The sequence below is a fragment of the Cyprinus carpio genome, chromosome B1 (genome assembly GCF_018340385.1).
Source record: "Cyprinus carpio isolate SPL01 chromosome B1, ASM1834038v1, whole genome shotgun sequence".
NCBI lineage: Eukaryota > Metazoa > Chordata > Actinopteri > Cypriniformes > Cyprinidae > Cyprinus > Cyprinus carpio.
The window spans coordinates 34,594,145-34,738,323 of record NC_056597.1 but is presented as its reverse complement, the minus strand read 5'-3'; the positions used below and the strand labels follow the sequence as shown (position 1 = coordinate 34,738,323).

The window sequence follows — 144,179 nt, the reverse complement described above, 5'->3', positions numbered from 1 at the left end:
GAACAGACAGTAGTTCAAGTAATAACAAGTTACTGTTTTTTGCTTGTTTGTAAATCAGATGTAGTGATGAGGAGTCTGTGTGTGTGGGGGGGGGGGTGATGTATTTTTAAATATATTATAGGATGGTGTTAGGTAGGGAAAAAGCTGTTCCTGAATCTGCTGGTCCTTGTCCGGAGGCTCCTGAAGCGCCTCCCGGAGGGCAGGAGGTTAAACAGTCTGTGGTCAGGGTGAGAGGAGTCCTTAAGAATGCTGCGAGCTCGACGTAGACAGCGTTTCCACTGGATGTCCTCAAGAGCAGGAAGTGGTGTCCCTGTGATTTGTTGGGCGGTTTTCAGCCACTGAGCAGTCCCCGTACCAGACTGTGATACAACTGGTCAGGATGCTCTCGAACACACACCGGTAAAAGTTCACCAGGATGGCTGAAGACAGCTGGTTCTTCTTCAGTGTCCTGAGGAAGAAGAGGAGCTGGCGAGCCTGTGAGCCTCTGATACAGTCTATCAGAGAAAAACAAAAACAGATAGTTGAGAGGAGACAGACAGAGAGATGAAAAGAGACAGACACTCAAATACTTTTTACAGACATTTTCAAGACATCTTTAAAGGCTCATTTTAGGCGAAATAAGACTTTTAAAGACCCTTGAAAGAGCAGCAGAATCCCTGTCACTTCAAATAATATATCATAAAACATATCATAAATCTTTGAAATCGCACACATTTGCAATGACACGCTCTATGATTATGACCAAAGCATCCTTATAATTAAAAGCCATTAATACAAATTCACATTTTTAAGAAAACAAAAGTAATTAAATGTTTTTTTACTTTACTGCCACCGAATCTCAAATCCACCATACCTTACGAACATCCGGAAGTGAATAAACCTGGACATGCACATTAATGCCAGTCAGTACAGCGCGCACGCGTAAACGTGACCACCACGTTACTGCGCATGCGTTTTATAGGCATACCTTACGTCACTCTGCGCATGTGCGGTAAACACATACGTGACGTCACCGCGCTACAGTCTGCAGCGAGGAGTACTTGAATAGTGCACATTTTTCTAGGTTGGCCTAACATTAGATTGAGCAACCATGTAAAATCGATAATAATTACATATTTCAGATGATAAGCCATATTTGATGTTGATGAATGATAGGCGAGCATTTGGGTGTCCTGACCGATGTACTAGCCTACCACATAGACCAACCGTTAACGATCTGTCTGTCACGGACTGCTTGTCTTCGTGTGTGTGTTTTTTTTTTTCCTGGGATTAAGTGACTAAAAACATTTTGGTCGACCAAGCCTCTTCTGGTCCACAATGAGAGCAGTCCATCTCCGTAAGCGATGCCAACAGCATTAGTTCTCGCATGTCACATGACCAACCATTATATGCACCATTTTTGTAGCAACTTAAATTTCAGCCTTTTCTTCTCACAAAGCTATTTTGATTTCATAGGATTATATTTAGGATACTTTAGAAACTCATAGGTTCAGTTTCCATTCACTTAATCAAAAAATGGTCAGAATATTATACATGCAAAATCTTGCGGGTTTGGAGCGACATGAGGGTGAACAATTAAACTTCAATTCAGCTGTCTACCACATTAATGCCACAGTTCAGACATCTGAATGAAAGAAGTGGTCAAAGTTGTGAGTGGCTGTGGTAGTAGTTGTGAGTAACTCAATCACATTGTAGTTTTATTAATATGAACACGTGACCAACTGATTCAGGAATTCTAGAGGTCTCATTCATCTACAGACACAAAATCAAAAAACACTGTTTAGACTTACACAGAATAACAGAGATGGTATTCAGTCCTTTTAAAACAGCTGAAATATGAAGAAAAGAGACATTAAAAACAACTGGAAATGTCTTGAAATGTATCACAGTTCTGATTTTATCAGCACTACATTCATCATATGGCCGCAGTTCATTTCATAAAAGTTTTGGAGCAATAAGAACCAACCTTTAAAGTCAATAAAAATACTTTCATGAAAGTAAGCCATTGTCAGTTTGGACAGTATGTGTTTTTCTCTGTATCCACAAACAAGTTGAGAGGACAAGCTTCCTTAACAAAGAATAAACAAATTAGCTTTGGCTCTGACCCATGACATTAAAAAAAGTTTGTTTTCTTTGTGTTTCACACATAAAAATATTCCACAAAATGTATGTATTTCCTTGTTACAAGAGTTAAAATGGACCTTTTACACAGGTTTTTGTCAAAACATAATGCAATAAAGGATGAAAAAATGTTTTTAAAGAAATGTTCTCCCAGAGGATGTTCTCTCTTAGAACCACAAATAGTTTTTCCAGAAACATCACACATGAAAACTGGTATAGATCTATAAGCACTCTGGAGTATTTCATAAAGATTATATCCTTAAAAATTCATAAAGATAAATCCTTAACGCCAAATGCCAAATTAGCCAACTGCAGAATACTCACAAATCAACTGTAACTACACATGATAAAACATCAATACGTGTTTTTAAATAGACTGATGAGGATAATTATGATCAGAAACAGCTTACCTGATGTGAACTTACATACAGTGATCCCTCACCAGACACAAAACTAAATAATTGCTTAACTAAATAAATAAAAATAAAAAAAATGTTATGTTCAGATGTTTACAGAGAAGTTATCAGCCCATCACCCTGATAAGAAAATGTTATCACATGTCCAATGTTTTTAAATTCAAATTAACATACAAATGTAAAAATAAACTTACATATCCAGTTTCTTGGAAGTGTATTATTAGATTTTCCACATAATGCCATATGTCATTTCCTATCGGGTTTTTGTCTGTTTTAACTTACATTGGCAGCTGCAGGCAGAGTCTACCTGCACGAGTCCACCAAACAAGGACACAGACAAGGCACTTAAGTGTCTTTTTCTTTCCCAACTTTCTTTCCACTCTCTTTTTCCCCATTCAACATGTCTTTTCAGTGCATTCCTGCTGACTCTCAACAACACTCTGTCACATGTCCACTCTTCTCTATGTAATAATTGTTTTGAATTTCATGCTGTTACTGTAACAACTCCTGTAAAACTCCATATTGTAGTAATTTATTGCTCTCACAATCAACTGGGTCCCTTTATAGAGGAGCTGGATGAGAAGCTGTCCTCATTTGGAGACTTCAACATTCTACTCTCTCCTAGCTTTATTCGATCACAAACGGCTTACAACCCATAAACCTGGCAAAAGGCTCAATGACATTTACAAAGTGAGTAAGGAAGCAGAGGAGTAAGGAAAACAGAAACTAAAGGATAAAAACAAAGCTGACTAGGAGTCAAAAACAACACGGCAAAACAGTGACTACATTTGGTCGGACTGACAGATCACAAACAATGAGACTAAATAGGGAAAACTTAATAAGGCCTTCTGAACGGGAGATGGGAATGAAACAATAACAAAATAGTGAATGGAAAAACAAGAGAGCGAGACTGAACGCCACAATGGCAACAAAATGTGTGGTAAGCTGTCAAACAACACAAACAGGAAAAAAAATGACAGATCAGCCTGGGGATCTGACAGAAAGTAATGAGTTACATTACTTTTGAGTTACGTTTTAAATCTGGGCTGGGCTTGCTTATTTACGGAGCCCCACACATGACATGCAAGAAAAAATAAATAAATTGTGCGCACGATTTACTATTTTGTTCCTTCAATTTACTAATTCGTTCCCCTTGATTTGCTAAATCATGCGCACGATTTACTATTTTGTTCTCTCGATTTATAAATCATGTGCACAATTTATAAATCGAGTGAACGAAATAGTAAATTGTGCACACGATTTAGCCTACTATTTTTTCCTGTATGCCATGTTTGGGGCTCCGTACTTTTTTGATGGCCCTTTCACACCACAAGTTCAATGAATAAGCCTCAGGCTAAAGGAAATTTGTGTCTGTACAGTAGAGGGCGCAGTTCAGTCAAACCTTTCAGCTGTGCTGCCATTCTGAATGGAATGAAGAATAGAACGCAGGAGAAGTTCGCTCTTCAGCAATAAATAAAAAGAAACACAAATGTTATGTTCATCTAAAGTCATTTTTGTTTATGGGTGAATTGGACCATCAAAGGTCAACAGCAAAGATAGTGGTTAATAAAATGGGATTAATATATAATAGATATGTGTTATTTAACATATTTAATTATTGCAGGTTTGCATCATATTAAGTTTGCTTTATCATTTTTGGTCAAAGTCCATACTAAGAAATATTCCACAACAAGATCAACATTGCTTCAGACATATGAAAACTCTTTAAAATATTACATCCTTTGTCCCTCTCCATTACCTCTTTAACATCTGATGATTTCGCTAAATTCTTCACAGAAAAAAACTAAAACCATTAGCCGTCAGTTCTGAGCTTCACACAAAGAGGAACTCACACTCTCAGCTAACAAACTCCTCTCCACTTTCTCTGCCCTCGCTGATGCAGAAATATCTTAACACTTCAGTCATCCTTTATAACCTGCCCTCTAGACCTCATCCCCTTACACTTCTTGTGAGCCATTTCTCCTTCACTTCTACAGCACTCAACCACACACACAACTTCTTGTCAAAGCTCTTGGTATTTCTATACTGGACTGCCATCATGTACAATCAAGCCTCTACAAATGATCAGAACACAGTACGACTGGCCTTCAACGAGTCCGAGAGAGCCCACATCACACCTCTCTTTATCAATGGCTACCTTGTAATCAGATTCACTGATTATTAAACAGACATATCTGAGAAAACCAAGCAGAATATACAGTTAAGGCTTTTGAATGAAACACTTTAAATACAAAAGATGTTGCACAAGATGGCTGGATTAAAAAAATAAATAAATAAATAGAACATTCCTCTCAAATTAGAGTCAGTCTGTTATATAGAGCTTTTCTGGGCTTTTGTGGAATGTGGAAAAACATTTGCATATGCACTTATCATATCACATTGTTTGTTAAGGCATAACTTCATTACAAAAATAAATAAATAAATAAAAATCCATTAATATAATTAAACCTTGAGCAAAAGCAAAAATCAATCATCATTCACGTTTTAATGCAAAAATACAAGCCATTTGACAATACAGAGTCACTGAATTGGAGACAGCAGCTGTTCATTTAGTTATTTCAATAGTTTAGCTTTAAAGGTAAACCCAGTATAAAACCTGTTACACTCCGAGCTGATAATATATTTTGACATTTGAATATTAAAAGTAACATAAAATAGGTCCTTACGGAAGAAACAGTCATTCCCTTTCTGGGAACTTTCTGAGCTCAACAAACAAAAAATAAATGAATAAAATAAAAGTGTGCAAGATTAATACATTTAATAATTATTTGACATATCTCAATATCTAACTGTATGTCATGTTAAAGTGTGCAAGATTAATACATTTAATAATTATTTGACATATCTCAATATCTAACTGTATGTCATGTTAGTTTTTTTATTTGCCAGCATTTAACTGAACATGTTGTGTCTGTAAAGTCTCTAAAAAAATGCTTTTCACCCATAACCAAGAAAATCTTACATGTATAACAGATTAAATGAAACAGTTTAGAAGTTCTACATCAATAGTTTTTACAGCTGTAACATCAAAAGACTGGTAACATTATTTATCATTTACAGAAAGGAGCTGAAACTAAAGTTGAATAATAATGGCACTTCAGCAGATTTTTTACTTCCTGAACATGATGTTGTGGACCTCAGTGTTGTTTGACACAGCAAAGACATCTGAAGAACTTCCTGTACTGCTGCCTGACCTGAACAAGAATGAGACGAGAGGAGCTGAGTGACTTCATGATATCAGTTTAACCTCTGAAACTCATGAAACAGAATGGAGTTTGTTTGTAATAAACAGGTAAGAAATTACTGTACTGCTACTGTCTCTGGGGGTTTAGTGGTTTATTTAAAGAATAGGGATGAAAACAAATCTGACCTCATTATTGAGAACACAGTAGATCAGGAAGATGAAGGTTCCCTGCTGGGAGTTCAAGATCAGGAAGATGATCTCCAGCTCCTTACTGCCATTAGTGAAGAAACCCAGAATCCAGGGGCAACCAAGAACCACAAACTGAGCCAGTGTTTTAAACACCAAAACCCTGCAGAGAAATAGAGGAAGAGAGTTAATGTGTCTTCATTGACTATGTGTTCTTTATTTATACAGTGTTTTGATCATATTGTTTGTTACTTGGATTGTTTCATCTGTGAAACCTCAGCATTCAGTGTTTTGAGAGTTGAGTTCAGAGTGATAAAGATCTTGATGAAGAGAATCATGTTTAACTGCAGAAAAAGAAGAAATTATCAAATTATTTTTTGGCTTCAACAGTCCATGTGAAAAATGTTTATATTCAGAACTTACTGCTAGTATGACACACACAGGACCCAGAAAACTCCAGATAAAACCTTTATCATGTTTAATCCAGCAGCTGTTTTGAGGAAAACAATTAATCAAATTAATAAAATAATGCTATTTCAGATGCTGACTGTTGAAATATAACAGATTTCAATCTTGTTCATGCCTTAAATGTTGTTTGATAAAGAAAATGTTTATTTTTTTTTTTTTTTAGATAACAAAAACAACTCACTGTTCACTGCCGTAGCCTTCAGGAACCAGACCGACAGACACACACACCACAACCAGAGCAACCACATATCCAATCACACACAGGAATCCAGTGCTAAGCACCTCCCTCTTCTTGGAGCTGATCTGTGATAGGTTCTTCACACAAATGAAGAGCAGCACAGCTTCAATGAACATCCACACAAAGCCGGAGAGAAAGAAGAAGTGCAGAAGGCCTGAGATCACGGCACACAACACCTGGAGATCATGAGAGTGGGTTATGATGATTCTCAGTGAGGCTGTTCTGAGCTGTAGGGCTCCTTCATCATTCTCACCTGCTGACGCCGTATGAAGCTCAGGAACTGCTCTGTGAGCAGCAACAGAAGGTGAGCCAGCAGAAGACTGATGCAGATGTGGATTCGAGCCACATTAATCACTCCAGGACTCCACTGACAAAGGGCAAAGGTCAACAGGGCCAAACTGAAGAACACCAACCCCACGATCACACACACCAAATTCAATAGTTCCAGCAGTGAGTCACTCTGAGAAAACATGTCAGAGAACATGACTGCCAAATCTGTGCTGTTCTTCAGTGTTCACTAGAAATGTTCTGTACCTCTTTTGGGGGGCTGGTTTGCATGATGAGAGCGAATGTGGACAGATGAACACAGGAACACACAGTGTAGCTGCTGTTGGTCTTTAAAACAGAGCAACCATCTACAATCCACTCGCTGATATTCCAGTACACACAGGACAGAGAACCGTTGGGATCAAACTCCTGCAAAAGAAGAAGAAAATATCAGAACACTGAATATTAGATGTTTCCAGATGTTCATCAGTTCTCAGGTTGGACAAACACATTTCAGTGTCTCACTCTGATGTGTCTGAAGGTGAAGTTGACTGGTTTGGTGAGGTTAGTGTTGGTGGTTTTGGGAAGAGTAGCTGAGATCACAGTGGACATCATGGTTTTAATCGTGTCTTCTGGTGTGTTAAAGAAGTCTGGCTTCAGTAGATTCTCCATCATGACGTAGCTCATGAAAGCCACAGCAGCTGATCCTGTGTGACAGAAATAGAAGTTTTCATGATATACTATGTTAGTACAAAAACAACACTCACAAAAGTAAGTAAATGTGGTTCAGTTGTAATAGCATGATGCAGGCCTGGTTCTAAGCAGCCCCAAACAAAAGTGAAAGCACCCTTAGATAAAATTATTAATAGCGTATTAATTTTCACCATCAATAAACACACAGACAGCTGCACACACATACACAAATTTGCTAAATTAATGCATAAACACGATCTTTCAAATTATGATATTATTTTCATCATGCTTTGATGCATAGGCGGAGGGTGAACCAGCTCCAGGGTAAGGCTAAAAGCAGCCAAATCTATTAAATACAAACATCATAAACCTGTCTTTTTATGCAAGAATCAGACATGGGTGTCATGTAAAATATGTTTAATGGTACTGAATTTGTATTTAATGTGATTACCATTTAATTAAAACATTAGAAATTTATAATGTTTACTTCCTTCGGTTATTCAAACGGCGAATAAATTATGTACAGAAATGACATTATCACTAAACTTTGATCTACTGTATAGCAATACTATCATTATAATCACTGAATCTGTCACTGCGAAACGCTGAACGCCTCTGATTGGCTATTGCATTCCTAAGCTCAACAGAATCGTGTGTGATTGGTTATAATGCGCAACACTGTAAAAGCGCCTAAAATGAACACTTTCTATTCATTTTCACTTTGTTAGCAATAGACGTAACAGATTTATTTTGTTTGTGCATTTTTGTCCAGTTTAGTGGCAATTTTGCTTAGAGAGGCAAAGCAGTTCTGCTGTGGCTTTGTTTGGAAACTATTTCATTGGCGAAATAAAACAAAAAAGGCAGTAGCCTATTGTGTCTGTAAGTTACTTAATATTAACTTCTTGTTTATTCAAACGCAGTATAAAATCATCATTACATTTGCAGTCGTACTAATATTTGGGGGAAAACCAGCACTCTTCGTGTGATATTGCTAAACTATATGGTATATAAAAGGAAAAAAAATCATACAGGGGAGGGGAATTTTACCCCCATATCTTGCTATGGCACAGCAAAATGTGCAAAATATGTGAAAAAAAAAAAAAGTAGACTAAATGCGCATATAACCTTTCACAGTGTGTGTGGCGTTTTTTTTTTTTTTTTTTTTTTTTTTGTTATTTTGTTTTTTCGTTTTTGCAAGGTTTTGGATTTGTTTTTTTGTTTTTGTAGGGAAATACTGTACTGGAGGGCCACTATCCTGCAGAGTTTAGCTTCAGCACTCAACCTGCCTGTATCTATCTAGTAATCCCGAAAACACTGATTGCCTTGTTAAGGTGTGTTTAATTAGGGTTGGAGCTAAACTCTGCAGGACAGTGGCCCTCCAGGACCGAAGTTGCCTATCCCTTATCTATTATGTTAGATTGCACATCTTTGAAATTAAGCCGTATTTGGTGATACTATTTTCACACAGTTGAAAATTAGGATTAATATTATTTGTGGGCACCCTCACAATTTTCAGAAGCACCCTCAGTGGTTTGGTTCTGAAACCGGGCCTGGCATGATGTCTCTTTCTACAAATTTACACACAGAAACATTTGACATACCTTCAATGTTGTTCTTGGCAATCCCAATGAGATCAATGCCCACAGAAGAATTTGTTGTGTCAAGTCGAGGGATTTTATCTAAGGTGACCTTTGGTCCAACCATGAAGACTTGACCCTCTGATTAAACACAAACAAGAATATGCTATTTTATATGCAATATATGCTATGCATATATATATATATATATATATATATATATATACATATACATATACATATATATATATATACATTGGAATCACTATTTACTATTATTGGATTTTCATCTCTGGTCAACTTTCATAGAGTGTTTTTCTTTAATTTGCTGTGTAACAAAAATAGTGCTGTCAATCAATTAAAAAAAATAATAATAATTAATCACAATTCATTGCATAATTAATAGAATATTATTTTCATAATTTCATACTGAATCTCCAAATTAATGTAGTAATAAGAAGATGGCATATTCTAAATATGTTTAAATGCATCTTTTTGCTACGTAGTCCTATTAAAAGGCCAGTATAATTGATACAAATACAACTACTGATGTCTATATTAAATGCATTTTCCCCTCAATTTTAGTCTTTAATTATAATCATTCAACATTACAGTATAATGAAAGCCATTTTTTTAATAGTTAAGAGGCTTTGAAAAAAGTAACAACTTTTAATTTAAGGGAACTTAAAACAATCTTCCCATAGACTATGAATTCTATATGCATAAACTATAAATTGAATACATATTTTTTGGTTCTTTATTTGACTTTTGAACTCATTTAAAGGTGACCTATTATGCCCCTTTTTACAAGATGTAAAATAAGTCTCTGATGTTCCCAGAGTTTGTATGTGAAATCTCAAAATACCAATGAGCCAAAACGCACTGTTTTTGTGTGTGTCCCTTTAAATGTAAATGAGCTGGTGCTCCCGACCCCCTTTTCAAAAGAGGGCAGAGATTCAAGAGCTCATGCTCTGGCATAATGTCAACAACAAAACAATCAATCTCACACACTGAAATTGTCAGAAACTCTCAGTCCCACTTGGGATTATGAGCTTGAAAAATTCACACGGTTGACTTCACATTGCTTTCATATGTAATTTTTAACTTCCACATACCTATTCATTCCATCATTCTGATAGCATGTGAAGGCAGCATTAGTGAAAACAGGCAGAAACAATGGTAGCCTTAGCAACATTAGCCTTAAAGAGTGCCAATAAGCTCTTTCAGAAATGCAATTTGGAAAACAAAATATGACACGTGATACTACTGTTGTCTGTAGCTGACATTTGCACACAAAGTATTGGTATTGATCCCTCTTTCAGAATCAAACTTTGAGAAAATTCAGCATAGGACCTATCCTCATTTGTGAGGCAGTCCAGTGTAAAATGACTGGCAAAAACAAATAGGACCTTTGGCACTGATGCTGTATATCTCCAACAGCTACAGCAAGAAAACAGTAATGGCGGACTGCTGAAGCTTGGTTAGGACCACTTGGCGTCACCTTTTGACACTCAACGTAGCCCTTTAGTGTCATTTTTCCTCCATTGGTTTAAATAAGAAACCCATTATTGCATACATGTTGGGGTGTGATTTTTCAATGTAAACAGTCACAACAGTTTTATTTATATTACATTATTTACACATTTATGAGCACATAACCCAACCGCCTCCCCTAAACCACTTGTCAATAAAACACAAGATCTAACAGGCAGATACAGCTAAAGACATCATTTATTCAAAAAATAATAATATTCCAAGTCTTCTGAGGCAAAACAATTGATTTGTGAGAGGAATAGACGCGATCGCAGTCTGTGTCTGCCGTAAAGCTCTTTCTGTGTGCAGCGCAAATTCAAATAATGCTGCCAGAAGACCTCAGCCTTGGTTGTGAAATGCTATTGGCTCTTGTGTGTCTCATGACTGATTGTGTCAGACATACTACGGGATGGGAGTATTGTTTTGAATGAGATGTAAGCGGGTTAATGGAGCATTTGTACTGCTTTTTTATGGTCATTTTTTAACTTAAATACATGTGACTGCACTTATATTTGCCTGTTACATGTTTTATATTGTTCAGAAGTGAGTAGGTTTAGGGTAGGGGTGGGGTTAGGTGCCCCAAAGAAAGTTTTCAATTCTTTTATTTTTTTACAAATGCATGCAAACCATTGAACTAAAACAAACAACTGAAACAATGGAGGAAAATGACGCTGCAAGTCCAAAAATTACGCTGAGCATCAAAAAGCAATGCCAAGTGGTCCTGACCAAGCTTCAATATGTGACGAGTTGGGAGTGAGAATTGTTGGCTGTGTCTATGCTAATAGGGCAGAGAGTGTTACAAATGGCAGGGATTTTTCCCTACAGTGACATCAACAGGGTGAAATCTGGAATCTCGTGTTCAGAGAGACTGTTTATGATTTATTGGGGTGATAAAAAATGAGTGGGTGAATTTTTATCATTATAGGCTGGTTATTTTCACGCACTGCGGCCATGGATCGCGGAAGAGGGGGGGCCGCCCGGGCCTGGGCCCAGGTAACGTATGAGGTCTAGTACAAATGATGACATACAAAAATACATAGGCTATAGGCTCATTGTTACAGACACGTCAGGTTCCACCTCCATTCAATCACAACGCACGCCCTCACCTGAGTACTGAGCACTTCCACCTGACCCTCATCAACATTCAATCACCTCTGCACTACAAATACCACACACACGCACTCAGTCAGCGTCCGGTCTCGTTCGCAACAAGGTATTACCTTTATGCTAACTCTAAGGACTAACTCTATCTCTACTTACCTCTCTCCAGCGATCTCCAGAAGTTCCAAGCCATCTCCGTGCGTGTGTGTGGTACACCTCCCTACCTTGACGTCTCTACCCCTCTACTATGGATCCATTCATCACTGCCAGTCTCCATATCACTTTTCCCAGCACTACACCGCTCCTCTGCTTGTGCCTGAATAAAACTGGCTTTCTGTTATCCTCAGCCTCCTGGGTATTTCGTAACAGAAGACCGGACCAACACCGATCGGCACAAGCATGAGTCTCACGGATCCCTTCCAAGACCTGGTCGACGCATTACGTCGGACACTCACCACTCTACCCGCAACCCCGACACCAGCAAGCACTTCCGCCAACAATGCCAGCACTCCCTCACCTGCTGTGCACGCCAGTCCCATGGCCCGGCCGGCGCCCTACTCCGGAGGATTGCAGCGGTTTTCTTCTTCAATGCTCGCTGGTCCTGGAGATGCAACCGCACTTTGTACCTAACCGAGAGATCCAAGGTAGCATTCGTGTTCTCAACTGCAAGGTAAAGCACTTCTGTGGGCAGATTCAGTTTGGACTCAGAATAACCCAGTTATCCAGTCTTATTCCAGGTTCATCGACCATTTCCGAGAAGTTTTTGGCAGACCAGCTTGGGACTCGTCTATTGGTGAGAAGCTGTATAACCTTAAACAGGGAAAAATGTCTGTCAATGAATATGCTGTTCAGTTCAGGACTCTAGCGGCCACCAGTGGATGGAACGAACAGGCCTTGCTGACTACCTACCATCAGGGATTGGAACCTCGAGTGCGGTTGCATCTCGCTGCATACGAGAATACCATCGGGCTTGAACAGTTCATTCAACTCTCCATCTGCTTTGCCACCTGTATGCAATCGTGCCTAGAAGAGCACCAGGGCCAGGCGTATCCCAACTCGCCACTCTGCCAACCAGAGGCCATCAGCTCCCCAGAACCAGCCAACGAACCCATGCTAGTCGACTCCTATCGACTCACGGCGGCTGAAAGACAAAGACGGCTGGCCCAGAATCTATGCCTCTACTGTGCATCCCCGGGGCATATCATCTCTGTATGCCCCGTCCGTCCTCCTCGTCCCATGATGAGTGCCATTCTCCCTTCGAAGTATCAAATGAAACCACTCACCACTGTTGTGACATTTACTGCTGCTGACATCACTCTTCCAGTTTCCGCCCTCCTCGATTCTGGGTCAGCCGGCAACTTTATCTCAGGCACCCTCTGCTGTCACCTCAAACTCGCTACCACAGCAACACCGTCAGCCTACCAGGTCCACACAATAACCGGAAGGCCGTTGAGTAGAAGATGTGTGCGTCATAGTGTGGGTCCCATTATCCTCCTAACCGGACTACTCCACCAAGAGGAGATCCACCTGCTGGTTCTGAAAGAATCCACCGCTGACGTCATCCTAGGGCGCCCATGGTTGGATCAGCATAACCCTGTCATCTCGTGGAAGACGGGCAAAGTCCTGAAGTGGGGCGACTCCTGTTTCTAGAGCTGCATCACCGGTTGTCTTGTCCCAGCCAAACCTACCCCTGCACCTCTTGCCGTTTGTACTACCTCAATTGAGAGCCCGGTGGAGAACCAATCCATCTCCATCCCAACATGCTACGCCCCCTTCAGTGACGTATTCTGCCCCAAACGGGCCTCCAAGCTGCCTCCACACTGGCCGTGGGACTGTGCCATCGATCTGCTACTGGGTGAACCAGTGCCTAAAGGAAGGATCTACCCCCTTTCCATTCCGGAGGAGAAGGCCATGGAGGAGTACATCAAGGAGGCGCTGGCCCAGGGTTACATTCGTCCATCTACCTACCCTGCTGCTTCGAGTTTCTTCTTTGTTGAAAAGAAGGACGGAGGCTTACGACCCTGTATCGATTATCGGGCTCTTAACAACATAACTGTCAAGTTCCGATACTCACTTCCCCTCGTCCCAGCTGCCCTGGAACATCTCCGTGGTGCCACTGTTTTCACCAAGTTGGACCTCCGCAGCGCCTACAACCTCATCCGGATACGAGAGGGGACAAGTGGAAAACAGCCTTCATCACCCCTACTGGCCACTATGAGTACTGCGTGATGCCATATGGACTTGTTAACGCCCCCTCCGTCTTCCAGGATTTCATCCATGAGGTGCTCCGGGAGTTCCTCCTTAAGTTCGTCCTCGTCTACATTGATGATATCCTCATTCACTCCCAGAGCCTAGCGGAACATCGTCGCCACATTGCGGAGGTCCTGCAATGCCTGAGGGCCTTTCAGCTCTACCTCAAGGCCGAGAAATGCTCCTTCCATCAGCCCTCAGTGCAGTTCCTTGGTTACAACATCAACAGCAGTGGCATCCAGATGGACGAGGGGAAGGTAAATGCTGTAAGGGATTGGCCCAAACCTACCACCATCAAGGAACGCCAACGATTCCTTGGCTTTGCCAATTTCTACAGACGTTTCATCCAAAACTACAGTGCCATCACCAGCCCTCTCACTAGTCTCCTTCGGAATAAGCCAAAATCACTCTCTTGGACTCCAGTCACCACAGAGGCCTTCAACTCCCTCAAGAAGGCATTTACGACCGCTCCACTCCTGGTCCATCCTGACCCCAACCGACCCTTTGTCGTTGAAGTCGAAGCCTTTACTACCGGAGTGGGAGCAGTCTTATCTCAGCAGCAGTCGCCTCCACCCATGCGCCTTCTTCTCCCGGAAGCTCAACCCGGCGGAGGTAAATTATGACATCAGCAACCGTGAGCTGTTGGCCATCAAGTTGGCCCTGGAAGAATGGAGGCATTGGCTGGAGGGAGCCAAACACCCCTTTCTGGTTCTCACTGACCACAAGAACCTTGAGTATCTTCGAGTGGCCAAGAGGCTAAATCCGAGACAGGCCTGCTGGGCATTATTCTTCACCCGCTTCCATTTTATTGTTTGGAGGGGCCCAGGGGCTAAGAACGTGAAGGCTGATGCCCTGTTCCAGTGTCACGCCCCCGAAGAAAACCTAGAAGAACCAGAAACCATACTCCCAAAAAAAAAATTCATCATCAGCCCCATTACCTGGGTCTGCCGAGACTCTTCCTCCATCCGATCCGGCTACCAACACCCCGCTGGGTTGCCCACCGGGACAGCAGTACATCCCCAGGACACGGCGCACTCCACTCATTCACTCCGCTCACACATCTCTTGGCACTGGTCACCTGGGGGTCAATGAAACCCTCTCGTTGCTAAGGGAACGCTTCTGGTGGCCCAACATGGCCTCTGACATCAGAAGGTACGTGAACGGATGTACAGACTGCGCCATCTCTAAAAGCCCACGCCATCTACCATCAGGCAAGCTCCATCCTCTGCCCGTCCCTAATCACCCGTGGTCACACCTAGGGGTGGATTTTATTACTGATCTTCCTCCCTCTGATAATAATACCTGCATTCTTGTCATAGTGGACAGATTTTCTAAGTCATGTCGTCTTCTCCCCCTGAAAGGTCTGCCCACGGCCATGGAAACGGCCGAGTTACTATTTAACCATGTCTTCAGGTACTTCGGCATCAAGGTCTGCCCGTCTCAGACAGAGGTCCTCAGTTCATCTCCCGGGTATGGAAAGCATTCCATTCACTCCTAGGTGTGGCCATCAGTCTGTCCTCTGGATACCATCCACAATCTAACGGGCAGACAGAGAGGAAGGTTCAGGAGATTGGACGCTTCCTCCGTACCTTCTGTCACGGCCACCAGAACTCCTGGAACCAGTTCCTAGGGTGGGCCGAGTACGCACAGAACTCCCTGCGACAACCTACCACCGGACTCACTCCATTCCAGTGCGTGCTCGGCTACCAACCACCACTCTTCCCCTGGTCAGGAGAACCCTCGGATGTCCCCGCCATCAACTACTGGTTTCCGGAGAGCGAGAGGGTCTGGGACGCGGCCCACCACCAACTCCAACGGGCCCTACGCAGGAGCAGGATGACAGCCGACCTTCGCCGATCCGAGGCTCCGGCATACCAACCCGGTCAGAAGGTCTGGCTGTCCACCCGGGACATCCACCTGTGCCTGCCCTGCCGCAAGCTAAGTCCCAGATTCATTGGCCCATTCACCATCCTTGAGCAGATCAATCCGGTCACTTACAAACTACAATTACCACCTGAGTACCGGATTCACCCCACTTTCCTTGTGTATGTTATTAAGCCTCTCCATCCCTCTGTTTCTCCCTCCACAGAACCTGGCAAAGCCCCCCCTCCACTCCTCCTTGAAGACGGTGCTGCCTATGAAGTAAGAGACATCCTGGACTCCCGGCGGCATGGTGGACAACTTGAATACCTAGTGGACTAGGAGGGATACGTCCAGAGGAACGTTCATGGGTCCCACGCGACGACATCCTGGATCCGAACTTACTAAACACCTTCCACTCCAGTCATCCTAACAGGCCAGCTCCCAGAGGAAGAGGACGTCCACCACGTCGTCGGGGTCCTCGGCCCTCAGGAGCGGGCCGTGGGGAGGGGGGTACTGTTACAGACATGCCAGGCTCCACCTCCATTCAATCACAATGCACGCCCTCACCTGAGTCCTGAGCACTTCCACCTGACCCTCATCAACAGTCAATCACCTCTGCACTACAAATACCACACACACACACTCAGTCAGCGTCCGGTCTCGTTCGCAACAAGGTCTTACCTTTATGCTAACTCTAAGGACTAAATCTATCTCTACTTACCTCTCTTCAGCTATCTCCAGAAGTTCCCAGCCATCTCCGTGCGTGTGTGTGGTACACCTCCCTACCTTGACGTCTCTACCCCTCTACTACTACGGATCCATTCATCACTGCCAGTCTCCATATCACTTTTCCCAGCACTACCTGCTCCTCTGCTTGTGCCTGAATAAAACTGTCTTTCTGTTATCCTCAGCCTCCTGGGTATTTCGTAACACTCATATGGCTTAATCATTAAAAGATTGCGATTCCAATACATGCAATTGCTATGACGATGATTCCACTACGTATACTAAACATCTGAAATCACAATCACATCGGAATATTTAAAACTGCTTTCGCGCAGCCGCTGATCCGGAGAGAGCCATGCTCATCATGTAAGCTTATGTCTGAAACAGCTTCACAAACAGTCTACACAGTAGGTTACAATTCTGTGTTGCCAACATTAAATACTAATAATGAAAGTATTGGGATAAAAGTATAATCTGGATATAGCTGATTTTGCGGCAGTTGCATTCAAAATGAGAAACTGACCTTTGGAACTCATTACGCTTCAAATAAAGATTGTAGGCCTATGCTACATTATGCCAGTAGGTAGCAACCAGTGACTGTTAAAATGTATTTGATGTCTAATTCATTCAATCAAAAGATCCATTCAAAAACGATCAAATCAAGTTCATACATTTATTTCAAATATTTGTTTTTTTGTTTTACATATTTTTTATTTTTAATAGGATCATTTATAACATTTTAGACTCATTTATAACAATAAATAAAACATTTTGTAAGAAACCTAAGTGAAGTAGCCTATATATTATTTTGTTTTTGTCTAATGTTTTGTTTTTTTAGAACCGTGATCACTATTCTAAAACTCAATTCTCCAGAGTCATAGCTTAATAAATACTATCTGGCATCTAACTAATATCCTATTATTATTACTGTTTCTAATAGCCTATTAAAATGTAGACTAGGATGTAAAATGTACAATCTTACAGACTTTATGTAGTACAACAACAAGGATTTATAATGCATTATAATGCCACTTCTCATGCCAACCCCCCCAGGCCCCTCCTTCTTTTGGTACGTTCCGCGATCCATGACTGTGGCTACACAACTGTGTTCTAACAACTTATAAAAGTAATTTTTGCATAATAGGTCCCCTTTAAGATGAGGCAGCAAATATTCACAAGATTCACTATGGTCACAACAACTACAGAAAACGTCACTCATAAAAAAGCAGAATCCAGTCAAAATAAAGATGAAATTAATTAATGGTAGAAAATGTAGAAAGCATAAGCTTAAAGGGGTCATATGATGCTGCTAAAAATAACATTATTGTGTGTATTTGGTGTAATGAAATGTGTTTATGCGGTTTAGGGTTAAAAAAACATTATTTTCCACATACTGTACATTATTGTTTCTCTTCTATGCCCCGCCTTCTGAAACATGTTGATTTTTACAAGGCTCATCGTTCTGAAAAGCTAGGTGTGCTGTGATTGGCCTGCTATCCAGAGCGTTGTGATTGGCCGAATACCTTGAGCGTGAGACGGAAATGTTATGCTTCTTAACATATTGTGATTCACCAAGCCTTGTCCGGCCTCCAGCGACAGGGAATAATTTGAAATCACATCATATGACCCCTTTAACCTTTTATAAATAAGAGGTGGTCCTTGGAAAAGGAATTGGAAGGCAAAAGGATAAGAACCCCTGTATAAAATCCCTGACATCATGTTTCGTTTTTCTCAGTATATTAAACAGCGTGTCTTCACTTACCACAGCCCAAGAGTAAAAGCACTGTCAGTGTCCGGAGGCACTACAGAAATGAGTTTCTCCACGGTTTTTCTACACATGAGTTTCCGCGGGCGGCTGAGTTCACGTGGGCTTGCTGGCAGGCAGATTCTAAAATCTTCTCTGTACCTTGGGCTTGCAGCAAATGTTTGTGACGACTAATTGGACTGGATTACGCTTCATTAAAACAGTTAATGCGATTCAGCGATCATGTAACTGACAAAGATTTAATGTATTTCCTCATTTACTCATGGAAAAGACCCAGGCATCACAGAAGCGGATATGAAATGTTCTCTATTTTGGAGATTTTGCAAACAACGTCTGACCCTTTCACAGCGTGAAACACACAGCGTCTGTTGATTTTGGCTGTTTTTCTGTACAAAATCCTACAACAATAAAAGGTACGCCTTCATTCATATGTCATCATTGGGTGGTGTTATGCTACAAAGCCCATTTTATTGCACTGTTCTTTTGACTAATTTGCTGTTTCCAATCCAAAGTTGTGAATTTAACCTGAGCAGAAAAAAAAAAATATATGCACCATATCTCTTTGGATGTGTTCAAGAGTCTTTGCAAACTTTACTAATGCGCCCCACAGCGCACACATGAAATACAATTTAAGCACTGTCAAGAGCTTTGGTGTGGACTCCTGAGAGAAAGGAAAATGTGACACAGAGATAATTACACTTTAATTATTTTTTACAGGCATTTCAGAAAGACTAAAACAATATTTTAAAAGGGGCATGATGAGATTGATTACAGTTATTAAATCACACGATCTGTTAAAGGGGTGATTGACTGATTTCTTTTTTTTTTCTAAGCTTAATTGTGTTTATAATGTTTATGGGGCATGTTATTGCTTTGTTTTTTTTTTTTTAAAAAAAAAGCACATTATTTTTCACATAATTTACCTTTATTCTACACTGCTCTGTCCCTTCTCTGAGAAAAACGCTGGTTTTTTCACAAGGTTTTATGAAGCCCCTCCCTCAGAAATAGGCTTGCTGTTGATAATGACTCTAAAATCTTCTCTGTGTGCGTTTGATTGGCTAAAAATCCTCTAAAAGTTTGTCACCGTCTAAATTTATTGATTAGCGTGTAAATGGGTTGTATTGTAAAAAACGGCGTCGTTAATGTCAAGGGGCATGTCAACTGCACTTTAGAGTAAAACATTTAAAACGCTTTCGACGCCGTCGCAAAAGGCACAGTCACAGAGAGCATTAATCCATGCTGTGATAACTGAAGGGAGACCGTAACCTGCTCCCGCCCATATTCTCAGCGGTGTCCGAAAAAATTTCGCACGTTCAAAGTCTAGTGTGACCGCCTCTTTATCAGTTTGAGCCTGATTGAGACGCAGAGGATAATAGTGAAGAGGATCGTGCAGAACCTGTACAAGCACATTGAGAATCTACATGGTATGTTTTTTTGTTTTTGACTAATTTGCTGTCAGAACCTGTACAAGCACAGCTCTTAATGGTATGTTTTTTTGTTTGTTGTTGTCTCATACTTTTAGATACGCTGTTATTTGTAGGTATGATGACAAAATTTTCAAACACCCCTAAGATCAAAAGAAGATCAGTTGAGGATTGCGAATTTTGTTATGATATTGTTAATAACGGGGAATATAGTAACATAGTAGATTAATTACAATTGAAGTGTTGTGACCGAAAATGCATTTACTATTCACAAATTTTTTCTTTGTAACTTCCTCATTTTATCAGATATTTTGCATGAAATTTGAATAGAAGGTAGAATTTTGTTAGTTCTTTCAAATGAAAATCATGAAAATTTCCTGTTTTAGCTGGAATGGGCATCAGACCCATGGTACCTCACTGAAAACAAGTATAATTAATAAGAGTTCATTCATTTCATTTTTTTTTCAGAATAAAGAAAGCACAACAATATTTTTCACTATTAATTGTTAATTCATATTCATACAAGTACACAACAAATATTAATTGTCATTTACAAACAGACAATCAGTTTTTTGTTTTATTGTTTTTTTTTTTTGACGATGCCTGCAGTGCATCTGACAGGGTGTGTGTTCGCTAATCTACCTGCCACAAATGAGACTACCCAATTTCCGCGATTTAGTTAAATACTTCTCCTCTATCGATTTCGATGGAAATTTCGTCAGTACCAAGATAAAAAGCTATGTATTTATGTCCAACTACCTTTCAGTAGTGTCCAAAGCTTAGATGAAGCCCACCGACCGGTTGAAAGCAACGCAAATTTTCCGAAAGTAGAGGTGGGTTGAATGAGAATGAGTGATGGATGAAAAAAGTGTAGTGTGCTGCGGTTGTTTTGTTTGATCTTATTGTGTTAAGGAATAATATAATCAGGCAGCCAGGAGTAGATATTGAATGACACACACATTAACAGTAGCATGCAGTTTGGAACACATTTTTGAGGCAGAATGTTCGCCGCGAAAAGTGATTCTCTATATTTACTCAATATAATTGTGTCAAAAGATTACAAGCAATATTATTAATTAAATTTAACACATTTTAATTAAAATTAATTAAAATTAACCATTCAAAATGAGTAGAATAGCATGAAAAAATAAGTAAAATTTACACAAAAATATTGATTTCATTGGACAAAAACAAACAATCAAAAAAAAAAAAACACTATGCTAAAGAATACTATGTTATGCATGCCAGGCCAGTAGTTGGCGATCATGAAACACCCTTCGAAAACAATATAATCATGCACATGACGTCAAACTTTTTACAAATTCACATTTTTTGTTGCTTACATAGATATGATACAGGCACCATGTTCAAAAGGTTGTGTCTTAAAGCCCCCAACACAGAGTTATTGAAGACACCTAAAGTTCACGAACAGAATCACTGAAGGAAAAAAGGGTAAATTATTGGTTACCATTATAGTGGTAAGTGTTTGCTTTAGTTTGGCTCCGACCCTTGATGATTAATATCATGTTTTGTATTGCTGTTGTAGCTCAGTTATAACAGCTAGACAAACTAAGAGAAAAGATGATCAGGTGGTGTTAATTATGGTTTTACATAAGCTTTGTGTTATCTGAATATCTGAACTCATTTAGAGCCTGATCTCTGAGTTTATGTTTTAAATTAGTTTTAGTTGTGGTGTGGTTCATGATTAAAAGATATGGGATTTTGAGTTTTATGTATAGTTTAAGAATTCTGATTAAAGCAAAGGGAGAGGAACCTTCTTTTGGCACACAGTGACATCAAGAACCAGCGTATGAATCTCAAAAACGGTGACAAACAGCATATACAGATGAACTGTAAGCATCACAAAACAAGCTACTAAAGAATTGTTGCTCATAATTTATTCATGCTGCAAAGCATGATGGGAACCATAAATGAGTTTTGATTGGTGGAACCCAGGATGCAGTGCAACATGCTTTTTGATGGTCACCATTGTTGAGGTTCTCAGGCTGAATCTTGATGTCCCTGTGCCTAAATAAAAAATTATTTTCCTTTTTTTATTTTCCTTTTTTAAAAAGGTTTTGATCAGAAGTGCTTCTAAGAGTGTATATGATTGTGCTTATATTGTACAACCACAGGACGCCTGTTATTGACAAGACATACCAAAGTCAGAAACCAAATGATGATGTCAAAACAAATACCACCACCCGATCTCATTTCCTTCTTGGCTTGTCTAGCTGCTGTATCACAACTACAGCAAGAAAAAAAAAAATCTGTTTAAACTTTTAAGGGTCAGGAGCCCAAATAAAGCAAAAACTGACCACTGTAATGGTAACCAAAATTTTGATTTTTCTCCTTCAGTGATTCTGTTCGTGAACTTTAGGTGTCTTCAATAACTCTGTTTTGGGGGCATTAAGACACAACCTTTTGAACATGATGCCTGTATCATATTTATGTAAGCAACAAAAAAATGTGAATTTGTAAAAAGGTTGACGTCATGTGCATGATTATATTGTTTTCGAAGGGTGTTTCATGATCGCCAACTACTGGCCTGGCATGCATAACATAGTATTCTTTAGCATAGTGTTTTTTTGTTTGTTTGTTTTTTGTCCAATGAAATCAATATTTTTGTGTAAATTTTACTTAATTTTTTCATGTTATTTTACTCATTTTGAATGGTTAATTCTAATTAATTAAAATGTGTTAAATTTAATTAATAATATTGCTTGTAATCTTTTGACACAATTTTATTGAGTAAATATAGAGAATCACTTTTTACAGAGTGGTTGCTATGTCATCATACCTATTATTTGTAAATGCTACTGCTTCTGTTAGCTTTTAATATATGGTTTTATCCTGATTAAAGCTTAAATACAGTACGGCAACTGCACGTGCGTCCATGTTTAATGTTTCTCATATCTATGTGAAAATAAGTTTATAATTGGAACGGTTCATTGTTGGAGCTGAGCTGAATAAGAGAGAGAGAGAGAGAATCAGAGCGTGTGCAGAGCAGGGGGACACAAGGAACAGGATTGAGAATCACTGCTTTAGAACATTGATTTTGAAACTTGTGAATCCATTAGAATCGTTAGAAGACAGAATTGTGATTTATATATGAATAGACTTTTACGTGCACCTCTAGTTTTCTTCCTCTTCTCTAGAGCAACGCATCAAGGTCTCGCCCCCTTTGTTGTATGTTCCTGAGGGCAGGGTTTATCCAGGCGGGAAGGAAGTCGACCGGAAGTTGAAGTCTGCCGCGTGCCGCCATCTTGTAGCAGAACTTCACTTACGCAAGTGAAGTTCTGCTACAAGATGGCGGCACGCGGCCGACTTCAACTTCCGGTCGACTTCCTTCCCATTAGCATCCCATTGACTCCCATTCATTTTGGTGTCATTTTGACAGCGAATAACTTTACATCTGAGGCGTTTAAAGTCTCCATTTGTCCATTATATATTTCTAAAGATACACGACAATGTATAAAGGGCTCCATTACCTTCTATGTTACATTATGGCCCCGTAGAAACAGTTTTTGTAAAAAGAGGCTAACGATTGCGTCATAACCACTAAGAAATTATCAGGAAATTTTACAGGCAGTGTAAGAAAAATCTCAATGTCAATCGCGGTTAACGTTCCTTTATTTATTTACAGATCTACGCTTGAAGATGAATGTGATCCCTTTCATCCTGGTCAGAAGCCATCTACAAAGTGTCATAGCCTTCATAACGTGAAATAAAGAAAAAAGTTTTTTGTTCAAGTTTTCAAAGTTCAAAGTTTTTGACCATGATTTATTAGCCAAAACTGCATGATTTAACACCTAGCTCACAATTATTTGAATATAAGCCTATGGGCAAATGTTTTACGTGAAGAGATGAAATCATGTAGAACAATAAGCAATTTTAAAAGACTATAAATGAACAGCCTATATTGAATCGATACGAAAATGACTCGAGGGGATATTGTATACTGACAGTATGGTTCCTGGGATTATATATGTCTGTTTTGGATGGGTTACGATTCGGTTTGATGTAGATAGAAGGAAACGAACATGTTTTTAATGTGTGCGTTTATGCATGTATGTGTGCATGTGCTATTTGAATCACTTTTAATAATTTTGGATGATTGTACATGTTCTTTGTTATCTATTATTTATATATATATATTTATATATATTATATTATATATATATATATATATATATATATATACATATACACATAGATATATATATATATTATGTGTGTGTGTGTGTGTGTGTGTGTGTTCAAAATAAGCTAACTAAACTAAAGTACTGCAGAAAGGCAAACGATTACAATCCAAAAATAGGCTATAATTTCAGAAAAGTCAATTTTAAAATACTATACAAAATAATTAATCAGAATACTTACTCCTGCTCACTCACGCCAAAGAACTCCCCGCTCAAGCTCGCCGTCTCTGCAAGATTAACGATGGCAGTTTGCACGCACAGCTACTAGAAGATTTACATCTGTCAGACAGGTTGCTGACGTAATCAAGCTTAGTTTGAGTCTGCGCGTCAGAAACGGAAGTGCTAAAAATCGCTAAAAATGGGCTTCACTTGTCTCAATTGAGTTCCAATGGGGTCGCTGTGTCCATTTCTTTTACTGTCTATGGGTTTATCAGGGTTTGTGAAGTCACGAACCCAGGAAGTAACTTGTCGTAGTCCCTACCAGTCGTTTTTGTAGGCATTAAACTGCCAGAATTTTAAAAGACGATATTTCCATTTGCATTGAACTTTCAGTGCCGCAACTTTGCAGATATTGTTTATGCTCAAACAGCAACATTACACACTAACTAATGTTAAAAAAGTGAAATCGCAATCAACCACCCCTTTAAGACAAGGTCACACAAGTTCTTTTGTGTCACATTGAAGAATTTATGCAGTAAATTTGTTTCCATTTTATTTTGATTCAGTCGAGCTCATATGTTTTCTTTTTTTTGTTTGTTTGTTTTTTTGTTTTGTTTTTTTGGGGGGGGGTTGTTTGTTTTGTTTTTTGATGTGAATTTTGGAATTTCCAAGATAGTTGGAAACATTGCTATTGATCAAAGCTGTGAGTCTAAAATGTAAGAAAAAAATCAGAAACTCAACTTACAGTGCATCCTTCCTGCAGCGTTATATTTATACCTGCAATGGCAGAAATCAGCGTGAAGACAACAATACAATACAGCTGTGAACGGAAATTCAAAAGTGTCAACCCATAAAACAAAGCAACCATAAATGTGAGAATGAAGAGAAGCATATATATATATATATATATATATATATATATATATTATACTATATATATATATATATATATATATATATATGTGTGTGGTGTGTGTGTGTGTGTGTGTGTGTGTGTATATATATAACATTAAGGAAACCAATGAATAAATGAATCCAATAAACCCCAAGCAGTTAAATTCTTTTCATTAAACCAGTTTCTTTCAAAAAAGTAAACAAAGCTTTATATATCTGATCTCGAGCTTTAAATAGGTTTTTAAGATTCAGTGTGTTCACTCCATATTTCTTTAATTCATCTCTTAATTTTATCCTTTGATTTTCATATTTGACACATTGGCTAATCACATGTTCCGCTGAATCTTCTTCTATTCCACACTCACACATACCTGATGGATGTTTTTTTCCAATAAATGCATTGTTTTATTCAACCCAGTATGCCCCAATCTAAACCTTGAAATAATGATATGTTCTCTTGTATTTCTTCCTGTTAACTTCATTTTCCCTACTTCTTGTCTAATATTGTATAAATTGTGTCCCTTATTCCCTTCATCCCATTGTTTTTGCCAGCCCTTCATAATATTATTCCTTATTTTTGCTTTACTTTCAGCTTTACTAAATGCTACTTCCATAATTCTATCATGTTTCAGAGCTTGCTTAGCCAACGCGTCTGCAGCTTCATTCCCCTCAATCCCCCTATGAGCTGGAATCCACATAATTCATAGTTTCTATATGCTGAAGTCTGAACATAATGTCATACATTTCATATACAATATCAAGTCTGTTATTAGATGATAAAGACTTTAGAGACATCAATGAAGATAAACTATCTGAACATATCACAACCTTGCCAATTTAATTTTGTTCTACCCACTGTAATGCCGTTAAAATAGCTAAAAACTCAACCGTAAACACTGTTAGAGGATCTGAAGTTCTTTCTTTAATACTTATCTTCAACTCTGGAATAGTGAATGCAAATCCAGTAAGACCACTCTTAGGATCCTTTGATCCATCGGTGAATACTGCTATAAAAGATTTATATACAGACCTTAGACTGTCATCTACTATCTCTGCCCAGTTGCCCTTCCCTTTATGTCTTTTTATTTCCTTTTGAAAATGTAGATCAACAATTAGTGGTGCAAACAGCCAAGGTGGTGTGATTGGATAAGGGACAGTAGGACTGAACTTTCTCTCCTGTAACTCCATTTCAATTGCTATTTTACCAGATGCCCAAGCAAAACATTCTAGCTTTCCCTTTCTACTTTCCCAACATGGGTTTAGATACTTTACTGATGGGTGCCTTCTTTCATTATGCCCTTTTAGGTTTGCCCAATAATTCATCATCAACTGTTTGAATCGTAAATTTAGAGGTAACTTTCCCATCTCCACTTGAACTGCACAAGCTGGAGAGGTCCTTATAGCCCCACAGCAGATTCTCAATGCTTTATTACGTAATTTCCTTTAGACGAGAAGGTGGCGGCAATAAGACGTGGTGTAATTATTCATCATACGTTTATCTATACTTTATATACCACAAATATGTATATTAAGATAGCTTGTTACAATACGATCATAATTTTTCCTTTGCGTTATATCTTGCAGCTTTAGTAATTAGTTTATTGTTGTTGACAGACATACTGTATGTACAGTGAGACAAAATGATGACCGCATCGAAGGCGAAGCCCTCAGAGTTGGTAGTTTGTATCTGTGTCCTTTTTGTGCAAAACAGTACAGAATACATCCTGTAAGTATAATAATTATTACCACTTCTGCTATTACAACTGAACTAAGATCAGTTCAATCTATGAAGACGACTAGACAAAATCAAAAAACTAATTTAGAGTTTGTTTCTTGTGTTGGGGAGGATTCAGTGTCTGTTGAGGCCCATGTGAATGTGCTACAAAGTGAGTATCAGAAAACACATCCAGACACCTGGACTGTCAAAGACACGGCAGGAACATTCTCCTGGAGACGCTGAGAAAGCACGGAAGGAATGTCTGTGGAGGATGTACTCAAAAAACACCCATACTTAAGGACACCTGCTGGAGTGAGTATAGTAAAATAAATCATCAACTGTAAAATAATCTTTTCTTGTAATATTTCATTCTTCTGTACCCTTTTAGCCCATCTGTTAAAAATTTTAAACAATAGTTTTAGAAAACAATGTAAGATTTATCAGTGTATACAAGAACATGAAATGCATCGTATATTGTGACCCTTGTACATTAGCTTCTAATAGTTTTTGCAGTTCTGCACTGTATGTAGCTACACTGTCTGAGCCAAAGAGGACGGAACAGAATTTGATGAATTTGAACAGTGTTTATTTATTTATTTTATTATTATTATTATTTTTTATTTTTTTCCTACCATACAACTGATGGATACTGACTGTAAAATGGCAATCATAGGTGGAGGGCTCAGTGTGGTGACAGAAGATGGAATAGACGTGTGCCAGTGCACCAGCATTGATGAAGGCTTCATAACAGCCTTCTGGATGTATTCTGCTTTCAACATTGCATATCCAACACACCTGAGAAAGACACTGACATTCCTTCAGAGGCACATTCTCAACATTAGAAGATGGAGACAAGCACTGCCAGTAACTTTAATCTGAATGATTAGCCTTTTGTATTAGATCCTCATGCCTCAACTGTACCATTGCCCAAAGTGCACTCAAAGGACATTCACTCTTTGAAGTTAATCCAACATGTTGGAGTTGCACATGCACATGAACCAAATATTAGTATAACCTGTGGTATAGATGAGTGCCAGTCAACTTTTTTGTGATTTCATTCCTTTTGTAGATGCATCCACAGCCATCACACCTGCTGAGCTCAAACTCTCTCTGTAGGTCTTCCTCACATCTGGACTGACAGACTTCTAGTCAACGATAATTACACAAGAGAAAAAACAAATGTTGAGAGATTCAAACAAAAAGTATCCAATAAGTAGAATGAAATATAAAATAAAAAAGACTTTAAGTGTTGTCACTAGCAGAAGTGCAAGTGTCTGAGAGTACAAGTGCAAGTCTGCAGCCAGACCCTTCTCCATTATATTATAATACAACTGTATTGCTGACTCTGCACTGAGACAATCATTTTTGTTACCAAAAGGACCAAAAATGAAGTACATATGCTTCCTGTGCATGTTTTCTAAAGGAATGGAATCACAAAAAAGTTGACTGGCACTCATCTATACCACAGGTTATACTAATATTTGGTTCATGTGCATGTACAACTCCAACATGTTGGATTAACTTCAAAAGAGTGAATGTCCTTCAAGTGCACTTTGGGCAATGAATGGTACAGTTGAGGCATGAGGATCTAATACAAAAGGGCTAATCATTCAGATTAAAGTTACTGGCAGTGCTTGTCTCCATCTTCTAATGTTGAGAATGTGCCTCTGAAGGAAAGTCAGTGTCTTTCTCAGGTGTGTTGGATATGCAATGTTGAAAGCAAAATTCATCCAGAAGGCTTTTATGAAGGCTTCATCAAGGCTGGTGCACTGGCACACGTCTATTCCATCTTTCACCACACTGAGCCCTCCACCTATGATCGCCATTTACAGTCAGTATCCATCAGCTGTATGGTAGGAAAGAGTGTAGCAGGGTCCCCCTACATAAAAATAAAAATAAAAATAAAAATAAATAATAATAATAATAATAATAATAATAATTTAAAAAAATAAAATATTTTTTTTTCAAATTCATCAGATTCTGTTCCATTCTCTTTGGCTCAGACAGTGTAGCTACATACAGTGCAGAACTGCAAAAACAATTAGAAGCTAATGTATAAGGGTCACAATATACGATGCATTTCATTTTCTTTTATACACTGTTAAATCTTACATTGTTTTCTAAAACTATTGCTTTAAATTTTTAACAGATGGGCTAAAAGGGTACAGAAGAATAAAATATTACAAGAAAAGATTTAAAAACTAAATATTTTACAGTTGATGATTTATTTTACTATACTCACTCCAGCAGGTGTCCTTAAGTATGGGTACTGAGTACATCCTCCACAGACATTCCTTCTGTGCTTTCTCAGCGTCTCCAGGAGAATGTTTGTGCTGTGTGGTCTTTGACAGTCCAGGTGTCTGGATGTGTTTTCTGATACTCACTTTGTAGCACATTCACATGGGCCTCAACAGACACTGAATCCTCCCCAACACAAGTTTCCTTCATCAGACATGTCTGTCAACAACAATAAACTATGATAAAATTATGATCGTATTGTAATAAGCTATCTTAATATACATATTTGTGGTATATAAAGTATAGATAAACGTATGATGAAAGATTACACCATGTCTTATCGCCTTCACCTTCTCGTCTAAAGGAAATTACGTAAATGTATAATTACCGCTGATTGGCCAACACAGTAAAACACCTTTCACCAATGAGAAACCTTTTGGCACTCCCTATAGTTCTCATGTTCCCAGCTGTGTCTCATTTAGTCTTATTAGTTCCCCTATATATACCATGTTCTGTTATCCCTTGTTTGCTTCAGTATTGTGTTCTTTTACCTTGTGCTTTCCTTTACTCTGTGTTTGTGGATTAACTTTTGCCAGTGTTTTTTCCTGTTGCTCTTTTATTATTATTATTATTATTATTATTATTATTATTATTATTATTATTATTATTATTATTATTATTATTGTTGTTGTTGTTGTTGTTTTTGTTGTTGTTGTTGTCTGGGACTATAATAAAACTGCTCTTGGATCTTATTTTTCCACGAGTGATCAGTGATAGGATCAGACAGTAATGTCGCACCACACAAGTGTGAGCAACTGTTTTCATTTCGTGGTCACTATTGCTTTGTCTGTTATTACAGAATGTTTGTGCTGAATAATGTGCTGAGTATTGATGTGTTCTTAATCTAAATCACAGCAGCATTCATCTATGAGGAATGTACACTGTCGAACATACACAACTGTTAGCCAACCATAGCTTTTGAGGTTTTTTTGTGTGTCTGTTTTCTTAAACGGTTTTTGTTAAGTTGCTTTTTGGTTTTTGGGGTCAAAAACAGGACAGAAAATAGCCTATTACTTCTAAATTATGTTTTTTTGATGTAAAAATCTTGATAACATTATAAGTGGATCTCAGAGAACAGTACAAAATAATAAAAAAGCAGTTCAATACTTGCATGTAACCAGCTTCAATCTGTCAGAATACTATAGACTGTCACCAATGAAATTTTATCATCAACAAAAGCCATCTTTACACTAAAAAGGTGGAACAGAAGCTGCATCTGACATGGCATTTATGTTTATTTGCACAGACTGATTAATATTGCTCAAAGACAGCATACATGTACTGTATTTGACAACTGAATAACATAAACAGCTTACAATAAAGTATATATATTATAAAATTAATAGACAGGAACTCATTATGGGCTAATGCAATATTATGACAAATATTTATTGTTGATTATTGCTACTGAATTAATAGTTATTAATGTTGATTAACAGAATACATAACAGAATACAAAACAGATCATATTTGCTTATTTTAAGAATATGCTCCAGTTATACCATCTTCTGCTTTAGTGGACAGTATGCATACATTTTCTTTAATATTCTATTATTTCATATTTAAAAGCTTTTATGCTGTCTCTGTGTATCATTAAACAAATCCTTCAAAAGCACCTTCTTGTATTCATGCCGCACCAGATGCTGCTAACAGCCCCATATATAGCTCAAAATATTTCTAATGGTGGTTTATACAATTTTTAACTGGCTTACTATTTGTAATAGTATAATAAATATTCTTTTTCTTGCAACACAAGCACACATCCATTCAGCAGCACAGATTTGTACGTACTTTGGAAATTATTCAGTCAAGTCAATAAGAAAAAGTGCATCGCGTTACCTGTAGAGAGGGTCACTGGTGTGACGGCTGTAGAGCTGGTGTTAATGTTGCTAACATCTGAAAGTTTGGATGAATAGTGATTAATAAACAGAGCCACAAATATCATGAATGTGTAGAAAGTGCTCATGTAAATATAATCACCTGCACAGTATGCTGAATTGCAGACAGTTTGACTAACCAGCTCATAGACATAATAATTGCCAGGACAGGCTTTGACTTTAATGGGGTAAGACGCGAAATAGCAGCAGTCATTGTTCCAGTGACCGCAGACATCTCGAGTGACGACTCCATCCTGTACTGTTGGGTGTCCACCACGAATCCACAGTGCCATATCTGTGCCACAGCTACCATATGCAACACATGTGTCTGGGATCTGAGCGTTCAGACTGTTAATGAAGAGACGATACCAGCCGCTCCAGATGACAGACTTGTCACACCTTCTGACTGAAGCATATGTATTACTGGGGGCTCTCCATGGTTCATCCAGCACAGTGTAGTTGTAGCAGGGGTCAGACAGATTAGCTGTTATGAAAATATTACAAGAAATTAGCATGTCTCTGAAAAACATTTTAATAAAAAATCCATCTGGAGGACATTAAAAATTTGTTGCTAGAATTTGGAGCCAAAAATGCATTTATAGCATTATTTAGATACCAAAGTGTCTCAGACAAGAAAAAGACAAGATTGTAACCTAAAAGTAAACACAATAAATACATGTACATAGCTAACAGAAAACATTCTTATAACTTTGGCTGACATTCTCTGAACATTCTCTCGAAAGTTATCAAAAAATGTTCTTGCAATAATATCAGTAGAACATTTTGTAAATTTTATAAACATTCTAAAAATATTAATTAAAAAAAAAAATTGGTCCCACTTTATATTAGGTGGCCGTAAATACTATTTACTATTTTTACTATTTATAATATTTATACTATTTAATATTTAATACTATTTAAATTTAAATAATTTGATACAATGCATGTATTGTGTGCATACATGTTTTTACGTTGTACTTGTATTTAAAAAATGCATATAATTACATCTGTAATTAATTTCTGTAATTACATTTGTAGCTACTAGGAACTTCCAACACTCAAAAAAAAATTTCGGTCTAAATTTAAATTTTATGTAATTCAATTACATAACAAATTTCCATCCATTTAGATTACATAGTTTTAACATAAAAGAAATCAGTAAATTTAATGTGATTCATATGCGTCAGTCATACATGAATGAAACAGGTAAGATTTATGTAATAGTTCACAGCAAAGTCCCCACACTGCTCAGTGTTCATGTGTTTCCACACTACAGAGTGCTGGAGTTAAGAAGATAATTATGTGATGATTGAGCATTAGTGATGAACAGCTGCTGTTAACAAATAGAATCACTGAAGAAAAGAGAAACACAAGAACTACAACTGACTTCAGGCACAGACGAAGATGAAATCAACTGAAATAAAAGACATTAAATCTCTCAAGATCTGATTAAAACAACTCCTAAAAAGCTTTACCAGCTTCTCATTATTAGCCAGATTGACTTTATTTCTGCCAGATGTCTAGAGAAGCTTTTATTGAGAATTAACAGAGGTTTAGATGTTATATTGTTTCATTTGAAATCACCATCAAGGAGACCAGTGTTTCCTTTTGTTGGGCTCTTGACCCCTGCTGTTTTGGTGGTAGTGTTACACTGGTTGTTTTAAATTTTGATTTATTTTATTTTGTAGTTTAGTTTGTAATGTATTGAATTTTATTTATTTGGCTGGCCAGTAATTATTGTTAATTCTTTTTTTTTATTTATGTATGGGTAGGTGCTTGTTTGTTCCAGTGCGTCATTATGACATGATTTCAGGGCCTCCTAAAAAAAAAAAAAAAAAAAAAAAAAAAAAAAAACCTGAACACAAAAGATTGTGAAAAACTGTTTAATCACAACTCCACAATTCAGTACTACATTGTTCACAGTCTTTGTTAAGTGTTTTCAGGGATACATTTCTAACATTTTGAATATGTTTATAAACAATTCTCTGAATTGCCTTTACCTTTAAAGAGATGAAAGCTGTGATATAATAATGTTGTCCACTAGAGGGGAAAATTTACTTACCACAAACTTACTAGAAGGGTGAATGATAAGGATATTTTATAAGCCTAATCTAAGTGCCATGATTAGGAAAGATATATGTAGCACATTGCTAGCACATAAAAACATTGCTAAAACTGTCCGGTCCTGCAGATTTGCTTTATTCAACATCAAGAAGATCAGGCCCTTTCTTTCAGAACATGCTCCACAACTCCTTGTTCAAGCTCTTGTTCTGTGCATTGCAATGCTCTCTTGGCAGGTCTTCCAGCCAGTTCTATCAAACCTTTACTATTAATCCAGAACGCAGCAGCAAGATACATTTTTAAAGAGTCGAAAAGAATACACGTCACACCTCTGTTTATCAATTTGCACTGGCTACCAATAGCTGTTCGCATAAAATTCAAGGCATTGATGTTTGCATACAAAACCACCACTGGCTCTGTACCCCTTTACCTAAATTCATTACTTCAGACTTATAGGTCCTTCTCAAAAAAAATAACATATTGTGAAAAGTTCATTATTTTCCATAATGTAATGATAAAAATTAAACTTTCATATATTTTAGATTCATTGCACACCAACTGAAATATTTCAGGTCTTTTATTGTTTTAATACTGATGATTTTGGCATACAGCTCATGAAAACCCAAAATTCCTATCTCAAAAAATTAGCATATCATGAAAAGGTTCTCTAAACGAGCTATTAACCTAATCATGTGAATCAACTAATTAACTCTAAACACCTGCAAAAGATTCCTGAGGCTTTTAAAAACTCCCAGCCTGGTTCATTACTCAAAACCGCAATCATGGGTAAGACTGCCGACCTGACTGCTGTCCAGAAGGCCATCACTGACACCCTCAAGCGAGAAGGTAAGACACAGAAAGAAATTTCTGAACGAATAGGCTGTTCCCAGAGTGCTGTATCAAGGCACCTCAGTGGGAAGTATGTGGGAAGGAAAAAGTGTGGCAAAAAACGCTGCACAACGAGAAGAGGTGACCGGATCCTGAGGAAGATTGTGGAGAAGGACCGATTCCAGACCTTGGGGGACCTGCGGAAGCAGTGGACTGAGTCTGGAGTAGAAAACATCCAGAGCCACCGTGCACAGGCGTGTGCTTTTGAACCAGAAACAGCGGCAGAAGCGCCTGACCTGGGCTACAGAGAAGCAGCACTGGCACTGGACTGTCCAAAGTACTTTTTTCGGGATGAAAGCAAATTTTGCATGTCATTCGGAAATCAAGGTGCCAGAGTCTGGAGGAAGACTGGGGAGAAGGAAATGCCAAAATGCCTGAAGTCCAGTGTCAAGTACCCACAGTCATTGATGGTCTGGGGTGCCATGTCAGCTGCTGGTGTTGGTCCACTGTGTTTTATCAAGGGCAGGGTCAATGCAGCTAGCTATCAGGAGATTTTGGAGCACTTCATGCTTCCATCTGCTGAAAAGCTTTATGGAGATGAAGATTTCGTTTTTCAGCACGACCTGGCACCTGCTCACAGTGCCAAAACCACTGGTAAATGGTTTACTGACCATGGTATTACTGTGCTCAATTGGCCTGCCAACTCTCCTGACCTGAACCCCATAGAGAATCTGTGGGATATTGTGAAGAGAAAGTTGAGAGACGCAAGACCCAACACTCTGGATGAGCTTAAGGGCCGCTATCGAAGCATCCTGGGCCTCCATAACACCTCAGCAGTGCCACAGGCTGATTGCCCTCCATGCCACGCCGCATTGAAGCAGTCATTTCTGCAAAAGGATTCCCGACCAAGTATTGAGTGCATAACTGAACATAATTATTTGAAGGTTGACTTTTTTTGTATTAAAAACACTTTTCTTTTATTGGTCGGATGAAATATGCTAATTTTGGGTTTTCATGAGCTGTATGCCAAAATCATCAGTATTAAAACAATAAAAGACCTGAAATATTTCAGTTGGTGTGCAATGAAGTCTAAAATATATGAAAGTTTAATTTTTATCATTACATTATGGAAAATAATGAACTTTTTCACAATATGCTAATTTTTTGAGAAGGACCTGTATATTAAGAAATCTTCCTTCTCACTGGACTCAAATGAAATAAATTCATAGTACTAACATTGTAGGAATGATAGTTTTTAATCTCGAACTGTTTGAAGCAGTGGGAGTGGAGTTAGTTTCCATGGTAGAATTTACGGTAAAATACTGTAAAAAAAATAAGAGTGATAAATTAATGGTTGAGAGTTGTAAATTAACAGTACTTTACTGGCACCCCTGCTGCCAGTAAATTACTGTTATTTAACGGCAAAATTTTTTACAGTGTGGGTCATCCAGTGTATGTAAACTTTTGAACATTTTTATAAATTATACATTTTCATTTTTATAAAATCAGTAAATGTAAATATCTGTTATGTAAAATTGCTTATTCGTGATGGTACTAAAATAGCATACATTATGATCCCTCTTATTTTGTTATAATGATTGCATATTCTGCTAGGGCACAGAGGGGCAAACTCAGTCCTGGAGGGCTACTGTCCTGCAGAGTTTCGCTCCAACCCTAATTAAACAGACCTGAAGCTAATCAAGGTCTTCAGGATTACTAGAAGGCTACAGGCAGGTGAGTTTGATCAGGGTTGGAGCAGAACTCTGCAGGACAGTGGCCCTCCAAAATTGAATTTGCTCATCACTTTAATGAGTTACTTGAAGTGTCTGTGTTTGCAAAATATTTAAAATATTTTTCTCAATCTAAAGGATGTTGCAGTCCTGCTATTTGCAATCCTGTTAAATGTTTGCTGTCTTGCATTTGCTGCAAAATAAAAATTGAGTTTTGTTGATGCCTTGATGTGTTTGTGGCTTTGTTGACCGTCTTTATAAGCGTATATGACGCATTTTTGTATAGAAGGACTGAAGAATTTAAAACATATGAAGTGTACAATAATTTATAGACGTTTACTGAGACATGAGTGGCCGTTTACGGAAATTTAACTGCTTGTACCCTGGATTTTGCGGAGACTTTACTTCTCATGCACAGGGATGTATGTAGATGTACCGGTGAGTGAGTAAACATTTCCGTCCGTATCTGGGAGTTTATCGCGTTAGTGAGCGGACTGGAAAACTGCCTCACACAAAACAGTCCGTTTCTGACAGTGTCCAGAAGTCAGAAACGCCAAAGCACATAGACGGAAACTGCCGGAAACGTTCCATTTACGGGTTTGTGCGCTGAACATGAACAGTCCGGAAACGCACCTTTTCATGCAGTGTGGCATCATCACTGGAAAGATAAGGGTTGTGTGCATCAATTAAAGCAGGGCATTAATGTGGAACGGTTTTTTTTTTTTTTTTTATTTATTCATTCATTCTTTTATTCATGTATTCATTTATTTATTTAATATTTTATAAAGAAGGCTGAATTTACTTGATCAAAAAATACAGTATATTACACCTAAAATAGTAGTTTTATATTAAAGATATGTTAAAATTGTATTTATTTCTTATATCAAAGCTGAATTTTCAGCATTATTGCTCCAGTCCAGTGCTGCATTCCTTCCAAAATCATTCTAATATGCTTATTTACTGCTTAATTATGATCAGTATTATTTGTGATCAATTATTAATAATAGTTCTTACTATTATTAATACTGAAAACTGTTTTTGCGTCCTAATATTTTTGTGGAAACTGTGATGCTTAAACTTTTTTCAGGATTATTTGAATAGTATTGAATACAAAGTTAACAGCAGGTGTGCTGTCAATGAGAGTTACGGACAAACCTGACAACGCTGTGCTCCCGTGAACAGTGATAATTAGTGCAGCATGTGAATCAGCAGGATTTGTGATCAATGCTATTCCGTTCAATTAAAAGCTACAGACATGCATATCCAGACCAAACCCCAGTCAGCAACAGAGTACATTACCTGCTGTAGCCGTCACCCATGTGACAGATTTGAATGACAAGTTAAGTGTTAAGACATCTGAAAAATATTTATGACCACAAATTAATCAACAACATTCAAAGGCCACAATGAAAGTAGTCCTCTGGTAAAATAAACACACAAATGCACGCTTGTACTTAAAGTTACAGTTAACCCAAAAATGACAATTGTAATGTACTCTTTTATCATGTCGTTTCAAACCAGTGTGACTTTCTCTTTCATAGAATACAGAAGAATTCTTTGCCTATCTTAGAATTTCCTGTTATCCTGACTCATCTTTTTTTAGTCTGAAGGGTTTGGAGCGACATGAAGGTGAACAATTAAACTTCAACTTTTACAGGTTTTGTCAGTGTACCGAAACAAAAGCAAAATTACTTACACAGAATAACAGAGATGATAGTCGGTGTTTTTATAAAATCTGAAACATTAAGAAAAATTAATTAAAAACAACTGAAAATGTTTTGATTGAGTTTGTGAGCACTACATTCATCATACTGTATGAGCATAGTTTGTGGTGTAATAAAGTTTTTTAGGTCAATGAGAACCTACCTTTAAAGACAAAAAACAAACAAACAACAAAAAAAACCCTACCTTTCTGAAATGTAGCCATTGCAAGTTTTGAGACACTGGTGTATTTCAGTTATACACAAACCAGTTCAGAGGACAAATTTCCCTAACAATTAGAGGAAAATCAAATTAGCTTTGGCCCTGACTCATGAATAACAAAGGTTTATTTCCTCTTATTTCCATTTTTCAGTGTTTTCCTAGAAATTATCATCATCTTAGAATCACAAACTGTTTCCCAAAAACATCACACCTGAAAACTAGTGCAGATCTACAGGTGATCTGGAGTAATTCATAAAGATTTATGCATCCATAAAATGTTTAAGGACTTACTGAAAGGTCAAAGCCTAAATTAATCAACTGTAACTACACACAATCACACATCATTACATGTTTGATTTAGAGACACTGATGATCACTGAGCAGAAGGGTCTTACCTGATGTGAGCTGACAGTGGTCCTCACCCGACACAAAGGACTGTTTTCAGATGTTTACAGAGAAGTTATCAGTCCATCACCCAGATAAGGAAATTTGGCACCATGTCCACCGTTTCCTTCTCAATTTTGGCAGCTGTGGTTGCCAGAATACGAATACAGAAAAACTTACAATTAAGCTCCACATTTCCAGTAATTCAACAATTCTTGGCTATTAAAATCTGTGTATCTTCAAACTGACACACCCCACAAATTGCCACATGAAGTCGAATTTAATATCATAAAGTTTAGATTTTTGGCAAAGTCATTCTGCAAACCCACAAAACCCATCATTGGCAGCTGCAATACAACTTTCATTAAACAGCGATCACTATTTTTTGTTTTTCTCAGCTCAGCGCAACAGTTTACCTACATGAATATTTCTAAAAAACTAAGCAACATTCTGAAATGTCTTGGTTAGATCTTTTACTTTTCCCTGTATATAGTATCCGGAACTTACTGTTAACCTATTGACATTTACAGTTAAATGACACTTACTTTTTCTCAGCACATAGCTCACATCCAGGGTTGGAAAACTTTCCACAAATTGCCACATAATAGCAGATCTTTCCCTTTATTTATCGATCACTGGTTTTGTAGAGCTCAGCGCAACCCTACATGAATGAATATAACACCTATTCTTACCTTTTGCAAATTTTAATAGGTTTACAGCCATTAATCTGTTTTGTGCTTTAATTACAGCCATTAATCTGTTTGGACATATCTGTACTAGCTTTGCACACCTAGATTGGAGAATATTTGTCCATTAGTCAATGTCAATGTCAATGTCACTTTTATTTATATAGCACCATTCAAACAACACATGTTGACCAATGTGCTTTACACCATCTCAATAAAACAATACAGTAATTAAAAAGTAATTAAAATATGTAAATAATAATAATCATTATCATCACAAAGATGGAATAAGCCATTTCAAACAAGTGTGTCTTAAGTTGTACTTTAAAAACATGTACAGAGTCAGCGTCCCTAACATGTGGTGGTAAGCTATTCCAAAGTTTTGGGAGCAACTACCCCAAAAGCACGATCCCCTTTCTGGCTTAGCTTAGTCCTCGGAACTTTTAACAGGTTTTGAGTTGATGATCTCAAGGTTCTACCTTTCTTGTACCCTATTAACAAATCTGATAAATAAGTCGGTGCAAGGCCGTGAAGAGATTTATACACTAATAAAAGGAGTTTAAAATCAATTCTATATTGCACTGGGAGCCAATGTAAATGGACCAGGGATGGAGTGATGTGTTCACGTTTTTTAGTGTTAGTTAGTAATCTCGCTGCAGCATTTTGTACCTTTTGTAGCCGTTGAATAGATGCTTGACTAATACCCTTATATAAAGAATTGCAATAGTCAAGTCTTGAGGATATAAGAGCATGGATTGCAATTTCAAGGCTCTTATATGTCAAAGATGATTTCATTTTAGCCAAATTTCTCAAGTGGAAACAAAACTTGATTTGACCACATAATTTACCTGTGCATTCAATTTCAGTGCGCTATCAATATAAACACCCAAGTTTTTAACACGATCTTTCACATATAATGACAGTGATCCAAAATTGAACTCTGCTGCGCCTTTGGTTCCTCTAGGGCCAAACACTACAACCTCTGTCTTTTTTTCATTGAGGTATAAAAAATTACACGCAAGCCATGATTTAAGATCAGACAGGCACGACATTAGAGATTGCACATTATTTCCATTTTGTAACGGTAAATATATTTGCAAGTCATCTGCATAACAATGAAATGTGATGTCATACTTCTTAAAATGTCTCCTAATGGGAGCATGTAAAGAGAAAAAAGCCTAGGGGCTAGGATAGAGCCTTGTGGCACACCACATTTAAGTGATGTCGATCTCGATGTGTACGGGCCCAGTGTCACTGCCATGGTTCTGGCAGTCAGATAAGACTTAAACCAATTTAGGGCCTTCCCCTGAATCCCTACATATTCCTTAAGCCGTGAAAGCATTACCGTGTGATATATTGTGTCAAAGGCCGCAGTTAAGTCCAATAAAACTAACACTGCTGAATCACCAGCATCCACCGTCATCAGCAAATCATTGAACACTTTTACAAGAGCAGTCTCTGTGGAATGATGCTTCTTAAAACCAGACTGAAAAACTTCACCAATATTACTCTGTTCTAAGTATACATGTAATTGATTAAACATTACTTTTTCTAAAATTTTTGACATGAATGAAAGATGAGAAACCGGTCTAAAATTGGTCAAGTCAGTTTGATCTAACTTAGGTTTTTTTAATATAGGTTGCACCAAGGCCTGCTTCGGCATTCTTGGAAAAGTACCTGTGTTCAAGCTTTTATTCACAATCTGTAGAATACTAGGTCCAATAATCTCAATGTTTTCTTTTTAAAAACCACGGAGGAACCATATCTATAGCTGACCCAGTAGGTTTCAGTCTGCTTACCGTTTCCAGCAGCTGCTGGAATGATATATTCAAGTTCAAACTGATTTTAAAACTGTATTTTGTGTACCATGGCCCAAAGAGTCACCACTCATTTGTGGGATAATTCTTCTAAGGTTCTCAATCTTAATTATAAAAGAATCTAGAAAATTCTCACACATCGATGGAGACAGATCTAGAATTAATGTAGGAGGATTTATAACTGTATTTATTATATTAAATAACGTTCTAGGATTGTTAGCGTTCTTTTCTAATTTTCTCCACGAAATACCTTGATTTGGCTGATTTTATAGTGCTCTGAAATTTTTTCTGTGCTTCCTTAAAAATGTCATAATAAACTTGTAACATATTTCTTCCATTTTCTCTCTGCCTGCCTACAAATTCGTCTAAGACCTCTTATCTCATTATTTAACCACGGATCAGACCTAACTTTACGCTGTTTAGTATTTTGAGGAGCTACTGCATCCAACACATCTTTACAGGTTGAATACAAACCAATACAAGTGCTCTTCCACACCCATATCAAGTAGAGCAGATTCAGATATCTTACACACCTCATTAAAATTTGTACTAAATTCTGTACCAGTTGTTGCTGAAAAACTGCGTCAGCTTTGCAAAGACTTCACAGGATTAACAGGACAACATGAGACAGAGATATTAAACAAGATGGGTTTGTGATCCGATATAACATGGTCATATAATTCTAAATCTTCAATAAAGAGGCCATGATGTCAATACCAGATCTATTGTATGGCCATAAATATGAGTTGGGCCATTTACTAATTGGGTTAGATCAAAAGAATCCATCAAGTTTAAAAAGTCTTTCGACATCACATTTTCTGGACAGCAGACATGTATATTAAAATCGCCTAAAATTAACAATTTATCAAAATTTGAGAACAAACCTCCTAGAAAATCCCCCAAATTCATTAATAAAATCTTTCTGTGCTTTTGGAGGCCTGTAAATAACAACAACGGCAACAGGACTACAAATGTCTAGTATCAACAGTTTGTCGTTCAAATGTTTGGTATTCTTCCGTTGAGATTAATCTGCAATTAAACTTCTCTTTAAATATAGAAACCAGTCCTCCCCCTCGACCTAATGAACGAGGGGTATTAAAAAACGTACAGTCTCGCGGTATGAGTTCAGAAAAAGGACTCATGTCCCCAATTGCAATCCACGTCTCAGTAATAAACATTAAATCCAAGTCGTGCGTAATGGAAAAGTCATTTAATATATATGTCTTGTTCATCACTGACCTCGCGTTAATCAAACCACACCGGAGTTTTAGTACATCCTCATCCGATTGTGTTGTCCGACGTAATTTTAGCGGTTTAAGATTACACCATCTCACCCCGCCATGTCGTAGATGTGGAGAACGTAACAGTTGCAGCGATCCAGAAGAAGTAACGTTAGGGAAAATCGGGACATTCCAGTTATATAATGGTTCGAGGGAGCGCCATCTCACAGAGCAAGAACGGTCTATTCCATCGACGACAAGATCTCTGTGGACATATCTCCTCCGATAACTTCCAAGGGCAATTTTAAAGGCCATCTTTCAATTTAATTGTATAACTTAATTTATACAGAATCTTGTATGAAAATGTCAATTTAAAAATACATACATAAGAATACATATGTTTTACAACACCCACGGGCAGAAATTAAGAAAAAAGTGTACCTATTCTAAGCTACGCTCCAAAAAAGCACCTTTTCACAGAGAACGCGTCATATGACGTAACGACAGGCAAACATAGGCGCTGCCGCCCTGGTTCTCAGTGTGGGTTTACGACGTGGTGGAAACAGAAAAGAGAGATTATCGTTATCGTTATTATACTGGACTGCCATCATGTGCAATCAAGCCTCTACAAGTGATCAGAACACAGTAGAACGACTGGCCTTCAACAAGTCCGAGAGAGCCCACATCACACCTCTCTTTATCAATGGCTACCTTGTAATCAGATTCACTGATTATTAACCAGACATATCTGAGAAAACCAAGCAGAATATACAGTTAAGGCTTTTGAATGAAACACTTTAAATACAAAAGATGTTGCAGAAGATGGCTGGATTAAAAAATAAATACATAAATAAATAAATAGAACATTCCTCTCAAATTAAAGTCAGTCTGTTATATAGAGCTTTTCTGGGCTTTTGTGGAATGTGGAAATTTTTTTTACATATGCACTTATTATATCACATTGTTTGTTAAGCAAAACCTGAGCAAAAGCAAAAATCAATCATCATTCACGTTTTAATGCAAAAATACAAGCCATTTGACAATACAGAGTCACTGAATTTGAGACAGCAGCTGTTCATTTAGTTATTTTAATAGTTTAGCTTTAAAGGTAAACCCAGTATAAAACCTGTTACACTCTGAGCTGATAATATATTTTGACATTTGAATATTAAAAGTAACATAAAATAGGTCCTTACAGAAGAAACAGTCATTCCCTTTCTGGGAACTTTCTGAGCTCAACAAACAAAAAAATAAATAAATAAAATAAAAGTGTGCAAGATTAATACATTTATTAATTTGACATATTATTTGACATATCTCAATATCTAACTGTATGTCATGTTATTTCTCTTCACTATGCGCACATGAAATAGTTTTCAGGAGTTTTTATTATTATTATTATTTATTTAATTTTGATTTGCATGATTTGCATGCATGATTTTGATTTGCATGTTGTGTCTGTAAAGTCTCTAAAAAAATGCTTTTCACCCACAACCAAGAAAATCTTACATGTATAACAAAGATTAAATGAAACAGTTTAGAAGTTCTACATCAATAGTTTTTACAGCTGTAACATCAAAAGACTGGTAACATTATTTATCATTTACAGAAAGGAGCTGAAACTAAAGTTGAATAATAATGGCACTTCAGCAGTATTTTTACTTCCTGAACATGATGTTGTGGACCTCAGTGTTGTTTGACACAGCAAAGACATCTGAAGAACTTCCTGTACTGCTGCCTGACCTGAACAAGAATGAGACGAGAGGAGCTGAGTGACTTCATGATATCAGTTTAACCTCTGAAACTCATGAAACAGAATGGAGTTTGTTTGTAATAAACAGGTAATAAATTACTGTACTGCTACTGTCTCTGGGGGTTTAGTGGTTTATTTAAAGAATAGGGATGAAAACAAATCTGACCTCATTATTGAGAACACAGTAGATCAGGAAGATGAAGGTTCCCTGCTGGGAGTTCAAGATCAGGAAGATGATCTCCAGCTCCTTACTGCCATTAGTGAAGAAACCCAGAATCCAGGAGCAACCAAGAACCACAAACTGAGCCAGTGTTTTAAACACCAAAACCCTGCAGAGAAACAGAGGAAGAGAGTTAGTGTGTCTTCATTGACTATGTGTTCTTTATTTATACAGTGTTTTGATAATATTGTTTGTTACTTGGATTGTTTCATCTGTGAAACCTCAGCATTCAGTTTTTTGAGAGTTGAGTTCAGAGTGATAAAGATCTTGATGAAGAGAATCATGTTTAACTGCAGAAAAAGAAGAAATTATCAAATTATTCTTTTGCTTCAACAGCCCATGTGAAAAATGTTTATATTCAGAACTTACTGCTAGTATGACACACACAGGACCCAGAAAACTCCAGATAAAACCTTTATCATGTTTAATCCAGCAGCTGTTTAGAGGAAAACAATTAATCAAATTAATAAAATAATGCTATTTCAGATGCAGACTGTTGAAATATAACAGATTGCAATCTTGTTAATGCCTTAAATATAGCATGACAAAAACAAAATGAATTTTTTAGATAACAGATACAACTCACTGTTCACTGCCGTAGCCTTCAGGAACCAGACCGACAGACACACACACCACAACCAGAGCAACCACATATCCAATCACACACAGGAATCTAGTGCTAAGCACCTCCCTCTTCTTGGAGCTGATCTGTGATAGGTTCTTCACACAGATGAAGAGCAGCACAGCTTCAATGAACATCCACACAAAGCCAGAGAGAAAGAGGAAGTGCAGAAGGCCTGCGATCACGGCACACAACACCTGGAGATCATGAGAGAGGGTTATGAAGATTCTCAGTGAGGCTGTTCTGAGCTGTAGGGCTCCTTCATCATTCTCACCTGCTGACGCCGTATGAGGCTCAGGAACTGCTCTGTGAGCAGCAACAGAAGGTGAGCCAGCAGAAGACTGATGCAGATGTTGATTCGAGCCACATTATTCACTCCAGGACTCCACTGACAAAGGGCAAAGGTCAACAGGGCCAAACTGAAGAACACCAACCCCACGATCACACACACCAAATTCAACAGATCCAGCAGCAGGTTACTCTGAGAAAACATGTCAGAGTTCATGAGTGCCAAATCTGTGCTTTTCTTCAGTGTTCACTAGAAATGTTCTGTACCTCTGGTGGGGGGCTGGTCTGCATGATGAGAGCGAATGTGGACAGATGAACACAGGAACACACAGTGTAGCTGCTGTTGGTCTTTAAAACAGAGCAACCATCTACAATCCACTCGCTGATATTCCAGTACACACAGGACAGAGAACCACTGGGATCAAACTCCTGCAAAAGAAGAAGAAAATAATAAAACTCTGAATATTAGATGTTTTCAGATGTTCATCAGTTCTTAGGTTGGACAAACATATTTCAGTGTCTCACTCTGATGTGTCTGAAGGTGAAGTTGACTGGTTTGTTGAGGTTAGTGTTGGTGGTTTTTGGAAGAGTAGCTGAGATCACAGTGGACATTGGTTTAAATCGGTCGTCATTTGATGTGTTAAAGAAGTCTGGCTTCAGTAGATTCTCCATCATGACGTAGCTCATGAAAGCCACAGCAGCTGATTCTGTGTGACAGAAATAGAAGTTTTCATGATATACTATGTTAGTACAAAAACAACACTCACAAAAAGTAAGTAAATGTGGTTCAGTTGTAATAGCATGATGCAGGCCTGGTTCTAAGCAGCCCCAAACAAAAGCGAAAGCACCCTTAGATAAAATTATTAATAGCGTATTAATTTTCACCATCAATAAACACACAGACAGCTGCACACACATACACAAATTTGCTAAATTAATGCATAAACATGATCTTTCAAATTATGATATTATTTTCATCATGCTTTGATGCATAGGCGGAGGGTGAACCAGCTCCAGGGTAAGGCTAAAAGCAGCCAAATCTATTAAATACAAACATCATAAACATGTCTGACTGCGAAACGCTGAACGCCTCTGATTGGCTATTGCATTCCTAAGCTCAACAGAATCGTGTGTGATTGGTTATAATGTGCAACACTGTAAAAGCGCTTAAAATGAACACTTTCTATTCATTTTCACTTTGTTAGCAACAGACGTAATAGATTTAATTTGTTTGTGCAGAGGCATTTTTGTCCAGTTTAGTGGCAATTTTGCTTAGAGTGGAGAGCTTTTGTTGTGTGTTTGTTTGGAACTTTCATTGGCGAAATAGAACAAAAAAGACAGTAGCCTATTGTGTCTGTAAGTTACTGAATATTAACTTTTTGTTTATTCAAACGCAATATAAAATCATCATTACATTTGCAGTCGTGCTGATATTTGGGCGAAAACCAGCACTCTTCGTGTGATATTGCTAAACTATATGGTATAAAAGAAAAAGGGGAAATAATCATACAGGGGAGGGGAATTTTACCCTCATATCTTGCTATGGCACAGCAAAACGTGCAAAAAGTGGGGAGTGTGTTTTTAAAAAAATATTTTGTTATTGCGCATATAACCTTTCAAAGTGTGTGTGGATTTTTTTTTTGTTTTTTTCATTTTTTGTTTTGTTGTGTTTTTGTTTTGTTTTTTTTTTGTTTTTTTTTTTTTTTGTTTTGCAGAGTGCAAAGATTATCTATTATGTTAGATTGCACATCTTTGAAATTAAGCCGTATTTGGTGATACTATTTTCATACAGTTGAAAATTAGGATTAATATTATTTGTGGGCACCCTCACAATTTTCAGAAGCACCCTCAGTGATTTGGTTCTGAAACCGGGCCTGGCATGATGTCTCTTTCTACAAATTTACACACAGAAACATTTGACATACCTTCAGTGTTGTGTTTGGCAATCCCAATGAGATCAATGCTCACAGAAGAATTTGTCGTGTCAAGTCGAGGGATTTTATCTAAGGTGACCTTTGGTCCAACCATGAAGACTTGACCCTCTGATTAAACACAAACAAGAATATGCTATTTTATATGCAATATATGCTATGCAAATATATATACATTGGAATCATTATTTACTATTATTGGATTTTCATCTCTGGTCAACTATAATAATAATTAATCACAATTCATTGCATAATTAATAGAATATTATATTTCATACTGAATCTCTAAATTAATGTAGTAATAAAAAGATGACATATTTTAAATATGTTTAAATGCATATTTTTGCTAAGTAGTCCTATTAAAAGGCCAGTATAATTGATACAAATACAACTACTGATGTCTATATTAAATGCATTTTTCCCCTCAATTTTAGTCTTTAATTATAATCATTTAACATTACAGTATAATGAAAGCCATTTTTTAAATAGGTAATAGGCTTTGAAAAAAGTAACAACTTTTAATTTAAGGGAACTTAAAACAATCTTCCCATAGACTATGAATTGTATATGCAAAAACTATAAACTGAATACATATTTTTAGGTTCTTTATTTGACTTTTGAACTCATTTAAAGGTGACCTATTATGCCCCTTTTTACAAGATGTAAAATAAGTCTCTGATGTTCCCAGAGTTTGTATGTGAAATCTCAAAATACCAATGAGCCAAAACGCCCTGGTTTTGTGTGTGTCCCTTTAAATGTAAATGAGCTGGTGCTCCCGACCCCCTTTTCAAAAGAGGGCAGAGCTTCAAGAGCTCATGCTCTGGCATACTTGTTTTTAAGGATATATGTTTATTAAGATGTTTTGAGTTAAGTTAATTGTCGGTTTTTATTGTGATTTCAACAACAAAACAATCAATCTCAAGCACTGAAAAAATCATTCATATGTAATTTTTAACTTCCACATAGCTATTCATTCGATCATTCTGATAGCATGTGAAGTCAGTATTAGTGAAAACAGGCAGAGAACAATGGTAGCCTTAGGAACATTAGCCTTAAAAGAGACGGGGTGCCAATAAGCTCTTTCAGACAGGCAATTTGGAAAACAAAATATGACACGTGATACTACTGTTGTCTGTAGCTGACATTTGCACACAAAGCATTGGCATTGATCCCTCGTTCAGAATCAAACTCAACGTACCCCTTTAGTGTCATTTTTCCTCCATTGTTTTAAATAAGAAACCCATTATTGCATATATGTTGGGGTGTGATTTTTCAATGTAAAACAGTCACAACAGTTTTATTTATATTACATTATTTACACATTTATGGCACATAACCCAAACCGGCCTCCCTCCCCCGAAAAACCACTTGTCAATAAAACACAAGATCTAACAGGCAGATACAGCTAAAGACATCATTTATTCAAAAATATTAATATTCCAAGTCTTCTGAGGAAAACAATTGATTTGTGAGAGGAATAGATGCGATCGCAGTCTGTGTCTGCCGTAAAGCTCTTTCTGTGTGCAGCGCAAATTCAAAAAATGCCGCCAGAAGACCTCAGCCTTGGTTGTGAAATGCTATTGGCCCTTGTGTGTCTCATGACTGATTGTCTCAGACATACAACGGGACGGAAGTATTGTTTTGAATGAGATGTAAGCGGGTTAATGGAGCATTTGTACTCCTTTTTTATGGTCAGTTTTTGCATTAAATACATGTGACTGCACTTATATTTGCCTGTTACATGTTTTATATTGTTCAGAAGTGAGTAGGTTTAGGGTAGGGGTGGGGTTAGGTGCCCCAAAGAAAGTTTTCAATTCTTTTATTTTTTTTACAAATGCATGCAAATCATTGAACTAAAACAAACAACTGAAAACAATGGAGGAAAATGACGCTGCAAGTCCAAAAATTACGCTGAGCATCATGAAAACAATGGAGGGTGGTCCTGACCAAGCTTCAATATGTGACGAGTTGGGAGTGAGAATTGTTGGCTGTGTCTATGCTAAAAGGGAAAGAGAGTGTTGTTACAAATGGCCGGGGATTTTTCCCTACAGTGACATCAACAGGGTGAAATCTGGATTCGCGTGTTCAGAGAGACTGTTTATGATTTATTGGGATGATAAAAAATGAGTGGGTGAATTTTTATCATTATAGGCTGGTTATTTTCACGCACTGCGGCCATAGATCGCGGAAGCGGGGGGGGCCGCCCGGGCCTGGGCGCGGGTAATTTATGAGGTTTGGTATGAATGTCTAAAAATGACGCTGAGCATCCTATAGGCTCATATGGGCTTATTTTTAATCATTAAAAGATTGCGATTCCATGACGATGATTCCACTACGTATACTAAACATTTGAAATCACAATCACATCGGAATATTTAAAACTGCTTTCACGCAGACGCTGATGCGGAGAGAGCCGTGCTCATCATGTAAGCTTATGTCTGAAACCAGCTTCACAAACAGTCTACACAGTAGGTTACAATTCTGTGTTGCCAACATTAAATACTAATAACGAAAGTATTTGGGATAAAGTATAATCTGGATATAGCTGATGTTGCAGCAGTGCATTCAAAATGAGAAATTATTATGAGAAATTATTATGCTTCAAATAAAGATTGTAGGCCTATGTTACATTATGCCAGTAGGTAGCAACCAGTGACTGTTAAAATGTATTTGATGTCTAATTCATTCAATCAAAAGATCCATTCAAAAACGATCAAATCAAGTTCATACATTTATTTCAAATATTTTTTTTTGTTTTACATATTGTTTTATTTTTAATAGGATCATTTATAACATTTTAGACTCATTTATAAAAATAAATAAAACATTTTGTAAGAAACCTAAGTGAAGTAGCCTATATATTATTTTGTTTTTGTCTAATGTTTTGTTTTTTAGAACCGTGATCACTATTCTAAAACTCAATTATCCAGAGTCATAGCTTAATAAATACTATCTGGTATCTAACTAATATCCTATTATTATTACTGTTTCTAATAGCCTATTAAAATTGTAGATTAGGATGTAAAATGTACAATCTTACAGACTTTATGTAGTACAACAACAAGGATTTATAATGGCATTATAACGTCACTTCTCATGCCAAAACCCCCAGGCCCCTCCTTCTTTTGGTACGTTCCGCGATCCATGACTGTGGCTACACAACTGTGTTCTAACAACTTATAAAAGTAATTTTTGCATAATAGGTCCCCTTTAAGATGAGGCAGCAAATATTCACAACACATAAAAAAGCAGAATCCAGTCAAAATAAAGATGACATTAATTAATGGTAGAAAATGTAGAAAGCATAAGCTTAAAGGGGTCATATGATGCTGCTAAAAATAACATTATTGTGTGTATTTGGTGTAATGAAATGTGTTTATGATGCGGTTTAGGGTTAAAAAACATTATTTTTCCACATACTGTACATTATGTTTCTCTTCTATGCCCCGCCTTCTGAAAACGTGTCGATTTTTACAAGGCTTATATCGCTCTGAAAAGCGAGGTGTGCTGTGATTGGCCAGCTACAAGTATTTAACTTTTTATAAAGAATATCTCTTTGGATTTGAGACTTTAGTCTTTGCAACTTCACAGATCTTCTTTATTCACCAAGAGCTTGTAACACTCCAAAGAGAAAGGAAAATTTGAAATCACATCATTTGACCCCTTTAATTATTTTTATAAATATGAGGTGGTGCTTGGAAAAGGAGTCTCTGTCACCAAAAAGGATGAGAACCCCTGACTACATAAAATCCCTGACATCATGTGTAATCTGTTTCATCTTCAGTATATTAATAATTGTGTCTTCACTTACCTACAGCAGGAAGAGTAAAATTGACACTGTCACTTGTGTCTGTCGGCTTCACTAATGCAGAAATGAGTTTCTCACTGGTTTTTAACACAAGGTTTCCGTGGGAGGCTAGTTCAGCTGGGCTTGCTGTTGATAATGACTCTAAAATCTTCTCTGAAGCGTTGAAGGCCACAGTCAAAATGTTTGTCACAGTCTTGTTCATTGCTTAGATAACTATGAGATAAAACAGCACTGCTATGTCAATGGTCATGTAACTGACAAAGATTGATCTTTTATGATTTTTCTCATGAAAAGACTTACATTCACAGAGAGCACTTGAGATGAAATGTTCTCTATCTGATCGAAGAGATTTTGCAAACACGTCTGACCCTAAAATAACAAGCGTGAAAGCAGTATTTGTTGATTTTGATCCTGTTTTTCTGTACAAAATCCATCAACAATAAACATAAAAGCACATTCATATTTCACATTACAGAATTATCTACAAAGCACATTTTATTGCACTTTTCTTTTGTTTTTTTTGCTGTTTTGATTTTTAAGTTGTGAATTTGTGAATTTAAAAAAAAATGATGTATTGTATAAAATATCTGTACCCTTTCCTTCCCATGTGTTCAAGAGAAAATAAACTAATTGCGCCCCAGAGCGCACACATGAAATATAATAACAAGCACTGTCATGTTATCTTTGGTGTGTATGCCTGATGTTCAGGATCGTGTGACACAGGTCTCAGAGATAATTAAACTTAATTATTGTGATGACAGGCATTTCAGAAAGACTAAAACAATATTTTAAAAGGGGCATGATGAGATTGATTACAGTTATCAAATCACATGATCTGTTAAATGTTTGGTTGGTTGTTTTCTTTTTTTTTTTTTTTTTTTTGATTTTGTTTGTGTTTTTAGGTTTAAGTCTAACATGTTAATGCATCGTTTTTTTTATTTTTTTAAAAAGCACATTATTTTTCACATAATTTACCTTTATTCTACACTGCTCTGTCTCTTCTCTGAGAAAAACGCTGATCATTTCCTGCTTTTATGAAGCCCCTCCCTCAGAAATAGGCGATGGGCTCTGATTGGTTAGCTTGCCCAGTGTGTTGTGATTGGCTAAACATCTAAACATCAACACTTTTTTGTTTTTTGTTGTCTCATACTTTTAGATATGCTGTTATTTTTGTAAATGCTACTGCTTATGTTAACTTTTAATATAAGGTTTGATCCTGATTTAAGCTTTAATACAGAAAGGCAACTGTACCTGCGTCCGTGTTTAATATCATAGCTATGTGAAAATAAGTTTATAATTGGAACAGTTTATTGTTGGAGCTGAGCTGAATGAGAGAGAGAGAGAGAGAGAGATGCAGAGCAGGGGGACGCGAGGAACAGGATTGAGAATCACTGCTTTAGAACATTGATTTTGAATCTTGTGAATCCATTAGAATCGTTAGAAGACAGAATTGTGATTTATATATGAATAGACTTTTACGTACACCTCAAGTTTCTTCCTCTTCTCTAAAGCAACGCATCAAGGTCTCGCCCCCTTTGTTGTGTGTTCCTGAGGGCAGGGTTTATCAGGGTTTGTGAAGTCACAACCCAGGAAGCATCTTGTGGTAGTCCCTACAAGTCGTGTTTGTAGGCATTAAACTGCCAGAATTTTAAAAAGACAATATTTCCATTTGCATTGAACTTTCAGTGCCGCAACTTTGCAGATATTGTTTATGCTCAAACAGCAACATTACACACTAACTAACGTTAAAAAAGTGAAATTGCAATCAACCACCCCTTTAAGACAAGGTCACACAAGTTTTCTTGTGGCACATTGAAGAATTTATGCAGTAAATTTGTTTCCATTGTATTTTGTTTCAGTCGAGCTCATATGTTTTCTTTTTGTTTTTGTTGTTGTTGTTGTTGTTGTTTTGTTTTGTTTTTTTTTTTTTTTTGTGTTTTTTTTGGGGTTTTTTTGTGTGTTTTTTGGATTTTTATTGATAGTTGGTGTGATTGTTATTTGTAAGAGATGTATCAGAAACTCAACTTACAGTGCATCCTTCCTGCAGCGTTATATTTATACCTGCAATGGCAGAAATCAGCATTTAGACAACAATACATTACAGCTGTGAACGGAAATTCAAAAGTGTCAACCCATAAAACAAAGCAGCCATAAATGTGAGAATGAAGAGAAGCAGGAATTGCAACATCAGTACGATACGATCATAATTGTTCCTTTGCGTTATATCTTGCAGCTTTAGTAATTAGTTTATTGTTGATGGCAGACATATGTACAGTGAGACAAAACGATGACCGCATCGAAGGTTGATAGGTTATATCTGCGTCCTTTTTGTGCAATACAGTACAGAATACATCCTGTAAGTATAATAATTATTACCACCTCTGCTATTACCACTGAACTAAGATCAATTCACAATCTATGAAGACGATTAGACAAAATCGAAAAACTAATTTAGAGTTTATTTCTACCTTTCTGCTGGGTATCCAACTAAAGCAGAGTATATTCAAGTATCCAACACACTGGTTGTGACGTACCCTTTCCAGAGAAATATAAAAGGAAATGATTCATAACAGCCTTCTGGATTTATTCTGCTTTCAATATTGCATATCCAACACACCTGAGAAAGACATTGACTTTCCTTCAGAGGCACATTCTCAACATTAGAAGATGGAGACAAGCACTGCCAGTAACTTTACTCTGAATGATCAGCCTTTTGTATTAGATCCTCATGCCTCAACTGTACCATTGCCCAAAGTGCACTCAAAGGACATCCACTCTTTTGAAGTTAATCCAACATGTTGGAGTTGCACATGCACATGAACCAAATATTAGTATAACCTGTGGTGCAGATGAGTGCCAGTCAACTTTTTTTGTGTTTCCTTTTTTTCCATTCTTTTAGAAAACATGCACAGGAAGCATATGTACTTTTGGTAACAACAATGACTGTCTCAGTGCAGAGTCGGCAGTACAGTTGTATTATAATATAATGGAGAAGGGTCTGGCTGCAGACTTGCACTTGCACTCTCAGACACTTGCACTTCTGCTAGTGACAACACTTGCAGTCTTTTTTATTTGTATTTAGTTCTACTTATTGGTACTTTTTGTTTTGAATCTCTCAACATTTGTTTTTTTTTCTTGTGTAGGTATCATTGACTGGAAGTCTGTCAGTCCAGATGTGTTTTTGGGGAAGACCTACAGAGTGAGTTGGAGCTCAGCAGGTGTGATGGCTTGTAGATGCTGTGGCCATGGAAAAGAAGGGGGGGTCTTCACAGCTTTCTATTCGAAGACAAAGAGTTTGCTGGATTCTGTTCTATGGACTGCTACTACAGAATGAATGAATGAGTGGTTTATCTATCTATATGTGTTTGTTTATTTATTTATTTATTTTTTTATTTTTTTTTTTTTTTTTATTACTTGAATTTGCGACTGAAACTGAAAGCTAAATAACATTTTGTTTTATTGGGTTGTGTTTTTTTTGTTTGCTTGTTTGTTTAATTTAACATTAGGTAACTAAACTCTTCTGACTAATTTTTTAATTTTATAATTTAGTGGTTTTGTCAACTATATATTGTTCTCTATCAGGCAAAACATAGTTTTCGAGGGGGTAACACTTTTACAATAAGGTTTCATTTGTTGACACTGATGTATTAACATTAACTATGAGCAAATACATTTGATACAGTATTTATTAAACTTTGTTAGTTAATAAAAATACAGCTGTTCATTGTTTGTTCTTGTTAGTTCACTTCACAGTGCATCAACTAATGTTATCAAATACAGCTTTTGACTTTAACTTAAGAACAGCTAGTGCGACTAACCGTGTTAAGAGACGTTTGTATTCTCGAAAAATAATTGTAATTTGTTTTTGATTATTAATAAATCGAGACCTAAACTTGCGGTGGTGATGACGTCAGTAATCCGCGCCATGCGGGTTTATATTATTAACACCGTTTTTACCTTGGTAGAATTAAATTTGGTTTTATAGGATTATGTTGAATTTATGGCTTCCTTTTAATCTGCGATTAAGAGTAGGCTATATGGCTCCCCAGGTTTTTCCCCAGCCAGCTTTCGCATTACCTTTTGGCACGCCCCCTACCTTTCGTTTGACCAGAGAGAAACCTTTTGGCATGCCCATTGCTCCAGGCTGCAGCTACCCCTACTAGGAAAACCCAGCACTCTCCTTCACTGCTGATACTGCCACTATTCTGTGTTTGTATGTGTTCATTCACTGGCATTTTCCACATTTCGTTTTTTCTCCCTTATAAAAACTAATTTGTCCATTCTGATGCTCAATTTTACCGAACTAATGGCTGTTGATGACTATTTGAATTGTATTCTGCCAAAGTGCGTGCTTGTATGTGTTCGTTAAATGCGGACCGTGTGAGTAGGTCTGCTCATGCCTGAAAATAATACATGTAAAAACAAAATAATTTTACATAAAAACATTAGGCTAAAGCTTATATTTCTTTAGTACGTTTTTAAATTAATGTAAAAACTAAAATGAATTGTAAAATTGAAAGTTATTTTTTTTAAATTGTGTTCAGCATGGTGGGCCGCATTTGAATTCGTGACGGGCCGCGGGTTGAGAACCACTGCTCTAGAGACACAAACACACTCACACTCCTGTTCCATTCTACAAATTGACAAACATTCAGCCAAAACACAATCCAACAGAGGAAACATCAGACTACATTACCAGCTGAGCTCGTCTCTGGTGTGACTGTAGGAAAGGTGGCACTGATGTAAGTAACAGCTGGAAAAAAAGATTAAAAATAATGATGAATGTCAGTGAATCAACAATCGCACAAATATTACTAATCAATAATACTAAAGGGCTCATGCAAGTCTTACACATGAAAGTTGCCTAGTCATGCTTTAGTTGATTTTTTTCTTAGACTTTTCTTTTCTTTTTTTGTTACATTAAAGATGATGAAAAGACTGAGCAAATGTACTGTGCTTGGTGCACCAAACAAATCTGACAAAATTAAAAAAGCCAGTTCCAGTACTAGATGCTTGAACTTCACAATATAAAATTAGCTTCAAAAAATGCAGATCCTGAACAATGTGAAATAGTTTTTTTTTTTTTTTTTTATCAAAATGATAAATGTTACCAAGCCTAAATGGATATGTAAAACTGCTCAGTGGTTCAAAACATTCATTCCAACATTCATTTATTCTGTTTTCTACTGGCACTTTACAGTTTACAAATGCCAATTAAAGATGATTTATTAGGGAAGTTAAAAGTGGGGTCATGTCTCATGATATAAATGGAAAACTTGGTCAAAAATGTTTTGATTTTACATTTTACATATTTTGTCACAATTTGTCATACAAATTTCACAAATTGTCAAATGTTTTTAAATCACCATGAATTTGTGTGTGTGTACATTATAAGTGGTTTTTGAGCATGCTTTAAGAAAAAAGGTCCTCTCTTGCTGATTAGATTTTTTTGCTTGTTTGTTTTGTTTTGTTCATAACAGGCCTAGTTGAGCTTTATGACCAGGGACATTATTTCAGAAGTGAGGGGGACAGAAATTTCAAACTTTTTTCCTTTATTTTTTATTTTATTATTATTTTTATATTATTATTCTTATTTATTTTCTCTTACTTTGAATTGGCTTAGAAATCAAGTACATTGTATTATTCATTGCATTTGTATTTTCCTATATTTTCACAGAACAAGGAAGAAAATATATTTGATAGTTTCTATAGGCCACTGTAATAAATTCTATGTCAGTTATCACAGCATTATTCAGATACTTTATTTATTACCTGGAGATGACTTGAAAAACACACACAAACCATATATTGTTGCAATCGTGCATGTATTTTCTTTACGTTTTGTATGAGGGGTTATGCACAACAGACTTCCACATTCTGTTAAACAGATCTCACCGCTTCCGGTTCAAGTGTTTTGCATACTTTTGTTTTTACTTAAGATGCCTTCAGAGCAGATACAAAAATGATTATAACCAATGTCCATCACATACAAGGATTGATATGTAAAAGGTGTTTTTTTTTATTATTATTATTCTTTTCAATAACATTTAGATGTCTGTAAAAATAATGAATAAACACAAGGGACAAAAAAAAGAGAAAAACAGCTAGCATTGTTTCAACTGGAAATTTATTTTTAAGGTGAAGTTCCAGACCATGTCCAGTAAGATGTTGGTCCTTTGTTCACTTCATTTTACCGCAGATTCATTTTCAAACAAGGCGCAATTCAGCTGACTGTATTGGATCTGTCACAGCCATCTGCTGGAGTGCCCTTGCCACTCTTCTGGACTGTTATTTGTGTTGGACTTCAGTTCCCATCACCCCTTGCACGTATTATTAGTTCTTATGTTCCCTGCTGTTTGTCATTTAGTCCTGAATAGGTTCCCCTATAATATACTCCCATGTTCTGTTATCCCTTGTTTGCTTCAGTATTGTGTTCTGGTACCTTGTGCTTTCTTTACTCTGTTATAACGTGTGGATTACCTTTTCCCAGTGTTTTTTCCTGTTGCTCTGTTTTTTTTTTTTTTTTTTTTTAATCATTGTCTGGGACTATAATAAAAATTGCATTTTTTGCATTCTTGATTCTTTTTCCATGAGTGATCAGTGACAGGATCAGACCGTAATGTGCACCACACAAGTGTGAGTAACTCTTTCATTTCGTGGTCACTATTTGATTTGTCTGTTATGTTCACAGACCGACATAGCTGTGTTGTGTGCCGCAATATGTCACGCTGACAGTTATGACTGTGGGGTGGCCGCGTTTCTGCAAATCTAAATCACAGCAGCATTCGCGCTGTGAGGAAGTTACACTGTCTAACATAACACAGTTACCACTGCAAAACATCTGACAAGTCACAGATAACTCAAACGTTTGAGTAAACACGATTGCCGTACTGAAAGCACTGGTCATGGTTTTACACTCCACCTTTGCATTATGAGTAATCAAGTGATTAATTTACGACCCGTGCTGATTGAGTCCTTTGTTTAGTGGAGAACAGAGGAGTACCAGCTGGACATCTGTGTAAAGCCAGGGCACATCATAACCAGACTGCGACTTTAAGTTTCTCGTCCAGCGAAGTCTGTCTAGGGCTAGAAGAATCGTATTGAGAATTAACTAAGGTTAGGAGGCGAGTGTGTGATTTAATTGTTTCATTTGAAGTAAGCATGTTAGAGATCGAGGTTAAAGAGCAGCCCTACGGGTTGGTTAGTTGGCTCTTGACCCGCGATTTCTGTATTAAAAAAAAAAAAGGATTTGGGTTTTTTTTTTTGGACGGTGTAAGCAGGGTTTTTTGAAACACCTTTGTTATAGACTCAACAAATCCAGAGCAAATCTGATCAGGCATTTGTTCGGCTGATACTGCATATTGGTGATGATAGATCATCAATTATGGAGCTGTTCAGAGGTTTCCTACACAAAGTGCTGGTACTAAATAGATCGGTTCTATAGTTAGTTCCAGTTGATTACAATGAAAACTATTCAAAAAGTCAGGGGTTCTTTCATAATCAATTAATATAAAGAATTGCCCAAACAGTTTGGTCTTCTATGGTGGCACATTAGTCACCACACAGACATCAATAATCAGAATATGAAGAACCTCAACAATGGTTACGAAAAAAAAAAAAAAAAAAAACATGCTGGCAATGCGCATGCTGGGTACTATGGTAATACAAAACTAACTCATCCATGGCTCCCAGCATGCTCTGCCTGCATTGTGTAATGTTTTTTTTTTTTTATGGTCACCATTGTTGAAGTTCATATTTTGATTATTGATGGTATCCTGTGTGACTAAGTGACACCACAGAAAAACCAAACTATTTCGGAAAGTTCTTTATATAACTGATTTTTCACAGAACACTGGCTCTTAGAGATCACTTTTACTGTGGTAATCAATCCAACCGACATTACACAACACCTATTCATCAGAGATTAGACTCCAAACAGCCCTTTCAAATATAATGGATGGATCTCGCATCACCCCAATATACAGTATAACAACCAACATCTACGTACAGATTACGATAAAAAAAAAATGCTAACCTGAATGCACTGTAAAGTTACCTTGGATTAAAAGCAGCTTTTAAGAGCGGCGTGGTATAACACCTGATGATATTTTTTTGGGCTTTTGAGTTACAACAAAAATGGTCACAACAGCCAAGAAAAAAAGGAAGACAGAAATCAAGGGTCAAGAGCCCAACTAAAGCAAACGACTGATCTGCTAACGTGGGTTACTTTAAATGAAACATAAATCAGACATCTAAACCTTAGTTAATTCTCAATCAGATCTTATGTAGACGTCTGACAGAACTAAAGTGAGTCTGGGAGTTATTAATAAGTGGGAGCTGGTGATGCTGTTTGTTGGGGTTGTTTAAAAAAAATCAGATCTTGAGAGAGTTTTAATGTATTTATTTCAAGTTAATTTTATCTAAGGCTGTGTGCTGAAGTCAGTCTGTAGTTCTTGTGTCTCTCTTTTCTTCAGTAATTCTGTTTGGTAACAAGCAGGTGTTCAGCTCACTCATGATGCTCAATTATCACTCAGTTAATCACTTAATTACTTAATTGCAATGTAGATATCTTCTTTCAGTGAACTCAACTGAATTACGTAAGAGTACTCACAACTATTAGTTTTAAAACTTAAATGGTTTAATGGCATCGGTTTTCCTCCAACGGTTTGAGTAAACATAACTTGTCAGGTTTTTAAGGATATCTGTTTACACAAAAGGTTTGAGTTAAGTTACTTGTCGGGTTTTACAGTGTGTTAGCCAACCATAGCAGTGGACGTTTACTTCTGAGACTGCAATCTTCCACTTCTATTCAAACAATGTTCAGAAATTTTATCATCAACAAAAGCCATATTTACACTAAAAAGGGAAAACAGAAGCTGCATCTGACATGACCTTTATGTTTATTTACACGAGCCCAACAACTGATTAATGGTCTGCTCAAAGACTGCATACATGTTAGACTGTATTGACAAACCTGAATAACACAAACACAGTTACAGTAAAAGTATAATGGCCAACACTTTATTTTAGGGGTCATCTTAACTAGTTGCTTATTAGCACGAATATTACTAGAATATTAGCCATTTATTTAGTTAGTAATTAAGCGCATATAATGCCTTATTCTACATGACCATTTTTTACATCTCTAATCCTACCCAATACCTAAACTTAACAACTACCTAACTAACTCTTAACAAGCAGCAAAATTAGGATCTTATTGAGGAAAAGTCGTAGTTAATAGTGAATAAGTGTTCCCCTATTCTAAAGTGTTACCGTGTATATATTATAAAATTAACAGACAGGACAGGAACCACTGATCTAGATATGACTGGATCGCTCATTCGCGTTATAAGCCACCGGAAGTGGGGGTTTGATCCGTCAGTTTTACTAATCCCTACCTGGCAGAGAAGCACCATTGAGTCACATTCAAAAACCGCTGAAAAACTAAAATCACCTGATATGAAGCAAATCAGTCAAACGGGACGAGTAAGTTTTTAATGTTATGTGTATGTAAAATTAATGTTTACTTCAGATTGTATCTGCAGTGTTTACGGTCTTTGGGGCAGTATCAGAGATATATTTAAACCGGTTCTTAGGTGTGTGTGTCTGACTGCGCACTGATGACACCAGTGGTAACAGCCAACACAAAATATAGCCTATTTCTTTATGAACTATAATTATTCAGGAATTATTAAACATGAACCGTATTAGTATCAGAAATGGGATTGAATATATTACAATTAATAAATACAATTATGTTGTTAATGTTGCTCTATAATGAATGAAAACCTTAACTTACTACACTGTAAATCCCATAGCTTACTTCTTAGATTTAATTAGTTATCTTTACTTAGTTGTTATACTTACTAGGTTTTATAACGTTTTCAGCCACCTTCAAGGCAAAATAAAATGAAATTTACTTACTGGTTTTGAGTAACATTAAAATATTCAAGTAGACACAAAGGAACTCAATGACATTAAATAAACCCAGTGAGAGGCGAGCGGTGCACTAATATGTTTGCTAATTAGGTGCCGCGAAGTTATGACGTCACTTTGTAGGCTAAAACGCGGAAGTGATTTAGCAGTTTTAGTAGCACCGTCCGGTTTAACCCCCCCCTAAAGTCTATGTGGTTTTTTTGAATGTTGCGTGGGAGTTTTGCTACACAATAACTCCGCCTGAAATAATGGTCTGTGTGTGGTTAACAAAGCAATTGCTTAATATTTTCACGGTTTTGGTTCTATGACATAAAACAGAACCATTTATAACCTCGTTTGTGATTTTTGTTTTTTTTTTTGTTTTTTACTTTATTGTGTCCTAAAATAAAAACGTGTGGTTGCTAACAAGTTGACTAAAAGGGACTACATCCTTGGCGGGGACTTTAGACCGTCATCATGACAAAGATGAAATCTTCTCACTAGCCTGCGTTTCAGCCTCACTTTCTCTTGAAGTTTACCCTTTCAGTTAATAGTTACATTAACGTTTGTATATATTATTTATTATTATAGTACTTATCTTATTAATTATTATTATATTAAATAAATATAATATTATATATTTAGTCCAAAGAAACGTCAATGTCAATTTTTCAAAAAAAGAAAAAAAATCTGTGTACACAGAATTCTGTGATATTAAGGTAAACCGATGTTATCAGTTCTTTATTTCTGTGGAGAGACTGTAGGGTCGACAATGGTGTCGTCAAGTCGTCGAATGAATAAGATGTCTCGCGTTTATAACCGTTTTCCAGGTCCGATGTGAACAAGCGGAGACTCTGTGTTCGTCGTGCCGCGCAAGGTAATCTCACACATACGAGGATTAACGCCGTATTTACTACTGCAATTAATGTGGCCCACGACGAAACTTTAAAGGTGCATGTGTTCTTAACACGCTAATGTTTACTTTTTGACGTCAGATGGAGGTTACAAAGAAGGCTAGCGCAAGAAATAAACGTATTTTCCATAACCAAATCAAAAGATTAATACCTTTGTCTTTCTCTTAAAATATTAAAAGCCTGTTTACTTGCCCACTTGTTTAATAGATGAAGATGCCGCCTGCATTTTTATTAAAGGTCTAACGTTACGCGAGGAAATGTGTTTAATTACAATATTCAAAATAATACTTTGGTTTATTGACTGCTTAATTGCAACTTGTTTGGATGCGAATTATAGAAAAGGTGTGGGTCCGGCACCCTTGATATTTGTGAACTTGGCGTTTACCCCACTTATAATTAATATGATTGTATTGTAAACAGCAATTAGTTGAGGCAATTAGGTAACAATGATATTAATCTTTGACGCTATTTTAGTTGTAAATGTTTACTATATTTAATGTGCTATATAAACGTGGACAGATCAATGAAGAAGATTACAATGTAAAAATGCTGAAAAACTCCATTCTAATTTAGATATGAATATTGTATTGTGTGATCCCACCTCCCTTGTCATTTTAGGGATCTGTAAAGGTGTTACTGACCAATAAATCTAACATTGCTTATTTTGAATTTAATCCTGTAGAACGAGCTGACCGGAAAGCCCAGTGTACCATTCTCGCCTCTGCGCAGCTGTCATTTTCCCTGCAGGGGGAAAAAAAATGCCCTGGTTTGTTTTTATTTACCAACAGAATGGTTGTTTTCACCAGGTGACTTATTTTATGAAAATAAAGATGTTTACTTACAAACACTTGCTGTAAGGTGGTCGCTGTGGCCTCAATGATTACCGAGGCATTTTGTCTAAATGTGCCAAAAACTGACAAAATACCAAAAATATAAATGTTGAAACCAGTGCTTCTCCAAAACCTGTCTGGCGGGACCCCCTGCCTGCACCTTTTGTATTCTTCCTTAATCTAAACACACCTCATTCCACTCATCAGACTAAATTGGGTGTGTCTGATTAGGGGAGACATACATTAATGTGCAGAGCAGGCAAGTCCTCCAGGACAGGTTTGGGAACCACCTGTGCTTAAACTGATTCTAACTACACTCCAGTCAGCTCACAGATAAATTTGGAATGTGAGATAAAATTTTACTACACTGGCTCTCACATGGGGCTTGTGGATTACCGGTAAAAAAATATAGATAGAAAAATTGTGAACAAAATGATATGGTTTAATTAGAATAGATTATAATAGCAGTTTTGTTGATTCTAGTTGGAACAATTCTCTTTAAATTCACCTATATAATTAATATACAACTATTATATTAATGTTGGAATTAACTGTTATGCTTGTTCGAGATTGTTTGTATAGTTATCTTAAATACATCGAAACACTAGCGCGGGTTTTTTTTCTCTTGGACGAATTAAGCAAATGTATAGGCAAAGCATACAATCAAACATTAATACAGTGAAAGATGAATCTTAAAACTTTATTTGGGGCACAATGATCAGGCATAATGATTCTTTATCACAAAGGAAAGTAATATTAAGGTGTTATATAAACTAACAAAATTAAACGAATTAATAAAACATTAACACTAAGATCACAAAATATCAAGAGAGGCACGCATACACATCAATTAGTTATAACATTTTTTGGAAAAAAAAAAAACTGATTGGCGCAATATTTCTCATGAAAAAGTGGATAAGTGGTTTACATACACAGCGGCGAGATCATAATGAGCGAGTGTGTTTTTTAAAATAAAGTTTGATGATGACGTTGATCCGCGACCAATGGTGTGCTTGTAGTCCGTTTATCAGTCTACCGTTAGTCATTTTTATATCTGACGGCTTTAGTTTCGGCTTCAAAATGTATACATTTTTGATTAACTTGTAAAAGATTATCTTGAATAGACAAACAAGCTGTAAGGGTCTGTGTTGCCACAGATCTTAATTTTTTGCGATTTGTTCCAAAAGTTCTATGGGTAAAATGCATAGGCTTTTCGACGACGGGAACCCATGCCAACGACTAACCTTCCGGTTGGTTCCTACAACGTGAACTTTCATAACTTTCGGCACTCTATCATGCCGTTTGTGTTTTAGCTCACCATGTATTGAGTGATAGGCGGGTGGCCCTTCAGTTGGGCACTTGAAAACTTGAATTAAAGATAAGATGCTTATAACTTTTTCATTTCCATTAATAAAGCAATGCATCATGAAATTCAGAATTATTTGATGTCAACAAGGAAAAAGTAATAAATAGATTGCTTTTATAAAATGATCTATTTTTTAATTAAAGCATTTTTCTGTGTGCGTTTAATAATGATCTTTCTGATAATCTATTTCTAATAAATACCTTGATATACTTTTTATATAATCCTTAAACAAGTGTGCGGGGTAATATGCTGACGTCACACAACGCGAACTTAAACATTTCATCACGTGGGAATCACAACACTGGTAACAAATTAATTTGTTACGAATCGTATTTTCATTAATTGTAACACAATGCGAGCCATTTTATTTGCTCTTTTTTGTTGGTGCATACTACTGACAACACGACAGCAAATAAAATTGGCAAATAAAAACAACAACGTGTAAAAACAAATGCAACTGCATAATTTATTCTGACAACAATGCATTCTGGGTACCCCCCCTACAGTTCTTTTTTAGTTACTAGAACTCTGGTGTAAGTTACCTATACTAAACTAAGGCATTTGTCCACGTACAACATAGCTATGTCCTATTTCACTGTTACTGACGTTGTTAGGTACAACGGCAATCGGGAGGTTTGCATGGATCCTTTTTTAAAGGCGTAACGTACCCAAACTTCCTTAGAGGTTGTACAGTGTAGAGGGTCTTGGAAAGTAAAGGCTTTATGGATCTTGATAATCGGGTCGTCGTACCGTGTATATCTCCAGTTATTTCTCTGAATTAATTCAGATTTCAGAATGAGCACTTTGTCGTTTGTTTATATGTTGATGTAGGTGTCCGTCGTCTGATGTTTATCATGTTCATGATGTTCAGCTACTGTAATGAACGTAGCCTTTGTAATAAGTAGGGGAAGTTCCCAACATTTAAAAAAAATATCCGTTTTTCATGCCTAGGGTGTTTGCATTCGGTAATAATGTACAGAAATACTTTCAGATTTTAGAACGCTGACTTGTTAGGTGATGTTTTCTCATTAAAATCATAACCATTTCTATTAATTCATAGAACGTTTACGACACACCAGGGATTACCAATATGGACGGCGTGGCGGGCTTCACTTTAATGACGTCATGAGCAATCCAGTTATGTATTATAGATCAGTTGTATATATTATAAAATTAACATGCAATATTATGACAAATATTTATTGTCGATTATTGCTATTGTATTAATAGTTATAAATGCTGATTAACAGAATACAAAACAGATAATATTTGCTTATTTTAAGAATATGCTCCATTTTTTATTAAAAAGTCCTTCAAAAGCACCTTCTTGTTGTATTCATGCCACACCCGATATTATAGATATATACCATATATAGCTCAGATATTTCTAATGGTGGTTTATACTGTTTTTAACTGGCATACTATTTGTAATAGTACAGTAAATATTTTTTTTTCTTGCAACACAAGCACACATCCATTCAGCAGCACAGATCTGTACGTACATTAGAAATGATTCAGTCAAGTCAATAAGAAAAAGTGCATCGCGTTACCTGTAGAGAGGGTCACTGGTGTGACGGTTGTAGAGCTGAAGTTAATGCTGCTAACATCTGAAGATTTGGATGTATAGTGATTAATGAACAGAGACACAAATATCATGAATGTGTAGAAAGTGCTCATGTAAATATAATTACCTGCACAGTATGCAAAATAGATTCGAGTTGGGCTGGTCTAGTTAGTTCATAGACATAATAATTGCCAGGACAGGCTTTTTATTTGGTTGGGTAAGGAAATTGATGGAGTAAGTGACATCGTTTGTTAAGACATATATATTGAGTGATCGATTCTGTACTGTTGGGTGTCCACCACGAATCCACAGTGCTTTATAGGTGTATTAGGTGCCATATGTAACATATGCAACACATGTGTTTGGGGTTTGGGCGGTTAGTGAGTTGATGATGAGAGCCGCTCCAGCTGACATGGTGACTGAATGGTCTGACTTTATCATATGTATTATTGGTGGCTCTCCATGGTTCATCCAGCACAGTGTAGTTGTAGCAGGGGTCACGACAGATTAGCTGTTTTGAAAATATTACAAGAAATTAGCATGTTTCTGAAAAACGTGTTATTATAAAATCCAACTGGAAGTGCAGTTGAAGACATTAAACATTTGTTGCTAAAATTTGGAGCAAAAAAATGCTTTTATAGCATTATTTAGATACCAAAGGGTCTCAGACAAGAAAAAGACAAGATTGTAACCTAAAAGTAAACACAATAAATACATGTACATAGCTAACAGAAAACTTTGGCTGACATTCTCTGAACATTCTCTCAAAGTTATCAAAATATTCTTGCAATAATATCAGTAGAACATTTTGTAAATGTTATAAATGTTCTAAAAACATTACCAAAAATGTTTGGTATGTTTTTATTTTTGTTTGAATTTTATAATATTTGTTTTTTTTACTATTTATACTATTTACTATTTAATGCTATTTAGATTTAAATAATGTGATACAATGCATGTATTGTACATACATGTTTTTACCTGGTTGTTATATTTAAAAATATATGTTATTTTTATTTATTTGGATGTTAATTTCTGGAATTACATTTATAGCTACACTGTTGAGCCATTCCTTAAACCAGTGTTCTCAAACTCAGTTCCTGGAAGGACACAGTTCTGCACAGTTTAGCTTCAACCGTAGTCACACCTGATCCAGCTAATCAAGCTCTTCGTGATCACTAAAAACCAGCACTGTAAAAAAATGCAACCGCACATTTTCCAGTTTATGAAACCTTTTGAGTCTCAAATACTAAAAAATTCTATTTTCTTGAAACTACATAAAAACCCTTGTCAGACCAACACAAGTACCCCAAATATTGTCCCAACTAGTCAAACAGTTGTCTGATCAAAGAATTTCATATTGTTAAAATTTTAAGGCTTTGTGAGTTCCCAGCATGCATTGCAGCATGAATAAATTAGCAGTTACTGTTATAGAACTATTGTTTTTGTGGTTTTCTGACTTAATTTAAACTTTTTTGTTGTTGTTTTATTGTTAGTTCTTTGTTGTACTGTGATGTAAAGAGCTCATTCTTTTAGCATTTGTTGTTTGTTACCATTTTTGAGGTTAGTGTGTCTAGTTTTGAGGTACAGAGAATGTTCTGCTGTTTTTTCTAATTTTCTGGATATCTTTGTCTTGTAAGTTGTTTTTCAAGCAAAGATAATGTGGTCTTCATATAAAACAGAGTTTGTTAATAATGTTTAGCATTTATAAATAAGTATAAATTCTATGACATGGTGTTTTTGTTAACATTCTTTTTTAAGTTGTTTTCCAAGCAAAGACAAAGTTCGGTTCTTTTCGGCGAACCGGTTCTTTCGGACGGTTCGATTCAATAAAACCGGTTGAAAAAAACGGTTCAACCGGTTCTTTTACGCGCTCGACGTAATGACGTCATTGGCGATGACGTAATGGTCATGGACGTAAAAGTCTATCAGACATTCAATTATATAAAGTCAGTAATCATAACTTTAGTCAGTTAAAAACCCTCATAATCATGAAAAGTTTACAATTTAAGTTTTGCAACAACGCACCCAAATACATTAACAGCAATAATGTGCATACGAGGATTAGTCTTGAAGATATAAAGTAGAATAAATTAGGTGTCATCAGCGCAGAAACCATGATCCACTTACTATACATAATCCATTGCGATTTATTTGTTATTAAATAAACTTACGTTTCGCCAGATTGCCCTTCATTCGCAAGGCTTCGGTGTACCCGCGCTCATAACATTAGCACAGAATCAGTTCAGAATCAATCACCAAAAGAACCAGTTCGGTTCAGACACGCTGTGTGTCAGTCTGCTTCACGCTGAATCACGCATGCGCAGTATCAGCAGCTCATCGTGTTCTCCAATCGGACGTGTCCGAAGGAAACGGTTCTCGGTTCAGTGTACTGGTGATCCGAAAACCGATGCGACCGGTTCTTGACTCGAGAACGAGAACCGCTCCAACCGGCATGCTGCAGTTCAGTATCGTCAGCTGCTCTACTCGTGTTCATGTTCTATTTACTACAATCTCAGTTTGTGAATGTGTCATCGTTAACTATAAATACAGTACAGATATTTCATAAATCATCCCTTATTCCTATTAAACATAGAGTCTTAATTATTGTCCAACTTCCCTGAAAACCCCTTTGGATTGTAATCTAACATAATCTACAATTTAACAAAATATACAGATTAGATACATTCATCTTTAAAAAAAAAAAAAAAAAAAAAAAGAAAAATAAAATATAGTTATTTTATCACACTTTCTGATGTTTAACAAAATACTTGAAAAATTACACGCATGCGCAGTATCATCATATCATTGGTTCTCAAATCGGACGCGTCTGAAAGAAACGGTTCTCGGTTCAGTGTACTGGTGGATCCGAAAAACCGATGCAACCGGTTCTTGACTCGAGAACGAGAATCAGCTAATCGGTTCTCTATTCGGACGCGTCCTAAATAAACGGTTCTCGGTTCAGTTTACTGGTGATCCGAAAACCGATGCAACCGGTTCTTGACTGAAGAACGAGAATCGCTCCAGCAGTGGGCTCCTAAATAAACGGTTCTCGGTTCATTGTACTGGTGATCCGAAAACCGATGCACTCTCGTCACAGCAGTTCAGTCAGTGTACTGTTTCAATAAATGAATTACTCCGGGATATTGGTTTATTTTGACTCAGAGGGAGTGTCAGCCACGTTAAAAAAGTTAACAGTTTAAGTCATTTGTGGATTAATGCTTATTGGAGACGCAAACCATTTAAAATGATTCAGTTCGATTTGGTGAACTGGTTCAACCGGTTCACTAAGAAGAACCGGTTAAATTGAACGATTCGTTCGCGAATCGGACATCACTACAAGGAAACGACAAAGAAAAAAAAACATTAAAGACATTAAATGTTGTTTTAGTTGCTATTTCAGGAAAGTTTTTATTAGCAAAATAAAGAAGGCAATCATTGATTGAACAAATTTACATTGGCTATTTAAAGTATCTGTACTAAGAAAAACTAAAATTATATTGTTGAGAGAACTCAAAAGTCTTACTGCATCAAGTTGCCTTATTTTTTCCCTTTTTTTAATGATCTCAGAGAACAGTACAACATATTTAAAAATGGCAGTTCAAGACTTGCATGTAACCAGCTACTTCAATCTATCAGAATATACTGTCACCAATGAACTTTTATCATCAATGAATATAGTTTCTCCACACTACTAAAAAGGTGAAACAGAAGCTGCATGTGACATGACCTTTATGTTTAATTATGTAGCAGTAGGCATTCGCTCCGACTATTAATGCTTGGCTGGATGGTGATTTAGCTCTAGTTATGAGGACTATAAAGCTGGTTGGTGCCATAGACAGTAAAAGAAATGGACACAGCGACCCCATTGGAACTCAATTGAGACAAGTGAAGCCCGTTTTTAGCGATTTTTAGAACTTCCCGTTTCTGACGCGCAGACTCAAACTAAGCTTGATGACGTCAGCAACCTGTCTGACAGATGTAAACCTTCTAGTAGCTGTGCCGTGCAAACTGCCATCGTTAATCTTGCAGAGACGGCGAGTTTGAGCGGGGAGTTCTTTGGCGTGAGTGAGCAGGAGTAAGTATTCTGATTAATTATTTTGTATAGTATTTTAAAATGTAACGCCAGTACGCCATATCTCTTGACGTCTGCCCGATTGCCTGCGAGCTTCTCCTCCTGTCTGTACGGTAATTTCTCTACTGTGCGACAGAGAGTCGAGTGGTTATGACGCAATCGTTAGCCTATTTTTACAAAAACTGTTTTCTACGGGGCCATAATGTAACATAGAAGGTAATGGATCCCTTTATACATTGTCGTGTATCATTAGAAATAAATAATGGACATATGGAGTCTTTAAACGCCTCAGATGTAAAGTTATTCGCTGTCAAAGTGACGCAAAAATGAATGGGAGTCAATGGGATGCTAACGCAAGTGAAGTTCTGCTACAAGATGGCGGCACGCGGCCGACTTCAACTTCCGGTCGACTTCCTTGCCCCCTGGTTGGAATGAATGGGAGTGATGTTACCTCTATTACATGTGATTTTATGTTACGTTGTTGTTAGGGAGAGCTGGAGAGTGGACGGGAATTAATCGGCGTACACTCGGCGGCGCTCGTTGTTGAGCGAGCTTCCGGTAAAGCGGATGAGCTCCGCGGTTCTTCAGTGACGTGCTGTTTCAGGTGTGTGTTCAACCTTTTATATTTAATGCCTCAGTCCGACCGCAAGTCCGCTTGGTGAGTTTCCTTTTTGTTCTTTTTTTTTTTTTTTTGTTTTTGGTGTTTCTTTTGAATGTTTGGTTTTTTTTTTCATCATTGTCGTTTGTTGGACGCTTGGATAAGTGGTTGGTTTTTAGTTTGGTTGATTATAGACTGCTAACTTACTACGTGCTGCTGTTTGACTTTATTTGACGGATATACGACTGCGAGCGTACAATACTGTGTGCTGTTGTGCTGCTCTTTGTAGCCTTAATGACTTCCAACCTCAACACCTTTAACGTCAACTGCTTTTCTTCTATTCCATGTTGTTTTGATGATGCTGCAGCCTGCAGATCCAAGTACACCCCGGCTGCAGCCTGCAGATCCAAGTACACCCCGGCTGCAGCCTGCAGATCCAAGTATTAGCCAGTACTGCGAGAAGATCGAGGTGGGGCTGCATCTGGGGCGGGGCTGCACGTGTAGCATTAAAACGGTGTTTTAAAAAGACCAAACTCAGTAAACAAATTATTAATAAAGTATTCTATTCACAGACAAGCAGATATGAGTCCAGAATACAAACGCAACACCTTTAATTACACATTAAACATTTCCCTCCAATAACCTGCTTCTCTGTAAATAGAATGCTTTATTAAAAATGTTTACTGAGTTTGGTGTTTTTAAAACTCTGTTTTAATGCATAAAGCCACGTTAAGTGTAGAATGTCCCGAATTATTCCAGCTGATTGAAAAGAATCTGCTCAATAATGGTCACAAAATTGGTATCGGAGAATTTACCAATTTAATATATTTATTTAATATAAATAGCTTATACTTTATAAAGTTTATCTCAATATTTGACCGCAGTGGCTGTGAGACAACTGCACTAAAATAAGAGCATGATGTGCATGAAAATGCGTTTTGTTTTTACTATAGCAACAGCTTACAGGTATGTTCTTTCAGAATCATCACTGGCTGGTAGAAATAAAAGGTTCTCGATTTCTTCACAGGTTTGTTATTTGATGGTAGTAATTGGATGTTATAGATTTATTGTTATAGATTTTTTTTCATATATTTTTCTTAAATTGTTTTGATAAAAATGTCTATGCTAGAAATGGCACACAGCAGATACATTAGACTATCGCGGTGTCATTTATCAACTGCTAATTATATGTAACAATAATTGTATTGTCATGCTATATTAATTAAAACAATAATGATACATTCTTTTCATTTCCTTTCTCACTCTGATGATATGAAATAATCAAATTTTCAAGAATTATTTAATTCATAATTCATTCTTCTATCTGAAGACCTGATCCTCCTACTGTGGATAATAAATCCAATTCATTTATTAAATGTAGTGTGTTGTTCGTCTGTTAGTCTAAAGATCAGTTTAATTTAAAAAAAACAATCATTTCAGGGACATGGCGAGTTCCAGGCTAATGTTATTTCTTTTCTTCTGTGCATTATAATGAAGGCTTTGTAAAACTGCACAGCGTTTTTTAGCTTTTTAAACAGCATACTCCATCCTACACTAACTACAAACACATTTCCTATCATGTATGTCTATGAAAGACGATCAAACCAATCAGAGTAGGTATGGGGCGGGGCGACACGTGCAGCTCCTCCCCAGATGCAGCTCCGCCTCGATCTGCAGGCTGCAGCCGGGTGCTTCTCGTCGTCGATTTGAGGTCTTCAGCAGATGCAGCTCCGCCTCGATCTGCAGACTGCAGCCGGGTGCTTCTCCACGCTCCTGAAGTGGCTTTTGATGCTCATTATTGCTTGACCTAGTTCAATCAGCACATCCTGGTCCATTGACTTCCATTCATACGCATGCGAATGCGTCAGACCGGAAACGCAGCTCATGCGAAAAATTTCGCTGCGTTCCAAAGTTCAAGTTTGGTGAACTCTGACCTGCGAATTTCGCATCACGTGAAGACGTGGGATCAGTAGAATATCAATACGTCACTGCGTGACCTCTCTGTACAGAAATTCAAAAATTAAGGAAGCGCTAATTTTAGCTGTAGCAGCATCCTATTTTATATACGTTTTTTAAAAGATTATTAAAAAAAAACCTTCATGGTTCGCAGTGTCAATGGAAAACAGGAACAGATGGTACATTTGAATGAGGACACGTTTTTATAATTTTTTTTTTTTTATTGCTTAATGTGTATCTATTTATATAGAGAGAGACAGACAAAGAGTAAAACATAATAAGACGCTTTCGACGCCGTCGCAAAAGGCACAGTACAAGCACATTAATCCATGTTGTGATAACTGAGGGGAGACCGTTATTATTCTGTTGTGATTGTTGGGGGTTGTGTTTTATTAATTTTTTGTGGTTGGGGGTGTTTACGGTTATAACTTGATGCTCATTATTCTTAGTCATCACTGTTCATTTTTGTTCCCTTTTTGTTTTTATTTACTTATTATGTGAATGTTTTTGTTTCTTTTTTTTCTCAAGTGTGGTCTTTGTGGCCCGAGTATGATTTAAACAAACACTTTGTCCATATTTTCCTGATGCTGTCTAGGATATCCGGTTATCCAACTGTTCTCATAGGAGTACCCTGAATTTAAGTGGTGAATGTGTAGTATTAAACAATGTTGTGCGGTGATCATCTGGAATGTATCTTTCTACATGTGATGAAAATGTTTATCATACTGTTTTGAATTGAACACTGTGCATTTGGGTCTAATAATTGTTTTTGTGTAGTTTGTTTTTCATTTTGTTTTTATTTGTGGTATGTGCGTCTTATGTGGGCGGCATCCCTCCTCATCTTGGTGGTGGTATTTTGGAGTGATTGCGGTGCCACATGGAGGTGTTTGACTGAGTGCGGTGTGAGTGCACGTGTGTTTGTGGTTTTCTTTGTTTCTTTTTTTAGGAGAATAAGGAGGTCCCTTAGGTTGAATGATTTGGCTGCCGTCCCCAATTTCCGCTAGGACCAATTTTGAATATCCTTTTTGTTGATAGTGGTTTTCTTTTCCTGTGTCTGTTTGGATTATTTTAATCAAAAGTGATTTTTATTGTTTGTATACCTCACCCATGTCTCATGCCTGACTCCAACCGATACGAGCCTGTGAGCCTTGTGTGCTCCTAGTTTGTCGAGGGCGATTCCCTGGTAATAAGCCCCCGGGGAGCGTAGTTGGTTTATTTATTTGGTGTCCCTGTCTCCGAACCCGATCGCCACATTTACACAGACTGATTAATGCTGCTCAAAAGAAAGCATACATGTACTGTATTTGACAACTGAATAACATAAACAGCTTACAGTAAAGTATATATGGCAACACTTTATTTTAGGGTCTCTTAACTAGTTGCTTATTAGCACGAATATTACTAGAATATTAGCCATTTATTAGTAGTAATTAAGCGCATATTAATGCCTTATTCTACATGACCATTTTTTACATCTCTAATCCTACCCAATACCTAAACTTAACAACTACCTAACTAACTCTTAACAAGCAGCAAACTAGGAATTTATTGAGGGAAAAGTCATAGTTAATAGTGAATAAGTGTTCCCTATTCTAAAGTGTTACCGTATATGTATTATAAAATTAACAGACAGGAACTCATTACGGGGGATGCAATATTATGACAAATATTTATTGTTGATTATTGCTATTGTATTAATAGTTATAAATGTTGATTCCTTCAAAAAGTCCTTCAAAAGCACCTTCTTGTTGTATTCATACCACACCAGATATATAGATATATACCATAGCTCAAATTATTTCTAATGGTGGTTTATACTGTTTTTAACTGGCATACTATTTGTAATAGTACAGTAAAAAAAAAATTTTTCTTGCAACACAAGCACACATCCATTCAGCAGCACAGATCTGTACATACATTAGAAATTATTCAGTCAAGTCAATAAGAAAAAGTGCATTGCGTTACCTGTAGAGAGGGTCGCTGGTGTGACGGCTGTAGAGCTGGTGTTAATGCTGCTAACATCTGAAAGTTTGGATGAATAGTGATTAATAAACAGAGACACAAATATCATGAATGTGTAGAAAGTGCTGATGTAAATATAATTACCTGCACAGTATGCAAAATTGCACAGAGCTGGACTAATCAACTCATAGACATAATAATTGCCTGGACAGGCTTTGACTTTAATGGGGTAAGACCCAAAATAGCAGCAGTAACCTCCATCGTAACCACAGACATCTCGAGTGACGACTCCATCCTGTACTGTTGGGTGTCCACCTCGAATCCACAGTGCAAAATCTGTGCCACAGCTATACAGTACAACACATGTGTCTGGGATGTGAGCGTTCAGACCGTTTAATGAAGAGACGATACCAGCCGCTCCAAATGACTGAGGTGTCACAGCTTCTGACTGAATCATATGTATTATTGGTGGCTCTCCCATGGTTCATCCAGCACAGTGTTAGTTGTAGCAGGGGTCAGACAGATTAGCTGTTATGAAAATATTAGAAGAAATTAACATGTTTCTGAAAAACATGTTATTATAAAATCTATCTGGAAGTGCAGTTGAAGACATTAAACATTTGTTGCTAATATTTGGAGCCAAAAAATGCATTTATAGCATTATTCACTGTAAACCCCGACAAGTAACTTAACTCAAACCGTTTGAGTAAACAGATTGCCTTGATTTAAACCATGTAAGTTTTAAAAACTTTGCAATTAAGTAATTAAGTGATTAACTAAGTGCTGATTGAGCTTTAGTGATGAACAGCTGCTGTTAACAAACAGCATCACCAGCTCCACTTATTAATAACCAGACTGGCTTTATTTCTGTCAGACGTCTACATAAGATCTTATTGAGAATTAACTAAGGTTTAGATGTTGATTTATTGTTTCATTTGAAGTAACCATGTTACAACATCAGATTTTGGACTCTAAACAGCTCCATAACTGATGATTGTCATCACCAATATGCTGTATAACAACCAATATCTGATCATTTTTGCTCTAGGTTTATGAGTTATAACAAACACGTTTTAAAAACACATTGTTACAACAACCAGAGAAAAAAATTAACTAAGACAGAAATCAAAGGGTCAAGAGCCCAACTAAAGCAAACACTGATCTCTCAAAAAACATGGTTACTTCACATGAAACAATAAATCAACATCTAAACCTTAGTTAATTCTCAATCAGATCTTCTGTAGACGTCTGACAGAAATAAAGTCAGTCTGGTTATTAATAAGTGGAGCTGGTGATGCTGTTTGTGGGGTTGTTTAATCAGATCTTGAGAGATTTAATGTATTTTATTTCAGTTTATTTTTATCTAAGTCTTGAAAATAAAGCTTTATGTCTTTAAATCCGTACCATATATAGTCAGTTATTTCTCTGAATAAATTCAGATTTCAGAATGAGCACTTTGTGGTTTGTTTTATATGTTGAGGTCGTGTTCGTCTGATGTTTGTCATGTTCATGCTCGCTACTGTAATGAACGTAGGTTTACAATAAGTAGGGAAAATTCCCGACAATTAAAAAATAAACGTTTACATGCCTAGGGTGTTTGCATTGTAATAACGTACAGAAATACTTCGGATTTATAAACGCTGCCTTGTTAGGTGATGTTTTCTCATTAAAAATCATAACATTTCCTATTAATTCAATAGAACGTTTACGCACACCAGGGATTACCAATACGGCGGCGTGGCGGCTTCACTTTCATGACGTCATGAGCAATCCAGTTATGTATTATAGATCAGTTGTATGTATTATTTAATTGGGATGCAATATTATGACAAATATTTATTGTCGATTATTGCTATTGTATTAATAGTTATAAATGCTGATTAACAGAATACAAAACAGATAATATTTGCTTATTTTAAGAATATGCTCCATTTTTTATTAAACAGTCCTTCAAAAGCACCTTCTTGTATTCATACCACACCAGATATATAGATATATACCATAGCTCAAATTATTTCTAATGGTGGTTTGTACTGTTTTTAACTGGCATACTATTTGTAATAGTACAGTAAATATTTTTTTTTTCTTGCAACACAAGCACACATCCATTCAGCAGCACAGATCTGTACGTACATTAGAAATGATTCAGTCAAGTCAATAAGAAAAAGTGCATTGCGTTACCTGTAGAGAGGGTCGCTGGTGTGACAGCTGTAGAGCTGGTGTTAATGCTGCTAACATCTGAAAGTTTGGATGAATAGTGATTAATAAACAGAGACACAAATATCATGAATGTGTAGAAAGTGCTCATGTAATATAATTACCTGCACAGTATGCAAAAATCGCATCCAGTTTGGACTAATCAACTCATAGACATAATAATTGCCAGGACAGGCTTTGACTTTAATGGGGTAAACCCCGTAATAGCAGCAGTAACCTCCATCGTAACCACAGACATCTCGAGTGACGACTCCATCCTGTACTGTTGGGTGTCCACCACGAATCCACAGTGCTATATAAGTGCCACAGCTACTCCATGCAACACATGTGTCTGGGATGTGAGCGCTCAGACCGTTAATGAAGAGACGATACCAGCCGCTCCAGGTGACTGATTGGTCACACATGTAATATGAATGTAGGCCATATGTATTATTGGTGGCTCTCCATGGTTCATCCAGCACAGTGTAGTTGTAGCAGGGGTCAGACAGATTAGCTGTTATGAAAATATTACAAGAAATTAGCATGTTTTCTGAAAAACATGTACATGTTATTATAAAATCCATCTGGAAGTGCAGTTGAAGACATTAAACATTTGTTGCTAAAATTTAGAGCCAAAAATGCATTTATAGCATTATTTAGATACCAAAGTGTCTCAGACAAGAAAAAGACAAGATTGTAACCTAAAAGTAAACACAATAAATACATGTCCATAGCTAACAGAAAACAGTCTTAGAACTTTGGCTAACATTCTCTGTCTATAACGTGTGATGAATATATCCTCTATGGTATTCTACAACAAAAACAATCAGAGCGCCTTGTTATCACTAGTTTTATTTTGATTTCCCGAGTCCGCTAGTAGCTTATAGCCCATTAGCATCACCAGCGTGGTTGTCGCTAAACCCGCGTGCATCGCTAATACTATATTCACACACATTAAAATCGCTTTACTCACTGTAACTTGCTTTAATGGCGGGTGTTTGTCTACCTTTGAGTGCAGGTGACGACACGTTCGAGATGCATTCGGTGCAGCTCGAGCTGGAGGCCGTGGAGAAGCAGATTCGGGTCCTGGAGCAGAGGCAGGCCCAGCTGAGAGAGCGGAGAGCCGCGCTGGAAACCTCCCGGGCTGACGCTCACAAGTCCAGGGTAAGTATACAGCGCGCTGCTAACAGTCCCACCACCTCCACCCCGTGTGTTTCTCTGCACAGGCCCGGTGCACCCAGGACGCGATCTTCCCAGATGTCCTTTCACTCCGGCGCCCAGGACACCACGGACCCTGGGTGCATCCGCAGCGGAGGAGGCGAGCCAGGCCCCGGGCGACGACTTCTCCCCCTCCGGTCTTCGAGATCTCCACACGGAACCGCTTCTCTCCCCTCCGCGAGACGGAACGCGACGCCGTGATCGTCGGAGACTCCATCGTCCGACACATCCGTGCTACGTTAGCCGAAGGTAAAGTGCACACTCACTGTCTCCCTGGTGCTCGTGTTCTCGATGTTTCTGCGCAGATACCCGCGATCCTGAAGGCCGACGAGAGCCCCAGAGCGGTCGTGCTTCACGCCGGGGTTAACCCTCTGGAGTCGATTAACGCGTATACGCGTTTTGGGGTATTTTCTCCTGATAACCCCGAAAAGAACTTAAATTACACTTTCAGTTTTGCATGGTCGTACAGATAAGAGCAATACAGCAATCGAATCTGTAAAGGGTCTACTTTTTTTGTATACAGACATAATAACAACAAAACTTTGTGCACTTATAAAATAAAGATAACAAACAAGGAGTGCTGTCTGCAGCCTTTGTCTGCGCTGATCTTCATTTACAAATGCGTCATTAAATGAACTGTAACTCAGTGAATACTCAACTACCGAGACATAAGAGAGAGATATCTATAGAAACCCGCCTGAAATGTCTACTTTAAACTAAACAGTTTTGTGGCTGCTGAAAACAAAATATTCTGTGATAAAGTAATCCATATGAAAACAACGCGATGTCCGTTTTTCACGTCTCACTTCATTAATTCTAATGCGACCACGCCCCCGCGCCGATCGCGCTTTTTGAGATTCAAATGTTTCACTGAAGCGCGCGGCTTTTGAATACGCCCACAGAACAGAAAACAACGCAGCGATTCAAAATTGTTCTTCAAGTTTTTTTTATTTTACTGTTTGCTTCGCGATGAGAGGATGGGAAGACATAATTCAGACCCCAAAAAGATGTGATGTGGTTGAGGATTTGAGATTTGGATTTCCTCAGAAAAAAGAATGAAGCACTTTATTCAGCAGAGTTCATAACATGAGAAAAGTCTCGAAAATTTATTTTATATACTTGTACTAGTTTTCACATAACATGTAAACATTTTACTAGTTAGACTTTTTCCAAAGACTTTTTGCCAAACTATAATTCCTGACACTAAATGTATAATCAAGTGAAATAGTATGAAGTTTCCATACAACAGTTATACACTACTATACCATTCAAAAGCTTGCAGTGTAAAAATATAAATGTAACAATAAATCGTAACTGTAACAACATGTAACAATCATTGCTGTTCTTTCAATTTATCCCCCCTAAAAAACTAAAAAAAAATATTCTCAGCTCTTTTCAAACATTAATAATAATAATAATAATAATAATAATAATAATGATAATATAAACAATAAATGTTTTTTTTTTTGTAGAAAATAAGATTGTTAAAAGGATTTCTGAAGGATTGTGTGACTGGAGTAATGATGCAAAAAAATCAGTTTGAAAGTCAGCTTTGATTGATCCTAATAAACTGTTTAACTGCACTCACAAGTGAATATTAAATTATGTTAGGGATAATAGTTTTGATATATTCTAAATAAACTGGCTAAACATAAAATTATATAGATTTATTTTGTCCCTCACATTCTTTCTTGTAACTCATCCCCTCTCAGTGGACACAGCTGACTGAGGTGGCTCATTATGCAGCTCATTATGCAGGTCTTTGTCTTCTCAGGTGTGAATTCATGATAGTTGACGGCCTACTCGCATATGACTTTTACCAACAAAAAGTGTCTTAGAAAATTTAAATCAATATATTGTTTTCTGTAAGTGAGTAAACAAGATGATTTTTCACATCATTTAGAAAAAAAAAATTCTAGGCTACAAGCTCCAGTTCTCAAAATTCCTGATAAAACCAATTTTCTGTATGTGTTTTATATTCTTATTCAAGTGATACAAAACATTTTTAGTTTTTTCACTAACCACGCATAACATTTTTTTCTCTCAAAAACACAATCATGTACATACATGCTGCTCACATATTATTATAGCCCAGTTTGTGCTGATTACAGTGAGATTAGACTTTAGCCATTTAGATATTTATAAGAAACTGAAAAAAGCACAAATGTCAGGGCATGACAAAACTTCTCCAGGCCCCAAAAATACCCTTAGACTCCAGAGGGTTAACGACACCACGCAGCGGCAGACGGAGACGCTGAAGGCAGAACTATTGTTCCAGCCACCAAAGACAGATTCGCCAATAACCTGCCTGATTTATCTCAACTGCTCTGTGTACCCATAAATACACATGAACTAGACAAAATGACTGGCAACATGGGCACTATCTTCTCTAATACATTAGAAGCTGTTGCTCCCATCAAATTGAAAAAGGTTAGAGAAAAACGTACTGTGCCATGGTACAACAGTAATACCCACGCTCTCAAGAAAAAATTAGAAGTCTTGAGCGCAAATGGAGAAAAACTAACTTGGAAGTTTTTAGAATTGCGTGGAAAAACAGTATGTCCAGCTATAGACAGGCTCTAAAAACTGCCAGGGTCGAGCATATCCACAAAATCATAGAAAACAACCAAAACAATCCAAGGTTTTTATTTAGCACAGTGGCTAGATTAACAAATAACCAGAGGCCACCCGATCTAAATATTCCTTCACAGTTAAATAGTAATGACTTTATGAATTTCTTCACTGATAAAATAGATAACATCAGAAATACAATAACAAATGTAGATTCCACAGCATCTAATACTTTAGTTTTATCCATCGCACTCAAAGATAAACTGCAGTGCTTTACAACTATAGGACAGGAAGAGCTAAATAAACTTATCACTGCATCTAAACCAACAAACATGTTTATTAGATCCTGTACCCACTAAATTACTGAAAGAGTTGTTACCTGTAGCAGAGAAAACCGCTTCTCAATATTATTAACTCGTCGTTATCTTTAGGTCACGTCCCAAAACCATTCAAGCTGGCGGTTATTAAGCCTCTTATTAAGAAACCACAACTAGATCCTAGTGAACTGGCAAATTACAGACCCATTTCAAATCTTCCCTTTATGTCAAAAATTTTAGAAAAAGTTGTGTCTGCTCAATTGTGCTCCTACCTGCAAAAAAAATGATCTCTATGAAGAATTTCAGTCGGGTTTCAGGCCCCATCATAGCACAGAAACTGCACTTGTTAAAATTACAAATGACTTGCTTCTTGCATCAGACCAAGGCTGCATCTCATTGCTAGTTTTACTTGATCTTAGTGCTGCGTTCGACACCATAGATCACGACATACTCATAGATAGATTACAAAACTATACAGGTATCCAAGGGCCGGCTTTAAGATGGTTTAGATCCTACCTGTCCGATCGCTACCACTTTGTTTATCTAAATGGGGAGTCATCTCATGTATCACCAGTAAAATATGGAGTGCCACAAGGATCTGTCCTAGGTCCTCTGCTATTTTCAATATACATGTTGCCCCTTTGGAAATATCATTAGAAAATACTGGATTAGTTTCCACTGTTATGCTGATGATACTCAACTGTATATCTCAATAAGACCAGGTGAAACTTCAAAACTATCTAAGCTAACAGGGGTGTGTTAAAAATTTAAAAGATTGGATGACCAATAATTTTCTCCTAATTAAATTCAGATAAGACAGAGATATTACTTATTGGACCAGAAAACATTACACAGAATCTTGTAGATTACAATTTTCAATTAGACGGATGTACTGTTACTTCCTCTACTGTCAAAAATCTGGGTGTTATATTAGACAGTAACTTATCTTTTGAAAATCATATTTTCCCATGTTACAAAAAAACGCATTCTTCCATCTTAGAAACATTGCCAAGCTACGAAACATGTTACCTGTTCCTGATGCAGAAAAGCTAGTTCATGCGTTCATGACCTCTAGACTGGACTATAGTAATGCACTGCCAGGTGGTTGTCCTGCATCCTCAATAAACAAGCTACAGGTAATCCAAAATGCAGCGGCTAGAGTCCTTACCAGGTCAAGAAAATATGATCATATTACCCCAATTTTACAGTCTCTGCACTGGCTACCTATTAATTTCCGTATTAAAAACACACCTCTTTGGCCAAGCATTCAAATAATGCATCTCATAATTTTGGATAGAGTCCTTAAAATCTAGATTAAAAACACACCTGATTCAAAAATGCTTTTTATTATTGCTTTAATTCTTTAACTGGGTTAAACTAATGAATTTTACTTGGCTGGAACAGCCTCTATTTGTTTCTCTGTTTTGCCACTGTAACTAGGATTTACACAAGCTCCAGTCTGGATCCAGAACACCTGAGAAGAGATGATGCCAACCCCTCTTAGATGACCTCAGATGATGCTAACCCAGAGGACAACCTACAGAACTACCACATTTTGCTCTAAGTTTGATTGCATAATGCTTGTTAATAGTGTTAATCGTCTGTTTGTTTACGTCTTTTATTGATTTTTTCTGAACATTTTCTGCCGTATCACACATAAACTGACAGTCACCACTGATAAGCTACTACTAAATATTGTAGAAACTTAATTTTCTGTAAAGTTGCTTTGCAATGATTTGTATCGTAAAAAGCGCTATACAAATAAACTTGAATTGAAAAACTTGAATTGAATATAATTCTTCTGTAATTAATTTCTGTAATTGCATTTGTAGCTACACTGTTGACCCATCCCTTACACCAGTGAGGGTCACAGCTCTGCACTCCAACCACACACACATCTGATACAGATAATAAGGTTTCATGATCACTAGGAGCTTCCAATCAGGTGTGAGTTGGAGCTGGCTGGAGCTAAACTCTGCAGAGTTTTGGCCCTCCAGGAATTGAATTTGAGACCACTGCCTTAAACTTTTACCCACCATTAATCCTACACATACCACCAAACCAGTCCCTACCCTTAGCCGAATCCCACCTCAACAGCAGCAGAAGTGGTTTGCAAATTACAATACAACATGAACACAACAGTCAAATTGTCTTAAATCTCAGTGAATTCATATTTTTGCCATTTATTCTAGCAAAGCTTGTGTTGCTCTTAAACTTGATGCACTAAAACTTGTGAATTATATATCATCCAAGTAGCCTACATAAAAAAATAAAAAACCTTGCAGTCTCTTTATGTATATAGACCTACTCTAATGAGTTTAGAGACATTTAGAATGGACTGAATGACATTTATTGAGCTGGCCAACCAGTAATGTTAATGCACTCTTGTTATTAATGTTAGAGGAGGGGCCATGCTTAGCAGCTCCAGTGCGTCATTGAGACATGATTTCAGGCCCTCCCAAAAAATAAAAAAAATAAAAATGCTGAACACAAAAGATTGTGAAAAACTGTTTAATTATAACTCCACAATTCAGTACTACATTGTTCACAGTCTTTGTTATGTGTTTTCAGGAATACATTTCTAATGTGTTTATAAACAATTCTCTGAATTGCCTTTATAGGGACTTTAGAGATGAAAGCTGTGATATTAATGTTGTCCACTAGAGGGGCGCATGATAAGGAATTTTTTAAGCCTAATCTTTTTGTTTCACATTTTAGCTTTCAAGTGCCATGATTAGGAAAGTTTATATATATATATGGTCGCCGTGATTTTGCCAAGTAAGACATTTTCCTGGATCAACATTATTGTCCATAAATATATAGACTTAACCAAATCCCTACCCCTAAACCCAAACTGACCCATAATTTATTCCTAAAATCAGTGTGAAATGATAGCTGATTAACAAGAGTGTAGAAGCACCTAACCCTGATCGTAAGCATAAAAAAGGAATTTCCTGAAAAGTTACATCTTTATTCTGATTGGTTGATCGGAATGTTGTTCCAGGAACATGTTGTACTTGGTGAAATCACACTCACCATATATGTGTGTGTGTGTGTATGTATATATATATATATATAAATAAAGGATGATGCATGGCTAGCTGTGCATTAAACAATTTTAATGCACGATGTGGAGGCCAAGAACCACCCAACGTGAAGCGGTTGCCTCTCGGCTGTGGCTGAGTTGTAGTTCTTGTGTTTCTAAGGGCCTGTTTACACCTGGTCATGCGTTTTAGCTGATTGGATATCTATCTGATTTGTTAAAACATTTTCATTTACACTTGGCCATGTACATGTGTCGTCGCAAAACAGATATAAACCTGATCTTCAATTCCTGTGCTATATTTAAATTTTAACGAAGTTCACGTCAACAAAATCAAAAAATAAGCGCTGCATTCTGTTAATTATCAGCTCATTTTTAAGATCAAATCCTGCAATAGGAGAGTGTGCAGTATTATCACTGGAAAGATAAGGGTTGTGTGCATCAGTTAAAGCAGCACATTAATATGGAATGGTGATTTTTTTTTTTTATTCATTCATTCATTCTTTTATTTATGTATTAATTTATTTAATATTTTATAAAGAAGGCTGAATTTACCTGATCAAAAAATACAGTATAGTAGTTTTCTATTAAAGATGTTAAAATTGTATTTATTTCTGTGATCAAAGCTGAATTTTCAGCATTATTGCTCCAGTCCAGTGTCACATTCATTTCAAAATCATTCTAATATGCTTATTTACTGCTTAATTATGATCAGTATTATTTGTGATCAATTATTAATAATGGTTCTTACTATTATTAATACTGAAAACTGTTTTTGCTACCTAATATTTTTGTGGAAACTGTGATGCTTAAACTTTTTTCACGATTATTAGAATAGTATTGAATACAAAGTTAAAGAACAGCATTTGACAGCAGGTGTGCTGTCAATGAGAGTTACGGACAAACCTGACAACGCTGCGCTCCCGTGAACAGTGATAATTAGCGCAGCATGTGAATCAGCAGGATTTGTGATCAGTGCTATTCAGTTCAATTAAAAGCTACAGACATGCATATCCAGACCAAACCCCAGTCAGCAACAGAGTACATTACCTGCTGTAGTCGTCGCCCATGTGACAGATTTGAATGACAAGTTAAGTGTTAAGACATCTGAAAAATATTTATGACCACAAATTAATCAACAACATTCAAAGGCCACAATGAAAGTAGTCCTCTGGTAAAATAAACACACAAATGCACGCTTGTACTTAAAGTTACAGTTAACCCAAAAATGACAATTGTAATGTACTCTTTTATCATGTCGTTTCATACAGGTTTTGTCAGTGTACCGAAACAAAAGCAAAATAACTTACACAGAATAACAGAGATGATAGTCGGTGTTTTTATAAAAGCTGAAACATCAAGAAAAATCAATTAAAAACAACTGAAAATGTTTGGATTGAGTTTGAGCACTACATTCATCATACTGTATGAGCATAGTTTGTGTAATAAAGTTTTTTAGGTCAATGAGAACCTACCTTTAAAGACAAAAAACCTCACCTTTATGAAATGTAGCCATTGTCAGTTTTGAGACACTGGTGTATTTCAGTTATACACAAACCAGTTCAGAGGACAAGTTTCCCTAACAGTTACAAGAAAAGCAAATTAGCTTTGACTCTGACTCTTGAATAACAAAGGTTTGTTTCCTCTTCATTTTAAACCCACATGAAAACAATCCACAGCATTTAGAGTCAAAATTGAGGAGAGTTATTGTCAAAGCATAATGCAATAAAGGATGAAATGATGCTCTTAAAGAAGTGCTTTCCCAGAAATGATCATCATCTTAGAATCACAAACTGTTTCCCAAAAACATCACACCTGAAAACTAGTGCAGATCTACAGGTGAGCTGGAGTAATTCATAAAGATTTATGCATCCATAAAATGTTTAAGGACTTACTGAAAGGTCAAAGCCTAAATTAATCAACTGTAACTACACACAATCACACATCATTACATGTTTGATTTAGAGACACTGATGATCACTGATGATCACTGAGCAGAAGGGTTGATGTGAGGTGATGTAAAGTGATCCTCACCCGACACAAATGACTGTTTTCAGATGTTTACAGAGAAGTTATCAGTCCATCACCCAGATAAGGAAATTTGGCACCATGTCCACCGTTTCCTTCTCAAATTCAAATACGAATACAAATTACATAAGCTCACATTTCCAGATTCTTGGCGGTGTATCTTCAAACTTTCCACAAATTGCCACATGTAATTTAATATCAGATTTTGGCAAATTTTACCCACATTGGCAGCTGCTTTTAATCGATCACTGTTTTTGTTTTTCTCAGCTCAGCGCAACCCTACATGAATAATAACAACATTCTATTCTTACCCTCCTCAGTAAGAGGGACATTTCAAGTCTCATCACATAATAGGGTTTGAAAAGTCATCTTTCCCTTTATTTAATACTTGTAGAGCCTCCTTTTGCTTTAATTACAGCCATTAATCTGTTTGGACATATCTGTACTAGCTTTGCACACCTAGATTGGAGAATATTTGTCCATTATTCCTTGCAGAATTGCTCGACTTCAGTCAAATTCCATGGTGAGTGGCAATGGACTGCTCTCTCTAAGTCCATCCACAGTTTTTCTATAGGATTTAAGTCAGGGCTCTGACTTGGCCACTCGAGGGCATTTACCCCTTTTATCCATAAGCCACTGCATTGTTTTTTTGGCAGTATGTTTAGAATAATTGTTGTGTTGGAAGGTGAATGACCTGCCCATCTACAGCTGTCTAGAAGTCTGGTTGTACTTGGCAGCATTCATTTTCCCTTTAACACTGACCAATTGTTTGCTTGAAAGAGGTGGGCACAGTTAAATTTTATGCTTGGACGGCGTACACATGTAGTGTCATCGTTAACTGCGCCGGAGCACGGAACAGCTAGTATTTTGTGTATACCAAGTTGGTAGCAACATTGCCTGATAGTACTTGCACAGCAAAAAATCCAGAGTGAAATTAACTCTGCTGGGAGTACATGTGAGACCACACTCAAGAGTGTGAAAGTGTTAAAATAGGAGTGTTAAATTAACACTGAATCAGAGTTAAAGTTAATGAGATAATTAAATGATTAATTGAGTGATGATTGACCATTATTGATGAAAACCTGATGTTAACAAGCAGAATCAACAAAGACGAAAATCACTATTTTAATGTCACCGTTATAGTGGCCAATGTTTGCTTTAGTTGGGCTCTTGACCCTTAATATTTTTAAAGTCAGATTTTGTTTGGCTGTTGTAATGGAGTTATAAAACAGACGGGCAAACAAAAAAATATTGGTTTTCCTGAATCACTGAGTTAAACTTTCATTGTTGATTATTGTGGCCAAATGATTCTTCAGCATAGGATTGCTGGCATTTTAAATACAATCTGTGGAATTTCTTAAAAGTTGTTTGTTCAAAAATCTTTCAAAAGAGTCTTTCATTTAGACATGCAAACATCAAGAATCAACCTGTGAACCTCAACGACGGTGACAATCAAAAAAAGCATGTTGCAGGAGACTTGTGTTTGCAGTGCATTCTGGGTGCCACCTATCAAAATTCATCCATGGCTCCCAAGATGCACTGTGGCATGAATAAATTATTACCTGAATTGTCTTAGTAATTTCCTTTATTCTTACTATTCTATTTTTGTTTTCAATGCTACTTTTAGTAGTTTTTTTTCTAATTTTCAGACCTAATGTTTTAGGCTTTATATAAGTTTGGTGATTCAGGTCAAATAATTACGTAAAAACATATGCTAATATCACATTATCATGTTTTTTATTTTTGCTCGTCTCTCTATTACAAACTGAGTTATAACAGCCATACCAAATCTAATTTTAAAAACATAAGGGTCAAGAACCCCAACTAAAGCAAACACTGACCACTATAACGGTGACATAAAAAATTCAGATTTTTGTCTTTGTTGATTCTGCTTGTTAACATCAGGTTTCTTCAATAATGGTCGATCATCACTCAGTTAATAACTTAATTATCTCATTAACTTTAACTCCGCTTCAGTGTTAATTTAACACTCCTATTTTAAAGGGTTAGTTCACCCAAATATTAAAATTATGTCATTAATGACTCACCCTCATGTCGTTCCAAACCCGTAAGGCCTCCGTTCATCTTCGGAACACAGTTTAAGATATTTTAGATTTAGTCCGAGAGCTTTCAGTCCCTCCATTGTGAATGTATGTACAGTATACTGTCCACGTCCAGAAAGGTAATAAAAACATCATCAAAGTAGTCCATGTGACATCAGAGGGTCCGTTAGAATTTTTTGAAGCATCGAAAATACATTTTGGTCCAAAAATAGCAAAAACTACGACTTTATTCAGCGTTCTCTTCTCTTCCGTGTCTGTTATGAGCGCGTTCACAATACTTCAGTTTAGTTATATCTGGTTCGCGAACGAATCACTCGTTGTAAACCGGATCTTCTTGAACCAGTTCACCAAATCGAACTGAATCGTTTGAAACGGTTCGCGTCTCCAATAAGCATTAATCCACAAATGACTTAAGCTGTTAACTTTTTTAATGTGGCTGACACTCCCTCTGAGTCAAAATAAACCAATATCCCGGAGTAATTCATTTACTCAAACAGTACACTGACTGAACTGCTGTGAAGAGAGAACTGAAGATGCCGAGCCAGATAACGAACGAAACATTGACTCGTTCTCGAGTCAAGAACCGTTTCTGTCGGACGCGTCCGATTCGAGAACCGAGGAGCTGATGATACTGCGCATGCGTGATTCAGACTGACACACAGCGCGTCTGAACCGAACTGGTTCTTTTGATGATTGATTCTGAACTGATTACTAATGTTATGAGCGCGGGTAAAACGAAGGCTTGAATCAAGGGCAGTCATCGCCAATGAAGTCATTACGTTGAGCGCAAAAGAACTGGTGAACCGTTTTTCTTCTTCAACCAGTTTATTGAATCGAACTGTCTGAAAGAACCGGTTCGCGGAAAAGAACAGAACTTCCCATCACTACTAGTGATCCGAAAACCTATGCAACCGGTTCTTGACTCGAGAACGAGTCAATGTTTCGTTCGTTATCTGGCTCGGCATCTCAGTTCTCTCTTCACAGCAGTTCAGTCAGTGTACTGTAATTGAGTAAATGAATTACTCCGGGATATTGGTTTATTTTGACTCAGAGGGAGTGTCAGCCACATTAAAAAAGTTAACAGCTTAAGTCATTTATGGATTAATGCTTATTGGAGACGCGAACCGTTTCAAACGATTCAGTTCGATTTGGTGAACTGGTTCAAGAAGATCCGGTTACAACGAGTGATTCGTTCGCGAACCGGATATCACTAAACTGCAGTATTGTGAACGAGCTCATAACAGACACGGAAGAGAAGAGAACGCTGAATAAAGTCGTAGTTTTTGCTATTTTTGGAACAAAATGTATTTTCGATGCTTCAAAAAATTCTAACGGACCCTCTGATGTCACATGGACTTCTTTGATGATGTTTTTATTACCTTTCTGGACGTGGACAGTATACCGTACATACATTCTCAATGGAGGGACTGAAAGCTCTCGGACTAAATCTAAAATATCTTAAACTGTGTTCCGAAGATGAACGGAGGTCTTACGGGTTTGGAACGACATGAGGGTGAGTCATTAATGACATAATTTTAATATTTGGGTGAACTAACCCTTTAACACTTTCAAACTCTTGAGTGTGGTCTCACATGTACTCCCAGCAGAGTTGATTTCACTCTGGATTTTTTGCTGTGTGTTTTTCTACAGTACCGTTCAGTAAGTACCAAAGTACAAACTATAGTTTGCGAGTAAAGCTACAAATTCTTTCATTGATGTCAGCTGCCTCCATAATAATTATCTGATACATAAGTGAAAATCACTGCATGGCATAAATTATAAATTAATTTTAATGGTTAAAAAAGTAGTGCTTTAAAATAGTGTTTGTAGTATATAAACATTAACAAATCATTATTATTGATTATTGTCCAGCAGTTATCTGATTTCTAAGCCAATTAAAAGCAAGAAATTAGAGAAAAAATAAAGTTGCCTATACACTACCAGACAAAAGTTTTTAAACAGTAAAATTGTTAATGTTTTAACAATTCGGTTCGCCAAGCCTGCATTTATTTGATCCATAGTACAGCAAAACAGTTAAATTTTGAAATATTCTAGTATTTAATAAATAAAAAAACTTTTTCTATTTGAATATATTTAAAATGTAATTTATTGTGATTTCAAAGCTAAATTTTTAGCATCATTAATCCAGTCACAATAGTGTTGATACATGTATTCTGATTTGCTGCCCAAAAAACATTTATTATTATGATGATGATGTTGGAAACATCTAAGTAGAATTTTTTCACATTTCTTTGATGAATAGAAAGTTCAGAAAAACAGCATTTAATATCTGAAATATTTTTTGTAACATTATAAATGTCTTTATCGTCACTTTAAAAATAATCGGAAATATCCTTGCTAAATAAAAATATTAATTTCTATAACTTATTTTCAGAAAAATAAAAATATAATGACTCTAAGCTTTTGAATGGTATAGTGTATTGTTACAAAAGCTTTTTATTTCACATAAATGCTGATCTTTGGATCTTTCTATTCATCAAAGAATCATGAAAAAAAATTACTCAACTGTTTTAAATATTATTAATAATAATAATAATTAAAAAAGGTTTCTTGAGCAGAATATCAGCATATTTGTATCCTTAAATATATATATATATATATGTGATTTCTGAAGGATCATTCAAATTTAGCTTTGATCACAGCAATCAATTACATTTTAAAATATATTCAAATAGAAAGAATTTATTTTAAATGGTAAAAATATTTCACAACATTACTACTTTTGCTGTACTTTGGATCAAATAAATGCAGGCTTGGTGAGCAGAAGAGACTTCTTTATAAAATATTAAAAATCTTACTGTTCAAAAACTGTTACTCTTTTCAATACCAACTTGTACCTATTTATTGGTTCTCATGACATCCTTATTATAGACACTAATGCCTTCTCTCCAGGTTACCTTCATCACGTCAGGTCCAGCAGAAGTCAAGTCAAGTCACCTTTATTTATATAGCACTTTTAACAATACAGACTGTGTCAAAGATGGCCATCTAGGAGACAAGGTCTTCACTGGGGATCTTTCTCTGGGGCTCATCTAATTGTCTTGGTCTCCACTAATATTCAGGGCTGTTGAGGTCATCTCTAGGTCCTGATCCACCATCTGGGGTGGATACTTACTGGATCCGGGTGACTGCAGGGACAATCTGAACTGTATACAGACTGGATCTGGTGGTTATGGTGACCTCGGAATAAGAAAGAAACAGACTAATATTAGCGTAGATGCCATTCTTTTAATGATGTAACAAGTACATTGGGTGTTATGGGAAGTGTTCCCGATTCCAGTTGGCTTAATTAATGCAGCCTTACAATCCTTTACGGATTTGAATATTAGAAATGTGTTAGTGTGGTAAGTGTAAGCCAAGTTAAAAAAGATGGGTCTTTAATCTAGATTTAAACTGACAAAATGTGTCTGCCTCCCGAACAATGTGAAGTAGATTATTCTAGAGTTTGGGCACTAAACAGGAAAAGGATCTGCCACCCGCAGTTGATATTGATATTCTAGGCATATCCAATTGCCAGAGTTTTGAGAACACATCGGACATGGAGGACTATAATGCAATAAGAGCTTGTTCAAATACTGAAGTGCTAAACCATTTAGGGCTTTATAAGTAATTAGCAAGATTTTTAAATCTATACGATGATTTAAGAAACCTAGGAGTTGTGATGGATCATCAGTTAAGCTTCACAGACCATATTGCTACAACGACCTGGTCCTGCAGATTTGCCTTATACAACATTAGGAAGATTAGACCCTTCCTGTCAGAGCAGCCACCCAACTTCTTGTCCAAGCTCTTGTCTCTCCAGATTGGACTATTGTAATGCTTTCCTGGCGGGCCTTCCTGCATGTACTATCAAGCCTCTACAGCTTATCCAGAATGCAGCAGCAAGGGTTGTCTTCAATGAGCCAAAAACAGCTCATTTCCAGTCTCCTCATCAGGTTACACTGGCTAACAGTAGCCGCTTGCATCAAATTCAAGGTACTGATGCTTGCCTACAAGACGACCACTGGCACGGTGCCAACATACCTAAGCTCATTAGTTCAATCTTATGCGCCCTCCAGAAGTTTGCGCTCTGAAAGTGAACGACGCCTTGTGGTGCCATCCCAAAGAGGTTCAAAATCACTCTCACAGACTTTTTCCTGGACTGCGCCCGGCTGGTGGAATGACCTCCCATTCTCAATTCGAACATCCGAGTCTTTACTCATTTTCAAAAAACATCTAAAGACTCATCTTTTTCGCCTGCACTTAACCAACTAATACTAGTACTTACCTTTTATTTTTCTTGTCTATCATATTCAAATAAAAAAAAAAAAACCCTGGCTACGTGCTCTGTACTAGACTATCTGAGACTTGTTATAGCACTTGTATACCGTTGTTGTTCTCTCGTTTATCTGATTGTTTCTACTGTTCTCATTTGTAAGTCGCTTTGGATAAAAGCGTCTGCTAAATGATTAAATGTAAATGTAAATACGATGTTTAATAGGGAGCCAGTGCAGTGTTGACAGAACTGGGCAAATATGGCCATACTTCCTGGTTCTTGTAAGAACTCTAGCTGCTGCATTTTTGACCAACTGGAGTTTTTTTATTAAGCGTGCAGAACAACCAACCAATAAAGCATTACAATAATCTAACCTTGAGGTCATGAGCACATGAATTAACATTGCCGCATTTGACATTGAGAGCATAGGTCATAATTTAGATATATTTTTTTGGAGTGGAAAAATGCAGTTTTACAAATGCTAGAAACGTGGCTTTCAAAGGAAAGATTGCTATCAAATAGCACACCTAGGTTCCTAATTGATGATGAAGAATCGACAGAGCAGCTATTAAGTGTTAGACAGTGTTCTAGGTTATTACATGTGGAGGTTTTAGGTCTGATAATTAACACCTCTGTTTTTTCAGAATTTAGCAGTAAGAAATTACTTACCCAGTTTTTCATATCCACTATGCATACCGTTTTTCAAATTGGTATGTTTCGCAAAGAAACATAGAGCTGAGTATCAGCAGCATATCAGTGCAAGCTATAACAACATGTTTCCTGATGATATCTCCCAAGAGTAACATGCAAAGCATGAAAGTAACGGCCCTAATATTGAGCCTTGATGTACTCCATACTGCACTTGTGATCTATGTGATACTACTTCATTCACTGCCACGAATTCATGGCGGTCAGATAAGTATGATTTGAACCATGCTAATGCACTTCCACTAATGCCAACAAAGTTTTCTAGTCTAATCAAAGGAATGTTGTGGTCGATAGTGTTGAATGCAACCCTAAGATCCAGCAGCACTAATAGAAAGATACAACCACGATCAGATGATAAGAGCAGGTCATTTGTAACTCTAAGGAGAGCAGTCTCAGTACTATGATGCAGTCTAAATCCTGACATCAAATCCTCACAGATACCATTTTTTTTCTCTAAGAAGGAATATAATTGTGAGGATACTATCTTTTCTAGTATCTTTGACAGAAAAGGAAGATTTAAAGATCGGTCTGTAATTAAGTAGTTCTTCTCTATCAAACATCGTATAGATTTTAAAATCTTGCTTATTACTTATAAAGCCCTGAATGGTTTAGCACCTCAGTATTTGAACGAGCTCTTGTTACATTAAGTCCTACATGTCCGCTGCATTCTCAAAACTCAGGCAATTTGATAATACCTAGAATATCAAAATCAACTGTGGGTGGCAGATCCTTTTCCTATTTAGCGCCTAAACTCTGGAATAGCCTACCTAACATTGTTCGGGAGGCAGACACACTCTTGCAGTTTAAATCTAGATTAAAGACCCATCTCTTTAACCTGGCTTACACATAACACACTAATACGCTTCTAATATCCAAATCCATTATAGGGATTTTTAGGCTGCATTAATTAGGTAAACCGGAACCGGGAACACTTCCCATAACTCCAGATGTACTTGCTACATCGTTAGAAGAATGGCATCTACGCTAATATTAGTCTGTTTCTCTCTTATTCCGAGGTCACCGTTGCCTCCAGATCCAGTCTGTATCCAGATCAGATGGTCACTGCAGTCACCCGGATCAAGTATGTATCCAGCCCAGATGGTGGATCAGCACCTAGAAAGGACCTCTACAGCCCTGAAAGACAGCGGAGACCAGGACAACTAGATGAGCCCCAGATCCCCTGTAAAGACCTTGTCTCAGAGGACCACCGTGACAAGACCACAGGAAACAGATGATTCTTCTGCACAATCTGACTTTGCTGCAGCCTGGAATTGAACTGCTGGTTTCATCTTGTCAGAGGAGAACTGGCCCCCCCGACTGAACCTGGTTTCTCTTTTCTCCATTCTGTCACCAATGGAGTTTTGGTTCCTTGCCGCTGTCGCCTCTGGCTTGCTTAGCTGGGGACACTTCATTTACAGCGATTTCGTTGACTTGATTGCAAATGATTGCACAGATACTATTTAAACTGAACTGAGATGATTTGAATTCAATTATGAACTGCCTTTAACTGCCTTTAACTGTCATTTTGCATTATTGACACTGTTTTCCTAATTAATGTTGTTCAGTTGCTTTGACACATTCTTTTTTGTTTAAAGCGCTATATAAATAAAGGTGACTTGACTTGACTTTGGGGTAAAGTTAGGGTAAAGTTGTGTTTTTTTGATGAAAGGCCTTAGAAACAGCTAGTTTGAAGGTTTTGGGGACATATCTTTGGGGACAATGACAAATTTATAATAGTGAGAAGAGGATCTATTAAATCTGGAAGCACCTCTTTTAGGAGCTTAGATGGAATAGGATCTAAGATTCATGTTGTTGGTTTAGATTATTTAACAAGTTTATACAATTATTCCTCTCTTACAGTAGAGAATGAGTGGAACAGTTCCTCAGGGGATCTATAGCGCACTATCTGATATGATGCTGTAGCTGATGACTGCATGGATACAATTTTATCTCTAATAGTATCAATCTTTAAATTAAAGTAGTTCATAACATCTTTATTGGTGTGGTGTTGGGAAATGTCAACACCTGTTGATGCTTTTATTTTTCATTAATTTAGCCACTGTAAATAAATAAATACCTGGGGTTATGTTTGTTTTCTTCTAAAAGAGATGAAACATAATCGGATCTAGCAGTTTTAATGCTTTTCTGTAGGATAGGATACTTTCCTGCCATGCATTACAAAATACCTCTAGTTTTGTTTTCCTCCAGCTGCGCTCCATTTTCCGGGCTGCTCTCTCTAGGGTGTGAGTGTGCTTATTACACCACGGTGTTAGACTGATTTCCTTAATCTTCCTTAAGTGTAAAGGAGCAACCATATCTTAAATGCTAGAAAAGTGAGAGTCCATAGTTTCTGTCACATCAAGTTGTTCTGAGCTATTGGATATGCTGACGAATTGAGATAGATCAGGAAGATTACTTACAAAGCAGTCTTTTGTGGTAGAAGTGATGGTTCTACCATATGTGTAACAAGGATTAGAATTTGCAGTTTTAGCTATATGAAATTTGCACAAGACTAGATAATGATCTGAGATATCATCGCTTGGCTGCATAACTTCAACACCATTAAACATCAATTTCATGTGACATTAAATGTGTATTAAATGTAGAATATGATTTTGACAATGAGTAGGTCCTGACACATGTTGTCTAACCCTAATAGTGTTCAGATACTCAGAAAATCAGCTAATTCTTTACTGAAGTCTGTATGGTGCCCTGGCGGCCTGTATAAAGCAGCCAGTGCAAACATTATAGGGGATTTATTATTAACACTTGTTTCTCTGGATAATGTAATAGAAAGCACCATTACTTCAAATGAGTTATACTTGAAGCCTGCCCTCTGAGAAATATTGAAAATATTGTTATAAATTGTAACAACACCTCCCCCTTTACTTTTTGTACGTGGTTTATGTTTATAACAGTAATCTTGGGGGGTAGATTCATTTAAAATTATGTAATCATCGGGTTTTGGCCAGGTTTCTGTCAAACAGAGCATATCTAGGTTATGATCAGTAATCATATCATTGTACTTTCATAGAAAGGGACCTGATATTCAATAAGCCGAGCTTTATCATTTGTTTCTCTGTATTATATACATTTTTTTTATTTGTTGAACATCAATTAAATTGTTACTCTTAAATTGGCTTGGACGTTTTTTATATTTTCTAGTTCAGGGATCAGACACAGTCTCTGTAGTGTGATATCTAGGTAAAAGGGTCTCTTTGTGCTGAGAATGAACTGATTTCTGTGACATAAGGCAGCTAGCAGACAGTCGGTTTAGCCAGTCTGTCTGCTTCCTGACCTGGGCCCCAGTTAGTCAAGTACAAACTCTAAGACTATGTGCCATATTTCTAGAGAGAAGAGCGGCACCACCCCAGGAGGGATGAAAACCACCTCTTTTCAACAGGTCAGGTCTGCCCCAAACAGATGTCCAATTATCTATAATACTGTATGTTATTCTGCTGGCATCACTTCCAGCCATTGAGTGACGACAGTCTGCTATGCATCACGTCGCCATGGTAAGCAGGGAGGGGACCAGAGCATATTACAGTGTCTGACATCATACTTGCAAGTTCACACACCTCTTTTATGTTATTTTTAGTAATCTCTGACTGGCAAAGTCGAACATCATTGCTGACGGGAATAACTATCTTACTGAATTTAAATTTTTCATTAGCCAGCACTTTTAAATTTGCCAAGATGTCAGGCGATCTGGATCCCAGTAAACATTGGACTATGGTGGCCGGTGTCTCTATGTTCACATTCCGTATGATAGAATCACCAATAACTAGAGCACTTTGATCAGGTTTCTCAGTGGGTGCGTCACTGAGTGGGGAGAACCTGTTTAATGTTCTGATCGGATTGGTGGAACGGCTCACAGTCACCCAGTCGCCCTGCTGCGGAGGCTCTGTAACCAGAACCGAACAATGTACAGGACTCCTTGAGCTAGTCGCATCCAAAGCCGTATCTACAGCCCTCACATTCATACTTTCCTCAATTAAAGTTTGGATGTGTGTTTATAGTTCTAAAATCTTCTCTGTCATCCTAACTATTTCTCTGCATTTATCACATGTGAATCCCTTTGCAGACAGAGAGATAAACTATACATGTGGCAAGCACTGCAAACAACAATAGCAGGAGAAGAAGATATTACTCACCATGATTGATGAATCATTCTGACTTCCCACTGTTGTTTGGTGAACTTGTGAAAAACAGAGCGAGTGAGAAAAGGCACGAAGCGAGAGGAAAAAGAGAACGGTAATAGACGTGAATAGAAATGTGAATGACAGGCTAACTGGCTAACGAATGCTGCTCTCGTGGTTTACAATTAAAAACTACAGTAACTATCAAATTAGTCAGATTAGTTTAATAGATAATATCGGATATATGGTGGGAATTAAGTTATATTTGATCGCTTTAAACAAAAGAGAGTGACTATGAGATTCAACAGAAAAGTGCAGCTACACAGAGCTACAATCAAGTGAAGTACAATCATAAGTTAGCAGATGCATATGTTCAATAAAGAGATGATCAAACATTAAACAGCATATAAACCAGACCTGCCTAATGTTACTGAATTAAATGTCGACACAGGAAGTGGTATAGGACAATGCAAGCTTTAGGCATGTTGATGGACTCTTTGTACTTAATGAATGTTATGATTATTGTTCTATATATGTGTGTGTGTGTGTGTGTTTGTGTTCAGTTTTTATTTGTTCAAAATGTTGTGTTTTGTTGTTGTTTTTTTTATGAAACTTTTTATGAAACTATGCTGGGCGATCTGATATTAGTGAGCAGCATGACCATTGTAGGAATCCTTTCACAGGAGAGGGCGAAAAATTCTGCTGCACGATCCATTATTTTAACTGTATGGTGTTTTGTAATGTTCAGGCTATGGATGAAGACAAGGTGAGCAGCGTAACTTTATTAAACCAAAATAAAAGAGGGATCTCCACGTACAAGAGTCAAAGACACTGTGCAAGGCACAAACAACACCAGACAATGAATGGAATACACAGATAACTAATGAACAAAATGATGAACAGTGTGTGTGAAATCAATGAACAATCATGACAACCAATGAAACACAGGTAACAAAGACAAACAAACTAGAAGTCCATGAAACTGAAAGTGAAACCAAACCTACATGAGATAGTTACATTTTAGATACAGTTATATTGCAAAATATAGTATGTTTTATTTCAAACCAGGATATTTCTCTCAAATTAGAAACAGTCTAATTATATGGCGCTTTAGTCTTTCGTTGAATGAAACATGTTCACAGATACAGTTATAAGATCTCACTGTTTGTAAAGACAGAACTTTGTACCAAAAAAAAGGTACGCCTGTAAAACCCGTGACACTCCATCCTGAAAATATACTGTATTTTGCCATATGGCATATAAAGTAATATAATATATATATATATATATATATATATATATATATATATATATCTTCTAACCACAAACAGAAATATAAGTGTGCAAGATTAAAACGTATTAAAAATTTGACACAAGGCTTATTTAAATATTTAACTTAAACTGTAAAGTCATGTTATTTTCCTTCACCAGGTACACATGAAACAGCTTTCAGGATGGTTTTATAGTTGGCCAGCATTTAGAAGAACATTTTGTGTAAAAATATGCTTTTCTCTCACCACCAAGAAAATCTTGTGTTTAAAAAAGATTTATATGTTCAGCATTAATATTATTTAGAACTGTAATATCAAAAGTCTTTACAGAAAGGAGCTGAAACTACAGTTAACATCTAAAACATTGATTTTACTATAAGAATTGCATCACCTGCATATTAATGGCACTTCAGCAGTACTTTTATTTCCTGAACATGATGCTGTAGTCCTCAGAGTTTTTTGCGTCCACAGCAAAGACATCTGAAGAACTTCCTGTACTGCTGCCTGACCTGGACAAGAATGAGACGAGAGGAGCTGAGTGACTTCATGATATCAATTTAACCTCTGAAACTCAACAGCCAGAATGGAGTTTTTGTTTTATAATAAACAGGTAATAAAACTACTGTACTGTCACTGGAGACTGATTAGTCGGATGGAAAAAAAAGTCTGACCCCCTCATTATTGAGAACACAGTAGATCAGGAAGATGAAGGTTCCCTGCTGGGAGTTCAAGATCAGGAAGAGGATCTCCAGCACCATACTGCCATTAGTGAAGAAACCCAGAATCCAGGGGCAACCAAGAACCACAAACTGAGCCAGTGTTTTAAACACCATAACCCTGCAGAGACACAGAAAGAAAAAGAGTTAGTGTGTCTTCATTGACTATGTGTTCTTTATTTATACAGTGTTTTGATCATATTGTTTGTTACTTGGATTGTTTCATCTGTGAAACCTCAGCATTCAGTGTTTTGAGAGTTGAGTTCAGAGTGATAACAATCTTGATGAAGAGAATCATGTTTAACTGCAGAAAAAGAAAAAAATAATCAAATTCATTTTTTGGCTTCAACAGTCCATGTGAAAAATGTTTATATTCAGAACTTACTGCTAGTATGACACACACAGGACCCAGAAAACTCCAGATAAAACCTTTATCATGTTTAATCCAGCAACTGTTAGGAGGAAAACAAATAATAACTGAAATAAATAATGCTATTTTAGATGTTTCCATGTGCGTGCCTTTAACATACCGTGACACACACACACAAAAATATTATCAGATAACAGAAACCTGCCCTGAGCAATTTACATCCTTCTAAACAAATGATCTATCAAAACAACAACAACAACTCACTGTTCACTGCCGTATCCTTCAGGAACCAGACCGACAGACACACACACCACAACCAGAGCAACCACATATCCAATCACACACAGGAATCCACTGTTAAGCACCTCCTTCTTTTTGGAGCTGATCTGTGATAGGTTCTTCACACAGATGAAGAGCAGCACAACTTCAATGAACATCCACACAAAGGCGGAGAGAAAGAGGAAGTGCAGAAGGCCTGCGATCACGGCACACAACACCTGGAGATCATGAGAGAGGGTTATGATGATTCTCAGTGAGGCTGAGCTGAGCTGTAGGGCTCCTTCATCATTCTCACCTGCTGAGGCCGTATGAGGCTCAGAAACTTCCCTCTGAGCAGGAACAGAAGGTGAGCCAGCAGAAGACTGATGCAGATGTTGATTCGAGCCACATTATTCACTCCAGGACTCCACTGACAAAGGGCAAAGGTCAACAGGGCCAAACTGAAGAACACCAGCCCCACGATCACACACACCGAATTCAACAGTTCCAGCAGTAAGTTGCTCTGAGAAAACATGTCAGAGTTCATGAGTGCCAAATCTGTGCTGTTGTTCGGTATTTACTATAAATTAGGGATGTAAATAAGGGATTTTTGTGCCCCGATCCGAGTCACTGAATATTGAGTATCTGCTGATACCGATTCATGATCCGATACTTCTACATTCCTTGAATTTAATGCACAATTCAAGTACATTAAAGTTATTTTAATCAATCTAATATATACAGAGTTGTGCAGAGTCTAGGTGAGTAAATATGAGTAATATGTGACCCATGCTGGCAAAATGAGTCGGAATCACTGATCTGTAATAGAGAACATAGTCATTATAAATCAATGGTCGGAATGTGCACAGGCTAATTTTGAGCTACAAAAAAAAAAATAACAAAAAAAAAAAAAAAAAAATAAAGTGAAAAATGTTGATTTTTGGTCAAATTTCAGGTTTTCACACAAAAAATTAGTTCATTAAGCCTCTCCTCTAGCAATCCCAATGCTCCAAATAGTAATTAAAGATCTAAAGTTCATTATTTTTTTCAACTCTACAGTAATGCAGTACAATTCACTTTTAAGATTTGCATTTAATTCATGGAGGTGACATGAAAAAATGTGCCACAAATTCAGGTGGAAAACAGACTTTTAAGATGAAATTTCCATTATATCCAGTAGATGGCAGCAGAGGATCACTCATTAGCTCAGTAGCCATTTCCACTCCCTAGTTTTCACTTCTTGATTTTGAATGTATTATAAAATTACTATTATAACAAATGTTAGTACTGCACTGAAGTAGTATAGCAAGTACAATTAAATAATAATGAGTTTAATATTTTGAAATATTTTTAGATTTAATAAAAAAAAAAATCATTTTAAACATTGCCTCATCAAAAAGAGTGCTCTTAGTCTTAGAAGCTGCTAAATATATTCTGTTGTAGTTTTGTTACTCTGAATTTACTCTGCATCGATTAATGCATATTTTGACATCGGCTTGTCAGATAGTTCTATCCGCACAAAGTGCTACAGTTGTTATCACTGTCAATCATAGCAATGATTTGCGGAACACCTCTGACTGGCCATTGCTTTCAACAGAGATGCCTGTGATCGGCTAAACTCAATGCTGCAAAAAACACATTGTAAAATCATGTGGTTTTTTCATTCGAAACCAGAGCACACATGCAAAAACACACAAGAGTGTTTAAAAGAGGTTGACTACAACTGGGTACAGAATTGAATTGGTAGCTCCCCTCACCAAATTTAAAAACTCACCAGATCTAAACAAATTCACTCTAATGACCCATTATTAAAAACGGCGAATTTTTTTTTTGCATCCTGAAAAGATAAAAACAACAAAAAAATGGCTATATTGTGAATATTAATATAGTAATTATTATTTAGAAAGGAAGTGGAAGAAACAGTGCAACGTTGCTGGGTGATTTTGGTTTGGAACCTTCAGAAAACTTCAACTTGAGTTTTCTCAGAACTGACTTTGCTGACTTTGTCGACTTCAAACAGGTGTAGCTCAGTCATTTTTTCCTCCGATTCCAACAAATCATATATCATCTTGAAGGTCTTTTAATGGAGAATGAAATTAAGTGTGACTCATTTTGCCAGCACAGGTCACATTTGTTTGTGTGTATGTGTGTGTGCATACATATATAAGATATGCTTTCCTTAGTATATATCTGCACATACTGAATAAAGACATTGGTGGAATATGGGACTACTAATGTAAAAAAAAAAAAAACATTGAACATGGACACACTTTTTTTCTGCTTTTGCTTTTAATGGTGGTTGGCAAATCTACTGCAAGGCACATACTGCCACCTACTGCCATAAAATAATGATCAGGTTTAGGGGAGCCGATACCTATTAGTGAAAAAATGCTTAATCTGCCCCAATCCTGATCCTTGAGACCAGCTCTCTATAAATGATCTCGTACCTCTGTTGGGCGGCTGGTTTGCATGATGATAGCGAATGTGGACAGATGAACACAGGAACACACAGTGTAGCTGCTGTTGGTCTCTAAAACAGAACAACCATCTACAATCCACTCGCTGATATTCCAGTACACACAGGAAAGAGAACCACTGGGATCAAACTCCTGCAAAAAGAAGAACAATGATTAGAACATTAAACATGTTCATCAGTTCTCATGTTTGACGAAAACATTTCAGTGTCTCACTCTGATGTGTCTGAAGGTGAAGATGACTGGTTTGGTGAGTTTAGTGTTGTTGGTTTGGAGGAGAGTAGCTGAGATCACAGTGGACATCATGGTTTTAATCGTGTCATTTGATGTGTTAAAGAAGTCTGGCTTCAGTAGATTCTCAATCATCTTGTAGCTCATGAAAGCCACAGCAGCTGATCCTGAGTTACAGACCAACATGAGACAAAAGGTAGTGAAAGAAAATCTCATCAGTTCACAAAGTAACTAATGTCATTCAGACAAAAATAAAACATTGGGCATTCACAACGGCAAACTGAATTTCTCAAAAAGCAAATGTTTGTGTGTGTACTCAAGATACATTCATGCTTCCCACACACCTGAAGGGCTGCTCTTGGCAATTTCAAAAATGTTAATATCCATAATAGCCTTTTCCGTACTGACTGAAGGAATATTTTTTTCAGATGCATTTGGTCCAACTGCAAGAACTCTCACCTCTAAGAGAAAAACAAAAACAAAAAAAAGGGACTTTTTTTAATTCTCAATGCCACAGTTTTCCTGTAAATTGTGGTACATATGTATTATATATAAATATAAACATTTTCCCAAATTGTTCCAAATGTTTAGGCAAGTGACATAGAAGGATTTTAGTCAAATAAAAATTAAGATTTTAGTTTTTTCAAAGAAAGTATTGGTTTGTTTGTTTGTATTTCTCAAATCTTTTTAGATAACTGATATCAATCTCGGACAGGTTTGTTAAATAGTTTGCCAGGTCTTCTAAGGTAAATGGAAAACCTACTTAATTGGATAGTTGACCCAAAAATGTTCTACATTGTTAAGCAAGTCAGTTCTCGTGTAATTTGGGGAGAAAGAAAGAACTTTTTGAAGATAAAAAGCAAGAAACATTGCAATGTCTTGCAAAAACTGAACAGCAATTATCAAGAGAGAGATGTTAGGGAAAAATTTAAGTATCAGCATTACAGCATTGCTTAGAGTAACTTAGAACTAGTAGAAGTAAAATATATCTGTGTAGGATGCTTGCAGAAACCTGCAAAAGGTAGAACATCCTTTATTCTTTGATGTTCTTCGCACCTTAGTACTGCTTTAAGACAACAGCCCTCACTTACAGTAAAACGCAGCAGATGTTTTAGTCAATGCCAAGCATGCATAACTAAGTGAGAGACCATGAAACATTAAGCAATGCTTTGAATGAGTCATATGTTCTCTATGAATAACCACATGTGTCAAGAACAGCATGATATTTGCCTCAGCTGTCAATAGTATTTGCCAAGTTAGCAGAAATAATGAGACAGATTATAAGTGATGGATGTTTATCCTCTTGTGGTTTCCTCACCCTTTTCTAGCGTGTTGTTCAGTTTCAGCTGACAGAGCTCTACCCAGAAAGCCAATAAAGTGAATCACTGATTCTACTGATTGTTGACAAGAAACATAAATTGGTCAAGGAGAACGTCACGATTCTCTGAAAAGATATTATTTCCAGACACGAATGTACGCACAGGGAGGTGAGAAAGCCACAAGGGGAGAGTATATAAATTGTGAATCAACAAGTGAAGCTCAACTCTCTGCTGTGGTGACACAAGGAGAGTTCCATGCGCATGTTATAATAAACATGGATTGAAGCAGCATCTCTGACTCTGTGCAATTTCTCACCTGAGTGTTTCTGAAATATCTTTTTCCACAACAAACATGGCGACATGGTTTGGTTAACATTGATTGAGGAATTATGTGTTATTATGTGCTATTCAAGAAAGCCTGTCGACCCAAACCCCCTGCAGGGACGTGGGCGCTGGATCCTTCAGGGACTGGGATCCGAAAAAGAACCTGTGGAGGTACATCAGATCACTCAGGTGATGTACAAAATCCTTTTATTCTTAAGAGGGGTATCAAGTCCCCCTAGGAGGTATAGAGTCCTCCTAGTCACTTTAAGAGGGGTATCAAGTCCCCCTAGGAGGTATAGAGTCCTCCTAGTAATAAGTGTTAATTGAGGTATAAAGTCCTCACGTGAGGTATAAAGTCCGCACGAAATGGGAAACAAAGATAGTAAGGTGGGTGCACCTGGAGGGAGAGATGATGCTTTGTCTATGTCTAATTGTCTGTCTCAAATGTGTAAAAACATGGAATGCAGTTTAAAGAAAGAACTGAATTCCTGCACAGGAGATTTGGCTATATACCAAATTTCTCGGTGCAGAAAAATACTGCATGGCAAGACAAAATTTATTGTGAATATAAACCTAGTTCTAAGGAACCCTGCATGGCAGAGGTTCGTCAAACTATAGGATATTGGGTAGGGGAAAGCAAGACTAGGGAAAGAAAAGCAAACAAGAAAAGTTCTTGTTGTAATTCTACTCATTCTTCTCCTGAGGTACAAAGTCGATGTGTCAAAGTCACAGAGGACGACTGCCTCCCACCCAGGGGCGAACGAAATCCACCTCCACCATATCACGGACCGACATCCGAACAACGCGCTGAACCCACCGCACCCAGCTCACCCCCACTCCCAGACCTGGACACCCCTGATGAGGCAGAAGATGACAAGAAACCACTGTTACTTAAGACTGAAAAATCTCCCTCGGAGACCGCTACAAAGCCGAAGAGACAAATACTGAAACCAACCTCTGCACTCAAACCACAAACCAGCTGACGCTGCAAACCCATCTCCGTATGAAGAGTTTTTGAAAACTTGCTTTCTACAAGGCATGAGAGAGGAAACAAGACGTGCAGTGGAGCGTTCATGCGTGGGACTCAGCAGAGCTAGGCTGGAGGAGGTGAGAAGACATGCCACACACGCTGATGAAGTAACATCTAGACAATCTGCAAAAGAAAGCAGACGCATTCACAACGTCAACCTAGCAGTGGCTGAAATGAGGATGCAACAAGCCAAGAAGGAGACTCAGGACTGGCATGCAGGAGAATGTGGAAGGGGCAGAGGCAGAGGTAGAGGCAGAGGCAGGGGGAGAGGAAGAGGACGAAGTGAACAAAGAGAAAAAGGGTGCTGGAACTGCGGAAAAGAGGGACATTGGTATCGTAATTGTCCTGAGGGACCGAGAGCTGAGGTGGTGGGACAGATAAAATGGACTGATTTACCCCTGGGAGGGAGGAGGCGTCCATCGAAGTAACAGCACAGCACACGATGAGTATCAATCCTTTCTCTTTGCGCAACGAAGTATCTGCTTTTTCTAACTGTAACTATGCTGAAAGGGAAATGTTAGTTAGCACAGATGAAACTATGTGTGTGTATAATCAGCCATACGTAACCAGCCCAGAAATAAAAATGTTAGTAGAAGGGAAACCATTGCGGTTTCTGGTAGACACTGGCGCGACAAGATCGTGCATATCACGAAAACAGGAGAAATCAGATAAATTTAGGGAGTCAGACTGTGTGATTTACGCAACCACTGCGTCTGGAAAAGTCATATCAGATAAATTATCGGTTCCATTGCAATGTATATACGATAATCAATGCTTCGCGCTGCCATTTGCATTATCAGAAGAATGCCCCTTTAATCTGCTGGGCAGAGATGCTTTGTGTAAAATGAAAATGATGATTTGTGTGTGATGAGGAGAGTGGTGTGACATGTGAAGCATGGCGCTTGCTGAGAGAGAGAGTGAGGATCTGTATGTGTATATGTGGTTACTGACTGAAAGTGAAACACTAAGAAACGTAGCAAAAGGGTGTATGAGAGAAGGCTCTGATTTTCAGAGCGAAGGCGAGTTGCATGTTACAGCTCATGTTAGTGTGGGCCAAGATGTCCCATATGAAGAGGTCTGGTCAGGAGACGTCACTGACCAAATCTCATGTACAGAGGTCTACTGGGATGACAAACATTGTGCAGGCAAAATTAAATTAGAAACTGGGATGTGTTTGTTTGATGTGGCTGATTCCTTCCCACATGTGTCGTTGGCAAAAAGCCCAGACATAGAGTGGAAAGACAATGGTCCATTTTTGAAAAGCTGTGTTGAAAGCAAAAGCTGGCAAGCACATTTAGAAGGTTGTTTTTACAACCCCGAGCTAAAGGCTTGGAAACAGGTGGTCAAACCACAAACATGGTTGGGGACTGCGTTCGATTAGAATAATTAGAGACTGCCAGCTGACAAACACAGCTTGTCAAAACAGACCAATACCACAGGAAACAATGTCCCAAATACCACAGGAACTGTGGGCAAAGGACAGATATGACGTAGGGCTAATAAAAAACTGTCCTGAGGTCAGGATAACACCCAAGTCTAATTACAGACCACACAAACCGCAATATCCTGTCAAACGGGATGCATTGGAAGGCATAACGCCAGTGTTTGAGTCACTGTTAGAGCGAGGTATAATTATACCGTGTGCTGACTCACCAGTAAACACCCCGATATTTCCTGTAAAGAAAATACGTGATGTAGGCCAACCAGAAGAGTGGAGATTTGTGCAAGATTTACAAGCTGTAAATGCTGCAGTTGTAGCACGAGCACCAAATGTACCCAATCCGTACACCATTTTGTCTCAAATTCCATCTGATACCACTCACTTTACATCCGTGGATATATCAAATGCATTTTTTTTAGCGTACCAGTGCACAAAAATAGCCAATTCTGGTTTGCCTTCACGTTTAAAGGGAAAAGATATACTTTTACGAGACTGTGTCAGGGTTACTGTGAAAGCCCAACGATCTACAACGGCGCGCTGCATGAAAACTTATTGTCGCTAAAACTGCCCAAGGGTGTGGCATTGCTGCAATATGTGGATGACTTGCTTCTATGCGCACCTTCCAGAGAAGTGTGTTTAGAGGCAACTCTGAAACTACTAAACCATTTAGCAGAAAACGGTCATAAAGTGAATATCAAAAAGGTTTCTATCGCAGAGGAACAGGTTACATTTTTAGGCCATGTTATTTCGAAAAACGGGAAACACATTTTTGAGAAAAGGATCAGTGGAGTGTTACAGGTGCCAAAACCAAGAAATAAGAAACAGATGATGGCATTTCTGGGTATGACTTCGTATTGCAGAACGTTTATTATTAATTACAGCGAAATTGAAAGACCATTGAGTCAAATGATTTTTGACACCAAATTATCTGCAAACCAACCGATTACGTGGACAAAAGAGGGGGAAGAAGCATTTGAACAATTGAAATTAGCACTACAAAGTGCACCGACCTTAGGTTTACCTGATCAGACCAAACCGTTCTTCTTACACGTCCACGGAAAAACGAGGTCACATGCTGAGTGTTCTCTTACAGGATCATGGCATGAAATTACGCCCAGTTGGCTATTTCTCAGGTCGACTGGACGCCGTGGCGGCTGGACTTCCGGCCTGTCTACGAGCTATAGCGGCCTGCGAAAAAGCTGTATTAGCCTGTAGAGATTTTGTTGGTTATGGCAGCCTGAAACTCTTCGTTCCTCACAGCGTATCACTGATACTAAACGAAAGTAAAACTTCACATCTTTCTGCAGCTCGCTGGTATCGTTATACCACCAGCCTTATGGAAATGCCCAACATAACCATAAAACGCTGTAATACACTGAATCCAGCCACGCTGATGCCACTCCCTGACGAAGGGGAACCCCATCGCTGCATAACGGCTATCCAACAGGTCTGTGCACCACGCCCAGACTTGCTGGACGTGCCAATACCAAATGCAGAAATGACGCTGTACGTAGACGGCAGCGCATCTAAAAACACCAGGGGGAGTGACACAGAGTGGATTTGCAGTAGTAACAGATAGCGAAAAGCTGGACTGTGGAAGCTTGCCACAATATCCCTCAGCACAGGCAGCAGAACTATATGCATTAATCAGAGCGTGTAAACTGGCTGAAGGAAAAACTGCCTGCATTTACACAGATAGTAGATACGCATTTGGCGTGTGCCACGATTTCGGCACGCTGTGGAAACATAGAGATTTCTTGAAATCAGATGGCAAACCAATATTGCACAAAAAACTAGTCTCTGAATTACTGGATGCTATTACATTACCAGCACAACTGGCAATTGTGAAATGTCAAGCTCATACTGGCAGAAAAGACATAGTGTCTGCAGGAAACGCTAGAGCGGATGCTGCAGCAAAGCGTGCAGCTCTGTCTCAGCCAGAGCCTAAGAATAGCACACTAGTCTATAACACTACTGAAACAGCCATAGTGTCACTGTCTGACATGCAGGCTTGGGCCTCTTTGGAGGACAAGGCTGCATGGAAAAAGGCAGGAGCCACATACGAAGAAAATGTGTGGCTAGGACCCAATATAAAAAACCATGTTTGCCGTCTCATTTCTTTCCAACATACTGTGTTTTGACCCATGGGGTAGACCATGTGTCAAAAGGGGGAATGATAGAGGCATTGAGGTCCTCATTTTTTACAAAAGGGTTCACAGTCCAAGCTGAAGCATTCTGTAAAAACTGCCTAATATGTGCACAGCGAAACATAGGAAGAAATAACAAACAACCTATGGCAGGGCACCCACAAACCACCACAGCCCTTCCAACATGTCATGATGGATTACATAGAGCTGACGCCACACAAGGGTAAGAAATACTGCCTAGTAATGGTTGACATGTTCTCTAAATGGACAGAGGCAATGCCCACGAGTAAAGCAGACTCAAAAGGAGTGGCAAAAATGCTATTACAGCACATAGTACCTAGGTGGGGCATACCAAGGAAAATTTCAAGTGACAATGGGTCTCACTTTGTCAATAGTGCAATCAAAACATTGAGTGAGGGACTTAAATTAGACCTCACTCACCATTGCTCTTACCACCCAGAATCAGGGGGGGCGGTGGAGCGTGAAAATGGGACAATAAAACTAAAATTGACTAAATGCATGGACGAAACAGGGCTGGGGTGGACAGATGCTCTGCCATTGGTACTCATGTCAATGAGAATGCGCGCGCGACAACCCACAGGCCTCTCACCGTTTGAGATCCTGATGGGAAGACCACCACACATGGGGTGGTCTAACCCCTCCCTGAGGAATCTGGACCTGTTCGAAGGGGACAATGAAATGGTTAAATATTGCATTAATCTTGCAAAGTCTCTTTCTGCTATTTGTGTGCAGGTCAAACAAGCCAGACCAGACAGGAGTGCGAAGGAGTCATTGCACCAGTTACAACCAGGAGACTGGGTGGTCATACGAGACCTAAAAAGGAAACACTGGAAGCAGAAACGCTGGACGGGCCCGCACTTGATACTATTGGTCACCCACACCGCGGTGAAGGTCGAGGGTCGAGGAACGTGGGTGCACGCAAGCCACTGCAGAAAGCTGCCCTCTTGCGGCAGCGACCAGCCCTCTCCTTCGACACCAGGCGCCACTGGGGTCCAGACGACGAAGGAAACTTAAGGACGAGATGACTGGACACAGGATGGCCAGTAGCAGAACCAGTAGAAGACACTGTCATGGGTCGCGCAGCACTAGAATGTATGCTACAAGACAAGAGCATAATAGTCATGGGACCCACCATTTAGCAACCTCCATTTTGAGTCTGAATAATGATCACTACAGGTGGAAATCTCTCAAAGAAGAGCCTGAGGTGTGATGAAACTTGTCAGAGGATAAAAGGAGTGGAATGTTAGGGAAAATAAAATATAATCATTTCTGTGGCAGTAACTTGTACAATATAATAAAATTTTCTATTCGTAGGAAGAAACGCAGAAACCTGCAAAAGGACAGCCCTCCTTTCTTTGTGTTTCACAATAGCTGTTTGCTTTCTAACATGAGTGAACTTACAGTAAAACGCAGCAAGTGAGAGAATGCCAAGCATGCATAACTAAGTGAGAGACCATGAAACATTAAGCAATGCTTTGATGAGTCATATGTTGTCTATGAACAAACCACATGTGTTCAAGAACAGCATGATATTTGCCTCAGCTGTCAATAGTATTTGCCAAGTTAGCAACGCACAAGGGAGGTGAGAAAGCCACAAGGGGAGAGCATATAAATTGTGAATCAACAAGTGAAGCTCAACTCTCTGCTGTGGGTGACACAAGGAGAGTTCCATGCGCATGTTATAATAAACATGGATTGAAGCAGCATCTCTGACTCTGTGCAATTTCTCACCTGAGTGTCTCTGAAATATCTTTTTCCACAACAGAGATTACAAAGCCCATACCAGCTGTTTACTGCAAAACCAACACTAGTCAACATGTGATGAACATTAGTGATGTGCGGATGGCAGTTATATACGCGGGCGCTGCAGATAATACGTGGGTCGTGTAATAAAAAAATGCATTCTGATTATTTGCGGGTGGGTCGCGGTGTTTGAGATGAATCATTAATGATGCAAATATTAAGTACATTTTCTAAAATATGATTGTGTTTTAAATAGGCTGCAGAAATTGAATAAACTGTAAACTAACATTAAAGTTTTTCAACAAAACATTTAGTCAAGAGCAGTGAGGGATTTTCTCTGTCTTTTATTGTTTGATTAACATTAATGACAGATGGCACAGCTTTATTAGGCTGCTGTCACAAGATCTATTTCACGGATCCAATACTGATAAACATCCGTTTTCTTTCGCAACTGTTTACATTAACTTAAGACAAAACTGACAGTGCTTATGAGGATACTCACCAGGACAACCATTTTGACGTCATTTTGTGTGTATTTGGCCACTTACGTGTAACAAGCTTTGCTCAATTTGGTACTCGCAGCATGCGCTACACAGAAAAGTGCCTCTGAAGAGCACGAGTACCGGATGGCTTAAAAAGACGTGAAAATAATACTTTTTTTTTTTTTTTTTTTTTTTTTTGACAATGCAACAATGACCTAAATCAGACAAAAATATAGGTGTGGGCGGTTGTTACAAAACTGCACATCAAATGCACTGGGCCCTATTTTAACAATCTAAGCACATGGTCTAAAACGCATGGCGCAGGTGCACTTATGGGGTGTCCAAATCGACTTTTGCTAGTTTAACAACGGGAAAAATGGTCAGACTGCCCGGCGCATTGTCTTAAAGGGTTGTCCATATTTTCTTAATGAGTAATGGGTGTGTTTTGGGCATAACGTGCAATAAACCAATCAGAGTCTCATCTCCCATTCCCTTTAAGAGCCAGTTGTGCTCGTGCCATGGCGGATTCGCTATTTACACAGTATGAAATGGAGCTGCTCGTGCACAAGCAAATAGGTAATTCTGATACATGCAAAGACTATCTATTATGACATGTAGGCATTTTTATATTTATGTAGCCCACACAATAATAATCTTTTACATTGTAATCCTTTAATTTTAATATTTGCCATGCTTGTGTGCTTCTGTGAATCCTTGTGTGTGTAATAAGCAGAGTGTGCGCGCGCTGTGGACCCGCCTATAGTAACGCGCTCTTTAAATAAAAAAAAAAAAAAAACTACTGCGCCATTGACTTTAGACCAGGTTTTAGTTGGTCAATGGTGCAGTCTTTGAGTTGCCTCAAAATAGCAACACGCCAACAATGTGCCTGAACACACCTCGTTTTCAGACCGGCACGCCTATGGGTGCACAAATGGACGCAAATGCATTTGCTATTTAAACAACGTGGCACAGGACGTGAAAGTGTCAACTGCGTCGGGCTGAAACTTGCAAAAATCACTTGCGCAGCCATGCGCCACGTGTATGATAGGGCCCATAGAATTTAATATAGAAAAACATTTCTAGCAATTTCTATTTATTTTTTTTAAATGCATGTTTTTGTTTTTTATAGTGTAAAAAAAGAGTGGCCAGTGAGTTGATCATAGCCTATGTTTGATCAATTTAGCCTTCTCAAATCATCACGACTTGCCTAAAATAAAATCTATAGATATACAGTAAAACAGTTAAAGCATATCGCAATGTTAGTTTAGACCTGAACCAGCTAGTCATTGTCTTCAACTCTTGAAGACAATGATTAGCTGGTTCAGGTGTGTTAAATTAGAGTTGGAGATAAAATATGGAGGAAAGTGGCCTGGAAGGGCCAAGTTTGCCCACCCCTGGTTTAGACGCATACCCAATTGTTTGTATTGAGAGAGAAACTGAAGCTGAAGAACACTTTGTGGGCACCAGCACAATAACTTGCATTGGAAACAACTTAAAATTGCTGTCATTTTTGCTCGTAAATGTAAGAGTAGGCTAATACATCATTCAGAATTGTAAAGGGTCCTCTTTTTATGTGTGCACACTCATAATATCAACAAAACATTTTTCTTTTAAAATAAAATAAAGAAAACAAACAGGATGTGCTTTCTGCAGTCTCGGTCTTGAACAGGAGCGCTTCACAAAAATGAACTGAAACTCAGCGAATAGGTCTACTTGCTTCACAGACTTGATAAATAGATCTATAGAAAGCTTTAAATTACTAATTTAAAATGAAATAATTCACATCAAAAACAAAACTTCATCTTTGCGATACTGACACAGAAAACACCAGTTTATTAATAAATAATTCTAATATCTCCTTAGATTACTACAGAGACAAAAATATGAAAATTGTGTCAGTGTCCAAATATATATGGACTGTATAACTATTATACTTAGATGAAACAATTCATTATATATATTCCTGTTCCTGTTTTTTCTTCAATTTAGAATAAAATTTAGTATGAAAGTTTTAGTGAATCGTGATTTGTTTGTGAAAACATTCATATGCAGGTTTCATGCACTAATTTGTTCGTATGCATGCTTAGTGAATGAGACCCAATGCTCGATGAAAGGTTTTTTAGGGCACTAAAAATGGTGTTCTACAGCATTCCGGCAAAATTGACTTTTGGACAATTGCTTATGAAAGAAAAACATTTTAAAAATGGAAAAGCAAAAACTTCTCGAGAAGAACTTATTTGACTATGACGCACACAGTGTGACTGATCCCGGAACATGTCATAAACACAAATACAAACAGGGCCTTTTACCTGTATTGTCGAGACTAATGTTCAGCAAGTTGTGAGTTTCTGTTGGCTTCACCAGTGCAGACACCAGGCTCTCGAAGGCGTTCAGATAACTGTTTCCATATGACACCAGTTTACTTTTATCTTCATCTCTGACCAAATCTGAAACCTTTTCCTGGGTGTCATCAACAGTCTTCAAATAGTTTTCCGCCGCCTAATCAAATACCAAAAGAGATACTTCTGTAGAATTCAAATGATTTCTATAGAAAAAGAGTAACATCAAATATATGGGTCACTCTCAAAATACAGCAACAAACCTGCCCCTTGACTTTATAATAATGGAAGATTTCAAATAGTAAAGAAACAAAAAAAAAAATGAAGAGTTTACAAAATATGAAATAGTTTACTCTACTTTACTGTTGATGCTTTGTTTTTTTTATTTATTAAAATTATCATGTGCCTGAAAACCCCCTTATTTATTGCTGCTGCTGCTGCTGATGAAGATGATTACAAGTGTTAACCATTAGTGCAGGGTCTAATAATTGTGGTTATATATAAATAAAATATAAAAGACAAAACATAAAAAACAAACTTTTATGAGAGAAAAATGAACTGAATTCATACTGGAAAAAAAAAAAAACAATTTTTAATTTATTTATTTGTTTTGAGAATGAGAGTGACTCATATTGGCCAAGGGCCAGAAACATTACTTACTTCCGCAGACATCAGACCTGTCATATTTGCGATCTGGTCAACAAAATTCATTATGTTTTCTGCAGTTGTCTGCTGCTCCAGAATATATATGTAAGAAAGAAAGAAAAAAAAAAGAAAAAAAAAAGAAAAAAAAAAGAAAATTCATTAGTTTTTAATAATAATGATTGTATAACATTTATAGAGTAACAACCATCTTTTAGAAACTCATTCCCACATACCTTTTGCAAGCTGTTTGGAGAATTAATCATATCTAGAAGGAAAGAATTGAATAAATCATGAGGATGCATGTGAATAAAAAAGGGCACAAGGGCAGTTGATGGGGACAGAGCTGTACACACCGTTCAGGCAGTGGCAATTATCTGCATTGCAACTACAGACTTTTGGAGAAGCTTCATAGCTGCAATTGCTGCTGCAGTTGTAGGATCCGATCATGCAGGAGCAGCCGGGACTCTGAGGGGTGCAGGAATAGGCCTTGCAGGAGACATTTTGTCCATGACAGTCCACATAACTGTTAGAATTTATGCAGTTGCTCGTGTTTGCTGAAGGAGGGCAATACCAATGTCCTTGAGATTTGGTGATTGCTACATTACTTATGATTATCATCAGCTGCAGCACTAGAGAGATAAATCCATCTGTTACTGTATAATCACTTTTATATCACTGTATGTTCTTGATCATTAGAGAATTACTACACACTGTAAAAAAAAAAAAAAAAAAAATATATATATATATATATATTTATAAAAACTGTAAACACATTTACAGAACTGTAAAAACGGTCAACTTTACAGTATAAAACTGTAATTTACGAACAAGAAAATCTGAAAATCTGAAACCAGATCAAAGTTCATCACAAGTAGCTTTTCCACAAGCTGAAGTATATACTAATATACAGTAAGTACACAGAGTAATTCACGCAAACACAAAAATTATACATTGAGTTTTTATTTTTACCGTAAAGTAACTGGTTACATGTTAAATGTTTGGTTACTGTTTTTACAGTTTTCCCCTGTATATAGTACAGGAACTTGCTGTCTATTAACAGTTCTTTTCCATAGTACTTTTACAATATTTGTATACAATACAATATTTATACAGTGCAGTAAAATTTACTACTGGAAAGTTTGTGGAGAACAACAACAAAAAAAAGCTAATCCTTTCTTTAAATCCAGGCACAAGACTATTTTTTGAGTTTTTTTGTTTATATTGTACAGGAGTCATGTGTAATTTTTATCCATCAATCTCTCTTTCTTTTTTTAAATGTGTTTTATTAGGACAGGTCAGTTCAGAGAATTGACAAGAAGGGAGAGAGAGATAGACAGGATTGGGAAAAGACCACAACTGGGGACTCCAATTCGAGTCACTCAAAGTGCAACAAGGCTATCGGTTTAGACAAGTTTTGCTCATTTTGCATGTTCCCAAAAGCCCTCATTAGGCAGACATTCATAAATTAACATTAGTGTTTAAGATTAGTAGCATGAGCTATGAGAGATTACTTACCAGCCAAATGAAGGATTATGTTCTTTTTGCTTTGCATTGATAATCCTCTAAAAAAAGAATCCAGTGTCCACTGTCCAATGTTGTATCGCAAACTAACAGCTGTTTAGTAAACTTAAAAATTCTATAAATTCCTAGGAAGGGGCATTTGCATTTTTTCTTCTAGGAAATACAAACCTCACATAAACAAAACAGTGGCTTTTTACCACTTTGTTTATGTAAAACTTCATTTACATAATTTTAGGAACATGCCGAGCCTCTTTCAAATATCCTGTACAAGCCAATAAATGGTTGTATTGTTTGACGGCAAGTGGAAAAGCACTGTACAACTAGAGTAACACCTTTTCTAAGAATGACATACACCTCACCTCATTGCAGGGTCAACCACACTGTAAAAACTGATAAGTAACTTAACTCAAACCGTTTGAGTAAACAGATATCCTTAAAAACCTGACAAGTTATGTTAACTCAAACCGTTTGAGGAAACCGATTGCCTTAAACCATTTAAGTTTTTAAACTTAGTTGTGAGTACTCTGAACTTAATTCAGTTGAGTTCACTGAAAGAAGATATACATTGTAATTAAGTAATTAAGTGATTAATTGAGTGATAATTGTGCATTAGTGATGAACAGCTGCTGTTAACAAACAGAATTACTGAAGAAAAGAGAAACACAAGAACTACAACTGACTTCAGACACAGCCTTAGATAAAATAAACTGAAATAAAATACATTAAATACATTAAATCTCTCAATATTTAGCTAACAGGTATTTCTGCATGGCTGTCAACAGAGAAAGATGCTCTTTGCAGGCAGATGGTGTAGTTATTAACTTGCAAGCATGCTAAAATCACAAGTTATTTGTACTCTTTGTATGCATGTACTAATCTGTGGTCTACAGACATACATGCACATCCCACTATTTCACACTGATCTAGAATCAGATTGCTCAGGTCACATCTTATTCACAATATGACAGGAAGCACAAACACAGACCTCAGATATCTGTGAAAAGGCTCGTGTACACGCCTCATGTTAAAGGAAGTAGATGCTGTGCAAGTTTTGTTAGTTTAAAAAATATTGAGTTCCTTTTGCACACCAGTAGAGCCATCAAAGCTGCTTAAGAGTATAGTAATGACTTAAACTAGGAAGTACTCATATAAAGTGGTCTACAGTGGAATATAACAAGGTTTACACACAAAATGAAGTTCTGTGTTTTGGGGATCTGGATTTGTCTGTCAGGTGAGTTCTCAAGAGTAACTTGGCTGAGGATTTGTTCCTCTAAAATGATCAGCTGCTGGTTGATACCCTTGTTATTCCTCACTGATGTTCAAGTAAAGAAGTCAATAAACAACCAGTTTCCTCTTCATGACATGTACATGTGACGAATGCATCATGAGATGAAGCATATAATTCTAAACATGCAAACAAAGGGAACCAATGTCATGCTGATACAACCTAAATCAGAGTTAATTTTAACAGCTACTGCTGTAATCTGTTGCCAAATTTTGATCAGATCAGTTTCTCCACACAATGTGAAAGATACGTTGTGTCTGTTTTTGAGAACTGCATATTTTCTGCTGAGATAACAACAAATAGAGGTCATAGTTTGTCACATCACAACATTACTAAGCAAATGTATGGTGATATCTTAAACCACAACTAAATCTATTGATCCAAATAATCCGATATTATTAAAACACGAGTTATAGAAATGAAAATGGCATGTCTCATGTGAATGATGCTGAAACATGTTGTTTATTGCATCCAGCAGAAATTGGGATTTCAGCTACAGATGGAACAGATATACATGGATACAGTGGAAAAGGTGTCACAATTACAAGTTCCCACAGCTGGGCTTCGACCAACATAAAGTATTTCTGCAGAGCTCCATGTAAGATTTATTAGTGAAATCTGACCAGTAACCTACAGGAAGATACAGACTGGAGGATTTTGGAAATGGCACCTTCACTGTGAGCATCACTGATCTACAGGAGTCAGACTCTGGCATTTACTGGTGTGGAGTGAAGAGAGCTGTAACAGAAACACATAACACAATCAGTCTGACAATATCTAAAGGTAAGAATGATGCACAGCGTTTTGGTGTAGATTTTAGGAAGCGTAAAATACTCCTCTACATGTTAACAACTATTATAGACACAAACACAACAGATCCACAACTCCTAAATCAGCAGCAAGTTCTCAATCCACAACAACAAAAAGTTCATTCTCCACATCTGGTGACATCACAACCGCATCTTCCTGAAAAGGTATCAATGAGCTAATCAGAATATTACATTATTTATCTATGTATCTGAAAAATAGGATTATGGGATGATGTTTGTTGATGTTGCTTCTAAAGGATTTACAGATCCTGCCATTTCATCCAGACCAGCATTTAATGAGAGCAGTGCACAATATTCACTCTCCTCAGGTATACAGTTCATGATCGTTTCTCTGCACACCACAAAAATCAATAAATAAATATTAACAAACACCAGTCTGGTCTGCATGAAAATGTTTTCTACACTACATTATTTCCTTTGAGGATGCTATCATTCTTTTTTATTCAGGGAGACTGACTAGTGAGATATCACCGAAACCAGCAGTGTTTTTCAAAAATCATATGACTAAAATCATAGACAGCCATGTCCATGTCACGTTTCCCCATCTCTGTATTTTTTAGGTGCTCTGATGTTCTCATCTGTCGGTCTGACTGTGATGGTGATCATATTTGGGGTTGTTCTCTGTATATGCAAAAGGCAAAAGAACAAGTCACACAGTTCCAATGGTAAATGCAAATTTGTAAAAAAAAAAAAAAAAAGTTAAAAGAATTTGCAATATAGCCTAAATACATCTGATAAAGTTTTTCCCTGTTTTCCCATTTAAGATGATGCTGAAATCCAAGGCACCACATGTACCACAGAGGTAAGAAACACAGAACACTTCTTCCATATTTCAAAAGTATGTGAATTTACAAGTGTGTTTTTTTTTTTTTTTTTTTTTTGGCATATCTGATGCTTTGAAAAGTATACTTTGCTAAAAGAAAATGCTCAAGTCTGAAATTACAGTGTGTTCCATTCAAAAACTGATTTGGGGACATCTCCAAAACTCTGAAGGTCCACTAAAGACGATATACACACATAGAACAACATAAAAGTGGGGTCAGATTTACTGCTGCTCGCTGAAATTTCATAGGCAAAATCCAATCATTTCAATAGGATTTTGTGTTTATTGATGGTGTTTAATTTGCAAAATCAGATTTTTTTAGTGTTCAAGGTGGCCACTTGAAATCGATACACTGACCAAAAAAAAGCTGCTTGGTTTGAAAGTGACTTCTGCGTGAGCAGTGCTTCCTAATGTTTCTGACAATGGACCTTTTCTGCCCCGTGAAATTTTGCCAAAATATGGGTAATGTGACCACACTTTCAGAACACAAAATGCCAGCGCTTTGTAGTTGACTGTCAACATAGTCTCCTAGCTAACATTATAGTTAAGAATAAGTGACTTTATTAATTCTCCCAATACAAGTGTATTTTTTGTAATAAAAAAGTAGTTCATTTTTTAATACTTTATTACTGAATCCACAGACTGCTGGTGATTATGAGGAGATCACAGAGACCCAACAGCGGACTGAAACACACACAAACATCACCACTTATTCTACTGTCAAAATAAGTACAGCAGCCAATCAGATCCAAGATCCTCCACTATCCTCCACCCTCTCCATTTAATCATAGCCCAGCTTCACCAAATGATCTCCAAACTCCAGTACTGATACAGCTACTGTACATATGCACACTTGCAACACTTTTTACTCTTTAACTTGTGTCAGTCAGTATAGTGGACTGTGCGTTCGGTGTAAGCAGTTAAGGTCCTGTGAATGTTATTTTGTTCTTGTGTAAATAAATTCATTCTAGATTGTCAGATTATTGAATGTCTCAGTGTCTTATTTCAACAGTAAGGCTTTACTTAGTACTGTATGTACTTATTTACATAAGTACAGATCTCAGTTCTGTGTGTACTGGTTAGCATGCATACACACTGTTAAAACAAGAGGAAGTCACCACTATACTAAATATGGATGGAACTAGTTTAGCAAGTCTGACTTCCATTGCATTGAAACAAGGCTTGCATATGTATCAGTTAGTATTTGAGTGGTAACAAACACAGAATCAGCTTCAAACTACTAAACTGACTGGAGACTCGGAACAGTATTGATGAAAATGAAGGCCTTCCATGTGCTGTTGATCTGGATCTTTCTGTCAGGTCAGTTTTTGCTTCATACTTCATGAATCACCTTTGACCAAAGGCCAACACTTGTCCAAGCAGCACATGTTGGATGAATCACATTATCTAGGTCTGTTCATCCAAATTGATCTTTACTTAATATCCTAATGATTTTTGTATAAAAGAAAAATCGTAATTTTGACCCATACAATGTATTGTTGGCTATTGCTCCAAATATACATGTGCTATGACTGCTTTTGTGCTCCAGGGTAACATATTATCTCTTTAGTTCTACTGAAACTTGTGTTTATTATATCTATATGAATGCTCCCAAGTTTAAAAATACTGGCAGCAGCTCTTCAGCACAAATTTCTGAACTTTATCACTAAATCAACCACAAAACTGATCTTTGTGTTCAAGGGTAAAGTGTACACATGTAACAATTGTGGGAAAAATAGGAAGTGGCCATTAGACTCTCATAACAGTCAAAGATTGTCTCTAATGTGCTCTAATGTGTATTTATCTGTGAATCTGAATTAAAGGTTTATGGGTTCCTCTTTTACATTTCAAGAATTTAAAAGTCCTGCCGTTCAATCCAGACCAGCATTTTATGAGAGCAGTGCACAATCTGGTGAGATTCACTCTCCTCAAGGATTATTTCTCTACACATTATAAAATGGAATTCAAATATTCATTTGTATATTTCTCTACTGCTATTTTTCTTGTAATTGTGTGTGTGTGTGTGTGGTGTGTGTGTGTGTGTGTGGTGTGTGTGTGTGTGTGTGTGTGAATTGTATGTATAGACAGAGAGTGAGTGAGAGCCAGATAGATAGAGAGAGAGAGGAGAGAGAGAGAGCGAGAGAGAGAGACTGCCCACTAGTGGACCACAAATTGACATTGATTATATATAAAATACAGAAAAAAATAGGTCAGTTTTGGTTTCATTGGTCACATTATAATAAATCATGACTGACTCCACAGACTGCTTTCTTTAGTAGATTTATACATGCTGGATAAGAGAGAGATGTTGTCATGTCTTGTTGGATGAATCACATTATACTGTCTGTTCGCCCAAAATTGGACTTTAGTTTGACCGAAATCAAACATTTGTAGTGCATGTAAAAGATCTTGTGTTTATTATATTAATATGAATTCTCTGACTTAAAATCCTGATCTGACACAAACAATTCATGCACAGATTCTGAACTTTATAACTAATATCATCCACAAAACTCTCTGTGTTCATGGGTAACAGCTCGACATGCAACAAGTGTGAGAAACAGGGAAGTGGTCATTGGACTCTCAAAGCGTTCACCAGCCCAGACATAGGCCCCCCTAAAGCAGTGGTTCTCAATTCCAGTCATGGGGGCCCCCTGCTTTGCATATTTTTGCTGTCTCCCTTATTTAACACACCTGATTGAGATCATAAGCTCGTTAGGAGAGAGACCCATGAACTGAATTAATGAGCTGTTGATCTCAATCAGGTGTGTTAAATAAGGGAAGACATGCAAAATGTAACAGAGCAGACAGCGCTCTCCCTGGAATTGACCAGTGCCATAAAGGAAGAGTGCTACTACATGTACTACAGACATAAGACACCCACCTCACAGGTGTATTTTTAAAACATATTTGTCCTATTTTTATGTAATAATATATAGTACTAAATACTTAAGTACTTGCATTTTCTTCTTAAGTCAATGCAACTTTAATTAAAGGGAAACAATGCAGATGGGTGGCATTATCTGACTGACTGTACATTTAGGGGCCGTTTAAACAACTTTTTTGTTGTTGTTGTTAGATATTTGTTGTTCCCACACGTTGATAATTCCTGGTCCTGTACTGAGTTTTATTTTGTGTAATCATATTTGCACAGCTGTTTGGTTATATCTTGGACAAACTTACAACTCATAGATATCAGTTCAATCAATATGTAAACATTACCACTATGCAATAAAACTTCCATAATCATAGTATCTACGTGTTTTTCTAAATGAATGAAGAAGAAAGAATTGCGTTGTGTATTTCTCAGTGTCATCTTTAAAGCTGCTATGTGTAATTTTTATGTTTAAATCATTTTAACTCTACCAGCAATGCAGTAGGCTATACAATAATTAAGCTTTTATACAGATGGTCCATCTCAAATATACCTCTTTTCACCAAACAACAAGTGTTTCTGGGTTGGCAAAATTAGCTTGACACTGGCCAGTGGCCACTGTGCGTCTTGAACTAGAACAGTAATGACAACTACAGGATGTTTCGAGTTTTCAGATGCATTCAGTGTGATGATATATCAGAACAGAAACATTACTGCTCAGACCAATGCATTACAAAGGAAGTGGTCATCTGCAAGCATCTGTGGTATTTCAGGGCTGTGAAGACACAAACATGCCCCATTCCCTCCATTATCTGGAGACTTAAAGGCTACTCGGTTAAATCTGAAAGCTCACACACAACAGAATTACAGCTCAAAATGAAGTCATTTTGTGTTGTTTGGCTCTGGATGCTTCTGTCAGGTCAGTTCTCTCCATATTCATGACTCCCTTCTATTAAATTTCCAAATTTTGTTTCTTTAAATAAATTTGTTTTTTACGGGACAATCTCTACATTGGCACACATTATTAATCTGATTTAACTCATCACTCATGTGAGTTAGTCTAAAATTAATTTAGTGAAATACTGAGATCTTTTTCCTTTTTTTTTTCCTTTTTTTAAAAATCCAACAGGATTTGTGATTACTTTCACCCAAGAGATTAATATACATGGACACAGTGGAAAAGATGTCGTAATTACATGTTCCCATAAATTAAAAAAACTACATTAACTAAAGCTACAGTAACTATATTTTATCATGAAGTTTCTGGCAAAAAATAAATAAATCAGAGTTTAAAATGAATCTCATTTAGGTTGACAGCATTAAAAATACATTTACACTAAGTAACTACTGTACAAACTAGAAAACTAGAGATGAAAACTTCATAAATGAAAAACAATAATTAAAACACAGTATGCACTTTTCTTTGTGTACAGATAACGTAACATTTCACTGGTGAAATGACAAATGTTCCACCCAACAGTTTTTAAAATAACATTACTGGTACTAGTATTTTTATCATTGTCAGTATTTGGGTAAACACATGGTTTAGAAAGATGGATTTTTCTTTGTACTCTCTCATTTATATATATATATATATATAGATATATATATATCTATATATCAAAGAGAGTTAGCTGCTGTAGATAAGACAACCTAAAAATGTCATGCAAGGATTTTAATGACCATGAACCCCCCTAACAAACTCATTCACACTAAACAAAGCAACGTGATATAAACAACACTGCTGAAAAAAAAACCACTGTAGCGTTTTGTCACTTTTTAATGGAAAAAGTGTTTATAATTGACAATTTGGGAACAGCTTTTTCCCACTACTCCCTAACCCACTGAAATGTCATTCTGGACTAATGTACAGGCGGCACATGACTCTCTTCAGAAGGTTTTTTTTTTTAACGTGGGCCTAGAATCAGACTGCACACCTCAAACCTCACATTACCAACAACGACAGGCAGAAACAGACCTGTGTGAAAAGGGAATGTCCATTTTAAAACACAAAAGTTTATCAAGAGGAAGTGGTCAGGTTCTGGATATGAGTGTGTGGGCGTCTAGAAACCAGCTTACATAGTGAAGAGAACGAGTGTGGACAGGAGAATATAGGCATACATGTTTACAACTGTGCTTGATTGATATACAGAGCTCCAACATCGCCAACATTTTGGTCAGTATCACAGCATTAAAAACAATATCTGGAGTAGACTGGACATAATAGGATCCCCATTCAAAATGAAGTTCCTCCGTGTTCTCTGGCTTTGGATGTTTTTCTCAGGTAAGTTCTTTATAGATGTGCTGAATGATGAAAGAAAACAAGAGCTTTAAGCAGGTAAAAAACACCATGCAAGTTTTTCCACAGACCTCTGGCTTTAAAAGCACTGAGCCCTCATCTTCTTCAGGGCCATATTAAGGCTTTTCCACACATAATTATGGGTTGCTGTGGTATTAACCCCCAGGCTAAGGGTACATTTTAACCTGGGTAAAGCAAAATAATCCACAAGTTGATATGATTCTTTAGGGTCTTAATGAAAAGTCTATTACATACGTTGGTTAAAATCTCTTAATGGTAGTGTAAAACAACACCCTTTTAACCTGTCAAAAACAGCTCTGTTTACAGCAAGCCGTTATGGTGCATTTCCCTTTAAATGCTAATGAGCTCCACTCACCCCACCCCTCTCTTCTTTGGGGTGATGCACAGTTCTCTGAGAGACAGTAAACTTAGTGGCGTTCGTCATGAAACTTGCTAACTAGCACAACATTATTAGGAAATGTGATTTGCTAAAATGATTAAAAAAAAAATATACTCACTTATTTCTGGAGTAAAGCTGGATCTTGAATAATTCCCGCAAAACAGAGACACATTTAGGTAGATCAGAGGATGTATTCCCTTCAAAAAGCAAAAGCTAATCCACTGTGTACTTGCAATCGCTTAGGAGTCATTCTTTTATACATTTGCTCTGACGGGGAAATAATGGTGGACTGATAACAGCTCACTCAGGGCGGGTCTAAGGTAAAACGCCAGTGTCAATCAACAATCGTGGGAGGGGCCTGGGTCTGTGTGACATCACACAGCCAAGACTCTGAGAATGGCTTTATTTTAGGAACGGGTCACGATTTATCAGTATGCATATATATATTATATATATTATATATTATATATATGGATTGGGTGGATTTTTTATCATTTTAAGGGTGGTTTGTGTACACACATTGCCAACACACACAATTTCAGATCAAACAACTTGTAAAAGTGAATTTTGCATCCGATGACACTTTTAAATCAGTCAATGAATTTTTTTTTTTAAGTACTATGAAAAACAGTTGGCGTGGAAACCATTTTTCACTCAAAAAAACTGCTAGTGTAAATTTCACAAACAGTTGTAATTTTTGTAACTTTGGGAAACATTATGTAACACATTGACGTAAACATGAAATTTTGAATTACAAAATCTGAAAATAATATTTTCTTGATAGTCCAATAATCTTTGTTTTATTTTTTTTAATAATTGTTTTATCTACTTAAAAAAACTCTCTCATATTTTAGTGTACAGTGAGAAGTTTATGAAACCGTGTGCTTCATTCATTCAAAAAATGAATGTGCTTTAGTGGTCTTAACAAACTTTTACACATGGAGAGAGAAAGAGACCATATTGTTTTTTCGCTTCTGTACATTTTTACAATACGTACAACAAACCGAAAGCAGACATGGCAACAATTTATTATCAGACAGGTTGAAACTCATAAAAATGCAAATTAAGGGGGGGGGAACAAAAGATAAAAACCTAATGGCTCCGGGTTAACAATTAATTAACTATGGCAAAACCCGAATGGAGACATGGGTAAAAAACAGCAATAACCTCTAGCTGATTACAGGAGGTCAAACTAGTTAATATGTGTTAGCCTGATCTCTCTCTGACCTCGTCTGGGCAAGTTTGGTCCTAGAGAGCTGCAGTCCTGCAGAGTTCAGCTCCAACCTTTAAAAAAACGCAACTGCCTGTAGCCTTCAGCAATCCTGAAGAACACTGATCAGTTTATTCAGGTGTGTTTTGAATTAGAGTTAACACTAAAACTCTGCAGGACAGCGGCTCTCTAGGACTTGTCTACCCCTGCTCTGACCAGAATACTTTCTACACTGACTGTATCTGTTCAGCTTATATTTGTGCTGTAATAACACCATTTATAGGAATACATACAGTGGTTGTGAAGCATTCCACACTTCCTATTGTAATGTTTTCAGACCGAAAGTACAGTAAGTGTAACGTAAGTTACTTTTGCAAATGAATAACTGAAACCAAAGCGTCTTGAAGAGGAACTGGCGGTACCAAACCACAGTATTTTCCTACAGACTTCCCTAAACCCTTACAGAGATTGTTTTATCTAACAGAATTTAATTCAACACTGTGAAATTTTCTTAGACAAGGATACAGTGGAGGAAACATCACTGTTTACATGTTCCCACAGCTGGTGCTTCAACCCAACAAAAAGTATTTCTGCAGAGATCCCTGTGAAAACAGAGATATATTTGTGAAGTCTGACCAGACACCTAAAGGGAGATACACACTGAAGGATTATGGAGATGGAAACTTTGCCGTGAGCATCATTGATCTACGGGAGTCAGACTCTGGGATTTACTGGTGTGGAGTGGAGAGAACTGGTCCAGATTCATTTAGGAAAGTCAAACTGATAGTATCTAAAGGTAAGAATGATGAGCAACATCATAGCAATATACTAATAGCAATATTGCATGTGAGACAAAGTAATGAAGGGTTGCAGTACTACCATGTTATTTCACATTAAATGGCAAAATAAGAAGTTTTGAAGAGCTATTATTTAGGCTGACACCAGAAATACAGACATGTCTTGAAATTACTTTAAAACTTACAAACAGCCAATACTGGAAACAGGGAAGAAGTGACTCGTCACAGGACGATGGAAACACAAACAAGCGCGGAAATGCACTCAACTAAACCAAGACACGGCGTTTTCGTATCTTTAACCACTAAGGACAGCACTTTCTCACAGACAGCAACAGGTAGTCAAACCTCTTAGTTTAATGCCTGCATTCTATCTTAAGGGTTTACGGATGTTAAGTCCTCTTTTTAAAGGATTTGTCAAAGAATCTGGTCCAGCAGGTAAAAAAACAGGCAAGTTCCTAACACTTTATATGTATATTGACATATGTTATGTAATGCAAATCAAAAGTGGTAAGACCCAGATGGTTTCTATACAATATACAGGTGCTGAACACAAAAACTCATCCTCAATTGCCCATATATTCCCAGTGCCACTTCAACAGCTTATTAACAATAGAATGATGCTTTATGTCTTTGATTTAGGCTAATGGTGTTTATCAGAACGCTCCTGATGACAGACCCTATGCCACCATGAAGAAATCCAGTAACAATGTCTACTGATAAAGCCAATCAAAACCCAATCTACCACAACCTACAGTTCAACACTACCCGGATCCAGATGCATATGAGTCAATCTATAAAACGTATGCAATCCAGGTAGCCTCACCCAAACACGTTCTTACCTTTACGAGCATGGCACAAGGTTGTCCCTAGCACAATTGTGACATCAAAGCCTCTCTAGACCACTTTGTCTAGAGCAGGGTTAACGTATATGGCAGAAAAGAAAAGCGCTTGAAAAAAAAAAAAGTACAGTACAAGGTTCAAAAAAACAGTCCACTTGAAATATTATCACGCCATTATTTGTAAAATACAAGCTCCCTTTTGCATGTAGAGTTTGCTGTTAAACAAAAATGAAGGGTTGCGAATGCTAGCTAGGTAGTGTGCATTTCAAATGGACATGGGGTTTTGGTTACTGTTCCTTTATGAATCCCTAGACTAAGCCTTATGGGTTTAGAGTAAGAGTTTAAGAGTTCGCTAATCATGTGAAACCTAAAAATAGACGGTATTGGAAAACCGTATTCCAACATATCACACTTACCTGTTTCATATAGTTTTTACAGTTCTGTCAGTCGCGAGGACCGTTTTTGAGGGAACACTGACACCGTAAAAGAACGAGTGCTAAATCACTGAATGTTTATGTACAGCAAATGGGGGGTTCATTAAGATTAGCACAGAGATAGCAGATATCAAGCTGAGGGACATTCTGTAAAGGTGAGTTCCTGTTCCACAAGCTGGGCAGATGTGACGACTCTCACTTTGTCCACATCTCTCACGTGTTTTCAAGTTTCTTCTGCGTGCCTGGTCTTGATTTAAATTACAGGAATAAAGCCTATGTATTTTACTTTGCAAATTATATTTAGTCTGCACTTGAATAGAGAACAAAACAGCAATCCTTTATGTCTAGATAGGAGAGAGAGAGAGAGGAGAGAGAGAGAGAGAGAGAGAGATAGAGAGATCAAAATGCCTCACACTAAAATTGAACTACACTCTCTGTTTGCTTTGTTTAGCTGTTCTCCCAGGGCGAGGTAAGGCATCAGAGTTTTAACTAAGATTAGAGCTGCAGAGCTTAATAAACAATGCACACTCAAAAACCGATTAACTTAAAACCAAAAATACTAAAGCAATAAAAAGTATTTTTATGGTCTGGATCTACATAGATTAGTACTGGAGCATCTAATGCTGGGCTGTAAATCACATCTAACATCCATCCTCTTTGGCTTGCAGCAGATCTGCAAACATGAGCAAATACATAAACAGAGTGTGGAGATACTCCACAGAGCAAGAACCTTGAGGAAGCTAAAAACAGAACTTTTAAAAGCTGCTGTACAAAGACTTGCCTTTAGTGGTATGTTGTTTCTGAAACAAACATGGAACTGTTTTGATAATTGTCTGGGTGCTGGTGCTGTCTCCTGTAATAAGCAACTTTGCAAATGGCTTATGTTTAAGACACCGAATCATTCATGTTTTCTCACATTGCGTGCATTACCCGAATGGTGAAATGTAATGCCTGGCATATGCAATCTCCTCCTCTTCAGGTTTTCTTTGTTCTGTTCCGGTTCCATCTTGAGCAAAGCATTTTCAGTATCATCTCTGGATTCAAGGCCTTTCCTGCAGACGTCTGCACAGAATCAGCTGTGACAAAACTGGACTTCTGTTGTGACTTTACTGCAATGAAAATTCACAGCTCTGCACATTTTGTAACCATCTAAAGTGTATGAGCATGCTACCTACGAACCGTCATTAAATTAATGCCATCCTGTTCCATGCTGTTTTAAAACACTCATATTTTGAACTGTGCCTTGCATTGGTAGTAAAGTTAAAGGAATGTTTGGTTTATTTAAACAGAAATCAGGTCATTTATTACCAAGACATCTGCTATTTTTCTAAAAATTTTTACAGTGCAGAATCTAGTGGCCTTATTACCCCCTTTTTGCCTCTGTGTCTTAATGCATTATTTATTTTCTTAATCCTGTTGTTAAAGGGACAAATGCACATTAAAATTTTTTAAAAATTGTAAAAATTTTAAAAAATTCCCAAAAAATACTTCTGGCAGATACTTTTGTAAAAAATGCACTTTAAAAAGCCCTTTCTTTTTTCCCTGCTCAAAAAAAAATCCCTGAAAAAAGACCTTTTTTTTGAAAGGAAAATTGATTGATAAAATTAGAAAAACGTCATTTTTTTCTGAATATGCTAATTTTTTTTAATTTCTGCTTGCTGCCCTTTTTTTGCACATGATGATGATGAAAAAAGACCCACCCCAACTGAAATTGCAAAGGACACAGACTGCAATGATATCAAAAATATTCCAAACACCAAGGGGAAAGGCAATGACAAAATTGTTTATATTACAACTTAAACATGGGAAATAGTTGGGGGTGGAAAACCTTTTAAAAAAAGAGGTTTTTTTTAAGAAAATCCTTTTAACGAGCTAAAACACCTACTCTAAATCCTGTTGATTCGGGAGCCTCACAATAGTAGCGTCCCTGTGACTAAGTTAAGCTGGGGAGAGAAACTCTGTCCAACCCAACACTGACTTTGTTCTCCTTAAACCCTGAAGATCAAGCGGGGGTTTTGAGTCACTGCTGCAGCTAAGTCACGAATCTCCCTCCACTTTTTTCACCAACGGACTGTGAACCCGAGGTGTTTGAGGGGGATAAAAAGGAAAAGTATGGTTTTATTTTTTGTCCCCAAAATTTTTCAAGAGGGTCCTTATCACTCACCCTAAATTAGGGGAAATTTTTTTGTATCTGTTCGAAAAAGGGTTTTTACTATTGTTTTTCAAAAACTGATCAACAAGGACAATCATGTAAACTGCAGTACAAGTTGATCTTTTTTGATTCGGCCCTTTCTGAAAAAATTGATTAAATTTTTTTTTGTATTGCAAAAAACAATTACATTTCAGCAAAAAAATCACACAGACTAATTTTTTTTTAAAAAAATGCAACAATTCAGCCATTTTTTAATCTTTACCCCCACACAAAAAATAATTGTTTTTTTCGAGGCTGTATGAAGGGTTTCAAGTATGGATGTTTCTTTTTCGCCAAAGGTGTAGTTACATCCCCCACCCGCAGGGGGTATAGCAAAACCGTTTTATTCAAATGCAGAGATTTTTTTGATTGGTTGTCTGGGGTGAAGTATCACTGTATCCACATACAGTGACTGACAGAGGGAGGGGAGGGGGTTCATGTCCTCTGCGGGGCAGCTGTAACGGGGGCCAAAACACTGGCTCCCGGGCTGAAGCTGAGTGTTTTTGCTCTGGGCTTAAAACCTGTCCTTTTTTTTACCCCGATAATCCCTGTCAGACGCATGTGCTTTTACGTCAATTGATCTTTCTTTTCTCCGCCCAGCTGTGGGGCCTTTTCCTGAAGACTGGAGAAAACATCTTCTAACCATGACCAAAAATGAAATTTTTAAAAAAATGAAAAGTAAGGGGTTTCCCGAAAATTTAAGTTTAATCCTGGTTTACCAATCCCTCTTTCTTTATTTTTTTCAGTTTATTAACTGAAACAAAACTCGCCTCTCATTTTTTTGTGACGTTGTGCAGTCGGGAATCGTTTGTTTCGGGCTGTCTTCAATGTATTCAAACCCCTTTTTTATCTCGGATATTCTTTAACTTTTTACCCTGATCGGGCTCTTTATCCAGAATGTTTCAATCAGTTTATACTGCTGAGGGTTGTATACGACTGACTTTTCTGTGGATCCTTTAAGAGCACTATTGTTAGTTTTATAAATCAAATTCCATTTTCTCCAAAAACTCCTGCAATAACAGAAGAACAGCATGAAGCTTTATTTTTGAAATGTTAAAAATATCAATCAGTTTTTTTGTTAATTTAAAATGTTTTAAAAAGAACTGCAAATAGAATAAAATGTTTCAAAAAAGCCCAAATATCAAATGATGCGAAAAAAAAAAAAAAAAAAATGAACCCCACACAGGACTAAAATTAAATCCACTAAATTCAAAACATTATGTGATCAAAGGGGCAAAAAACCTGTTTTAAATTTAAAATTTTCACCTGTTTTTTCTAACTTCCACTAACTTTAACCACCCCCCTTTTAAAGCCCCCCCCCCTAAAAACTTGCCATGTCGCAAAAATAAAATCAAGTGATTTAGGGCTGAACTGGCAAAAAAATCAGGGGTAAAAAATAACAATTTTTTTTTTGTCTTTGCGAAACATTTTAATACTGTAACAGCTTGACCACCAAAAACATAGCAGAAAGATGGGGAAAAGAAAAATCTTCTTTTCCTTCATCACCCCTGCAATCTTCACACCATAAAAATAATTATTAACAAAAGTTATTTTAGTATCGGACAGAACGATCACGTCAACTATGTTAGGCGTTATCACATTAGTCTTTAATTAATTCATTTATTTTTTTAATTCATTTTTTCCAAAAGGTTTTTGTGTTGCCTATTAAGGTTTTTTTTTTTCCGTCATGTGTGTCAAGATCCCTAACCTTCATAATACATGTCGACATATTTAACCTGTATGACCTGGTTTTTTGCATTAAAAATTTTTATCATCACAAGACATTCTTATTTTTTACATTTTTACATTTTTTAATTTAAAAGTACAAGTCTTTATTAAAATATTAAAACCTAAAATCGTTCGGAAAAAAACAAACACTGCAGAAATTTTTTAGTGACGTTACACAAGTTTAAGATAATAATATTTGTTTTTTTCAAATAATTTAGTTGTTTTAATTTTTTGGCAACAAGGGGGTTTTTGTTGCCAATTAAAAATTTTATTTTAATGATCATTTTTGTAAAGGGTCAACATTCAGAATAAGTGATCAAAAATTTTTAAAGGGCCCGTCTACATTAAAAAAGTTTTTTTCCCTCTACAAACCCTTTTTTTAAACATTTACAACCTTTTTTGAAAATTTCAAGTTTTTTTTTAAAAAATTAAACTCTAACCTTTCAGTCTTTCATCAATGCCCCAAAGAGGAAAAAAGGAAAAGGGAAAAAAAAGAAAAATTTAAATTTTAAAAAAGTTTTTTTTAAAAAAAGAAGAAATGAAATAAAAAAATAAAAAAACCTTAAAACCTTTTTTAAAATTTATCTTTCACTTTAAATGTCAATTCCTTTTAATTTTTTTTGATTTCCAATTTTTTTAAAGGGCTTTTAAATTATTTTTGTAAAATCCCTTTGTGAAAGGAATTCCCCTTAACCAAATTTTTAAACTAAAGGTTAAAACCCAATACTTTTTCTGTAAAAATTAGTCAAAATTTTCACCCCTTTCCCCTTCAAAATAAAAAAAAAAAAAAGAAAAAAAAAGAAAAAAGAAAAAAAAAAGAAAAAAAAAAAAAGAAGAAAGAAAAAGAAAGTGTGTAAAAAATTTTTTAAAAAACATATAAATTTCTGGTTGGTTAAATTACTTTTCAAAAAAACCTTTGTTTTTTGAATTTCCTATTATTTAATAAATTTTAAATTTTCAACTGACACAAAAAGCATTTAATTCATTTTTGGTAAAAGGGTTTTTTTCGTGAAGGAGGAAATCTTACCGTTACATTCTCATACACAGGTTCAGCCACATCACAAGCTTTACGTCTGTCATGATGAGGTCTGGAGTTATTCATCTTGGCCATTAAAAACAGAACAGAAAGATCATAAATAACTAATGTCTAAAAAACAACTTGAATCATGAATTTGTGAGTTGCCCTGTTCTCGCCATGCATCAGTAAACAAAACCATAACAACCTCTATTTTCTCACCCAAGGGACTCAACTGACCCGTTGCTCATTTTTATCCACCTGCTTCTCCTTAAATAATAGAGTTCAAACTCTGAGTTGGTTGGAAACTACTTGATTTCTTTTCTAGTAACAGTAAATTAAATCCCACCATGTATGTTTCTAAATCTGAAAACCTTTTCAAAACAAGCTTTTTCTGTTTCATTGAATTCCAATTAATCACTAAAAATTTGATATTTTCACACACTGACACCTAACGAGCATTTAATTCATTCTGGCTAAAAAGTGAGGGCGAGGAGGGTTTCGTCTTTCGTGAAGGAGGAACTCTTACCGGTATATGTCATACACCGGTTCAGACAAATCACAAGCTTTATGTCTGTCATGATGAGCTCTGGAGTTATTCATCTTTGCCATTAAAACAGGAGTAGCGAGAGATCATAAATAAAATGCATTCTCCATGACCAGTAAACTATTACTCAACTGGAATCATTGGTTCATCCACCTGCTTTCATTTTGCGTCATATTTTTATGCGTTTTTAACAGCACTGAGCATAACCAATCACACATGATGCTGTTGAGCTTATTAACGTAATAACCAATCAGAAGCGTTCAGGTGAGTAGTCGAAACGCCAGAGGTTTGTTCGCTGACTAAACTAATTCTGATTCTGCTCTCTCACCATTTCTCTCATGATCCACATTTTAAAAAATTTAATCGTATTAAAATATTTTAGGACATGACACCCATATCTGATACGTGCTAAACCGATGAGTTTATTGATGGCATTGTTAACAGATTTCTTAACAGTAGGCTACTTTTCGCCTGTCCCTGGAGTGGTACCTTCGCTAGATGCAGCTATACATGACACGTGCAAAATGACTTGAAATAAGCCTGAAGTGACAATGGTGACGTTGCGGCATACAGCCAGAGTATGGTGACGGGCATACTCAGAATTCGTTTGCTCTGCATTTAACCCATACCAAGTGCACACACACACACCGTGAACACACCCACACCGTGAACCACACACCCGGAGCCGCCCGTTGGGAGCAGTTGGGGGTTCGGTGCCTTGCTGCAAGGGCACCTCAGTCGTGGTTATTGCTGGCCCGAGAGACTTAAGGTATGTGTAAGGTAAATGTTAAGGCTGGTGCCACCTAAAAGCACAAGTGGCCTCTGCCCAGTTAATGTGTTTCTCGAGAACGTGCCACTGACAACAGTTGCCTGTTTCTAAATGGTATAAAACCTTTTAAACACAGCTGCTTTTTTATGTTATATGGATCTCCATACTTATTCAAAAGACATATGATATTTTCACACTGACATTGAAGAGCATTTCATTATAAATCATCCTCACATAAAGGTTGAGGAGGGTTTTAGCTTTCATGAAGGAGGAAACTGCTTTTACCGTTACATTCTCATACACAGGTTCAGACACATCACAAGTTGTACGTGTTGTCGTGAGGAGGTTATGGGATATTCATCTTTGCCATTAAAACAGAAACAGAGAGTATCAGAAAAAACTAATGTCTGAAAACAACTTTTTGATGTTGCTACGGTATTTCCAGATGATTAGTATACAATCAATAACCAAATCCATTTCTCACCTGAGACTCCACTGAATCATTTCTCGTTTTCATCCACCTGCTTCCTCCTTTTAAAACATATGAAAGTATAACAGTGAGTAGAATATGTAGAATATATAATAGTTGGTGTAAACAGCTGACTATAAAAACAGTGGTAAAACAAAAATGTCTGTTTTACATCATTATGACTTGAGTAGGATGTAATGTGATATCTTTCCAGCTTCAAGCAATTTGTCTGTCCCACAATTACAGCCATAAATGAATCAATGCACGCAATCAGAATATTTGAGGCTAGATTTACTAAACAGGGCAAATTAGCATTGAGAGAGCGCAAAACGTGCTGATGGGAGGTAGTAGAAGTTCCTGCAATTGATCTACTTACACTGTATTATTATAATGACCAAGATCTACCCATATGAGTTTAAGACATGATTTTGGGGCATTAAATAGTGCTGCAAACACCAGTAAACTATCTACCCCAAACTTAGCAAATAACCTTGCATGATTCATTTAAATACTCGCATTTGAAAGTCCATGTGTCCATGCCTTTTCATCACCATTTTGTACTGCCTCTCTGTAAATCCTGACTGTATATATTAGTAAATAATAGTTTTGAATACTTCATGTGAGAGATTTTGGACATCTTACCAAAATTAGAAACATCACAATGCCAACTGCAGCTCCACAAAATCACTCCAATGAATATGTACCATATCAACAAATCTCCTACAACTGAGACAACAGAGTAAAACATCTGAACAGATTCATTTGCTTCAGTTTAGAAAGACTAATGTGAGCAAACAAGCTGCTCCACCTTTAACAGAGACTGAAACAGATGCTGATCTCTGAGATCCATGTTTATTCTGAGCCTCACAATAGTAGCGTCCGCTGTGACTGGAGTTAAAGCTGGAGAGGATTATGAAACTCTGTCCAGATCCAACAGCTGAGCTTTGATTCTCCTTAAACCAGCTGAAGTTCAGAGCAGGAGGGTTTGAGTCACTGCTGCAGTTCAGAGTCACTGAATCTCCCTCCACTATTTCACCAGACGGACTGATGAACACTGAGACATTCTTTGGAGGATCTAGAAGTTAAACAACATGGTCTTCTTATTCATATACCATCTTTATTTGTTTGCTGAAAAAAAAAAAACTGCTGGATAATTTGTTAAAATACTTTTCACTTTCCCTTCTAAGTGTTTGTAATTTCATCTAGTACAGCAGCAAATAACAAACTGCATTTCATTTACAAAAGACTAGATTTAGATTTTAATTGATTGTAACTGCAAGCAATTTTAGCAATTTTTTAACTTTATATGTGGACTGAATCACAATAATAATATCTGAATATAATACACCTAATAATACCTATTACTTAAAAAGAACTGGCAAAACATCTATTCTGTAATAAAATATTTGTAATGTATTTTGCAGTCAGATGGTTTAGGTACAGTTACATGACGGACAGAGACTGTTGATTTCAACAGCAACCACATGATATTCAGGAATATTTACTCTGTTGTTTGATATAATTTTTTATAAAAATCTTGGTGACTACGTATCTCCTCACACATGACAGTGATGCTGACAGCAGGAGAGGGCAGGTGTTCATGTCCTCTGACGGCGCAGCTGTAACGGCCAGAATCACTGCGCTCAGACTGAAGCTGGAGTGTTTCGCTCTGGATCTTTAAAACCTGTCCATTTTTGTACCAGATGAATCCGTCTGTCAGACTGCATGTGCTGTCACAGGTCAGATTGACTCTTTCTTTCTCCAGCACCAGCTGTGGTGCCTTTACCTGAAGAGCTGGAGAAACACATCCTTCTAAGCATGACCAAGAAATGAAATTATTAACAGAAATGAAGGAGTGAAGTGGATTACCAGAAACTTTCAGTTGAATTCCTGGTTGACCAATACATTTTTCTTTATCTTTTTCAGTTATGTATGTGCAACAATACTCGCTCTCATCATTTTCAGTGACGTTGTGCAGTCTGAGAATGGCAGGTTGTTTCTCTCTGTCTTCAATGTATTCATCCCTGTCTTCATACTCTGGATATTCTTTTAAATTTTTCATATCTCTATCACATCCCTTGATCCAGAATGCGTCATTTAATTTATACCGGTCATAGTAGCATGACATGTTTACTGTGGATCCTTTAAGAGCACATATTGATGTAGTTTTATAAAGACACTTTACAGATTTGGCCAAAAAACTCCTGAAAACACAAAACACACAAGTTTAGTGGCAAAACTTTTTTTTCTCAAATGGGAGCTAAATCATATCAATAAGTTGTTGTGAAGTGAGAAGTATTTTAAAAGTCTGGCTGATGAGTGTGGAAATTGTTTTAAAAAAGCTTATTATCATGATGATGAAGAAAAAAACTGGACAAGAAGCACATCAACATGCAGGTCAAAAATATAAAATCCAACTAAGAACCCAATAAACAAGTTTATATGATCAAAGAAATCACTGTGCCATTTCTAGATTTCGCCTGTTTTGCTAACTTCCATTAATTTCAACCACACTTTTTCTCTCTTAAGCCCCGCCCTCTAAAGACATGTGAGCCAACCTAATTTCAGCAACTATGAACATGCAAAGTGACTGACAGGCTGAGAGCATTTCTGCAGCTAAAAAATTGTCAGGCTGCATAATAGTGGCTTCTGCTTGAGTACAAGGGATATTTTATGTTTGCTATTGCAGAAAACATTTTAAAGTGATGCTGTAACAACTGTGACTCTCACCAAAAATCATGAGCAGAAAGATGAGAGGAAGAGAAAGAGTCATTCTGACCTTCATCACCACTGCAATCTTCACAGCCATAACAAATGAGATTACTTAACAACAGTTATTATACAGTATACAGGACAGAAACGATCACTGTCAGACTATGTTAGTGACGTTATGCACATTAGTCTTTAATTAATTCATTTATTTGTTGTAATTCATTTGTTATCCAACAGAGGTTTTATGTGTTGCTCTATTGAAGAGGTATTTATTTTATCAGATCATGTGTGTCAGAGATCCATAGACACTTCATAAATAACAGTGATCAGACAATATTTAATCCTGTACGACTCTGGTTTTGTAGTTTAAAATCAAGTAAATAAAAATGTTTGCTATCATCTACGAGAACATTTCTTTATTCTTCACATATTTACATACCTTTAATTTAAATGTACAAGCTCTTTATTAAATAATATGTAAAAACTCTCATACCTTGTTCGCAGTGGCTTTCATCAGTAGTACACAAATGTTGAGTATGGAACATGTTAGACAAGTTAAGATAATCTGTCAGTATTTATAATAACTTCCAGTTTCTATGCAAAATGTGTTCTTATGTAACTCAACAGAATTTAAAAACTTCTCCATATTCATAAAATGACCAACTGCCCTCTACTGCAAATGTCAATTCAGGACGGTTATATTTGTATTTATATTTGTATTGCAAAGAGCACTGAAGATCTAGGCTCTATTAAAGTACTTTTAAGATACTAATCATTATTCTATATAACTGTAAGGTCCGTCAGTTGGCCCAACAAAAAGTAACCAATGGTGGATGAAGAGTTCATTCTTTTCAGTGTGCAAAAATGATTTAATTTCAAATAAAATTCTAAACTGACTCCATTCTATTATGGTCTCAAATTTCAGTTAGAATCCAATTATTATTTATCATTTATAGGATAATTTATCTCAACATCTGATTATTCTAATCTTGTTGTACTTGTTCATTTGGATTCCTATCACACTACAGATCTCATACTCACAAGCTCCTCAGTCTTGGTCACTAGACACAGGTAATTAACTACTTTTTAAATAGCCACCCCATTCTTGCACATTCTAAAAGTACTTTATTTAGTCCCCATAGATCTGTATACACTTGAATAAAGGAACATTATCTCTAGTCAGAGGTCAGGATCACTATTATAGATATTAGCCAACAACATTACTTTCTCTGATAGTAGCTTTGGTATGGTCATGTCATGATTTCCCATGTACACTAAGCTAGAGTAAACAGAGGTAAGGCCCACCCAAATTTAGGCTAGTCGAACAACATTCAGTTGACCTAAATGGAAATTCCCTTTTTGGCCTTTGCAGTCTAAGTACACTTGAACTAATGCCAAATGTTAGCCGGATCCGTTACTAACCTGATGCAAGGATACAGCGTGATCTACTAGAGTTAATCATTTCAGAGCAAACAGAATCCGTTCAAATCTAACAATTTATTATCAGTCAGGTAAATATGTTTTATGTCAATTACATATTCCATTCAGAGATATCAAATCAATACAAGACATCAAATTTCTCAAAAATACATCTCAGGGTAAAAGATGCATATCTGACTTCCGATAAAAATCATATGGAGTGTATGGACAGAATCTTACAACATTTCCTTATGTGCTCAGCCCAAGACAAACATCCCCCAAATGGAGACAGGAACTAAATTGGAATTTGATGAATTTGCTTTAATAAAGTCCCAGACGTGAGAATTAGCACCTTTTGGGGACAGATGGTAATTTGCATGAAAGACACTGGGAATAGATTAGATTAGATTAAATTAGATTAGATTCAACTTTATTGTCACTGCACATGTAAGGTACAAGGCAACGAAATGCAGTTAGCATCTAACCAGAAGTGCAATAAGCAGTAAGTACAGAATATACAAGGTCTACAATATGTATATTCTGTATTTACTGCTTATTGCACTTCTGGTTAGATGCTAACTGCATTTCGTTGCCTTGTACCCTTACATGTGCAGTGACAATAAAGTTGAATCTAATCTAATCTAATCTTTTCCCAGTGTCTTTCATGCAAATTACCATCTGTCCCCAAAGCACACCTTCCACAGTAAGCAACATAAACAACAGAAGTAAAACGCTTATGATCTGTATTACGTTTTAGTCTACGTCTTGTAAGATTGAGGTAATTTGCACCAGTCGCACAGAGGCCTTTCAAATGATACCAATCATGACTGTAAATATCACTTGCATTCACTGTGAACATAATATTATGCTGTTGATCATTTAAAGTGAAAGGGGAAGGAAGGGTGAGTGGAAGGAAGTGGGGAAAGAGGGACAAATGTAAGAGGGGAGAGTTCTCCCACATATTCCCTCAGTAAGATGTGGAAACAGATGCATGTGTGTTAATACACTGTGTGTGTATTGTCCATATCTCAGAAGGTGTGAATTAAAACATTCATAAATAATACAATTTCAAATTTCTGGTTGCTGGAAAATAAATTTCTGGTTATGTTAAAATGTTCTTGTAGAACAGTGTAAACAGCTGACTATAAAACAGTGGGAAAGAAAAAAATATCAGTATGACATCACTATGTCCTGAGTGAGCAGATGTGACATGAAATGTTTCCAGCTTCAAGTATTTTTTTCTGCCCAACAATTCCAGCCATAGATGAATCAGTACAACTAATCAAAACATTTGATGTTTAAATAGTTTATGTTGTAGATTATGGACCAATCAAACAGAAAAATCTGTGGTCTGTCTGCACAATGGGATATTGTACTTCTTGGATGGGTAAATGTTTGTGATGTTTAATTAAATGAAGATAGCTTCACTCACAAAGTGAAGCCACAATCAATGTTTATTTACAGTGAGAAACAGTACAGAACCACACTCAGACCCTAAGGTCACAGGTTCAGTTCTCAGTACCAGCAGGAACTGAAGGTGGGGGGAGTGAATGAACAGCGCTCTCTTCCACCTTCAATACCCCCGACGGAGGTGGAAAAACAGTATAAAGAGGTATAAACAGGTATCCAAAATATACACTGGGGTTTTGACTCATATTACTCACACACTTACCGGTCTGTCAATGTTCCTTTGAGCTAAAGTTCTCTTTCAGGGATGCCAGATATGTGTAACAAATCCAGCCTAATTTGTACTCAGAACTAGTCCAATCATAACCAAAACTAGCCCAGTTACATTCCGGGGAAAAAAATATATTATTAAAATTGCTCCAAAATTGTGTTCCAGGGGTCAAAACCTCCTTTCACCTCATTGGAAATCACATTCTGGGGAGTTTGCTTCTACCCGCAGACTAAAAAAAAAACAACCCACTGCAACTGTATAAAAGTAGCCCTCTTCCACAGAAGAATGGTAGAAAGTGTGTGAAGTATGGTGTTGCATGTTCCCTGTGTGTGCCCCGGCCCTGTTTGCTGTGTGCCTTGTTTGTCTCCACAGCTAGCCTCATTGACCGCACCCATTGTTTGTTGTCATGTATTCATTGGTCCCGTTCGCTCTCCAGTGTATATATACCCCTTGCGTTTCTGTCAGTTGTTTGTTGCAGTGCTCCTATTCCTTGTGTTCTCTGTGTTTAGGTTCATTAAATTACTGCACTTAGATGTAGTGATGGGAGAAACAAACCTTTTAGAAGCATCGAACAAACTGAATCGGTTGCTTCACAAAATGATTCACTGTTTTCGAATCACTCAGAACACCACACGCTGGTGACGCCTGCTGGTCAAAACTATGTAAATACAACAAAAACTCATCCCAAAATATGCAGAAAATCAGCTTTTACAAAACCCAATGCAAATGCTTTCTTGAAGGTATAATTATTAATTACAATTCAAATTAAAATACCATTAAATATGAAGTGTCTGAAAAAATGTTTTTTAAAGAATTATTGATTTGTAGGTCAACTCCTGAAATACAAAAGACAGAGCAGAAAAGCTTATTTATACATGTAGCTGAATAAATGAATTTGTTGCTGGAGTGAAAAAGTACTGCAGGAGGGTGTTGCAGAAAAGCAGAAGTGATCATGCTGACACAGAACTGGGCAAACTGAACAAAATCAGCCATTTAAAGGTGCTGAATTCAAGCCCTGCTCTCTACATGTCAGCCAACCCAACATCAGAAAAAATGAAAAAAAGTGTAGAATGGATTCTTAATGCATGCTTTAAAAATGCAAAAAAGCTTACAGCATTATAACAACTGTGACTCACCAGACATCAAGAGCGGATAATTCACAGAAAGGAGAGTCATTCTAACACTCCTCACCCATCAAAGCTCTATAAACAAACACAAATACACACACCTCCACTTTATAAACACCACGACTAGCAATGAAGCCTCTGAAAAGGGTTTGTTATCATATTTGGTTAGTACAAATGAACAATTCTTTATAGCACAAGTGCTACTCAGGAACCGTCTTGTGACTTGCCATCACTCAAACAACTGGTAAGATCAGGGGGTGAAGTGGAAGTGTTGCACTGCTAACTGTGGTTACACTGATCATACACTGTAAATGATTTTTGTAATTTGAGCAGTATTTTACTGTAATATGTACAGTAAGATACTGTAAAATGTGTATACAGTATTTTACTGTAAACCACAAAGAATTATGGGAAAATATACAGTCACTACTGTATTTCCTCACTACTGTCAATTTACAGTAGTGAACTTGCCCACAAAAAAACTGACCAATGGCAAGGGAGATTTCTTTTTTGACTGTTCAGTTGAAGTGGCCATAAAAGGACAAAAGAGAAATACAGAAATATTATTTCTGTTTTATGCAAAACTGTGATATTTTAAGATGTCTCACTTGAGAACAGCAAGTTAACCTTATTCCTCATGTCATTTTTCATGTCAGGAGTTGGAGCCTTTTTTTTTCTGACTGACTGCCGGAATGCCGCCAAAAGGCTGATAACATTGACTGGTTTTGTCACCTATATTAGTCTAAATAAACCTTAGTTAAACCGAGAAACACGTTTGCATGTTCTGCTACCCTTTAATGCAAGTTAGCTCCTCTGGTAAGTCGTTATATAATCTAACAGCGGATTAACGTAAAATACTGAGGTAAAGTGTGTTAGGCAACATCACAGTTTCAGTGGAGATTTTAAACAGTATTTTCTAAAACTTCTTTTGTTTGTTAATTTCAGATTTACTGAGGTAAAGTGTGTTAGGCAACATCACCGTTTCATTGGATCCTCTTCTTGTGAATGCATGTTAAAAATGAGTCTCAAACAAGCTTAAGCCTCTTCCTTTGGCCTTTGCATTTGGCTTTTCTTTCTGCTACAGATTATTGTGTTTTAGCATTCTAACAACGTGTCTACACTGGATGGCATCAGTTTACAGTCAGGGATTTGTCATGTCACACACATCATTTTGTGCTGCATCCAATGTGAAAATTATCACTGATTATAATGGGTTTTATTGGCTTTTGTTGTGTCACACTGCTCACGTCACACTAATAGTAAAAGTCACATACTCAAAAAGGGAATGAGAGCTTAAAGCTTCGTACATTGCCTAGCTGACCTGCTACCAAATCATAGTCATCATAATAAATATCTACACGTTTGCTTACTTTGAATCAATTTAGTGTCTCCTGAACTTATTTACCAAGCTTAGTGAAGTGTCCTCAGGCCCTGTGATATAAAAGTCCACTGAGGTCCTGTTTGGCATAACATGGTCAATTAAGAATTGACCCACCCACAAACATTTTTGTACCAAAAGCTCTTAGTTTCTTCTCTTTCACACTACTACATTTCACAAACTCTTATCAAATAAAACTCTCATACCTTGTTCGCAGTAGCTGTCTTCACTAGTAGTAGACTACAAAGGTAAGATTGAAATAAAATTCTTCATTCAAATTGACGTGTTCCCTCACACTGATACGGTTCACTCACATTACGTTTCCACACTACGGGAAAAAATTTTTTTTTTTCAAATTTTTTAGGAGGTTTTTTTTATTCTTGTGAGAGTGTCATCCCAATGGCACTTGGCAATACTGCTTCCGTGTCAGAATGTCTGTTTTAATTTTGGTCAGTTTGATTCCACACATGGTCGTTTACTATTCCACAAAAAATAAAAAATATTTTGACACCCCAGGTTGTCAGCTGGTGGCATACACAGCGTATTGCAGTTGTGGGATGGTGTCATACACAGTCAATTGCAGCCAAGGAAGTAGGTAAACTAATTGGGTCAAAGTTTGAAGATTGCAACTAACCTTTGGCATTTTTTGTAACTTTAATTCATTTTAAATGGTTAAAATTATGGTTACAAGTGATCACCTTTGTGTCAATGTCACTAACAACATCAATATTCTCAACAGCAAAATAAAAATAGAAACCTGAAAAATATGTCTTATGAGCAGGCAGCTTAAAATGATTATAACTTGGTTAGGCTATTTATAGGCAAATAGACCAGAAAAGCAATTAAGTGTAAAACGTGCTAAATTGTAATAATGATGTCATAATTAAAAAATAAAGACTTTCTGACAATGTTAAAATTTAATGTATTTAGCAATGAAATCACACAGTATGAACAAACAAAAGAAAATATCTGACTGTAGAAAGTGAGAGCTAAAACGCTTTTGACTATTACAAGTCTGAGTGGTTTTCATTTCTGAGTGTAGAGTGAAGAAAGTGTGTTTGATATTCACGATTAAGATCAGAATAAATAAGGAGACTTTAAGATGAAAGCCATTAATGTCCAAAACAGCAGAAACAGTCCATGAATGTGTAAATGGGTGAAGTCAAGCGGAGAGGGAGCTGGAACATGACCTGGACTGAACTCAAATCCAGGTCTCCCGTGAGCATCAGTGACGCGGCTCGACCACATGTTCTTCATTTGACTGAGCTGTAGATCACGTCCTCAGAGATTTGGGGAGAAAGTTTATGAATATGATAATGTGACACCAGCAGGTGACAATCCATAATTTCAACAACACAAAAACACAAGAGGTCTGATTAAGCATTGAATGTGTTTCATTTGGGTTCAGATGAATCGTTCCTCACCTGCTGGAATCAGACGCATGTTGCATCTCAATGGTCTCTTCAGTCTTGTTCATGTCTTTGTTCTTGAAGTGATGGACGCTGGCATACTGAATCTCTTCAGCATCTCCAGAGTCTTTTTCTGTTTGTTCTCTCCCAAAGCGTTTGGGTTTCTTCACTTGATTCTTGTCATACAGATCATCCGTCTGATTGGCTGATGCTAGTGAATACACTGGATCATCATTGGTCGAAGCTGTTTCTGCTGATCTGCCCACAAGATCCTCCTGCTGTTTCATAAAATAACAATCACACAGTTATCGTGAGATCAATCTGAAATATTTTCTCGAATAATTAGTCAAGCAACAGTACATGACTTTTTAAGTCTTAATTTTTATAGTCAAATATAATATGTATATCATGATCCTGCTGCTTTTGTAGATTGAGGTAAAGTATGTATTATCAAACTCGCCTGATTTTCTCTGGCAACTGCTCCAACAGCACCACCGTCTCTCCTTTTCTTCCTGAAAATTTTGTTACAAAGTACTGAACAGTATAATTTATTGCAAGTAACATTTAACATTTTGCAATAAGTTGTACAAATTCTGCATGACTTTTTAATGCAGGAGCTTACTTAATAAATACACTGATAATGATGATGATGATGAAGATCAATCCTCCACATCCCACCACAATCCCAGTAACTGTGTGCAGAGCAGCTCTCTGAACCCCTGAAACAAGATCTTCATGAAGATCATTTCAGACTAGAGACAGATGAAACTCAAAGAGTGTCTGTTTATAATGAATACCTTTAACAGAGATTGAAACAGACGCTGATCTCTGAGATCCGTGTTTATTCTGAGCCTCACAATAGTAGCGTTTAAAATATGAACATAATTTAGATTTTGACAATATTTATGCCAAGACTTTCCATTATTATTATTAACAATTACTGAAGTGTATCTAAGTAGAAATCAAGAGACTTTGTTTCAGTGATGAGATCCAAAGATATGAATCTACATCTGAACTGGTGCACAATAAATAAAACCGTATCACATTTACTGATTTATCAACCCATGAGACATGAAGAGAGTCTCTAAACACAGATTCCTGATTCACATTAATTTCACATATTGTTACATTATTAAAAATAAATCCTGTCGTATAAACAAAAATATCATGCAGCCTATACTACTGTGCCTGAAACAAATTCTGAGTAATTTAATCTCAATAATCAGTGGAATATTTCACTAATGTTAATAAATCAGTTTGTACTCACATCCTACTTGAAGATAAACAGGTGGAGACTTCAGATGTTGATATTCTGAAACAGCACACTGATAGTTTCCTGAATCTTGACGACTGACTGACTGCAGCTGAAGCTGATTCTCTGTGATGATTCCTGTAGTTAATCTCTGTGTGTTTCTGAACCAGATGAACGTTGTTTGTTGAGGCAGAGAGCAGCTGCTTTTACATGTCAGAGTGACTGAACCTCTCTCTTTCACACTCTGCTGTGTCTCCACCTGCAGATCTGACAACAACAACTCACTGATTCACAATCAAACTAAAAAGGACATAAATTAATGTTATAATAATTGAAACTTTTAGAGGATGAAACTAGTAAAGAATAATGCA

At 37.1% G+C, this 144,179-nt stretch overlaps 3 protein-coding genes and 3 long non-coding RNA genes across 6 annotated transcripts; 3 read left to right on the top strand and 3 right to left on the bottom strand.

Moving 5' to 3' along the window:
* Positions 1–5,529: 5,529 nt before the first annotated feature.
* On the bottom strand, positions 5,530–11,998 carry LOC109102011 (adhesion G protein-coupled receptor E3-like). The gene is made up of 10 exons (XM_042716073.1): positions 11,965–11,998; positions 9,196–9,312; positions 7,427–7,608; positions 7,169–7,330; positions 6,888–7,094; positions 6,578–6,810; positions 6,352–6,418; positions 6,181–6,272; positions 5,929–6,091; positions 5,530–5,752 (listed from the first exon to the last, which is right to left on the bottom strand). The coding sequence occupies exons 1-10, from the start codon at positions 11,996–11,998 to the stop codon at positions 5,696–5,698; spliced, it is 1,314 nt and encodes a 437-aa protein (XP_042572007.1). The 3' UTR covers positions 5,530–5,695.
* A 30,535-nt stretch (positions 11,999–42,533) lies between these two features.
* LOC109096426 (adhesion G protein-coupled receptor E1-like) lies at positions 42,534–84,618 on the bottom strand. The gene is made up of 23 exons (XM_042716072.1): positions 84,274–84,618; positions 84,087–84,125; positions 83,827–83,883; positions 75,753–76,141; positions 75,613–75,669; positions 73,576–73,858; positions 73,435–73,491; positions 72,034–72,100; positions 71,154–71,320; positions 64,827–64,883; positions 54,948–55,004; positions 52,281–52,312; positions 50,552–50,620; positions 50,255–50,444; positions 46,438–46,554; positions 45,038–45,219; positions 44,780–44,941; positions 44,499–44,705; positions 44,189–44,421; positions 43,972–44,038; positions 43,801–43,892; positions 43,549–43,711; positions 42,534–43,372 (listed from the first exon to the last, which is right to left on the bottom strand). Exons 1-23 carry the CDS (start codon positions 84,290–84,292, stop codon positions 43,316–43,318), a joined length of 2,820 nt encoding a protein of 939 aa, XP_042572006.1. The 5' UTR covers positions 84,293–84,618; the 3' UTR covers positions 42,534–43,315.
* A 13,092-nt stretch (positions 84,619–97,710) lies between these two features.
* LOC109097735 (adhesion G protein-coupled receptor E3-like) lies at positions 97,711–114,715 on the bottom strand. The gene is made up of 14 exons (XM_042716071.1): positions 114,317–114,715; positions 113,155–113,430; positions 113,035–113,066; positions 112,817–112,888; positions 112,127–112,316; positions 101,655–101,771; positions 101,296–101,477; positions 101,053–101,214; positions 98,922–99,128; positions 98,612–98,844; positions 98,363–98,429; positions 98,190–98,281; positions 97,933–98,098; positions 97,711–97,770 (listed from the first exon to the last, which is right to left on the bottom strand). The coding sequence occupies exons 1-14, from the start codon at positions 114,351–114,353 to the stop codon at positions 97,711–97,713; spliced, it is 1,893 nt and encodes a 630-aa protein (XP_042572005.1). The 5' UTR covers positions 114,354–114,715.
* LOC122135964 lies at positions 102,224–109,298 on the top strand. The gene is made up of 2 exons (XR_006153820.1): positions 102,224–102,797; positions 109,175–109,298. It is a non-coding gene; the product is annotated as an uncharacterized LOC122135964 (long non-coding RNA).
* Positions 103,045–108,636, top strand: LOC122135965. Its single transcript, XR_006153821.1, has 2 exons — positions 103,045–103,142; positions 108,325–108,636. It is a non-coding gene; the product is annotated as an uncharacterized LOC122135965 (long non-coding RNA).
* A 314-nt stretch (positions 114,716–115,029) lies between the features above and the next one.
* On the top strand, positions 115,030–118,164 carry LOC122136092. Its single transcript, XR_006153914.1, has 6 exons — positions 115,030–116,390; positions 116,469–116,581; positions 116,674–116,745; positions 116,998–117,102; positions 117,202–117,239; positions 117,902–118,164. It is a non-coding gene; the product is annotated as an uncharacterized LOC122136092 (long non-coding RNA).
* Positions 118,165–144,179: the final 26,015 nt, after the last annotated feature.

Coding starts and splice junctions, on each gene's coding strand:
- LOC109102011 (XM_042716073.1), bottom strand. CDS start 11,998: ATGGCTTGGAACTTCTGGAGATCGCTGGAGAGAG. Junction 7,609..9,195: donor TGCCAAGAACAACATTGAAG/GTATGTCAAATG, acceptor TCTGTCACACAG/GATCAGCTGCTGTGGCTTTC. Junction 7,331..7,426: donor TCACCTTCAGACACATCAGA/GTGAGACACTGA, acceptor CTTCTTTTGCAG/GAGTTTGATCCCAACGGTTC.
- LOC109096426 (XM_042716072.1), bottom strand. Junction 44,422..44,498: donor GCCTCATACGGCGTCAGCAG/GTGAGAATGATG, acceptor CATGATCTCCAG/GTGTTGTGTGCCGTGATCGC. Junction 43,373..43,548: donor ACTGTGTTCTCAATAATGAG/GTCAGATTTGTT, acceptor ATTCTTGTTCAG/GTCAGGCAGCAGTACAGGAA.
- LOC109097735 (XM_042716071.1), bottom strand. CDS start 114,353: ATGCAAAGCAAAAAGAACATAATCCTTCATTTGGCTG. Junction 112,317..112,816: donor CAGGTCTGATGTCTGCGGAA/GTAAGTAATGTT, acceptor GTATTTGATTAG/GCGGCGGAAAACTATTTGAA. Junction 101,478..101,654: donor TGCCAAGAGCAGCCCTTCAG/GTGTGTGGGAAG, acceptor TCTGTAACTCAG/GATCAGCTGCTGTGGCTTTC.